Source organism: Adiantum capillus-veneris, chromosome 5 (assembly GCF_014529385.1).
Source record: "Adiantum capillus-veneris isolate H3 chromosome 5, ASM1452938v2, whole genome shotgun sequence".
Classification (NCBI taxonomy): domain Eukaryota; kingdom Viridiplantae; phylum Streptophyta; class Polypodiopsida; order Polypodiales; family Pteridaceae; genus Adiantum; species Adiantum capillus-veneris.
Window position 1 is genome coordinate 17,392,074 of NC_140935.1, and position 144,179 is coordinate 17,536,252.

Genomic DNA, 144,179 nt, shown 5'->3' on the forward strand with positions numbered 1-144,179 from the left:
AGGGTTAGGACGTGGAAAGCACACGAAATCTTACAGAGAAGCCAACCCACTTGGCTGAACTACCCAAAGCTGCCAGGCGTGAAGGCAGGTGAGAGAATAAGTGTACAATACATGGTGAAAACCCTAACAGGCGCCATAAAGTTGTTCACTGGCTCACCTGACCTTACATGCATCATGATGAGAAAGATCCGCAGGACCATCCTAGCAGTGTTTGAAACCTTCAAGCCAGGACATGTGACCGACAGCATATTCTTCTTCCAGGACACATACAGATGTGCGTATGAGATGTCAGGTTAACCTTCCAAGGAGGTGATACATGCATTATATCAAAGAATCATGTTTCTCCCATCTTATCACCTCCAGGCATTTGAAGAAGCTTTCTACACGGGGTTCTTTACCATGCATACAGACATCTTTGGGCCAACAATGTTGAATCTACATGCACGGTACGAATCGCTACTAAAGATGCGGGAGACCATAAGGTGAAGCAAAAAGTTCAAGGCCATGTCGGGGACGACATGAACAAGGAGGGGGGGGATGTTAGAAGCTAGAAACACCCCACGGCATCTAACTACTCGGAGGATTATTATTTTTTGTAATTAGTCATTCATTGAGGAAAACCCAGTTTTTCACCTTGTAAATATTGGGACTTACAGAAGTTTCCAAATTGTATCCCAGTTTTGATAGTTAGAAGGAGTGGATGGATGATTTTGGAACTTTAGGGTTTGAGAAGTTGTAAGGTATATATATCACTTTTTGACTTTAATGAAGGACCTTTTGTCATTTTAAACAGGTTTTAAGTTTGTGAGTGAGCGTACTGTGTACGTGAGAGAGAGTGTGAGCTTTGTCTTGACGCTACATGTGTTACGGTGGTCGGAATCGAGTGCGAAGAAGTGCAGCGTGTTGCCCCCGACTAGAGCTACAAGCCGATACCAACATTGCGCGCATATGGTCCGGCTTCGGGAGCTTCTTCTACGAGCTTCATCGGTTGTTTGGGTGAGCATACGTTGTCCGATTTTGCATTGCAGCATATCCACACGTTCACATTGAGTAGAACCACACATTAGGCACTTCAGATTTTGAAAACGAAGACCTGCAGATTTCGGCCAGACATCCTACGTGTTTCTGCACCGGGTGTTTTGGGTCGTGACTTTGGTTCACAGACCTTAGGGAGAGTGGCCTATAGGTATTCGTAGGATCTCCTTCAAGTTCTGTGGTGTTTCCGAAGTGTTTGATAGGTGTTCGGCTCTAGCAAGTGTTGTAGAAAGCATCCTCTTTTGTTCTCTTGAAGACTGTGACTTAGACAATTGGTAGGGGCCTCTGTAGGAACTAGTTAGGAGTCGGTCGAGTGTAAATTGACACCTTATGCTTGCTTCCACGCGCCTGCGGGTCGAGCTTCGTCCTTAGCTGACATTACTTGTTAGGTGAGTTCTTGATGTGCTGACGTCCGTCACGGCGTATGTGTCCAACAACATAGCAATTAGTTAGCTTGGTATGAACAATACTTTTGCAAGAGAGAGAGAATTTAGAGAACATGACAACAGTTGAGGACCGGATTTATGTGGAGCCGGTCCCCCCTCCAATAGGCATTGTATTATGATTTCTCCCATTAAGAGAGACTTGTTACAATACAATCTTTGTGTTCCTTGTGACCTAGGTGATGCAATGAAGATGGAAAGCTTCATGCATCACAAGCATAACATAAACTTTGAAGAAATCTTTAACTATTTTTAGCAAGCTTGCAAATGATAGCAGCGGACAATGTTTAGTTTCTTTTCGTACCTATTTACATTCCTCTTTAATGTGTGCTATAAGCATCACATTCTCCATAAGTATTGGCAAAGATAATCATGGATATACAGGTTCGGGTCTGTTTTTTTGCTAAATGCATGCACACTAAGTGTTATGGGCTCTAGTGTTTAGCAAAGGCTGATTTGGAGCGACATGCATATTCATCACATTACTTGCTTATGAAGCATTTTGCACTCTCCGTGCAGTCTCTCTATGAGATTCCTTTTGGGGTCTACCAATCACTAATAGAGGTCATGGCTCAGTTTGGGTGCTTGTGAATCTTTCAAGTTAACCGCGATGGTTATTCAGGACATTGTTGATTCCTCAGCAATGATGTCCAATATTGTGATCCCCGTTTACCAGTCATCTGGGAAGACTATCTGTAAACCATGGGGGAAACACACTTCAGTACTGTCAATATCCAAGGGGATAGGCATATTACAAAGTGTAATCTTGTGCTAAAGGATATGCAAAGTGCGTACATTAGCACCAAGCAATCCAATTAGTAAGTATTTATTGCTCTCCTTGGAGTTTGCTTACCATCGGTTGAAGCATGTTTGCGACTAGTTTCAGTCCCTTCATGTTTAAGTCTGGTTCTCAACCTTGAACACTAGTTATGGTGGGGTTGTTGACTGATGAAATTTGAGAACAAATCAAGGACTTAAACTTTGCTGATGAGTTATGTTAGCAAGTTAATTTCATGGAAAGTGGTACTCTTTCGGGTACATCTTTGTTGTGATAACTCGTTTAGCATGCTCATGTGCGTTCTAAATAAAGTCTACACATTATGATTGGATTGGAATTGGTAACACAAGAGGGTTGCAAATGGACAACAATGTGCACTATTGAGTTGATATTCTTGATTTCATTGGACCTCCTACTGAACCGTGTTTCGGTCACACAAACAGCTGGCTCCTTGAAGGATGCCAATGTAGAAAACAATAGTATTCTTATGAAGATCCTCCACTTTTGTTTTCGTGGACGAAAATGCTTCTCCAAGGGGGAGTAATGTCAGGCCAAGGGCTAGAGGGCACGGCCCGACCTAGGGGGGTCAGGGACCTAGGCCAAGGGCCGGACTGAAGGTGTGGACAGAGGATCCATTTGGGGCAAAGGGCCATGGGCCCTCCTATAAAAGGTTGGCTGGGAGGAGGATCAGGAATTCAGTCTCCCTATGGTTTTTCACTGACAGCAGCACACAACGCGAGGTTGAAGGCGAGGTCTGGCGTGCGGGGCGCGAGGAGAGAGAGAGAGAGAGAGAGAGAGAGAGAGAGAGAGAGAGAGAGAGAGAGAGAGAGAGAGAGAGAGAGAGAGAGAGCGTGCCCAAGTGTGTGGCGCAGGCGAGAAAGGGCAACATGTCAGCGTTAGCAGCGGGTAGAGAACGTATGAAAGAGAGAGTGTGAGCTCGCCTAAAGCAGGGCCTGGAGCAGCGCGTGTGAGTGAGTGAGTGAGTGTGTGTGTGTGGCGTTCACGTGCACAGAGAAGGGAGACGAGAGAGAGACGGTAGGCGGGCCTTGACTGCGCGTGACTTGTCAGCCGCGGAAGAGGCGAAGGGTGTTGGCGCGTAGTGCAAGCGACAAGGGTATGTGTGTGTGTGTGTGTTCGACCCAAGCGCCGAAAGGCACGGGAGTCAGAACGTGGGAAGAGAGAGAGTAGAGAGAGAGAGTGAGCGTTTACATGATGGTGGTCCCCATATAATAATCGTAGTTTTTGAAGGAGAGAGAAAGAGAGCTAGAGAGAGAGGGATAATAATCGGAGAGAGGGAGTTAGAGAGAGAAGAGAGAAATGCGGAGTGGATAGAGTAGAGAGAGAGTGGGGAGGAGAGAGAGAGAGAGAGAGAGAGAGAGAGAGAGAGAGAGAGAGAGAGAGAGAGAGAGAGAGAGAGATAGAGATAGTTCTATTATCGTCCTGGGAGGTCAAATATGACCTATGGGACCAAATGAACATGTCACGTGGTGTGAGTGGAGTTCATAAGTGACTCTCGATGCTCAAAAATGGCTGAAATGAGCGTCGCAATAGAGAGTCCACATCGTGGTTGGGAGAGGAAGGTATGTAGGGAGAGCTCATGGCTGAATATATGGGGAAAAGAGGACCTAATGTGGTCAAAAGCTGAGCACTCAAGTAGTGTGTGGTACTCACTCTCTCGCACTTGACGAGGGCATAAGGTGCAAAGTCGATGACACTCCTCGCCAGTGCCCCAACGTCCTGTCTCGCAGCGTAGAGAATGGGAGCTAAGACGAATGGAGGCAATGGTGCGGATCGCACTCAACGGGATGGGCTCAAGGATGTAGGAATGGGTTCGGTTACCTCGTTCCGAGAAGAAGAGAGATTTGTAGTTTGGGGCAACGTGTGTGGTGTAATGGCTGAAGCGAGAACCTCCAGATTTCTCCCAAGCCATGATACATTGGCGTTGTAAGAAGGCCTCATTAACTTGGGAGTCGATCGACGCATCCTTGACCAAGTGACATGCATCCCATCTTCCAAACCATTTCTTGATATCAAGCATCCACCCCGAACTTAGTATTTTGCTCTTGCATGTCTTTTGAACCTTTTGACTTGCTTCATATGCGATTCTAGGAAGTCGATGCAAAGGGCTACGTTGTGTCTTACGCATGTACTCCACAACCCTTTCCATACCCAAGACCTCAATGGGAAGCGATCCGGACTCAAGAAGTAAGAGCATGTAGGGTGTTTGTGTCTTGACTTGGAGAAAGTTGGTGAGAAAACGCTTTTGGACATTCTCAAACTCTTTCCAAGTAGACTTCCCGATGCTTCCACCCCACACCTCCACTCCATAAAGAAGCACCGGTGTCACCAATGTGTCAAAGAGGTACTTTTTGAGAGCCCAACACTTGATCTCTCCTGCATTGCACATGTTCTCAAATGCATAATAAGCCCTCTTTCCGGCTTCCAAGCGACGCATTGCACAATCCTTCCATTTATGATTGGATGGAACCTCAAGGCCAAGGTACTTGAAGTGATCTACCACTTCAAGTTTCTCATTGTTGTATACAATGCATGGATTTTCGTCATTGAGGGTCTTTACAAGCATAACCTTGGTTTTGGATCCATTCACGATCAGCCCGCTATGTAGGCAAAAGCGTTCCAAGACACTCATAAGCTTTTGTGCATCTTCTAAGGTATGTGCCAAGAGCACTACATCATTGGCATAAAGCAAAAGCATGATCACCGCATTTCCAATCTTAACCTCTTCTATGCCTTCTTGCTGCATAAAATCAAGAACCATGTATTCCAATTCATCAATGAGTAGCCCAAAGAGGGTTGGGGAAAGTGGGCATCCTTGTTTGACACCAATAGTGCTTGCAAAAAATTCTGAAATTCCATCTCCCATACGTAATCGACATATCACTTTTTGGTAGATGCGAAAGACTGCATGCATAAATTCTCTCGGCACTTGAAGGCTTTGCATACGTCTCCAAAGATTTCCTCGCGGTACCATGTCAAAAGCTTTCTTGAAATCCACAAAGCAACAATACAACTTTTTTCCTTTCAATCGAGACGCTTCCATAAGAACTCGAAGAGTGACAAGGTGATCAATAGTGCTATGATGCTTTCGAAAACCTGCTTGGCCAAGCGCACGTTTGCCATTCTTTTCAGCCCATTCACTTATCTTCATCTCCATGATACATCCAAATAACTTTGCCATCAAAGAACCAACCATTATAGTGCGATAGTTGTTCACATTGTTTACATCTCCTCCTTTGTGCAAAGGTTTGATCCAATTTGCACTCCAATCATGAGGCATGCCATACTGAAGTGCAAGGTTAAACATATCGCATATCCAATATCGTGTTTTCTTGCTTGTCCATTTAATCATTTCAGCCTTGACACCTTGAAGGTCACCTGCCTTGCGAGTAGCAAGTTTCTCAAGCGCGCGGCATACATCTTCAATGGTAAAGAAGGGAGACATAAATGGAAGGGAGCTACAACCCTCCATCTTATCAACATTGGGTTGCTCATAGAGGTTCTTACAATGCATATACATATCCTCAAGAGTCAAGTCACCAAAGCTCTCAACGCGCTTGCCTTTTATATTTTGCCAAAACTTGCCACATGCATGTGCTTTCTCTTGTCCTAAAAGAAGTTGTTTTTCGACTTCCCACCTTCTCCTCTTCTTTTGAACAAGTGCTTTGTATGTGTGTGAACATTCCAAGTAAACTTCCTTGTCTTTGATTGCATCCAATCTTAGCAAGTGTTTTCGGGCTTGACTACATTCCATGTCAAACCATTTCTTCTTGGTGCTACCCTTCTTAGACCTTTTGAGAGAGAGAGATAATAATCGGACTTTTGGGAGGGGGAGGGATTTTTTTTTTTTGAACCTTAGCACCACAAGGAGCCGTTCCGCCCGTAAAATATTGTCTTCTCTGTCAAAATCAAAAATCAAACGGAAGCTCAAAAATTGCTTTTTTTAATAAAATTGAACGTCCAAAAATGCCGAAATTAGGCCGAAAAACACCCGAGAACACAGAAAATCATCCGAAAATCCCAAAAATTGCCAAAAAAATTTCAACAAATTCTAGAAATATCTAAAAATCATCAACTATCACAATCAAACACTTTTGACACGCATAAGCATACCAAAAATAGCAGTTTTTATCAAGAACTTGATTTACAACAAAATCAACAACCCGGTCCTCGAAAGCAGCAAAACGCTCAAAACTCAACCAAGGAGAGAAAAATTGTGCTCAAAATGATGCCATAAATACGCACACAAAACAGCTCATAAGGATCACACGATATTAAATTTTTAATGAAATTAAGCAAATTTCATACGCCACCAAATCTGTAAAATGTCGACATTATGACGGCATGAAAATGAACAATTCAAAAAATTTCATAGCATATCATAGAATCAACATTGCATTGCAATTAACATAGCATCAACATGGCATTGGCATCGACATGACATTGACATTGCATCATCATGGAATCTCTACACAATTCTACACATGTTTAGATTCTAGGGAGTTTGAGAATACCACCTTGATTACCTTTCCAATGAAGATCGACTGAACGGTTGAAAGCTCCAATCCTTAGTAGCAAATTAGTGTGTAAGTTAGCAAAATTAGTGAAATTAGCAAGGGGTTAGTGTGAAATTAGAGTGTGTAAACACACAATTGGCAAGATACGGTGACAAATTAAGGAATAATGAACACATTGCTTCATGCACACACATCTAAAATCCACAAAACCATAAATACACACGTGAAATTAGTAGTGAAACTAGTGAGAAAATACATCCAATTATGCCACAATTACACTAGTGTAGGCCATCGTCCGAGGTAACGGCACCAAATGTTGGGGGCTCCATCGTTGCATATCTCCAATGACCAACAAACTTATCAATCCGATGAGCTACCCGGCTAGGGCATGGAAACACTCACACGATTAGTGAGCTAATCATGGCAACACGAATAATGACTCTATGAGGTGAGCTTCTCGGCCTATGGAGGAGCTAACCCACAACAATTGGCAATCTCCACATTCACTTCTCTTCACCTCTAATCAATCCAATCATAAACACTAACGATTGCAAGATTGCACACAACACTAATCCTATCAAGCAATACATTAATCGCAAGCACACACACATAGATCTATCGAGCATCACACTCCAATCAAACCTACATGCACACATAAGAAAAAGAGGGCAATCACATAAGATTAGAGAGAGATTAACCAAAAATTAGTTACGATCTAGCTAATCAAAGCATCATTAGCAATCACAAGAAACATGAGAGAGGCATACTGAAAGAGAATTAAGCATTGGTTAGTGTTAATCAAGTCACATGAGCAAGGAGAATCTGAAGAACTCCATAGCCACACACCTCAAGAGCTCTCACCAAAGAGTGAATGAGCTTGAAACCCCTAATTTCTTTTACACGTTGCCTTATATACCTAGGGTAAAAATATGCAATGTCCGGGCACCCAAGGCCTTTAGGGCTCCACCACTTACTGAATCTATAACTTAGGCACACTAATTGACTTGTTCTTTACAGCTTGGAACTCCCATTGAGCCTGTAACACATTAAAATATTACAATGGCTTGAAATAAATCCAAAATTTACAATACATGACCATTTTGAAAAAATGTGAAAAATGTGTCCAATCTTTACTGCTTCTTCCTATTGATCTTCGATGTGCATTTGTAAGGCTCGGACCTTTAGCACCTTCTGTTAATTGACGTTGACTCAATGAACAACAGGCTAAAGGTATGCCTAAATGGCCCGTTGCGTGATAATAAATTGGATGCACCTTTGTCTAGCCGTACTCGTTCAGGTTCTCGTCATGCATCTTATGCATCAGATTGTTATGCTTTGGTTGTGTCTACGAAGCACATGACTCAAAAAATTGGATGGCTGCCATGCAATCAAAATATGATGCACTTATAGAAAATGACACATGGACTTTATGTGATTTTCCTCTTGACAAAAAGGCCATTGGTACAAAGTGGGTTTACAAGTCGAAAGGCAAACCGGATGGTGAGATTGATCACTATAAGGTTCGACTTGTTGCAAAGGGTTATGCACAGCAAAAGGCATAGATTATGAAGAGACTTTTGCTCCCATTTGTCGTATGACTACTGTGCGTTTTCTATGTGCATTGGCAGCTCATTTTTGGTTGGGATGTACAGACATTGTTACTGCTTTCTTGAATGGCGACATATTTGAGGAAGTTTATGTAATGTAGCCTCGCGGTTTTGTCAAGAAAGGACAGGAGGATAAAGTGTGTATATGTAAGAAAGCTTTGTATTGGTTGAAGCAATCTCCTCGTGCTTGGTACACTACTTGAGGGGAACTTTACATCTTGGCTTGTTTTATCCCAAGGGGGGGATCATTGCCGCTGCCAAATTTACATGCTTTTTGGGACTCAGATTGGGCTGGTTGTTTTAACACGCGAGTGTCCACTAGTGTTTTTTTTTCCATGCTCGACAAATCATGCATATCATGGTTGACTGAGAAGCAACATACTGTGGCCACTTCCAATGGTGAGGTTGAGTCCAACGCAGTGTTCACAGCTATGGTTATGAGTGTGTATGGCTCAGACCCCTTATGGATGATTTGGGTGTTGGACATGACACTGCCAACCTACACTGACAATCAGAGCCCATTGGAAGTTGCGAGAAACCGAGTTTTCATGCTCGCACAAAGCACATCGAGGTGCATTACCATTATGTCAAGGAGAGGCTCTCAGCAGGAGAGATCAACTTGGCTTATGTGCCAACATAGGACAACCTTGCAGACCTTTTCACAAAGGCATTGTCTTGTGAGAAGTTTAAAGCTTTCTTCAAAGATTTGGGCTTACTCCCTTTTGTGGACTGATTATGTCCTCACGGCATGGCACCTCCCTATTGTAATGGGAAATGGCCTATGAACTTTGAGAAGAGCGGAATTAAGAGAATTAGAGTGAGCATTTTTGTGAGACTACTTTGAGAACATAGAGGGTGAACTTAATTAGCGGTAGCAACATAACCATAGTACTTAATTAACTTGGCATGAACAATACTTCTAGTAACAAGATAAGTGACAAACATGGGGGCATCATCATTAGCACCTTCATGTGCAAAATCAAAGTTATCAATGTTCCTTCTACTCTCTTGGTTATTGTCAGCCATGCTAATTAAACTTATGTATAGATAACTTTGTGATTTGGTACCCTCAAATACCTTAGTTGCTACTCTTCTTTACCTTTGAAAATCAGTTCTCAAGTAGCCACACGTGTGGTTTAAACACTGTTGATTGTAAAGACTAGTGGAGAGGGTCTAACATTGCTCATTTGATTATGGTTCTTGTTGAGCTTGCTCGTAGCTCAATAATAGTTAAGCCAAAGGCAAGCTCTGAGAGGCTCCATTATTAAGACTATAGTTCCCAACGGTGTACCTCAAACTAATTCCTTCTCAACCAAGATAATAGATCCCTGTTCCACTTAACGTAGTGTAATAAACAGGCCCAACCTTCCATGGACAACTTAAGGACCTCTCTTCTTAAGCAAGAAAAGAGAAACCAAATGCTCTGATACCAATGTAATGGAAATGGCCTATGAACTTTGAGAATAGCAGAATTAAGAGAAATAGAGTGAGCATTTTTGTGAGACTACTTTGAGAACATAGAGAGTGAACTTAATTGGCGGTAGCAATATAACCATAGTACTTAATTAACGTGGCATGAACAATACTTTTGCAAGAGAGAGAGAGTTTAGAGAACTTGATAACAATTGAGGACCAGATTTATGTGGAGCCGGTCTCCCCCTCCAATACACTTTCGTATTATAGATTATCCCGTCAAGAGAGACTTGGTACAATACAATCTTTGTGTTCCATGTGACCTAGGTGATGCAATGAAGATACGAAGCTTCATAGATCACGAGCATAACATAGACTTTTTAGAAAGCATTAACCATTCCCGGCCTCAGTCCCAAGGCTTCAAACACATTCAAAGGTGGAGAGAGCTAGCGGGGAATGAGGGGAGGAAGAAGAAACATTCATAAGAGAAAGAAATAATTCCTCACTTATCATCACTCTTCTTGCTTAGCATACATAATAGCATAGTAATGAAAATAGAGAAGATGACAAGCTTAAGCATTGGAGCATGGATTTTGGTTGGATTTGCATTCCATAGCCAAGAGTGTTGATGTAGGCTCTCAACTTCTCAACAAGCTTGGAGAAAGAGATGGAGCTCTTGCACTTTGCACTTCACACAATGAGCTTGTGTGTATGTGTGTGTGTGTGTGTGGGAGAGGGTATATGGGCAAGCACACCCCCTAATTACTTCGGTCAACCCCCTCTTCTAGCACTAGCATGCATTTGATTGGGCTTCCTCAAGCTTGGCCAATCCCATGCTTAGTGAATATCAAGCAACAAGAGTAGCATTAGGACAAGTGTCCTTCTTACCCCTTTGAGAGAGAGGGCTTGAATAAAGCTTTAAAAATTAACTAAATAAACTATTTTCTCATTGGACCCCTTGAGAGGCCAACCAATATGCTTTAGGCACCTTGTGAGGGCAACATGGAGAGGAGCTTGACATGTGTCTTTGTTGCCTCCTTGGTCTAGGCTTGCCGTATGTGAGGGTGTGTGTGTTCTCTCTCATGCCCCCAACTTGTTAGACTCGCCCCCTCCTTTGTAGGGATCCTTGTTGACTTTTTGACACCTCAAGCCCCTCAACCTTGGACCCGATTCCCACCACAAGCTCGGCCCTTAAGCCCTTCAAGCTTGGGCCAGGTTCCTACCTCAAGTACAACCCTAGCATCTCAAGCACGATAAGCACCTCAGTCATCAAGCACCTCAAACTTGGGCCGGGTTCCCACCTCAAGCACAACCCTAGCTTACCTAAGGTCCAAGGCTTTTCAACTAACTATTGGAAGTCTTTAATGAAGCTAACCCTAAGGTCTTTTAAGCTCCATTAGCATTGCTCTTTGATAGACCATCTCCCGTTTGGGTCCATTACCTTTGGCCCCATGTGCTGAGATGCATCTAAAGCACATATCTATATTCTATTCTTGTTCCCGTTTATTCTCTCACATTAAGCGATCAGTTTAATATGAGAAAATTATTTGGGTATAGTTAGATATTAAATTTTATGACACCTATACTCTATTGGCCTGAGCAAGAGTTGGGAGCACCGCTTTGCTGGGAGTCTGCTTAGGTCCTAGGAGCAACTGAGAAGTGGCCTGGAGCAACACCAACCCACCTGCATGGATGAGCGCTTGAGACAACCTCTTGTTTGGAACCCATGGTTAGCACACAGAGAGGCCACTTGGTTGGCAACAGGGGTCCCATGGCAGAGGGTCCAACCTGCACTTTCAATGACTGGCTACAGTTTTCATACCTTCCCGAGGAGGTTCAGAGTATCTAGTTACGTGGAACGAGGGGGGTGCAGTGCATGTGTCAGGATATTACAGAGGCTATACCAACTGAGTGGACCGCCGGGGCATTTTTTCACTCACTAGGAGGTTTTACCCCCGTGCATTGTATATACGCCCATCACTCTAGGGCTATCTTATCTTTCCATTGAACACTAAATAATACACTCTCTGTTGTGTGCCTTGAGCTTCCTGCGTCTTCTCCAAGCTGTGTGTGTTTCCCTGTAGCCCTAATTCCAACAGATTTCTAAAGCCTTTTCTAGCAAAACATGAATGTAGCTTTGATAAATAACATTTAAAAGGACATAATGTCTTTTTCTTCAAGACTTTTAAAGTTTCTTAAGGGACACATGCCTCACAACTAGAATTGAATGACCTTCATCCATATGGATACCAAAGCCTTTAACATGTCAAAAAAGTCTAAAAATAAGGTAAAAGCCAACGATTAACTTTGATTCAATGAGCTTTCGTTTTTCGCACAAGCACCACTACTTGAACTCACTTTGAACATGTTGAACAACATACTTATGTAGAGTTACACAACATTTTTACTTAAATTAACTTCTCGTCTATATACCTGCAGCTTACAAAGCACACTCTCGTGTGTATTTAGAAAAGCACTGCTACTCAAGGGAATTTGAATAGGTTGGATTAAAAGATAGTCCTCTGCATGCATGCTATTTTTTCGACATAGTATGCCTATTCACATTCTAATTTCATCATGTAAATACAATTTACAGACTATCTTGGTGATCGATCCGTGTAGAGGGCTCGTAATTAAGACGCAAGCACGTGCACCAAAATGTTATGGGGGAGATTGGTTGTGAACTCGTGAATGCTGGGAAGTTTGTTGACCGCGACCTGTCAACCAAGAGCACTCACAAAGCCGCAGCAGTGTGTTTGACGGGACCAAAAAAACAAATCGAGGGGGGTTGAAACCCCCTCCCCACCTCCGCCCCATTCGCTCATGGCTGCTCCCACTACGCCATCGTCATCCTACTCATCATCCTCGACGGCAACAGGAGGCTCCTCTTCAGCCTCTTCCTCCTCTGCGCCCTCCTTGCGCCAGCTCTTCAACGCAGAAGAGGACATGTCTTCCCGCGGCGTCGCCCAGGTCCGATTTGGGTCTTCTACTGCTCAGTCTCTTCTCGACTCCCTGCAGCTGGTGCCCACAGAAAAGCCTCAGCCCTCTCCTGGCCAGATTGTTGTCCGCATGACTGTCCGCCCCATCAACCCCAGCGATCTCAACACCATCCGCAACAGCCGCTTCTCTCGCCTTGCCTCCCAGGGACGCCGTGTCATCATTGGTGACGAAGGCTGTGGTGTAGTCGAAGAGGTTAGTCATGCATTCACCCTCTCTTTTGGCAAATGACAAAAGGAAGGGGGGGGGGGGGGGGGGGGGGGGGACCGTTTTCAAAACGATGGAAGCTCACTCAAAAATTCTATGTCAAATTTTCTGCATTCCGCATATTCTTTCCTTGACAGTTGTAGATTTTGATAAAGGTTACATCTTGCTAGATTTTGTAAATGGGCCGCTTTTGCTCATTTGCTATTATGGATGGTTTTGACCTTCGACATACGAGCCCCTTGGAGAAAAACTGCATCTTGCTGGATTCTATAATTGGGCCATTTCAGCGCAGCCCCCTTGCTTACGTGAACAGGTTAGAGGGGGGGAGTGGCATTGACGTGGTCATGAATTTTTTAATTGTACACTTCATTACCTGCTGCAATACAGAAAATCTCACAAGCATACTTTGTCAAATTAAATGAGTTGCCAAACCACAAAAGATAACGGTGCCAAAAATCTCCTCATACCCTCAAAAATCTCCTCATACCCTTTCTTACTTCCTTTAAAGTTGGATTGGTACCTCTGTCAATGACAGATGATGATTTAAGAATCCATGATCCAGCGAGAAAGAAGAAGGGGCTGAATATGCAGCTTGCTAGTTAGCCTATACTATCTTTCACATGAAACTGTGGCATGGTAGCAAAATCTAACGATGGGCTGCATTGTAGAGTCAACTTTAGGCCTAGTAGAATGCTCATCTCTTGCTCAGAGGTGTGCATAAGACCTTAATGTGAATGTGAAGATTTGTTGAGTGAATTTACTCGTTCCAATCTATTGTCCCCAGCCTACGATGGGAAGAGTGAAGTGAGACACACACACACACACACACACACACACACACACACACACACAGAGAGAGAGAGAGAGAGAGAGAGAGAGAGAGAGAGAGAGAGAGAGAGAGAGAGAGAGAGAGAGAGAGAGATTGCAGGTTTGACCTCCACTCCTCACATTTGCTGCAAGTAGGCTTCAGTGTGTGCTCCTTATTTACTTGTGTAGATTTAAGAATAATGGAATGGCTAGTGAGGTCATTAAGAGTGGATGGCCTACGTGTCTGGCTTGGTCACAATGGCCCTTTACCCAACAACTTCCCACTTAAAGGCCAATGTGTCTTTAAGCAAGCTATGGATATATATACAAGGTATATAGAGTATAGGTCTCTACCCAATGCCCATGAGCACTCGACAATGTGCAAACTTCTCGGAGGTTAGACCTTCGGTTGATCAGTAGGGTTATTATTTGTGTGAATCTTGACAAGCTCTATGCGCTTTTCCTCAAGTAACTCACAAATGAAGTGATACCTCACATCAATGTGCTTTATCCTTGCATAAAACATTGGATTTTGTAATAGGAGGGCACCACGTGCCAACAGAAAAGAACACATTGAATAGACTTAAGACGCTTCAACACAACTGAACGGAAAGAGATGTATGAGACACAAAGTTCTTTATATTGCTTCAACATAGTACTAGTGCTGAGACTTGCTCTGCTTCTGCTCTCGCTAGAATGCCAGAAAAGAGACCCACAGTCTGTATTTAAAGGCCCATGGGCATTCAAAAGCAGTTACATAAAAAGCCACAAGTCTAAAAGCATTTGGTTCCCCAAATGTTGGCGCTAAAAGCTGCTAGCACAAAATACAGAAATCCGCACAACTCCCACGTCAATAGTGTAAAACGGGGCGTTCTAGTAGTTTGCCGTGTCATCTTGTCAGCATAATTTCCAAGCATCCATACAACAGGCTGCTACGTCATCAGCTTGTACGTAGTGTCTTCTATAAGGTGCAGCGGAAGTGAATGTTGAACTTTGCTCAAGATGAGTGCTCCAAACTGTGCTCAAGGTTCCTTTTACTTATGGATGGGAGCGCCTTCCGTTCCTTTAGTGAGAGAGTGCAATGGACCCAAACAAAGTGATGAACATTGTGAAGGAAAGTGCATGAGACTGAGAGATAGAGAGAGAAGAGAATACGACACCAGAATGTTGTCAAAACCCTCCTCCGAAGGCCCCACTCTCTATGGCGAGAGCGGTCTACTATTGATTGCACAAATCTCTACAATGCTTTGACTTGCCAACGATGTCGACGACGACGAGACGGGCTGAAAACTGAAAAATGCTAAGGGCTGAAATCTGCAAATCTTTATCTGCTGAATTCTGACTCTATGTCGATGACGATGTCGATGGCAACGATGCGATGACAACGCGCTGAAAATGCAGATGCTGAAATCTGCGTTTTCGGGGCTGAAACTGCAAACTTTGCTAGATTTGACCGTGCGGCGAGGATCTGCTGCAAGAAGGTGAGATCTGCGAGGTTCGGAACTTCTTCTGTTAGCTCTAACTGCTGAAAACTGAAAACGCTGGTCTATGGGCTGATTCTGTCGCGAAGATTTGCAAAAACGCTGAGGGTGTCAGGTTGATGCAAAAACACTAGGCTGATCTGGTCTGTGTTGTGGAAAATCTGCTAACGCTGGGGCTTCTGCTGTGCCTTGTTGTGGATCTGTTGATCTGCAATGCAAAAACGCCAAGGCTGAATTTGGATCTCCTTGCAAAAAACGCTAGGTCAACTGCTTGGGGGGGGGGGGTCTTGCTGAGAAGGTGCTTGTTGAACCGAAGCTCCTGTTGCCTCTTCTGCCAGAAAGTGCTAGCGCTAGGTTTTCTTATATACAAGCTTATCAAATTTTGCCCTACCTAGTTCCCAACAAAAGTCACTTAAAAATAATAAGTGAAAAATGTCAAAAATAGGGAAAATAGGTCTATGCACTGTAAAAATGCTCCCGATGGGTTCTGATGGAAATCTGATGATCATGCTGTGTGCAACCAGAGGATATGCATCTAATCTAAGTGCTTGGACATGCATGGTTTGCGAACAGACACACAAAAGTGCCATAACACTTCCTATTCTAGACTGACTGAGCTGAACTGAACCCTTGTTATGAAGTAGCTTGTCCACGTACAATCGGTTCTTCGTGATTGATCGAATCTGCAATGAGGTTAGCTTCAGTAGAGAAAGTATCAACTAACACATCATCCTTGTGAACAATCACATCATCTTCATGCAAATCATCATGCTTGTGAGAAATCACATCTTGATCATCATTCAAATCATCATGCTTGTCCTTATCATCCAAACCATCATGCTGATCATTATCATGCAATTCATCATGCTTATCATCATGCAAATCCTGTGTGTCATGCTTTAGAGAAGAAAAGATTGAGAGAGTCTCCTTTTCCCGAATCTCTTGCATTTGTGCTTGAATTTGAGAAAAGAGTCGCAACATTTCTTGCATTCTTGCTTTGTTCTCGCGATCAAATTTTGTTTCTCTTTCGTCGCGCTCAGGCGCTATGGTTGCCATCCTGTCTTCGTATTTACGCTCTATGGCTGCTATTATTTCGTCGCTTTCTAACTTCCTGTCCATCATCCTCTTGTAGAAAGCCTCCATAGGAGTTAGTGCAATCCTTGGCGTAGATGGGGAAGGGGGAGGGCTGGAAAAACCTCTTGGTGCGGAAAATTCATTGTGCTTCGGGTGATGACCATCCATTGAAGTCGTGGGTTCTTGTGGTCTTGGGTTCTTAAGTTCACGAGGAACTTGGGTTCTTGGGGGTCTTGGTTCTTGGGTGTAAGGTGCAGCGGAATGAATGTTGAACTGTAAAACGCTGATCTATGGCTGTTTTCAAACGTTGGATCTGCTAGCAAAAACGTTGGCCTGCACCGCTAGAAAATGCCAAGTAGGCTGGCTGAAAATTGCTGAGCAACAGGTCCAAAAACGCTGCCCTGCTGAGTCTTGCAAGTGATGAAAAATGTTGGCCTTGCTGAGAGGGAAACGCTAGGTGGAAGGTGTTCTTGTTCTTGCTTGAGGATTGGCTTGCTGAGCAATTCTCCTGCTGCCTCTTTTGCCAGAAAGCGCTAACTTTGGTTTGCTTTTATATTATCTTAGCAAAATTGCTCTACCTAGTTCCCAACAAAAGTCATTTAATAAATAAGTGAAAAATGTCAAAAATAGGGAAAATAGGTTTAATGCACTGGAAAATTCCCCTGATGGATTTTGATGGTAATGCTGATGGGCATGCTGTGTGCGACCGGAGGATATGCACCTAATTCAAGTGATTGGTCATGCACGGTCTGCGAACAGATTCACAAAAGTGCTAGATCACTTCCTATTCTAGACTGACTTGAGTGAACTAAACCCTGGTCATGCTGTAGCTTGTCCACGGACACATAGGGTTGGATGTGTCACGTGACATCCCCTCCTTTTCAAAGGGAGGTACTGGTACCGAACTGTATGGCGTCGAGGGAGATCGCCAACAATATCTGGAATCTTGGAAAGGACTCTTCGCCGGTCCACTTTGATGCGTGGGTCATGCGATACTTGAACTTCATAAAGGTCTGCAACGCTTGCTTCTTTGGGCCGCGCCGAAAGCGACAGTCTTCTGAGTCTCCTTCAATGCTTCAACATTGTCTATAGTCATGCGTCTACCTTCTTCAAGAATCTCCGAGGCTGAAAATTCCTAAACCACTTCAACACAAAAACATGAACATACCCATTCCCTGTACAGTGACTGGAAAAATTCTAGTCTTCTCTAAAGACTGTGCATGCATGTTGTAACAGACTTGGACACTCCAAGTCAAGAATCAATCGCGACAGCACCAAATAACCACTTCCAAACAATTCACAGATCACAATAGATTTGCACTGGCCCGGCGGAGTTCCGTGCCTAGAGATATTGGCCCCAAAGACTGGCGCCCCTTTTGGTATTTCTTTTTATATTAATCAATCATCAAAGTACAAGAGAGCGGTTAGGGTTTCACTCTCAGACTCTGCGTCCAGATGCTCTGAGAAGTGAGGCCCTCACCACTAATTTAAAGGTTACAAGGGATGCCCAAAAGCAGAGCCCCAAAAGCTTTTAAAATCAAAAGCATCTTTTCTCTCTCTCTCTTAGAGAGTCTTTTCTCTTTTTTTTATAAAAAAAAAAAGCAAAAGCAAAATTCGCGTCGCTCATCATTTTCCAAAAAAAAAAATAAATTTTTTTTTTTAATAATCCGCCTCCGCGATTTCCGGAATTTAGGGTTTTTGGCAAAAATTAGGGTTTGCAGGAATTTTAGGGTTTCTGGCAGAAATTAGGGTTTTTGCTGTCCGCCACGTCATCACTTGTGACATACCCCCCTCTTGAAAGCATTGTAATCGACCGCGATTACGCCTGCAAAACCGACAAAAGCCATAAACCGTCTTAGCAGACACTGACTGTTAGTACCTACGTACTAGGAACACACATCTAGCACATGTACAAAATCGACAGTCACATCACACGACATCACAGGACATCACCAGACATCACAGGACATCACATGACATTCAACATTCATTCGGATCTTAGACCATGATTTATCGGCAATGTAGCTAGCAATCACATCTAGGTCCAATCGGGACCTCAACGATGTCCGATTGACTAACCCCTATTGCAACCATGTCTATTCGAGATCAATCATACCAAAATGCTGCAGTCATTTCGGCTATCAGTTCCTGCACTCACAAGAAGTCAAGAACAAATCAGTATCATAATTAGGAATTCCATTTCATAAAGTCATCCAATAGAAAATACCGTCAGCTCTCAGTATCCCTGAAGCTCAAAGAGACATCAGTGACTTTAGTATCAAAATCGAGGCATCTGTTGACAAAGGAGTGGAGTGACTCCCCTCTTGTGCATCCCACTGCACCAGATCTCTGGCCAAGCTGAATTCTGGGTTCCGTTTGGAGTAGACTATGCTAAATCAAAACATCGAGGTAAAGTTTCATAATCCGAGGAGTATCTGCTAGGTCCTCCTCCTCCATCCACTTCGCATCAAATGCAGGAAAGTTCTTGAACTTAACCAAGAACCGCCTTCGGACTTTACCTTTCTTCGTATCATTATGTGCCAAAATCTGTTCAGGAACAAGGATCTCCTCGTTTTCTTCCACTTTGGGTTGCTCATCAGGCTCCCCATCATCAGGCACATCACCCTTAACAGGTTTCAAGAGACTCACATGCAATGCATTATGAATCCTCTGAGTATCTGGCAGTTCCAATCGGAAGGAGACATCATTTATCTTGTCAGTAATGTGGAAAGGTCCGTAGTATCACATACTAAGCTTTGGAAAAAGCCTCTCCTTTCCCTTTTTCTTTCTTAGGCGTGCCTTCTCAAAAGTAAGAGCACCCAATCATCCTTCTTCAGTTTCCAGTTGCGACGATGGCGATCCGCTGCCTTTTTCTGTCGTTCTTGAGACTCCTGCAAAGTCTCGCGAACCTTGGCAAAAGCCGTATCCAAATCTCGCGAATATTCATCCGCTTCAAATTTCTAATCTTTCGTGCTCAGGAAGGATGGAACCTTCGCAGCAATTTCAACAATCTCTCATGGCGTCCTCCCCGTCGAAGAGTGTATCGTGTTATTGTAGGCAAATTCCACCAAAGGTAAGTTCTTTTCCCATTGAGTCTTCTGATGCGAGATACAAGACTTCAATAAATCTAAAATCACTGAATTGGCAATCTCAGATTGCCCGTCAGTCTGCAAGTGGAACGATGACGAGAACTGCAACCGCGTGCCAATGTTCTCCCAAATTGCCTTCCAAAACAAACTCATAAATATGGGGTCTCTGTCGGAGACAATCGTCTCAGGCGTGCCATGTAATCGGAAAATCATCGTGATCATTTTGTATTCTCGGGAGATAAAAAAAAATGAAATCCATTTCAATATTTTCCAAGGGGCGGGTGGGTATGGGTAAAGGCTGTAACAATCCTTGTGCCTTATGCCTGTCAAACTTGACCTTCTGGCATACCAAGCAACTGCGCACAAACTCTTCCACATCCTTCTTCAGTCTCCGCCAAAAGAAATCTCTCTCTACCCCTTTCATGGTGGTAGCAATGCCGCGGTGACCCGTAAAAGGTGGACAGTGGCAATCAGTCATAACCTTTTCCCTCAACGGCTGTGTAACGCACAACATAGTCTTTTTCATCAAGTAGCCTTCCCGAAGGGAGTATCCAGCTACTGTCTCCCCATCCCGTATTCGTGTGAAAATATCTGCAAAATCTGTATCTATGGCACACTGATCGACCATATCCTCGAAGCTCCTATGATGTATCGCGGAAATAGCCAGAACCAACGGTTTCCGAGACAAAGCATCTGCCACTACATTATTCTGTCCCTGCACATGGACAATCTAGAAGTGGAACTGTGACAAGATGTTTGCCCACCGCATCTGCTTTTCCGAAAGCTGCTTCTGTGACAAGAAGTAGCGCAAACTCTGATGGTCTGTAAAGACAGTAAAATCCGCTTCGAGTAGGTAATGCCGCCACTGAGTAAGAGCATGGATAACCACCAAAAGCTCTTTCTCATAAATCTGTGCTGTCATCTCCGACCTAGAGAACAAACGACTCTCGTAAGCTATGACATGGCCTTCTTGCATCAAGACCGCACCCAGACTACGACCACAAGCATCACAAAATACTTCAAATGTCCCGTAGTCAATTTCTCTTTCAACGTCTGAAAGGCAGTCACCTCTGTGGGTCCCCACGAAAAAGGTACTCCTTTCTGTGTCAAGATATGCAAAGGGGAAGCAACCTCTGCAAACTTTCGTATGAACCGCCTGTAGTACGAACACAGTCCCAAGAAGCTTCTAACTTCATGGACATTCCTCAAATCGGGCCAATCACGGATAGTCTCTATCTTGGCCGGGTTCATTTGCACTCCTGCTATTGACACAATGTGTCCCAAAAAGTGTATTTCTGGTAGGAAAAATTCACTTTTCTTAGCTTAATCACTAATGTGTGATCTCGTAATGCCTGAAAGACTTGAAGCAGATGATCTCTGCGTTCTGTCTCATTCTTGGAGAAAACAATGATGTCGTCAAAGAAAGTGCCAACAAATAGCCTGTACTCTCGAAAAATTCTGTCCATCATCTGGCTAAATGTCGCAGGAGCATTGGTTAAGCCAAAAGGCATCACCAAAAACTCAAATAACCCAAAAGTCGTGCGAAAAGCTGTCTTGTAGACATCTCCTGGCGCTATCCTGATCTGATGATATCCACTCTTCAAGTCAATCCTGCTAAAGCACGAGGATCCCTGTAACCTGTCGAGTATATCATCGATCCTAGGAATCGGAAATCTGTTCTTGATGGTGATTTCGTTGAGAGTGCTATCGATGCACATTCTCCAAGATCCGTCTTTCTTCAAAACCAACAACATTGGAGAGCAATACGGTGAAGTACTAGGCTGGACAAGACCCTTTTCCAAGAGGTCTTTCACCGAGTTCATAATCTTTTCATTCTGTACTCGGCTGACACGATAAGGTGGCCGATTCGGTGGCATGCTCCCAGATTTCAGATCAATGGTATAATCTTCAGGCCCTCTCAAAAGCAATCGGCATGAGCGTGGAGAAAAAAAATCTTGGCGTTCTTTTCTTCAGGTCAAAACATTTTCAACTTTTATCCATCGTTCAGTTCTCCCAAAAGAATGAGTAAGAAAACTGAAGTTCATCAAGTACAATCTCTAAGCCCTTCATTTATCAAAGTCGCTTTCTCGGCCAAGTAGTCAACCACGGCGTAGTTCTTGTGGTACCAAGGGATCCCGAGTAGAACGTCACTCACGTGCCTTGAACACCCCTATCATTGCAAACGAAGTTTGCCAATGCTCGGTGTAATGGCAACATCCCATCCGGGTGCCAGTTGAACTACCTCCGCCTGTGGCGTCAGTCTGTCGGGCGTAGTTCCAAATCGAGCCGCCAATTCCAAGTGAAAAGAAGTTGGCCTTGGCTCCTTCAAAAGAGCTTCCCGATCCTTCACTTTGCCCCGAAAGCGGCAAAGTTTGTACTTTCATTCATTAGATTCGGTGCAGGTCCCACGCCATGTGGTACCAGTTCTGCTTTTCTATCTGCCTTTTCTGCCACATTCCTCAGCTGCTCTCGAACTCTCAGACCTGTCGTCGTCTTTATCATTCTGTTCTTTCTGTGCCTTATCAAGGCACTTTGCGGAAATATGTCCATGTTCCCCGCATCCAAAGCACTTCCCCTCTCTGATGAAGCGAGCTCTCTCCTCAGGAGTAAGCTTGGGTAGTGCATCTTTTTTTTTCTCTGGGTTGCTCTTTTTCATTCTACTTTCATTCCCAGAAGTCTGTTCGGCTCGTTGTGTCATGGGCTTATCTGTGGGGTAGGTCAAACTGCCAGAGTGAATGGCAAAGCCCCGCTTCGCATGACTCATCAACTCCTGAATAGAAGCTGACTTCTGTTTCAAGCAGTGATCTCGGATCTCTATAGGTAGACCCAAGGTAAACCGCTCAATCTGTTCTTTGAACGAGATCTTCTTGAATGAAGAGGTGGGTAGAAAAGAGCTCCAGAATCTTTCACAATAAGCATTGATCGTATCTTTCTTGGTCATCCGAAGATGGTTCCAAGCAGCTCGTACATCTCGTTCATATTCTTGCGTCAACCAAGAAGAAATAAAAAGCTTCTTAAATTTCAGCCATTTAACTGGCGCAGTCTTGTTTAAAAGAAGCGTGGACCACCAAGTACGAGCATTCCTCTTAAAGTAAGAGGCAGCTCTCTGAATCTTGGAGTGCTCTGAATAGCGTCCTCCCGCGAAAGCGATGTCAAACTGTTGAATAAAAGACAAAGCCTTCGAAGCATCTGAGTATCCTGAAAAGTATCAAACTTGATCGAGTGGCCACCTTCCTTAAACTCTCGGACTTTCTTGCTTTTATCTTCGAGAAAGTCATACTGGTTGGCTTTGTAAAAATTCTTCTTGTTCGCATAAAACTTTCCGTCATCGGAATCTGAGCTGTCTGTAGACGAGTCCTCAGTAGAACTGTCAGTCTCTGGGCGAGATGTAGCCTTCTTTGCCTTTTTCTTGCCCGTTCCGAAGCTTTGTGTCTTGCTTCGCTTTTTGCTTTTTCTATCTTCTTCGCTCTAATCCGAGGAGCTAGAAGAACTGTCAGAAGAAGAAGAAGAAGAACTGGGTACTCCTTCAAATCGAACACGCTTCTTCCGTTTCTTTGCCTTGTCAAATGTCAACCGACGACCCAAATATCTCGGGAAGTCAGTGCCTTTCTTCTGCTTTTTGCCGTGCTTTTTGTCTTTCTTTTGCACGTCGAAAAGCTGAGCAATCCGTGCATCAATCACGTTCTCCAGTTCCTGCTCCGTATATTTTCTTGGAGGCAGAAGGTTTCTTGAGAGCGGGTTTCGGGAGTGGTGTTGTGGTTCTCTGCCACTCCATCTGTACCTCTTCCAAAGAGGTCTGGTTCATATATTTTGCCATCTTTGGATCCTTGGCAAAATTGAGCATCATCTTTGTTGCATCGCCAATCAATTGACGACGCTCCATCTTTCTTTGCTCCGCCTGAGTAGGCCGAGGCGGGCCATACTCTCTGTTTGAATCTTCGTTGTGATCCCAGCCCGCATCTCCAGATGCAGAGGGAGTCGACTGATCATTGCTTGAAGCCATAGGTGCCGCGGAAAAAAATTCGGGGATCGGATTTCCCGTAGAAGAGAAATCGGCCGTGCTCTGATACCACTGTAACAGACTTGGACACTCCAAGTCAAGAATCAATCGCGACAGTACCAAATAACCACTTCCAAACAATTCACAGATCACAATAGATTTGCATTGGCCCGGCGGAGTTCCGTGCCTAGAGATATTGGCCCCAAAGACTTGCGCCCCTTTTGGTATTTCTTTTTATATTAATCAATCATCAAAGTACAAGAGAGCGGTTAGGGTTTCACTCTCAGACTCTGCGTCCAGATGCTCTGAGAAGTGAGGCCCTCACCACTAATTTAAAGGTTACAAGGGATGCCCAAAAGCAGAGCCCCAAAAGCTTTTAAAATCAAAAGCATCAATTCTCTCTCTCTCTTAGAGAGTCTTTTCTCTTTTTTTTATAAAAATAAAAAGCAAAAGCAAAATTCGCGTCGCTCATCATTTTCCAAATTTTTTTTTATAATAATAATCCGCCTCCGTGATTTCCGGAATTTAGGGTTTCTGGCAAAAATTAGGGTTTGTAGGAATTTTAGGGTTTCTGGCAGAAATTAGGGTTTTTGCTGTCCGCCACGTCATCACTTTGTGACACATGTAGATGAACAAATAGACGGAGTGCCAACCCGTTCACCACACACACACAAACAATGAGATCGAATCTTGTGTTTCTGTTCTAAATCAATCAACTGTGGCAAATCACAATGAAAACGCTGATGCTTGATGCTCAAACTTTCTTGTGCTCTTTCTGATACTGTGTCATGCCAAGAAAGAGACATGGAATGTGACTTCCTTGAATGCATACTTTTCAACTTTTCATGAGAAATCCGCATATATCCGTGCTCATTCATGAGTGAATCGTGCTCAACGTACAATATGTCATGCCTAGAAAAAGAAGATCACATATGGACACTGACTAAAATATAGGAAACGATCACGAATGAAACACTCGAATAATGCGTGCTGACTAATCATACGAGCACATAGTACTTCCCGTTAGGGTTCTTTGGACCTAGGTTGGAGAGCCAAGATCGGTTCTTCGTGAGGGATCGAATCTTCCTGTGGGGGTTCTTTGGACCTTGACTCGAGAGCCAAGATTAGTTCTTCATGATTGATCGAATCTGCAATGAGGTTAGCTTCACTAGAAAAAGTATCAACTAATACATCATCCTTGTGAACAATCACATCATCTTTATGCAAATCATCATACTTAAGAGAAATCACATCTTGATCATCATGCAAATCATCATGCTTGTCATTGTCATTCAAATCATCATGCTCATCATTATCAGGCAATTCATCATGCTTATCATCATGCAAATCCCGTGTTTCATGCTTTGAAGAAAAGACTGAGAGAGTTTCCTTCTCCTGATTCTTTTCAATCTTGGCTTGCACATTAGAAATGAGAGAGGAAGAATGAACAACTTTCTTGCGATCCAATTTTGTTTTTCTTTCTGCGTACTTGCGATCAAATTCTTTGGCCTCCAAGCGTAATTGCTTGCGCTCACGCTCCATGGCTGCCATTCTTGCTTCGTGCCACGTTGTCATCATGTCCATCATCGTCTTGCACCAAGCCTCCATAGGATTTGGTGCAATCCTTGGCGTAGATGGGGAAGGGTCGAAAAAACCTCTTGGTGAGGAAAACTCTTCTTCGCCACTCCCATGCTCACTACCTTCATGCGAAGTATCCATTCCGCTACGGGTGATGACCATCTACTGAAGTCGTGGGTTCTTGTGGGTTCGTGTGGTCTCGGGTTCTTAAGTTCACGAGGAACTTGGGTTCTTGTGGGTCTTGGGTTCTTGAGGTTCTTGAGGGTCTTGAAGTTCTTCTTTCGCTTGCAATTTGTGTTAGAGAAGGATCTTGAGTTCTTCTCTTTCCTACGGGCGCACCCCTTGGCGGCCTTGCGTTCACACCAAGGTTGCTTTTTCCCACCTCACGTCGATTGGCCGGCCGCTAAGTGCACGGTCCGCTCTCAATGAGTGAAAAGAGGCACAAGGGGAGGCTGGACAAGACCTTCTTTCTTGGGTTTCCTGTCACTCTTCAAAAACACGATTAGGGATCGACATGCCCAAGTGGACTTGGGTTACATGCGACCGCAACAAGCAAAAAAAAATAATTCTTGTGGTTCTCTCCTTGAGTGATACAGAACACTGCCAAAGCTCTGATACCAACGCTGGATCTGCTAGCAAAAATGCTGGCCTGTACTGCTGGAAAATGCCAAGTAGGCTGGTTCTTGGGGGTCTTGGTTCTTGGGTGTAAGGTGCAGCGGAATGAATGTTGAACTGTAAAACGCTGATCTATGGCTGTTTTCAAACGCTGGATCTGCTAGCAAAAACGTTGGCCTGCACCGTTGGAAAACGCCAAGTAGGCTGGCTGAAAATTTCTGAGCAACAGGTCCAAAAACGCTGCCCTGCTGAGTCTTGCAAGTGATGAAAAACGCTGGCCTAGCTGTGCGGGAAACGTCAGGTTGAAGGTGTCCTTGTTCTTGCTTGAGAATTGGCGTGTTGAGCAATGCTCCTGCTGCCTCTTCTGCCTTTGGAGGAGGGTTTTACAACGTCTTTGGTGTCGTATTTTTCTCTCGATCTCTCAGTCTCATACACTTTCATGCACAGTGTCCATTCACTTTGTTTGTGATCATTGCACTCTCTCATTAAGAATGGAAGGCTCTCCCTTCCATAAGAACAAAAGGAACCTTGAGCACAGTTCGGAGCACTCATCTTGAGCAAAGTTCAAACATTCTTTCCGTTGCACCTTACAATGAAAAATGCCAAAAATAGGGAAAATAGGTTTATTGCACTGGAAAATTCCCTTGATGGATTTTGATGGTAATGCTGATGGTCATGCTGTGTGCAACCAGAGGATATGCATCTAATTTAAGTGATTGGTCATGCACGGTCTGCGAACAGACTCACAAAAGTGCCAGATCACTTCCTATTCTAGACTGACTTGACTGAACTGAACCTTGGTCATGCTGTAGCTTGTCCTTGGACACATAGAGTTGGATGTGTCACATGACAGTGGGGTTCTTGAGGTTCTTCTTACGCTTGCAATCTGTGCTAGAGAAGGACCTTCTCTTCCCTCGAGTTCTGCTCTTTTTTGCAGATGCACCCCTTGGCGGCCTTGCGCTCACACCAAGGTTGCTTTTTCCCACCTCACGTCGATTGGCCGGCCGCTAAGTGCACGGTCCGCTCTCAATGAGTGAAAAGAGGTACAAGGGGAGGCTAGACAAGCCCTTCTTTCTTGGGTTTCCTGTCACTCTTCAAAAACACGATTAAGAATCGACATGCCCAAGAGGACTTGGGTTACGTGCGACCGCAACAATAAAAAAAATTTCTTGTGGTTCTTGTGGTTCTTTCCTTGAGTGATACAGAATACTGCCAAAGCTCTGATACCAATGTAAGGTGCAGCGGAAGTGAATGTTGAACTTTGCTCAAGATGAGTGCTCCGAACTGTGCTCAAGGTTCCTTTTACTTATGGAAGGGAGAGCCTTCCGTTCCTTTAGTGAGAGAGTGCAATGGACACAAACAAAGTGATGAACACTGTGAATGAAGGTGCATGAGATTGAGAGATAGAGAGAGAAGAGAAAAAGACACCAGAATGTTGTCAAAACCCTCCTCCGAAGGCCCCACTTTCTATGGCGAGAGTAGTCTACTATTGATTGCAAAAATCTCTACAATGCTTGGACTTGTCGACGATGTCGATGACGACGAGACGGGCTGAAAACTGAAAAATGCTAAGGACTGAAATCTGCAAATCTTTATCTGCTGAATTTTGACTCTTATGTCGATGAAGATGTCGATGGCGATGACGACGCACTGAAAACACAGATGTTGAAATCTGTGTTTTTCGGGCTGAAACTGCAAACTTCGTTGGATCTGATCGTGCGGCGAGGATCTGCTGCGGGAAGGTGAGATTTGCAAGGTTCGGAACTTCTTCTGCGGGTTCTAACTGCTGAAAACTGAAATCGCTGGTCTATGGGCTGATTCTGTCGCGAAGATCTGCAAAAACGCTGAGGGTGTCAGGTTGATGCAAAAACGCTAGGCTGATCTGGTCTCTGCTGTGGAAAATTTGCTAATGCTGGGGCTTCTGCTGTGTCTTGCTGTAGATCTGCTGTGCCTTGTTGTGGATCTGCTGATTTGCAATGCAAAAACGCCAAGGCTGAATTTGGATCTCCTTGCAGAAAACGCTAGGTCAACTGCTTGGTGGGGGGGGGGGGTCTTGTTGAGAAGGTGCCTGTTGAACCGAAGCTCCTGCTGCCTCTTCTGCCAGAAAGTGCTAGCGCTAGGTTTTCATATATACAAGCTTATCAAATTTTGCCCTACCTAGTTCCCAACAAAAGTCACTTAAACATAATAAGTGAAAAATGTCAAAAATAGGGAAAATAGGTCTATGCATTGTAAAAATGCTCCTGATGGGTTCTGATGGAAATCTGATGATCATGCTGTGTGCAACCAGAGGATATGCATCTAATCTAAGTGCTTGGACATGCACGGTTTGCGAGCAGACTCACAAAAGTGCCATAACACTTCCTATTTTAGACTGACTGAGCTGAACTAAACTCTTGTTATGAAGTAGCTTGTCCATGTACAATCTGTTCTTCGTGATCGATCGAATCTGCAATGAGGTTAGCTTCAGTAGAGAAAGTATCAACTAACACATCATCCTTGTGAACAATCACATCCTCTTTATGCAAATCATCATGCTTGTCCTTATCATCCAAATCATCATGCTGATTATTATCATGCAATTCATCATGCTTATCATCATGCAAATCCATCACACATAGGGTTAGATGTGTCACATGACATCTTCAGTGTGTGTCTTTTATTTTTGGGCCCCATCGGCTGGGGTCCCATAAGTTGGGGTTGGGTTAGGATTTAATAATTAGGCCACTCGGCAAGAATCTGCGAGTTGGTAATTCATTCTTCTCCTTTTGATTTTGAGTTGGTAATTGGACCTGTAAGGTGGAGCGGAATGAATGTTGTATTTTCTCAAGATTAGTGATCTTTATTGCTCAAGGTTCCTTTTAGTTCTTAGGGAAAGAGAGAGCTTTCCGTCTTGTAGAGTGCTGTGGTCTCGAACAAAGTGAGTGGATATTGTGCGTGCAAGTGAATGAGACTGAGAGAAGGAGAGAGAAGAGATACGACACCGAGAGGTTGTAAAACCCTCCTCCGAAGGCCCCACTCTTGTCGGCGAGAGTGGTCTACTTTGATTGCACAAAGGTGTACAATGCGAATGCAATTGGACTATGCCGATGACGACGACGGTGATGACGACGACGACTCGATGGCTGAAATCTGTAGGCTTCTAATCGCTGAATTCGGGGACTGTTTCGGTGCTGAAAATGACTGTTTTGGCTGCGTTTTTAGGGCTGAAAATGGGGGAACCATCTGCAACCGGTCTGGGGCTGATCTGCTTCTATTTCATAGGCTGAAAACGGTGTTTATTTGCTGTGGCTTAAGGCTGGAAACAAAAACGCTGATGGTTCCTGTTGCTTAGCAAAACGCTTGCGCTGATCTGGGACAGCAAATAAAAAACGCTATGATGCTTTCTGCAGATTTGGGCTGAATATCAAAAACGCTGACCTGCTCCTGTTCTTGCCAAAAACGCTGGCTGTGGAGATGCAAAAACGCTGATGGGCTGCTTGTGCAAAACGCTAGCAAAGCTGAGGTTTTAGGAGCAAAATCGTGATGGCCTTGATCTGCTGTTGATGGTTAAAACGCCAGCAATGCTGAGGTTCTGCTGTGGATGAAAACGCCAAAGGAAGTGGGAGGATGGCGAGGATCTACTGCTTGGGGGGGGGGGGTACTGCTGAGAAGTTGCCTGTTGAGCGGGAAGCTCCTGTTGCCTCTTCTGCCAGAAAGTGCTAACTTGGGTTTGCTTATATATTAACGTAGCAAAATTGCCCTACTTACTTTTGTAGGAAAGTCACTTAAAAATAATAAGTGAAAATCCCAATAAATAGAAAAATAGGCTAAATGCACTGGAAAATTCCCCTAACTGATGCTAATGGATTCTGATGGGAATTCCGATGATGATGCTGTGTGCAACCGGAGGTTATGCATCTAAGCTAAGTGACTGGGCATGCACGGTCTACGAATAGACTCACAAAAGTACCAGATCATTGTTAATCTAAACTTGACTGGACTGACTGAACCCTGTTGTGGTGTAGCTTGTCCACGGACACTTAGGGTTGGGATGTGTCACGTCCTTTTCAAAGTGAGGTACTGGTACCGAACTGTATGGCGTCGAGGGAGATCGCCAACAGCATCCGGAATCTTGGAAGGGACTCTTCGCCGGCCCACTCTACGGTGTGGGTCGAGTGGTACTTGAACTTCATAAATGTCTTCAACGCTTGCTTCTTTGGGCCGCGCCGAAAGCGACACAAAGTCGTTTGAATCTCCTTTCTTGCGTCAACTTTGTCTAGAGTCTTGCTTCCTTCGTCTTCAAGAATCTCCATGCCTGAAAATTCCTGAAACCATCTCCAACACAAAACCATGAACATACCCATTCCATGTAAAGTGAAGGAAAAAAATCTTGTCTTTTCTAAAGACTGTGTATGCAATGTAGATGAACAAATAGATGGAGTGACAACCCGTTCATCAAACACATGCAAACAATGAGGTCGAATCTTTTCTGTTTGATCGAAATCAATCAACTGTGGCAAATCACAATGGAAATGCCCATACTTGGTGCTTGTACTATCATGTGCTCATTCAGAAACTGTGTCATGCCAAGGAAGAGACATGGAATGTGACTTCCTGACATACAAACTTTTCAACTTTTCATGAACAATCCGCATACATTCGTGCTCATCCATGAGAGAAACGTGCTCAACATACACTATGTCATGCCTAGGAAAAGGGATCACATAACGATACTCACTAAAATACAGGATGTTGGGGTTAAGGCCTATGTGCCTTGACCGGTCACCCAGGTCATGGGCGCCCGCCCACTGTTACCCTATACTTATAGTGAGTATACTGTATAGGGGGAGCTGCCACTTCACAGTCTCCCCACCCACATCGTGTGTGTCTCCTTCTCTCTCTCTCACTCTCTGTCTGTGGTGCTCCCCGATCCCCTTCAATTGGTATCAGAGCTATGGTGACCGCGGAGAGCACGATGGCTTTGAGAGCTTCGAGGCGATAGCTCGCTCGCTCTCGACGGTAGAGAGATTAAGAAAGCTTGGAAGCTTTGTGAGAATGCAATGGGAGCTTGTGAGCTCAGTTGAGCGTGATGTATGCTCTTGTGGAAGCTCAGAAAGGAGTGTGGAAGATTGTGTGTAAGTGAAGATGCTGCCCTAAAAACTGTGTGCGCAGCAGCACTGTTTTCAGATTCGTTTTTCTCCTTGTAGAATGCAGATCTGAGAATTCTGTCCGCAATGCCCATCCGTTTTGACGTGGTCTACAACTTTGCAGAAGAAACTTTTTGCAAATTCCTCACCGTTTTGCTGATATTCAGCTCAGCCTGACTGTATACAGAAATTCCAGGTTTTCTGTTGTCGCATTGTGTGCGAGTTTGATGCACTTTTGGAAGCACGGGAGATGCTTGAAATTGAGTGCATAAATTCTGAGCTGAAGATGCAATTGCAGCTTGTGTTAAGCCTGTGGTTTGAGGGTTTTTTGGTAGACTTGGGCAACGAAGTACGGAGGCGTTTACACACCACCGAAGCGGTCTCTTGAGAGACGCAGGTTTTTGGAGCACACAGGTGGAGCTTCTTTCACTGGTTTTCACAGCATACTTTGGCAGTGATTTTGTGCTTGGATTCATGATCCGTGTGGATGGTTTGCATATGGTTATGGCGCATGGTTGATGCCCATTATACATGCATTTTGGCGAGCACTTTCAAGTGCCGGTGAGCTCTCTTGAGAGCATTGTTTCGCATTGATCAAGTTTCCGGATTGCCAATCTTTTTGGCGGTTGCTTATGCGCGGTCACTCCGTTGATGTACGTTGAGTGCAGATTGCCATTGTATGTGAAAATGTGGAGCCATTTTGGCATTTCTACTCATTGGCATTGAGTAGTGTTATGGTTTATGGTAGAGATTGTACTTGAGTTTTTTGCTCAGTTTTCAGGGGAAATTCTGTCGGATTTTTCCCAAATTCTCGCCATAGTTTGTGATCGAGTGTTTACTCTCACTTTGAGAGGTTTTGTCAGTTTGGACACAGTTTTGTGTTTTTGTATCCACTCTCGCAAGAGTGAGGAGTTGTGTATCTTTCTTTGCTTGAGACAGTGGTTTGCTCTCGGGTGGGAGAGTCTTGTGATCTCGAGCATTGTTTGCAATGTTTTGCAGAGCTTATGCATGTATGCTGAGTGTAGTTTGATGCGCATTGATTGCTCATTGTATTGAGCTTATAGGACAATGGTTATTTTGTGTTGATAGCCATTGCGCGTCGAAACTCTGGCGAAATTTTCCCAGGAGTTTTATGCGTATCATTTATGCGATCTAGGTAAAGATTGCGGGTTGCACTCAGCATTTGTGTGCAGTGTTCTCTGCAGGTGGGAGATTTGTGCATGTGTATGCATCGATACCGCATAGTGTGGGCTTGGTGATTAGCTCACAGATTGCAGTGTGATACTAGAGCAGGCGAAGCTTGTATTGACATTGCGGGAGCTCTATTTTGGAGTGTGTCTCACAGGTTTTACATTGTGTTTCTGGCCATATTGGTAGATAGTTTCCAGGTGTTGTTGGTGAGGTGGTTTTGCTTTCTAGTTTGCTACATTGTGCTCATGGCAGAGACAGGTGATCGATCAGATTGTGACCTCTCACAGATGCGCGTGTTTGATGGGTCAGACTTTGCGGCATGGAGAGAGTGTATGCTTGATGCATTGACACAGCGAGGGTTGCATGGACCATTGAGTGGTGATGCAGGTAGACCTTCAAACATGTCTGACGATCAGTGGCAGGAGCTAGAGGAGATGGCACTATCTACACTCTCTTTGCATCTTGTGGAATCTGTATATGCTCTTGTTATGTGTGAGGCTACTTCGAGAGCACTTTGGCGCAGATTACATGATATGTATGATAGATATGAGTCATCACGGACTCGTGTGAGACATGTACATTCACGAGCACGCCGACAGGTGACATGTTGGTATTGTGGTCATTCTGGACACGTTAGACGGCACTGTTTTCGTCGTATGCGACATCGTAGGAGACATGGTAGTCTCAGAGATGTATGTAGTGATGCCATGGACTCAGTTGCTTTGACAGTTGAGGCAGATGTAGTGTCGGAGTATACTAGTGACGGGGATGTCACTTTTACCTCGAGCTATGCACGAGATGCTATACATGTGGATAGTGCACTCCCTTCGCAGTGGTTGCTAGACGCAGATGCTATGTTTCATGTCACGCCGCATCGTGCATGGTTTTGTAGCTATTCTAGCGGGATGCTTGGCAGTATATGTTTGACCGATGGATCGGTGCATGCGATAGCAGGTGCAGGAGATGTGAGATTGTCATTACCGAGTGGTGCATCTTACTTGTTACGACATGTGCGCTATGTACCAGATTTGACAGTGAGTTTGATCTCGATTGGTCAGCTTAGAGATTGTGGATGTCAGATTTCGCTACGAGAGCGAGATTTTGTGATGCATTTGGGTTCGCTAGTGATTGTGAGAGGTGCCAGGAGTGGTACAGGTTACCCATTGCATGTGGATCACGGGAGAGACGGTGTTGTCTCTGTGATCATGCAGCCAGGTAGAGCGCTAGAGAGCAGGCGAGTCTCTTTTGCTTGTGGGTTGCAAGATGCTTTGCATGGAGTGCAGAGCAGTGACCTTGTTGTGCAGGTTGCGTCTATGGATGCACAGGTAGAGCGGGAGAGCTCTAGTGAGTCACGGCAGGATGAGTCATCAGAGGTGATGACAGAGATGACTCACATGGATGCTGAGATGTCGGATATTGTGGAGTCATTTCTTGATATGCTTATGCCAGAGCTTGATGCAGATTCAGGACAGATAGATACTCTTGGTACACATGTGATATGTGGTGGGCACGAGGAGTCACTCCAGAGCTCGGAGTCAGAGTGCCATGGTCTCTATGATAGGGGACAAGATTGCCATGAGTTGAGTTCTGAGTTGGAGGTGGCAGAGGTTGCCAGGGTTGCATCAACGTTCGGTGTCCTCATGTACGAGATGCTGATCTCGAGGCCCGACATAGCAGCTGCAGTGGGAGCATTTGCAGCAGGGTTGATTAGTTGTTCGATGACTGATCTCGGCATAGAGCACAGGGGAGGTTTGCAGGTATTGGACCGATACTTGCAGGAGTGCATGAGCTCTTGTAGACTCTTTGCAGAGCTTGGAGCTAGCTCTGTTTGGCTTCCGCAGCAGGATGTTTGTCTATTAGTAGAGCCGGATGCACTAGCTCATCGAGAGTCAGTGGGCATAGGTTGAGAGAATATCTCACCTTCTATTAGTTGTACACTAGTAGATCTTGCTTAAAGGCACATTGGCCTTTAAGTGGGAGGTTGTTGGGGTTAAGGCCTATGTGCCTTGACCGGTCGCCCAGGTCATGGGCGCCCGTCCACTGTTACCCTATACTTATAGTGAGTATACTGTATAGGGGGAGCTGCCACTTCACAGTCTCCCCACCCACATCGTGTGTGTCTCCTTCTCTCTCTCTCACTCTCTGTCTGTGGTGCTCCCCGATCCCCTTCACAGGAAACCTTCACGAATGAAACACTTGAACAATGCGTGCGTATCAATCATGCGAACACATAATACTTCTTGTGATGGTTCTTTGGACCAAGGCTTGAGAGCCAAGATCGGTTCGTCCTGAATGATCGAATCGTCCTGTGGGGGTTCTTTAGACCTCGACTCGAAAGCCAAGATCGGATCTTCGTGATTGATCGAATCTACAACGAGGTTAGTTTCGCTAGGAAAAGCATCCACTAACACATCATCCTTGTGAACAATCACATCATTTTCATGCAACTCATCATGTGTCACCAGCGTGTGACTACTATCTATCCTTTTTGTTGATTTCTTTCTTATTATCTATTTACTTTCACTTTTTGGAAACACCTCTCGGGAAATCTAACTGCCCTGCATTTCATAGCTAGTGTGGAACTGTCCAGAGGGAGTCAAGGCATGAGGGCAAGAGAGCACTAAGGTTGGACAAGGACTATGGTTAGCCAAGTGGGGTCATTGACTAGCCAAACTAGAATCCTTTGTTACAGAGGCTACATTTCAGTTCTGGGTGTGGCTGCAGTGTACAAAGAGGGTCATATGACCTAGAAAGATACAATGGCAGCATCTCCTAAAATTTAGGGAACTGCTATTTTGGGACTTGAAAATGTGTTTGCGTCATTACCTCCGGAATGACAAGGAGAACATTTTCTTACTCTGCCGTGAAGTCAACTGGGCAACCGGTTGGGAGATTTTTAGGCGGCAACCCCGAAACGGGAAAATGCTTGTAAATGTGCCAAGTGGCACTTTCTGGTGCACTTCCTCATGCAACAAGAAGTGGCGCTGATTTTAAAGCTGGGACAGGTTAAGAGCTATGGAGTGCTTGCTTTCCCTCCTATGTACAGTGCGGTGCCAGGAGTGTTACCCTACAGGCTACGCACTGCCCTCTCTCTCCTCTATGGCAGTATGTTATGCCCCCTAGTGGGCTTTTCATTTGACCAATGTACAATTGTGTGGGTTCATGCGCGATTGCCGAGGCAAGAGCCTCTTGCACAGGTACTGGATTAGCTAGCGGCTAATCCCCCGCAGGTACAGGTGAATTCGGAGAGGTTTCACGCCAAGAATCTCGTCCGATTCAAAGGGCAAGTAGCCCTACAGGTGCGGGAGCTCGAGGACTTGCTACGGATGCGACTGGCACGCGAAACGGAGCCCGAAACAGTAAATTACAGCCTGCTGTGTATTTTTTAAATTTAGGGTTTTGGCCCTAAACGGTCCCTAATACCCCCAGGAGGTTCGGGGACGCGAGGGGAGTGCTGTATAGGTGATCTGGCGCATTTTCGGGGCTGAAAACAGAGAATTCAGCGTGCTGCAGATTCTCGCCAGGTTTTGCAAAGTGCCCGTATGCGTTGGGAAAGTCAGTCAATGCGTGGGAATACTGACTGTGAAGGGTCCTAGTACAATTATGTTGCCGAAATCGGGCCGGAACAGTTGAAATTCAGCCAAGTTTGTGCTGGGCAGCTTGTTGGGAACCACAGCGTTTATTCCCTCTTTTGAACAATAAAGAAATACTGAAAGGGGCGCGTATGTTAGGGGCCAATCTGGTGTCGGTCTACTCATACAGGTGCAATCTAGCAGCCTGTATCCCTTTCCCCCGTGTTGTGTCTTGAAAGTACAGGTAGAATAGATGACTAATAATGGGTGAAAGCTAAATCAAGGTTTGAAGTAAAGTCTACCGTCCTTTTTGGATTGAACAGGCCGGTTTCATGGTTCCATCGACGGGATTAAATCAGTTTTTCCCATAGAAGTGAGCCTTGGTCAGTTTGGGCTTGAAGACACAGGGGATCATAGACCAGACACAGGAAATTGCAATTATGGCTGACAGACCAGATGATGTGACTGAAGAGATTTCCTCTTCACAGGGTCAACAGACACATGAAGTGGGTAAGTCCTCAAGACCACCACAGACGGATGATGATATATTCAGGACCCAGTTGGCTACTGTTGTGGCTATGTTCACACAAGTAATGCAGAACCCGAGGTTTTTAGCCTTTCTGCAGCCCCCTGTTCCGTCTCAGCAAGTTGGGTCACTGGATCGTATTCAGAAGCATGTTACGGCTCAAGCACAGGTGATTCATACTGCAGAGTCAATGGAAACACCTGTACACTTGATGGAGAACATGCAGTCTTCACAACCTGTGCCTAAGGTGCAAGATCAGGTGGCTGAGATGCCAGTCTTTCAAGCTGTATCAGTTCAGCCCGCCACCTTTCAGCAGCCTATAGCTGGTTCTAATGGGCAGGGAAGCAACCTACAGGCTATGCAACTGGTCTTCCCACCACCTTCAGTACACCCTGGCTATTTTGGAGGTGGATCGTTATTCCAGAGCATGGCTGGTCGTGCACCTGGAAATCAGTTTTACATGCCAGGAACAGTGTTCGGGGGTGCTCACACGATGATGCCTAACCCCATGTATGGTGTCACGGGCATGCTACCAGGGTTTCAAAGCACTCAGGGCCAATTTGGGATGCCACAGGCAAATTTTGGTATGGCTGGAATTACAAATCAACAGCCAAATATGGCATTTCCAGGTCAACTTAATTGCGGTCAGGGAACACAAATGAACCCTAACAGTGTTCTCATGTTTCAGTCACTTCCATATGACAATTTGATGCCGCTGGAGAGGCCAACTCCATACAAAGAAGGTGGCAAAGGTGTGACATGCACGACCTTTACAGGGTTTGATGACAGGAAGAAGGCTCTCTCATTCCTCCAGCAGGTTGACAAGGCCTATGCAGGAGGAAACTTTACAGAGGCTTCAAAGGTCCGCAAGGCAGCCACTTTCTTGATAGGAAATGCGGGACAATGGTGGACAACTTTATTGCTCCAAGGGAAAGCTCCGTCCACATGGATTTATTTCAAGCAGATTTTTGCAGCAACATGGTTATCTGATGATTTTGAAGCAGATGTCATGACAGAATGGCACCAGCTTAATCTTGCTACTAGCAAGAATCTGGATGATTACAATCGGATGTTTTGGAAAGCTCTACTTCCAGTAACTTCCTATAGGTTTGTGCCATTGACAGAACAGATTGAAAAATACTGTTGTGGCCTACCCAAAGGATTGAGAAAATACTGCACGAAGACAAAAGTCACTACTTTGACGCGCTCATCGAGGTAGCAAACACTGGCAATGGTTTGCTCAAGGGAGAAGATTGTGAATTTAACACTGGCGTCAAGGCAGGATCAGGCAAGAAAAATTCAGCGAAGAAGCACGTTCCCAATGAGGCTCCGAAAGGGACTCAGGAGCCAGCCAACGCAGGGAAAGACAAAGCTACGGTTGAATCAGAAAAAGGACTAGCAAAGAAATGGAAAAGACGTTTTCCTCGCAAGTCGGAAGAGCAAAAGAAGGTCCTGAGGATAGAGAACAAATACTTTATATGTGAGCAGCCTTGCCACATTGCTTACAATTGTCGTACAAAGAAAAGGCCAGCTGATTCTGATGACAAAGAAGACAAGAAAGGAAAGAAGCCCATGGCTGGTCTAGTGCCAGATATGGTGGGCGACAAGCCAAATTCAGATGCAAGTGAGCTTTACAGAGCATGGGGAAAGGTCAGGGATCAAACAATGCTTATCTTCTTTGATCCAGGTGCCAAAGCCAACTTCATTTCCCCAGTATTGGCTTCAAAGTTGGGAATCAGACCTGAAGAGATGGGGTATACAGCAGAGGCAGGTTTGGCATGTCCTGGCCATACAGAGGCTGTGACACCCATCATTGGAAAGTTGCGCCTACATATCCAGTCCTATGTAGATGCTGAAGAATTTTACATCATGCCACTGGACGGATGTGATGTGTTGTTAGGTAAGTTGCGCCTACATATCCAGTCCTATGTAGATGCTGAAGAATTTTACATCATGCCACTGGACGGATGTGATGTGTTGTTAGGTATTCCTTGGTTATTCCTTGGAATCATGGATGCCTACAACAAAAAGATCACTGTACAGAGCAAGGGAAAGACTCACATTCTGGATGTAAAGCTTAAAGGGGAGTCTATTCCCACTGTATTAGCTTCTACTATTACTTCTGTAATGAAAAAGCATCTTTCTGCGTACTTGGTTTTTGCACGTGAAGTGTGAGAATGTGATGAATCAAATTTATCTGTGCTAGATAAAGAAAGGTCAATGTTTTTACAATAGTATAGTGACTGTTTTTCCGATTCATTACCGTCTCAATTACCGCCAGAGAGACCCGAGGACCATGCGAAAGATTTGGTGCCAGGCAGTAGCCCACCAAATAAGCCTCCGTACAGGGTTAGTGCGACTCAGCAGAAAGAGATAATGGGCCAAGTACAGGAGCTGTTTGAAAAGGGGCTGATTCAGCCGAGTTCATCTCCATTCTGTTCTCCAGTGTTGTTGGTGCAGAAAAAGGATGGCTCATGGCGTATGTGCATCGACTACCGTGCACTGAACAAGAATACCATCAAGAATAGGTTCCCTATACCTAGAATTGATGATATTATGGACAAATTAGAAGGAGCAGCTATGTTTAGCAGGATAGATCTAAAGAGTGGGTACCATCAGATCCGCATTAGATGAGAGGATGTGCACAAGACTGCTTTTAGAACGACGTTTGGCCTTTACGAATTTTTAGTGATGCCCTTTGGTCTCACAAATGCTCCTGCTACGTTCAATAGGATGATGGACAGAATTTTCCGTCCACACGAGCAGTTTGTTGGTACATTCTTTGATGACATGATAGTCTACTCAAAGAATGAAGAGGAGCATAGGCATCACTTGGCCATTGTGTTCGAAGAGCTACGCAGTCATAGGTTGCTCATCAATGCAAAGAAAAGTGAATTTTTTATGGAAGAGATCCACTTTCTGGGACACATTGTCTCAAAGGACGGTGTCAGAATGGATCCTGCAAAAGTTGAAGCGATCAAGTCATGGCCAGATTTGAAGACGGTGCACGATGTCCGAAGTTTCTTGGGACTATGCTCCTATTACAGAAGGTTTATCCGAAATTTCGCTGAGATTGCTTCACCTTTACATGCTCTTCAAAAGAAGGCAGTCACCTTTAGATGGACACAGAAAGAGATTTCAGCTTTTAATCTCTTGAAGGAAAAGATGACTTCAGATCTAGTCATTGTGTTGCCAGATCTTAGGAAGTCATTTGTGGACCAGTATGACGCCTGCGGTAGTAGGATTGGTGCAGTGCTAATGCAAGATGGCAGGGTAGTAGCCTATGAGAGCAGAATTTTGCAAGGGCCAGAGATGACCATGCAGGTCTATGAGAAAACGAGTTACTGGCTGTGATTCATGCGCTCTTAAGTTGGAAACACTACCTGCTAGGTGCAGATTTCGTTGTCCAAACGGACCATCAGACCTTGCGATACTTCTTGACACAGGCAAAGCTATCTGAGAAGCATATGCGATGGGCAAATATCTTGTCCATGTTCCACTTTCAGATTGTGCATGTGGAAGGCAAGAAGAATGTTGTGGCTGATGCCTTGTCAAGGAAGCCACAAATTTCAGCTGTGTCAATTCCTTATCATCATGAACTTGATGATATGAGAGAACAATACACAAATGATGAAGATTTTGCAAGGGTCTTTGAGCAGCTAATGGATGGACAACGTCATGAACACTATCTTCTCAGAGATTGGTTCATGATGATGCATGGCAGATTGTGTGTCACAAAGCCATTGCGATGCAAAGTTATGGAAGAGAGTCATGTCCCACCGTATGCAGGGCATCGTGGTATCGATGCTACAGTTAAAGCGGTTGAGACATTCTTCTACTGGACTACATTGAGAAGAGATGTGGATGCCTTTGTGCGAGAATGCCTAATTTGTCAGAAGGTCAAGTTTGACAGGCAAAAGGCACCAGGGTTATTGCGACCACTACCTATTCCAGACAAACCATGGGAAAGTATTGCTATGGATGTTATCTTTGATCTTCCGAGAATGCAGACAGGAAACGATGGTATTTGGACCATTATTTGCAGATTCAGCAAGCAGGCTCATTTCATTCCTGTTAGGAAGAAGATAAAGCCAGATCAGATGGCATGCCTGTTTATGAGCAATATTTTCAAGTATCATGGCATGCCACAGTCGATTGTTAGCGACCGTGATCCACGCATGACAAGTTTGTTCTGGAGAGGCTTGTTTGAGAATATGGGCACAACGCTCAAATTCTCTTCGTCATTTCATCCTCAAACAAATGGGCAGTCAGAAGAGGCAAATTCTACTGTCCTAGATCTGCTGAAGTGTTATGTGTCAGAGCATAAAGGAAAGTGGGAGCAGTATTTGCCATTGGTGGAGTATGCATACAATAATACAGTGCATTCATCAACTGGCAAGGCACCTTTTGAGATAGTTGAAGGTGGCAAGAAAGTTCCTCCCATACTGCATACAAAGGACAAGATATTTGAAGCAGATAAGTATGTTCAGGACATCGATGAAATGTACAAGAAGGTCAAAGTGGCCTTAGAAAAGACTCAGGCAAAGCAAAAGAAAGCAGCTGATCGTCACCTTCGTGAAGTGCTATATTCACTTGGTGATTGGGTGCTTTTGCGCTTTGAAAAGGCAAGGTTAAAGAAGATGAAGGGCAAGGAAAGACTGTTTCCAAAGCTCAGCATGCGTTACTATGGGCCTTTTCAAGTGTGCGACATAATCAGTGATGTTGCATATAGGCTGAAATTGCTTGACAGTTAGAAGATTCATAATGCGTTTCATGTGAGTCTTCTCAGACCCTATGTGGGTGATGTGCCAGAAGATATGCCAGCTGAAGATCAACCGGAAGTCGAGGAACTTGACGAGATCTTGGTCCCGGAACAGATTTTGGCACACAAAGAAAGGAAAGTGAAAGGCAAGGTTGCTAGGCGTTACTTGGTAAAGTTCAGAAACTATCCACCAATGGATGCTAAGTGGATGGAAGAAGGTGAACTTGCAGAGTCACCAACTGTGTTATCACTTTACCTTGAAGCCTTCGGTTTGCAACCTACCTTGACCCCTTGAGTTTCAGAGCTACATGGATTGTCAGTGTGACAATGGCTTTTGAAACAAATGATGTACATGGTATTTAAAGTGAGCTCAAATGAAATACGTGTTACATGAATGTTAGAGCTGTACAGATTGTTAGTTTGGCAATTGCTCTTATGGAATGTCCAAAAGTTTAATTAGTGCTATAGAAGTGAGTATTTCTTGTCAGTTTGTCAAGGATACAGTAATTGCTTCTATTAAAGAGTACATGTGTAACTGCATTCTTAAACTGTCGGTTTGGGTATGCTCGAAAGTGTTACGGGATCCAACGTGTACTATAAGACAATGGCAAAATGTGTAGCTACCATTTTGTCATTGGAAAGTTAGTGATTCAAAGCGATGGCAGAGTGCGCAGCTACCACTATGTCATTGGGACAGGGTTCACACGGAGGCAATACATGTGTCGACAAGGTGTTGAATACACTAGGGTTGACAATGAGCATGTATGTGTCGTACATGTGTCGACAGGTGTTGAATACATCAGTGTTGTTTTGAAGCATGTACGTTTTAGTTGCAAACGAGGACGTTTGAGATTTCAAGATGGGGGTATGTCACCAGCGTGTGACTACTATCTATCCTTTTTGTTGATTTCTTTCTTATTATCTATTTACTTTCACTTTTTGGAAACACCCCTCAGAAAATGTAACTGCCCTGCATTGCATAGCTAGTGTGGAACTGTCCAGAGGGAGTCCAGGCCTGAGGGCAAGAGAGCACTAAGGTTGGACAAGGACTATGGTTAGCCAAGTGGGGTCATTGACCAGCCAAACTGGAATCCTTTGTTACAGAGGCTACATTTCAGTTCTGGGTGTGGCTGCAGTGTACAAAGAGGGTCATATGACCTAGAAAGATACAATGGCAGCATCTCCTAAAATTTAGGGAACTGCTATTTTGGGACTTGAAAATGTGTTTGCGTCATTACCTCCGGAATGACAAGGAGAACATTTTCTTACTCTGCCGTGAAGTCAACTGGGCAACCGGTTGGGAGATTTTTAGGCGGCAACCCCGAAACGGGAAAATGCTTGTAAATGTACCAAGTGGTACCTTCTGGTGCACTTTCCTCATGCAACAAGAAGTGGCGCCGATTTTTAAGCTGGGAGAGGCTCATTTTCAGCTTTTGTCACAGGTTAAGAGCTATGGAGTGCTTGCTTTCCCTCCTATGTACAGTGCGGTGCCAAGAGTGATGCCCTGCACGCTACGCACTGCCCTCTCTCTCCTGTATGGCAGTATGTTATGCCCCTCTAGTGGGCTTTTCATTTGACCAATGTACAGTTGTGTGGGTTCATGCGCGATTGCCGAGGCAAGAGCCTCTTGCACAGGTACTGGATTAGCTAGCGGCTAATCCCCCGTAGGTACAGGTGAATTTGGAGAGGTTTCACGCCAAGAATCTCGTCCGATTCAAAGGGCAAGTAGCCCTACAGGTGCGGGAGCTCGAGGACTTGCTACGGATGCGACCGGCACGCGAAACGGAGCCCGAAACAGTAAATTACAGCCTGCTGTGTATTTTTGCAGGTTTAGGGTTTTTGCAGGTTTAGGGTTTTGGCCCTAAACGGTCCCTAATACCCCCAGGAGGTTTGGGGACGCGAGGGGAGTGCTGTACAGGTGATCTGACGCATTTTCGGGGCTGAAAACAGAGAATTCAGCGTGCTGCAGATTCTCGCCAGGTTTTGCAAAGTGTCCATATGCGTTGGGAAAGTCAGTCAATGCGTGGGAATACTGGCTGTGAAGGGTCCTAGTACATTTATGTTGCCGAAATCGGGCCAGAACAGTTGAAATTCAGCCAAGTTTGTTCGGGGCAGCTTGTAGGGAACCACAACGTTTATTCCCTCTTTTGAACAATAAAGAAATACTGAAAGGGGCGCCTAAGTTAGGGGCCAATCTGGTGTCGGTCTACTCATACAGGTGCAATCTAGCAGCCTGTATCCCTTTCCTCCGTGTTGTGTCTTGAAAGTACAGGTAGAATAGACGACTAATAATGGGTGAAAGCTAAATCAAGGTTTGAAGTAAAGTCTACCGCCCTTTTTGGATTGAACAGGCCGGTTTCATCATGCTTGTGAGAAATCACATCTTGATCATGCAAATCATCATGCTTGTGAGAAATCACATCTTGATCATGCAAATCATGATGCTTGTCATTGTCATCCAAATTATTATGCAAATCATTGGCATCCAAATCATCATGCTTATTATTGTGCTTCAAATCATCATGCAAATCATTATCATTCAATTCATCATGGTTCTCATCATGCAATTCCTGTGTGTCATGCTGTGGAGAAGAAGAGACTGAGAGAGTCTCCTTTTCTCGATTCTGTTGCATCTGTGCCTGAGCTTGAGAAAAGAGTCGCAATAACTCTTGCATTTGTGCTTTGTTCTCGCAATAAAATTCTGCTTCTATGGCTGCCCTTCTTTCTTGGTACTTACGCTCGATGGCTGCCATATCTTCTTCGTAGGCTTTTCTTTCTGCTTCTCTTTCTTGGTCCAACTCCTCCATAGGAGTTAGTGCAATCTTTGTCGTAGATGGGAAAGGGTCGGAAAAACCTCCTTGTGGGGAAAATTCTTTTTCGCCTCTCTCATGCTCATCACTTCCAAGCGAAGTATCCAATCCGCTTCGAGTGATGATCATTCTGCAATCGTGGTTCTTGGGTTCTTAAGTCCACGAGGGACTTGGGTTCTTAAGTTCACGAGGAACTTGGGTTCTTGGGGGTCCCAAGGTTCTTGAGGTCCTTGACTCGTGAGAATCTTGGGTTCTTGAGGTTTTCTTTCGCTTGCAAATCGCGTTGTAGAAGGATCTTCTCTTCACCCGAGTTCTACTCCCTTCTGCGGGCGCACCCCTTGGCGGCCTTGCGCTCACACCAAGGTTGCTTTTTCCCACCTCACGTCGATTGGCCGGCCGCAAAGTGCACGGTCCGCTCTCAATGAGTGAAAAGAGACACAAGGGGAGGCTGGACAAGCCCTTCTTTCTTGGGATTCCTGTCACTCTTCAACAAAACACGATTAGGAATCGCCACGCCCAAGCGAACTTGGGTTCGTGCGATCGCAACAAGCAAAAAAATTGTTGCGGTTCTTTCCTTGAGTAATGCAGAACACTTACAAAGCTCTGATACCAATGTAAGGTGCAGCCGAATGAATGTTGTATTTTCTCAAGATTAGTGATCTTTATTGCTCAAGGTTCCTTTTAGTTCTTAGGGAAAGAGAGAGCTTTCCGTCTTGTAGAGTGCTGTGGTCACGAACAAAGTGAGTGGATATTGTGCGTGCAAGTGAATGAGACTGAGAGAAGGAGAGAGAAGAGATACGACACCGAGAGGTTGTAAAACCCTCCTCCGAAGGCCCCACTCTTGTCGGCGAGAGTGGTCTACTTTGATTGCACAAAGTTGTACAATGCGAATGCAATGGACTGATGCAATGGGACTATGCCGATGACGACGACGACTCGATGGCTGAAATCTGTAGGCTTCTAATCGCTGAATTCGGGGATTGTTTCAGTGCTGAAAATGACTGTTTTGGCTGCGTTTTTAGGGCTGAAAATGGGGGAACCATTTGCAACCGGTCTGGGGCTGATCTGCTTCTATGTCATAGGCTGAAAACGGTGTTTATCTGCTGTGGCTTAAGGCTGAAAACAAAAACGCTGATGGTTCCTGTTGCTTAGCAAAACGCTGGTGCTGATCTGGGACAGCAAATAAAAAACGCTATGATGCTTGCTGCAGATTTGGGCTGAATATCAAAAACGCTGACCTGCTCCTGTTCTTGCCAAAAACGCTGGCTGTGGAGATGCAAAAATGCTGATGGGATGCTTGTGCAAAATGCTAGCAAAGCTGAGGTATTAGGAGCAAAATCGTGATGGACTTGATCTGCTGCTGCTGATGGTTAAAGCGCCAGCAATGCTGAGGTTCTGCTGTGGATGAAAACGCCAAGGGAAGTGGGAGGATGGCGAGGATCTACTGCTGGGGGGGGGGGGGGGGGGAGAAGTTGCCTGTTGAGCGGGAAGCTCCTGCTGCCTCTTCTGCCAAAAAGTGCTAACTTGGGTTTGCTTATATATTAACTTAGCAAAATTGCCCTACCTACTTTTGTAGGAAAGTCACTTAAAAGTAAGAAGTGAAAATCCCAATAAATAGGAAAATAGGCTAAATGCATTGGAAAATTCCCCTAACTGATGCTAATGGATTCTGATGGGAATTCCAATGATCATGCTGTGTGCAACCGGAGGATATGCATCTAAGCTAAGTGATTGGGCATGCACGGTCTACGAATAGACTCACAAAAGTGTCAGATCATTGCTAATCTAAACTTGACTGGACTTATTGAACCCTGCTGTGGTGTAGCTTGTCCACGAACACATAGGTTTGGGATGTGTCACGTGACAGGACCACTCGGCGAGGATCTGTAAGTTGGTGAGAAACTTATTCTCTTGTTGCTTTTGCTAGGGTTTATGTCCCTCGGTCGAGATCTGCAGGTTGGGTAGGGGAGCCCTAACCCGTTAGGTCTTCGATGGCTTGACATGTCAGCAGTTTTTGATATCCCCCTTTCTTGAAAGAAGAGTAATCGTCTGGGATTACATCCTTGCAAAACAACTCAAGTTAGCTCAAAAATATCCGAGGGTCATTCCGAGGGTTAATTGCGAGGGTCATTCAGTTTTCTCATTCCATATTGAAGCTCTTGATATTTTGGTGTAGCATTATTATCCATCACACCTAGTCCGCGCTGATCTGTAATGGGTGTCTCCATGCACTAAAATGACATACCCAGGAAATCTCACCCAATTAGGAATATTCAGTGTTTGGCACATCACAATGCAACATAGATGCTTACATGTGCATGCTACAAGACATAGAAACTTATAGTCGCCGATATTGTGGCGTAGCAAAATTAGCCATCACACCTAGTCCGCGCTGATCTATAACGGATGTCTCGATGCACTAAACTTACGTACCCAGGAAATTGCACCCAATTAGGAATATTCAGTGGTTGGCACATCAGAATGCAACATAGATGCTTACATGTGCATGTAACAAGACACAGAAACATATAGTCGCCGATGAATCTCCCCTTGCAAATAACCATCTTGGTCCGGGCCATGAGCTGTTCAACTAATCCCTAATCACTCCTCCCGCAAATAACCTAAAGAGGTCCAGGCCATGAGATATGGAGGCCGTTTACACAACACTCCCCAGACCGCAGCTTGCGTCGCTTGGAGGTGCTGAGAGTAGCCACTACTCATACTATTTCTTTCTCAATACTCCCCTATAAATAACCATCCAAGTTTGGGCCATGAGTAAAAAAGCAGCACTTTTCAAACATTCAATACTCCCCCCCCGCAAATACCACAAGGGTCCGGGCCATGAGTATGTGCAGGCATTATCAAGCATCATTTCTCTTTAGTATCCCTCCCGGGAGTAAATACTAAATCACAAATCATTGAAACCAGTATCAAAACTAGAGTCAAGCAATTCTCAAATCGGCACTTGTTAGATTTACGCAACTCTATTGCTTCACACAAGTCTAGGACACTTCCTTGTACGGCTAGTGTCTGGCCACCCATAGCATAGGTTGTACCTTGTCTGGCCGCCCGAGTTTGGGGCCGGTCGCCCACTTGAGTTGGGCGCCCACCTTGGGCACTCATATATATGGGGCCAGACATTTCATTTATATCTGATCATTGTAGGGGTCTTCTTGTTCTGGTAGTCGTAGGGGGCTGATCGCCCCCTCTTCCCTACAATAGCGTTTTGTGGTGTTAGGTGCAGCGGAATGAATGTTGTTCTTTCCCGAACTGAGTGTAAAAACAACTCCTTGTCGTAAAAGAAGTGCCAATAGACCTGCAAGTGTCCTGCCCAATAGGATCTGTGGTGTCTGTAGTCAAACCGTCTAGAGGAAATGGAGAAGCCCAGGACCCGTCATGAGAATGATTAGAAGCTTGTCAATGCATGAACCTGCAACCCAGTGTGGCCAAGTGGCTAAAGTGTGAAAAACTCCAGGAAGGCCAGATGTAGTAATCTGTGCCGTACACGTCCTCCGAATCAAGGAAAGTCAGACTAAGCAGTCTGCACTGTGGAAGCTACCGTAAAGCTGCAGTAGTCGCCAAGAGACTGCACGGACCACCACCAGATGGTGTCCTGTCAATAGGTAGGGTAATCCAAGATGAGAGGAAAGCCAGACTAAGCACTCTACATTGTGAAGGGTCTCTAAGAAGAGGTGTGGTCAGACTAAGCTGTCTGCACCGTAATTATCCTGTAAAAGTAGGGAAGCCAGATTGAGAAGTCTGCGCTAAGGAAAATCTGGGAATCAGTGGCCAGACCAAGTTGTCTGCGCCGACCTGCCTGTAACTCTTGCCTCCAGTCCTCCGGTGTAAACCAAAGCATAATCCCGCCAACAATGCCACTAGACTTGGCCGGGTCAGTGTGCCTCTCAAGATGAATGAGCTGGGAGTGGCCTATTGCCCAGGTCGGGGGAGGAGTCTGCTGTGAGGTTACCGAGAATGAGTATGAGAACCTCTGAAGGTAAAAAGCCAAAGTGTGAAAGAGCAACAACACTACCGTCCAAGCCAAGCTCCGGGTGACTCCGGAAGTAGTCACATGAATGATGCCCGATCTCCCGCATCTCTTGGGTAAACTTTCAAGAGAGTCCAAAGAACTGAAGTCCCACTGAGTGTGTAGATCCAAGCAATGAACCTGTCCAAGAAGAGATCCAAGATCCTCTCCCTAAGTCCATGTAGATGCTCCCGTGTAAGCAAGTGATCTGACGTGTTGAGGTCAGTGATAAGTGTCTGTCCACACAAGATGGCGGTGTCCTCTCTGGGAATGTTGAAATCCCATATGCCATGAGCATGGCCATATCTCGTGTGAACTCCTCTGATGAGTGCAAAGGTGTGTCCATAGCAAACACAAGTCACCACCCCCTCTTGTCATGTGCACATCTAACCCTATGTGTACGTGGACAAGCTACTTCAGGACAAGGACTCAGTTGAGTTAGCTTAGGAAGTGTTCTGGCACTTTTGTGAGTTTGTTCGCAGACCGTGCATGTCCAGGCGCTTAGAGTAGATGGACATCTTTTTGTTGCACACAACATGATCATCAGATTACCATCAAAACCCATCAGGAGCATTTTTACAGTGCACAGACCTATTTTCCCTATTTTAGCCATTTTTCACTTATTATTAATAGGTGACTTTGTTGGGAAACTGGGTAGGGCAATTTGACCAAGCAGGTATATAAGTAAAGCTAGCGCTAGTCTTTTCTGGTAGAAGAGGCAGCAGAGACCACAAGTCTAACAATGCACCTTCTGAGCAAGACCCCCCGGCGGAACTCCTAGCATTTTCAGCCATCAGAATCAGCCTGGTGCTTTCATCAACTGCAGATCAGCCCCAACATTTTGCAAGTTGCAAATCAGCCTGGCGTTTGCAGATCTCCAAGCGTTTAATGCAGCAGATACCGATTTCAGTCATAGCGTTTTGGGAACATAGACCAACCCTAGCGATGGCAATTTCCGGCGACAGATCTTATGTCACAAATGGGAGGGAACACAAATAATCAACAAGATGAAAATAAATAATCTTTCAACTAAACAGAGTTGAGGGAGAAGTTCGACACAGTATTGATGATCGCGCGGTGGTGTGTGCAAGTGAAAGAGGACGCGAGGAAGTGCAATGTGTGTGCAGAGAGGGGAGGCTAAGAGCAGTAGGAGAGGAAGCGCTAGCAGAAGAAGACGGAGGGAGAGAGCTCGAGTTTTTGGGGAAAACTCAATAAGTGAGTTTTGGGTTTTCCCACTTTTATTATAAGTGACCATTAAAAAATGTGTCCAGGTTCAATATGAACTTGGACAAAGTATAAAAATGTACAAAAAGGGGTTATTTAGGCCTTTAACCCAACAACCTCCCACTTAAAGGCATAAATGGCGCCTTTAAGCTACGTGACTCCCACCATCTCTATGCATAAATGATGTTGTGCTTTGGGTAAGCACTTAGTGAGAGCATCAGCTGGATTTTGTGATGTATGGACCTTAACCAATGTAATAAGGCCATCCTCAAGCACTTCTCGTATGAAGTGATACCGCACATCAATATGCTTTGTGCGTGCATGAAACATGGCGTTCTTTGCCAGACATATAGCACTCTGGCTATCACAACCAAGCATAGGTGCCTTGGCAGGCAAACCAAACTCACTGCATAGGCGTGCTAACCAAATAGCTTCTTTGAAGCCTCAGTGGCTGAAATATATTCAGCCTCTGTCGTAGACAATGCAACAATCTTTTGCAATCTAGAACACCATGAAACAACACCTCCCGCAAGAGTAAATACATAGCCACTTGTGGATTTCCGTGTATCCACATCACCAGCCATGTTAAAGTCACAAAATCCCTTCAACTCCATTGGTCCTTTACCATAGCAGAGGCATTTGTTTTTAGTCCCTTTCAAGTACCTCATAATGGACTTCACTGCATCCCAATGCAACCTGCCTGGATTAGCCATAAACCGGCTCACAACTCCCACTGCATGGGCTATGTCAGGCCTAGTAGCAACCATAGCATACATAAGTGAACCACAAGCTGAAGCATAAGGCACACTTTGCATGTCATTGGCTTCTTCCTTTGACTTGGGACAATCATCCTTGGAAATTTTAACATATGGCTGTAATGGCACACCAAGATGCTTTGCTTCAGCCATGTTAAATCTGTCCAGCACCTTTTCAATGTACTTTTCTTGAGACAAATACAATAGGCACTTGTCTCTTTGCCGTGTAACACGCACTCCAAGTATATGTTCAGCTGCCCCAAGGTCTTTCATTGAAAACGCAGATTTCAGCTGCCTTTTAAGAGCATCAACAGTGCTTCTTTTCTTTGCAGCTATCAACATATCGTCTACATAGAGCACAAGAATGATAGGGCTGCCATCCTTATCACGTTTGGTATACAAACAATGGTCTACATGGCTTCTTTTGTAACCATGTTTAAGCATGAAGCGATCAAACTTCTTGTACCACTGTTTACATGATTGTTTCAGCCCATACAAGCTTCTATTGAGCATACATACCAAATGTTCCTTGCCAGGGATGACAAAACCCTCGGGTTCCTTCATGTAAAGCTCTTCTTCCACATCACCATGCAAGAAAGTGGTATGTACATCCATTTGGTCCATTTCCAAATCAAGAGCAGCCACAATGGCAAACAATACACGCAAAGTGGTCATCTTCACAACAGGAGAGAACACTTCCTGAAAGTCTATGCCCTTGGTTTGAACATATCCCTTTGCCACAAGCCTTGCCTTATACTTGGGTTTTGCATCAAGAGTTTTGATTTTATACACCCATTTGTTAGGAATAGCCTTCCTTCCTTTGCTTTGGGCAATTCAACCAAATCCCAAGTATGATTAGCATGCAAAGCTTTAATCTCTTCCTGCATAGCAAGCTCCCACTTGTCGCTGTGCTCACATGTCTTTGCCTCTTTATACATAAGAGGCTCTCTCTCATCTGTCAACATAATGTAATGTAAAGAGAGGTCATATCGACTCACAGGCCGTCTTTGACGAGTAGAGCGTCTCACCCAATGATCCACATTATCCGGCAATGGGTTTACATCAGGTGGCACTACAAAATCATCAACAATGGGTTGTTGTACATCATTTTCAGCACCATTTTCAGCATTGTTTCTTGGCTGCAATTTCCCTTCAGGAGCCTCAATTTGCTGTCCAACATCATCTGGCTCAAACACCACTGGATCATCTACATTTTCAGCCATTTGTGGTGCATTCTGAGGGTAAAAAATAGGCCTAACAGGTGGCTGGTCATGCTGAAATTTCACCCTTTTATGGTCATGCTTTGAGGCACAATTGTTTTGAAGCAGCCTTGCCTCATTAAAAACATCTCGGCTGCGTACAACCCTTTTGAGCTGAGGTAACCAAATCCGGTAGCCCATTTCGCCTTCTTCACCATATCCCATGATGAGGCCTTTAATGGACTTCGCATCTAGTTTACTCCTCAACTCAGGTCTAACATGCTCAAAAGCTTCGCAACCAAAAATGCGTAAGTGATCATATGAAGCAGGCTTGCCAGACCAAACCTCTACAGGGATGTCACCTTTCAAAGACATGTGAGGGGATCGATTGCATATATGCACTGCAGTTTTCAAAGCTTCTCCCCAAAATCCATGAGAGAGATTAGCTGTGGACAGCATGCATCTCACCCTCTCTCAAAGTGTCCTATTGAATCTTTCAGCCACACCATTAGACGAGGGGCTGTATGGCACAGTAAGCTCTCTCTTAATGCCCAAATTTTCACAAAACTTGTTAAATTCAGCACTTGTGTACTCCCCCCCATTGTCTGTACGCAAGCATTTTAGCTTTCTACCAGTTTGGGTGGTCACAAATGCATGAAATCTCTTAAACGCAGCAAAGGCTTCATCCTTAGACTTAAGAAAATAAACCCAAATTTTCCTAGAATGATCATCAACAAAAGAGACAAAATAACATGCACCACCCATAGACTTAGTAGGCATGCTACATACATCAGAATGTACAAGATCAAGCACACAAGATTTACGAGAGACACCAGAGTAATAAGAATGGTTTACTTGCTTGCCATATTGACATTCATTAGAAAAATCAAGCTTTGTGCCTTTAGCATCAAGCTTGTTCAAAGTACAAAGCTTAGAAAGGCCCTTTTGGCTCATATGGCCAAGCCTCTTGTGCCACAACTCCATGTGAGAGTTAATTTCAGCCAATGCAATAAACTTGCCCAACACGGCCTTTCCATGCATGTAGTAAAGTGTCCCTTTCTTTGTGCCCTTTACAATCAGCCTTGAGCCTTCGGTCATTTTCCATGACCCTCTCTCAAACAAGATGCTGTAACCATGCATATCCATATGACCAACAGAAAGCAGACTCTTCTTGATTCCCGGCACATATTGAACATCATGCAAGACAAGCTCATTTGTGCCATCTATGGAGAGATGCACAGTGCCAATACCCTCAATGGAACATGCATGATTGTTTCCAAGGTATACATGGCCACGCTTGCCTGCATCAAAAGTAGAGAAACACTCCTTGATAGGAGTCACATGAAATGAAGCACCAGAATCAACAATCCAAGTTTGGGACAATGCATCATTGACAATCAACAAAGCATCAATAAGATCACTCTTGGTGATGTGCATATCCATTGAATGAACATTTAGAGAGGCATCAAAGTCATAAGCATCATCATCTGACAAAGTGGCACACAAGATGTCCTCTACATCTGACAGCTCCTCAATCACGACACTAGAAGCCACATTGGCCTTCTCTTTGTCCTTTGAGCTATCCTGTGCATCTGCCTTGACTTCCTTCTTCTCTTTCTTTTTGTCTCCACCATTCTTTTTCCTTTCTAACTCAGCTTTATAGTACCTGCAATCGGGTTTCTTGTGACCTTTCCTGCCACATTGATAACAAGTCACATCACCCTTGCCTTTGCTTGCATTTCCCCTTTCTTTATTATTTCTCTTACTCCTTTGTGCATAAGCATTCTTCTTTTCTGTCCTGCCTCTAACCATGTTGGCAGAGCTGTCTCCCTCTCCACTTGCTTTCCTCCTGATTTCTTCATTCAAGATAGAATCCCTAACACCATCAAAGGTCAAATTGGGGTTATTGGACAACGAAACCACCAAAGTTTCCCATGACTCAAGTAAGGTCATAAGCAAGAAGATAGCTTTCAACTTATCATCAAAAGGGGGCAAGCCAGAATCCTGTAACTGCGACAAAGTACCTGCGAACAATGACAAGTGCTCTACCGCGCTCTTGGACTCATCTAGTTGCATGCCAACAAGTTTTCGCATCAAGTGCACCTGGTTGACAGGCGTTGTATTTTCATACATTCCCTTTAACTTTTCCCACACATCAAAAGCAGTCGTGAGACCTTTCACATCAATGATGGTCTCATCTGTCATGGCCATTTCAATGTATGTAACAACTTTCCTGTTCATGCTAACCCATGCTTCATCTGTCATATTTTGTGGCTTCACCTGTTCAAGTGCCCCTTCGCAATCCGTAAGAAATAGGATTCCCTGAATCCTGTCTTTCCAAATATCAAAACCTGTACTATCAAACCTCCTAGTCTCGAAGAGGTTCTTCACATCCGAAGAAGATGAGGCCATAGTTGCACGAAATAAGAGGGATAATACGCTGATTTTTTGGGCAAAATGTGCAAAAATCGGAGTATAGCCTCACAGAGATGTGCACTACAGCTCCAAATGGTCACAGGAGCAATTTGGGGCAAAATAGGACGATTTGGGCACAAAATTCAATTTCTGAAATTTATACGCAGGAAATTTCAGCGAGCGAATTTGTGCTCGAAAACAACGGATTTAGTTGTTTTTAGCCTCAGAAGACATACAGAAGGCTAATACACAGCCTTTAGAAGCATGTAAGCGCAAAAGCCTCAATTTGTAGCATCAAAATTGCATGAAATTGAGCTACAAATGGTCATACATTGACAAAATTTGTCAAATGTGCGTAGATTGCATCGATTTGCACTTTTCCGAATGTAATCGCACCATAAAAACACTTGCAAAAACCTGCGTAAATCTGAAATTTGCTTAAAACACCTGTTTTATGGCTTATTTTTCGGCAATTTCAGGGTTTTCGGGTAGCGGGGACTTAGCGAAAGTATTCCCACACCTTAATACATAATTTGCAAAACCTGTATTTTCACTGTCATAACTTGTAATTTCTTGTTTTTGACCTAATTTCAGCCTGTTTTAGGTCAATTTGGGTTGCCGGGAGCTCTTTGGTGTTCGGGGTCGAGTCCTTTGGCGACGAAATTGCAAAATCTCGCGATAAAGTTGACCTTCTTGGCTGAAATTCAGCGTTTTCAGGTTTGGGGGCAAACCCCAATCGAGCTCTGATACCAGTTGATGAGCGCGCGGTGGTGTGTGCAAGTGAAAGAGCACGCTGGAAGTGCAGTGTGTGTGCAGAGAGGGGAGGCGAAGAGCAGTAGAAGAGGAAGCGCTAGCAGAAGAAGAGGGAGAGAGAGAGCTCACGTTTTTGGGGAAAACTCAATAATCGAGTTTTGGGTTTTCCCACTTTTATTATAAGTGGCCTTTAAAAAATGTGTCCAGGTTCATATTTGTCTAAGTTCAATATGAACCTGGACAAAGTATTAAAATGTACAAAAAGGGGTTATTTAGGCCTTTAACCCAACAAGTATTTGGACCATAAGATGGGCTGGTCTCCCCCCCTTAAAGAGAATCCTTTATTAGGGAGAATCTTTTTACAAGCACAAGAACCGGAGAAAACTCCTCCGTTCTAATTTCTTGACTCGATGGTCGTTCCTTCCCGTAAGGGAAATCCGAGAGACAAGCTCTCAATCCTTTTTTTGTCTGTACTCGGAGTTGAGACTCCGCAGACAATTTTCGAATTCCGTTTCCGGAATTCCCAAGCGTAGGCTGAAGCCTTCTCGCTTCTCCTTTGCGATGAAGTACTTGCAAACATAGATTCCTCACGGGAAAGCGTCTGCTCTTCGTGGAAAGCTCGTTAAAATATTTTGCTTTTTAAGAAAAGCTTCTCAGAATCCATCTTTATTCTTGTGCTTGCATCTTTACGCGTATTCCTCTTTCCAGTTCGGGTTTCTTGCGAGAGCAACGAGATATTCCCTTTCCGATGCTCTCGTCACCCCATCACGTGACGCATTAGGAATATTCGTTTCTTGGTCTCTCCTACCAAACTAATGGTAAAACCCCTTTGCGATGCTTAATGTCACCCATCATATGACACATCAGAGTTTTCGGTTCCTGATGGCTCTCAATCCTTTTTCTGTCTGTACTCGGAGTTGAGACTCTGTAGAAAATTTCCAAATTCCGTTTCCGGAATTCCCAAGCGTAGGCCGAAGCCTTCCCGCTTCTCCTTCGCAATGAAGTACCTGCAAACACACACACACACAAACACGGGACAACAATTCGTATGGCAAATTCCACAATAGATACTTGTCGCTCTTTCGGGGGAAAAGCGACTTTTGTGCTTCGTAGGCAGTATCCACAAGTTTGGAGGAGTTTTCATCGGCTTATGCATCCACAAGCATCAGAAGCATTCAGCATCAGAAGTCCAGAAAGTATCCACAGGAAGAAGTTTGGCAGCTGTGTCTCACCTTTAAGGGGGGGGGGGGGTATCGCGTGTGCATTACACTTTCGCCACGTGGACAAGCGACTGCTACCGTCTAGCGTCAGTCTTAGTCTAGCGTAGGACCCAGCCAGACACTTTGTGAGCCTTTAGCAGGACTTGCATGTTCAAACAGGTCATAGTCGTAGTTGCATACCCTCTCTTGCACAGTACAATCATTCAAGCATTCAAGCATGTGAACTGTCCCTTAAGTCAATTTATTAATAAGTGACACTTTAGCTTCATTTTTCGTCATGATCGTGGGTTGCAAAGCATGCTGCTCAACCTAGCATTCTGGCAGTATATAGGCAGCATTTTGGCAGTATATAGGCAGCCCATTCGGGCGCTTGAAGAGCAAGAAGCAGAAGAAGCAGAAGCAGAACCCGTCGGCAAAACCAGTACCCGCTGTCAGGTGGAGCGGAAGTGTTTAAGGATTTAGCTCGGATCTAGTACCCCGCACAAACACAAGGTTACTTTACTTCAGTTGAAAGAAATGAATTGAACCGAATGAACATGAGAGACGCAAGAGAGAGAGAAAAGAGACGACCTCGAATGTCGGGTCCCAAATCCTCAAGAGCCCCTTGCTTTGTTGCCAGAGCAAGTACTTTCTTTATTTCTTGCATAATGCTGATACAATGATGCTAAATGCTGATGATGCTGAGATATTGAAGGGTACTGGGGTACTGCGGGGTACTGAGGGTGCTGAGGTACTGATGGGTTCTGTGTCGACGACGACGAGGTATTGATTGGTTCTGTGTCGATGGCGACGACGACGACGACGAGGTACTGATGGGTTCTATGTCGACGACGATGACGACTACGACGAGGTACTGATCGGTTCTATGGATCCTTATGCGGAGCTAGGCAAGGGCCGAGCCAAGGCATAAGGGGTACTAGGTATTGGGGTACTGTGTCGATGATGACGACGACGAGGCTATGGCTGAATGTTGAAACTGCTAGCGATGTCTATGGCTTGGTTCTGCAACCATGACGAGACTAGGGCTGAAATCTGGTGGCGATTGTGGCCTGAAAACGCTGGCTGTTTGGGCCGAAAACACTGGTCTTCTGGCTTGAAAATGCTGGTGAGAAAAGGCTGAAAACGCTAGGTGCTGTCCTGCAATCCTGAGTCTGCAGGTTTTTTTGCTGCTGCTGCCTCCTCTGCCAAATCCCAGCGCTCAAAGGCTTGCCTTTATAAGTGCTGAAAACTGGGTCGAGCACGCTACAATTCAGCCCCCACGACCTTGCTTATAAATCGCTGAAACTCACTTATTTATAAATGCCAGCTAAGAGGTGGTTCACATGTAGTACTTGCCTACATGCTGAAATGTTGTATTGTGCAAGAGAGGGTATGCAACTATGACCGGCTTGGGCATGCACGTCCTGCTAGAGGCTCACAAAGTGCCAGGCTAGGTCCTAAGCTAATGACTCATGCTAGACTGTAGCAGAAGCATGTCCACGTAGCGCAAGTGAAGTGTGCTGGTGACACCGGCATCGTTTTTCAGCCTTAGCCAGTACCATTGATTCCAGCCCATCAGCATTTTCCAGCCTCAGTTAGTACCATCGAATTCAGCCATCATTTGCTAGCATCAGCCTAGCGTTTTCAGCACCATCAGTGCCATCAGTTTCAGCCTTGTCGCAGTCAAGTTGCAGATTCCATCCCTTCACCATTAGCGTTTGCAAAATTCAGCACTTAGCCTCACAATACCCAGCATCTACCTCAAGTACCATCACTACCCAGCATCTATAGCAAGTACCCGTCAGCATTCGTCATTCAGGATTGTTGTAACAGCATTGTGCAAGTAATGAAAAGCAAGTATTTGCTTTGGCAACAGAGCAAGGGGGCCCTTGAGGGTGGTTGGGACCCGACATGTTGTGTCATCTCTCTTTTCTCTCTCTCTGCCTCTCTCTCCTTCATTGTGCTCAATTTAGTTCCTCTTTTCAAGTGAAGTAAAGTAACCTTGTGTTTGTGCGGAGTTCTAGATCCCAATAAAATCCTTAAACACTTCCGTTGCACCTGACATGGCTAGATCTAGATCTGGATCTGAAGGCCCCAGGAGGGGCTCTATTGCAATGCTCTGAAGAGGTAGCCCCCCTGCTCCTGCTCCCTATATAGGGTCTCCAGCAAGCTGTCTGACCCAGCCCTCAGCCTCCACGACCCTAATTAATAGGGAAAAATATGATGTTAGTGGGAAAGGGCATCGGATGCCCATAGGGTTCAGGGGACAAAAATAGGAGAGATTGTGATAAAATATCCGAGGCCTATAGGACCCTATTATGGCCATGGAACCAAGCCAAAACCCAAGGCTAAACATTGTTGGAATGTCCCGACATGAGAAAACTACCTCACAATGGCCACAAAACAACCTTCACTTCCTAACAACTATCCGTGGGCGATTGGACGATTCCAAAGATATGCGTGAACTCTAACACCCCCTCTCAGCTCATGGAAAGAAAGATGAACCAGGAAGCTGCAGTGAGCAATCTTGAACTCTGTTACAGGACTCCGAGATCAAACAATACAAAGCGCCGTAGTATCATCCAACCACTACCCTCGAAAGACGTTCGGGAAGTAAAATGCTGTCTGTTGAAAGTAAATCGAGCTCTAACAAGAATCTCCTCAACTCAATCGACTCACAAGTCATGCAACCAGGATTTGCAAAAGGTACGGCTGCTGACCAATCCAAGAGAATGCATAAAAATTGATAGTAAAGGCATAAACTACTTGTATCCGGATCAGTTCCCAACTCTAAAGTGCTCCACCCTTCAGGAAAGAGTCGAATACCTGCACCTCGTATCATATGCCACATGCCAGAATCTCAAGTTGCTACGGAATTCCAAAGAGTGGGACAACCAAAGCTATTGAGAAATCAAGTGTCCGATGGCGAAGAACCAAGGAACTGCACCAACCACCATATACAATGGTGAACCGCAAACTGTATATGAAGGAACTTCATCGAAACAGAGAGTGAAATTGCTACTGATCTTCATTTGTTTGGAATACATCTAGAGAGAATCACACCCCACTCTATGAGTGAATCGGGAACAAACATTTAGCAGAAAGGAACACACATCAATATTGAGATTGCATCTAGTATTGCAAGATCAACCCTGTAACCAAGCTTTGTAAGAGAAGAACAAGGTGGTATAGAAAGCCACCAAATAGACTGTCAATCTTGTCCGCCACACATCGAATTGCTAAAAATTTAAGGAAGTAGTCTTGAAAACTGATTCCTAAGCTGGCTACACATCCCCCTTTGAAGGGAGAACACACGGAGCATGATAAGTGCCATAACTCTCCAACAATCTCTACCCGTGTAGCTAGATCACTTGAGGTAGGTGAATCCGAAAGAAAATATACTTGTGGAACATGGAACCAAATCTGGGAGAACCAAGAAGACCGTCTCCCCACTGTAAAGAATGCCGACTGGTTATAAATGGTTGCTAGTCCAAGAAGGACCACTATCCACATGTATGAAACAACATGCCAGTCGAAGGATAAGCAAAGTAGGTGTGTCCTAAATGGTATAGTCTCGAGGGATCAATTTGGAAGACAAGGCATTGGAACTATTGCACTAGAAGAGCAACCGTCACACCACAAATTTGAAAGGCAAACCAACCAACGAAGTGGCAACAGAAGAACATTCGCCAAAATACTAACTGCATAATGGGCTAAAGCACACCATCTAAAGCCATAAGAAATGGGAAAGGAAACCAAGAACTAGAAGACTTTTTGCATGGTACTCCATTGAATGGAGCACCGATAATGGATTGAAGATAATAACGTGGAAGCCCCCTCTGAAAGAGAAGTATCCTCAAAATTACTCTACAACTGACTCAACCCCATGTCAGAACAGAGCAAACACTATCATTGACAGCTTCACAGCTAAACCAAAGAGCTCCCCCAAGATAGGAAGCCCCTTTTCCGCTCAATCCTAGGAAAAGAGAATAAGTACCACCAGAAAGAAGTCTGAGACAATCTGGAGTAAAACTGCTTCCTCTGTAACTGAATAGCAAAACCTCAATCTCAAAGAACTCGAGACGCAAAGTGAATCACACCGTTTATAAACTCGGACTCCTAAGAATAGGAAGACATGACAGGTTGTCACGTGACGATCATGTTTGCCAAAGAAGCGGTCGGGGTTCGGAAAGGAACTAGCTACTTAAACTCCCTACGATCAAACCAAATGTCTGCCACTCCTCTGCATCTGCCAAGATCAAACTTGTAGGTACAATTTGGTACATTATGCCAAACTGCATATTGTCACGTGACACATCCAACCCTATGTGTCCGTGGACAAGCTACAGCATGACCAAGGTTTAGTTTAGTCAAGTCAGTCTAGAATAGGAAGTGATCTGGCACTTTTGTGAGTCTGTTTGCAGACCATGCATGTCCTGACACTTAGTGTAGATGCATATCCTCTGGTTGCAGACAACATGATCATCATCATTACCATCAGAATCCATCACAACCCATCAGGAGCATTTTTACAGTGCATAGACCTATTTTCCCTATTTTTGACATTTTTCACTTATTATTTTTAAGTGACTTTTGTTGGGAACTAGGTAGGGCAAATTTGCTAAGTTTGTATATATAGAAACCTAGCGCTAGCACTTTTGGGCAGAAGAGGTTGCTGAAGCACTCGCTCAATAGGCAACTTCTCAGCAGAACGGCAACTTCTCAGCAGAACCCCCAGATGCCCTAGCGTTTTTTCTTCATAGAAGAAAGCTAGAGTTTTTTGACCAAATCAGCTAGCGTTTTTGCTCTTGCAGATCCCTTGCGACAACAGACCAAGCAGAAGCCCCAGCGTTAGCAGATTCTCCACAGCAAGACCATTTTCAGCCCTAGCGTTTTTGCATCTGCAAGACACTTCAGCATTTTTGCAGATCTTTGCGACGGAATCCCCACAAGCATCAGCGTTTTCAGTTTTTAGCATTTAGAACCCGCAGAAGAACCCCCAAACCTCGCAGATCTCACCTTCTATCATGAGGACGTGGCAGTTATTAACCATGTCACAAGGATGTGGCAACTGCTAACCGTAGTTGTTGGTTTCTTTCCAATGGGGTTTATTTTATTTGTTTTGAGACCCTCTTTTTGAAGTAGCAAACGGTCGGACATTGTATGGCCAATGTGAACGGTAGATTCACCCGCAGACGGGAAGTGGTCGGCACTGGAATTCGTATGGTAAGAGGATGTCTAGGCTCAGAGCAAGATCATATAGGTCCCCCCGTCGCACTTAGCAAGTTGGTGGATACTAGGAAGTGAACTCAATTAAGGCGTAAAGTCAAGGTGGGACTACCAACTGAAAGTATCCAATACTTGGGCCACATTGCACTTTTGGATGCGGTCCCAATGAGGATAGACGGTCAGAAGACCAGTGGGAGCCCAACGGAAGCATCTCCTAAAATTTAGGGAAGTGCTATTTTGGGCCGTGAAATGTGTTCGCGTCATTACCTCCGGTATGACTAAGGGAACATTTTACAACTCTGCCGCGAAGTCTACTGGGCAACCGGTCAGGATATTTTTAAGCGGCGAACCCGAAACGGGAAAATGCTTGTAAATGCGCCAAGTGTCAGTTTTCCATGGACTTTCCTCCTACAGAAAATTGGGCGCTGATTTTTAAGCTGGGAGAGGCCTCATTATGCAATTTGTCACAGGTTAAGAGCTATGGAGTGCTTCCTTTCCCTCTCATGTACAGTGTGGTGCTAGGAGTGATGCCCTGCACACTACACACTGCTCTCTCTCTCCCCTACGTGCAGTTATGTGATGCCCCACAAGAGGGCTCCTCATTTGACTGATGTACAGCTGTGTGGGTTCATGCTTTTGTGCTGAGGCAAGAGCCTCCTTGAGCAGGAACAGCGGTAGCTAGTTGCTACTCCAAAGCAGGCATTGGTGAGGGTCATAACCTCACCATACAGGTGCAAAATCAGCGCTGTGTATGCGCTGTAATTTTACTGTTATTCAGCCATACGGACGCCAGAACCTTTGGGAATCGTGCCCCATTGGCAGAGGACAATTAGGGGACTGTTTGGGGCTAAAAACAGGGCAAAAACCAGTAAATACAGCGTGCTGAATTTACTGTTTTTGGGTAGGAATCAGAGGGTATACGCCAGTGCAAGTGAGTTCTAGCAGGGGAATTGGTTTCGCGCAAGTTTTGGGGCTGTTATGTTGCCGAAATTTGGCCAAATCAAATGGTATCTAGGTGGATACACGTGAAGGATTCCCAGGACCTTACCTTGTAATTTACCCTCCTAAAGAATAAAGAAATACCGAAAGGGGTGCCAATTTTGGGGCCTATAGGTTGTCGGTGTTTGCTCGGAGCATTCTAGCTTCTGAGTTGTGTGTGATTAAGTGGTAATTCCCGTTACAGGTTACCTTTGCGAAGTGCTCTCTGTGTGTGTGTCTAAAGTAAAGAATTTCGGGTGAAAGCCAACGCCTACCGCCCTACGGGCCGGTTTCATGGTTCCATTGCGGGGATATCAATCACTCTTTCCTTAAAGAGTGAGCCTGGATTGTTTTGGGATAAAGACATAGAGTGCAGGAACGCGGGGATTACACTATGGCCGACAAGGGGAAGAGAATTATGGAAGAGGGTTCCTCTTCAAAGGACAGGCAGGAGATTCCTATGGTTTTTGAGATTGGCGAGAGCTGACGGCCACGTCAGTCTGTACCTCCTGTCAACGTGAATGTCCCTCCAGTAGTACAGGGCTTTATGACTGGGCAACTTGAGGATGATGCGTTCAAGACTCAGTTAGTTGCCGCGGTGAATGTCTTTTCGCAGCTGGTGCAGAATCCGAGGTTTTTGGAATTCTTGCAAGCGCCACCAGTGCAACAGCAAAATAGGCAACCTACGTCGCGTATGGAGCTTGTTGATGCTCAAGCCCAGGTGCTTCACGCGACGCAGGAGGAAAGGGAACACTCGTATGTTGCGGAGTCGGGGGCTCCAAAGTAGGTTCTTCCCGTGCTTGAACAGGTGGCTAGAACGTCTATTCCACAGGTTATGCCAGTTCAGCCCGCCACCTTTTAGAGCCAGCATGCTGTCTTGAATGGATAGGGAGCTGGATACCAGGCTATGCACTCAGTTTCTCCACCACCCACGGTACATCCTGGGTATTTCGGGGGTGGATCAGTGTTCCAAAGTATGGCTTGTTATGCGCCTGGAAGTCAGCCGTACATGCTAGGAACAGTGTTCGGGGGTATGCAAGGCATCATGCCAAACCCCATGTATGGTAGTATCGGCATGCAGCAAGGTTTCCACTGCAACCAGGGTCAGTTTGGGGTGCCATAGGGTCATTTTGGCATGGCTGGTTTTTCTGGACAGCAGCCAGATATCGCACCTCTGACGCAAAATGTGAATGGCCAAGGTGTGCCGATCATGCCTACTACAGTGCCCATGTTGCAGACCATCCCTTATGACAACTTGGGGGCACTAGAGAAGCCGAAGGCTTACAAAGAAGGTGGTGCAGCGGTAAAGTTTAGTACCTTCAGTGGTTTCGAGGATAAGACAAAGGCTCTCACTTTCCTCCAGCAGTTTGATACAGCTTATGCGAGAGGGAATTTTACAGAGGCCTCGAAGGTCAGGAAAGGTGTCACTTTCTGAAAGGACAATGCGCTTACATGGTGGACGACTTTGTTAATGCAAGGACATGCACCTGCCACTTGGGTTTACTTCAAGCAAATGTTTGCATCTGCTTGGCTATCAAATGAATTTGAAGCCGACGTCCTGACAGATTGGCACCAGCTTACTTCAGCTTCGTGCAAGAGCTTGCTGGAGTACAATAGGAGGTTTTGTAAAGCATTACTCTCAGTGACCTCCTACAGATTTGTGCCACTGACAGAGCAGATAGAGAAGTACTGTTGTGGGCTGCCTAAAGGGCTTCGCGATTACTGTACAAAGAACAGAGTGGCTACCCTTACTCAGCTTATGGAAGTTGCGAACACTGGTCTTGCCTTGTTGAAAGGAGAGGACAATGGATTTCTGAGCACTGACAAAGGAGGGCAGCAAAAGAAAAATTCAGCGAAGAAGCTCTTTGTGAAAACGGCTCCTGATGTGTCACAGGGGTCAGAAAAGGCCACCAAAGACAAGGATTCAGCCGGGACTTCTAGAGCGCAGGCAAAGAAACAGAAAAGGAAGCCTTTTGTGCGCAAGTCGCTCGAGGAAAAGAAGGTCCTAATGGTTGAGAACAAATGCTTTATATGCGAGCAACTTGGTCACTTTTCTATCAATTGTCCACAAAGCAAAAGGCCAGCTGACTCAGAGGATAAAGAAGTCCAGAAAGGCAAGAAGCCAAAACCCACAGCAGGTTTAGTGCCAGACATGGTGGGTGACAGGCCCAGCACAGATGCTAGTGAGTTATGCAGGACATGGGGTAAAGTTAGGTATCAGACAGCACTGATCTTTTTTGATCCAGGTGCCAAAGCCAACTTTATCTCACCAGAGTTAGCTATGAAGCTGGGCATCAGAGCTGAAGAGATGGGGTACACAGTAAAGGCAGGGTTGACATGTCCTGGCCACTCAGAGTGTGTTACTCCCATCATTGGAAAGTTGCGTCTGCATATTCAGTCTTATGTGGACACTGAAGAGTTTTACATCATGCCGTTGGAAGGTTGTGACGCCTTGTTGGGGATCCCGTGGTTGTTCCGAGTGCATGGAATCTTGGGTGCCTACAACAAAAAGATCACTGTACAGCATAGGGGCAAAACTCACATCTTGGATGTAAAGCTTAAAGGAGAGTCAGTCCCTATTGTATCTGCTTCTGCTATCACTTCTGTAATAAAGAATCATCTTTCTGTGTACTTGATTTTTGCACGTGATGTCTCAGATAGTAATCAGTCAAATTTATCTGTATTAGATAAAGAAAGGTCAGCATTTTTGCAAAAGTTTAGTGACTGTTTTTCTGATTCATTACCATCGCAATTGCCACCAGAGAGACCTGAGGACCATCGGACAGATTTGGCGCCAGGGTGTAGCCCACCAAATAGACCTCCCTACAGGGTTAGTGCGGCGTAGCAGAAAGAGATTATGGGCCAGGTTGAGGAGTTATTAGAGAAGGGGTTGATTCAGCCTAGTTCTTCACCCTTTTGCTCCCCAGTGCTCCTAGTGCAGAAGAAGGATGGCTCATGGCGCATGTGTATTGATTACCGTGCATTGAATAAGAATACCATCAAGAATAGGTTCCCTATTCCTAGAATTGATGATATTCTCGATCGTTTAGAGGGTGCTGCAATTTTCAGCAGGATAGACCTTAAGAGTGGGTACCATCAGATTCGTATAAGGCCAGAGGATGTGCACAAGACTGCGTTTAGAACGACATTTGGTCTTTATGAGTTTCTAGTGATGCCGTTTGGGCTAACAAATGCTCTTGCCACGTTCAACAGAATGATGGACCAGATTTTCCGCTCGCATCAACAGTTTGTTGGAACGTTCTTCGATGACATGATAGTGTATTCGAAGAATGAAGAGGAGCATAGGCGTCACTTGACCATTGTGTTCGAAGAGCTGCGCAGTCACATGTTACTTGTCAATCCTAAGAAAAGTGAATTCTTCCTCGAAGAGATCCACTTTCTGGGCCACATAGTCTCAAAGGATGGTGTTAGAATGGATCCCGCAAAGGTCGAAGCTATCAAGACATGGCCAGACTTGAAGATTGTGCACGATGTCAGAAGCTTCTTGGGATTGTGTTCCTACTATAGAAGGTTTATCAGAAATTTTGCATAGATAGCATCGCCTCTTCACGCATTGCAAAAGAAAGAGGTCACTTTCAGATGGACCCAAAAAGAGATTTCAGCTTTTAGTCTCTTAAAGGAAAAGTTGACTTTTGATCCAGTTATTGTTTTGCCAGATCTTAGGAAGTCATTTGTGGTCCAGTGTGACGCGTGTGGCAATAGCATCGGAGTAGTGCTAATGCAAGATGGACGGGTAGTAGCTTATGAAAGCCGAATTTTGCAAGGGCTAGAGAGGACTATGCAAGTCTATGAGAAAGAGCTCTTGGCCGTGATTCATGCGCTTTCTAGTTGGAAGCACTACCTCTTAGGTGCTGATTTTGTTGTCCAAACAGATCATCAGATCTTGCGATACTTCTTGACACAGTCAAAGTTATCCGAAAAGCATATGCGATGGGCAAACATTCTTTCCATGTTCCACTTCCAGATTATGCATGTGGAAGGCAAGAAGAATGTTGTGGCTGATGCGTTATCAAGAAAGCCACAAATTTCAGCTGTGTCAATTCCTTATCATCATGAGCTAGATGACATGAAGGAACAGTATACTGCTGATGAAGATTTTGCAAGGATCTTTGAACAGTTACAAGAGGGGCAACATCACGAGCACTACCTCCTTAGAGATGGTTTTATGATGATGCATGGCAGACTTTATGTCACTAGGCCACTGCGACATAAGGTGATGGAAGAGAGTCATGTCCCACCGTATGCAGGACATCGTGGCATGATGCAACAGTTAAAGCGGTAGAGACATTCTTCTATTGGCCTACCTTGAGGAGAGATGTGGATGCCTTTGTGCGAGCATGCATAGTTTGCCAAAGGTCAAGTTTGACAGGCAAAAGGCACCAGGGTTGTTACAACCACTACCGATTCCAGATAAGCCATGGGAAAGCATTGCTATGGACTTTATCTTTGATCTTCCAAGGACACCAACAGGGAATGATGGTATATGGACCATTATTTGCAGGTTCAACAAGCAGGCCCATTTCATCCCTGTCAGGAAGAAGATAAAATCTGATCAGATGGCACGCTTGTTCATGTACAATGTGTTTAAGTACCATGGTATGCCACAATCGATTATCAGTGATCGTGATCCTCGCATGACGAGTTTGTTCTGGAGAGGATTGTTTGAGAACATGGGCACTACGCTCAAGTTTTCGTCTTCGTTTCATCCACAAACTGATGGACAGTCAGAAGAGGCTAATTCTACTGTCTTAGATCTGCTGAAATGCTATGTGTTAGATAATAAGGGCAAGTGGAAACAGTATTTGCCTATGCTTGAGTATGCGTACAATAATACGGTGCATTCGTCTACTGGCAAATACTGTTTCCACTTGCCCTTATCCACAAACTGATGGACAGTCAGAAGAGGCTAATTCTACTGTCTTAGATCTGTTGAAATGCTATGTGCCAGATAATAAGGGCAAGTGGAAACAGTATTTGCCTATGCTTGAGTATGCGTACAATAATACGGTGCATTCGTCTACTGGCAAAGCACCTTTTGAGATTGTTGAAGGCGGCAAAAAGGTTCCTCCCATTTTGCAGACAAAGGACAAGATCTTTGAGGCAGATCGATATGTTAAGAACATGGATGAGATGTATAAGAAGATTAAAGTTGCCTTGGAGAAGACTCAGGCAAAACAGAAAAAGGCTGCTGATCGTCACCGTCATGAATTGCTACTATCACCTGGTGATTGGGTTCTGTTAAGGTTCGAAAAGGCAAGGTTAAAGAAGATGAAGGGCAAGGAACGGCTGTTTCCTAAGCTCAACATGCGTTACTATGGGCCTTTTCAAGTGCTTGACAAGATCAGCGATGTGGCTTACAGGCTGAAATTGCCTGATGCATGGAAGATCCATAATGCGTTTCACGTGAGTCCTCTAAGACCCTTCGTGGGTGATGTGCCAGAAGATATGCCAGATGAGGATCATCCAGAAGTTGAGGAACTTGATTAGATCCTGGTACCTGAGCAAGTTTTGGCACATAAGGACATAAAAGTTAAAGGACAAGTTGCAAGACGCTATTTGGTGAAGTTCAAGAACTATCCGCCTATGGATGCAAAGTGGATGGAAGAGCATGAACTGTCAGAGTCACCAAATGTATTGCAACTCTACCTTGAAGCCTTTGAGTTACAGCCTACTTATGCCCCAACCCAACGTGTGCAAAGGAGGGGTAATGATAGAGCTAGTACATCAAATGTACATATGAATTCAGTGCCATAGATGGAAATGACAAAAGTATGAAGGTCTCATTAAGTCATTTATATCTATGTATGTTACGACCTTTCTTGTGGATACATGCAATGATAAAAGAGTGTTAATAGCCCAAGATCATCAGTGGCGTGTATTTATGGTATGCAATCGAGGACGTTTGCGATTTCAAGAGGGGGGTATGTCACGAGGACGTGGCAGTTATTAACCATGTCACAAGGATGTGGCAACTGCTAACCTTAGTTGTTGGTTTCTTTCCAATGGGGTTTATTTTATTTGTTTTGAGACCCTCTTTTTGAAGTAGCAAACAGTCGGACATTGTATGGCCAATGTGAACGGTAGATTCACCTGCAGACGGGAAGTGGTCGGCATTGGAATTTGTATGGTAAGAGGATGTCTAGGCTCAGAGCAAGATCATATAGGTCCCCCCGTCGCACTTAGCAAGTTGGTGGATACTAGGAAGTGAACTCAATTAAGGTGTAAAGTCAAGGTGGGACTACCAACTGAAAGTATCCAATACTTGGGCCACATTGCACTTTTGGATGTGGTCCCAATGAGGATTGACGGTCAGAAGACCAGTGGGAGCCCAACGGAGGCATCTCCTAAAATTTAGGGAAGTGCTATTTTGGGCCGTGAAATGTGTTCGCGTCATTACCTCCGGTATGACTAAGGGAACATTTTACAACTCTGCCGCGAAGTCAACTGGGCAACCGGTCAGAAACGGGAAAATGCTTGTAAACGCGCCAAGTGTGAGTTTTCCATGGACTTTCCTCCTACAGAAAATTGGGTGCTGATTTTTAAGCTGGGAGAGGCCTCATTATGCAATTTGTCACAGGTTAAGAGCTATGGAGTGCTTCCTTTCCCTCTCATGTACAGTGTGGTGCTAGGAGTGATGCCCTGCACACTACACACTGCTCTCTCTCTCCCCTACGTGCAGTTATGTGATGCCCCCATTTGACTGATGTACAGCTGTGTGGGTTCATGGTTTTGTGCTGAGGGAAGAGCCTCCTTGAGCAGGAACAGGGGTAGCTAGTTGCTGCTCCAAAGCAGGCGCACTGGTGAGGGTCATAACCTCACCATACAGTTGCAAAATCAGCGCTGTGTATGCGCTGTAATTTTACTGTTTTTCAGCCATACGGACGCCAGAACCTTTAGGAATCGTGCCCCACTGGCAGAGGACAGTTAGGGGACTGTTTGGGGCTGAAAACAGGGCAAAAACCAGTAAATACAGCGTGCTGAATTTACTGTTTTTGGGCAGGAATCAGAGGGTATACGCCAGTGCAAGTGAGTTCTAGTAGGGGAATTGATACAGTGTGCTGAATTTACTGTTTTTGGGTAGGAATCAGAGGGTATACGCCAGTGCAAGTGAGTTCTAGCAGGGGAATTGGTTTCGCGCAAGTTTTGGGGCTGTTATGTTGCCGAAATTTGGCCAAATCAAATGGTATCTAGGTGGATACACGTGAAGGATTCCCAGGACCTTACCTTGTAATTTACCCTCCTAAAGAATAAAGAAATACCGAAAGGGGCGCCAATTTTGGGGCCTACAGGTTGTCGGTGTCTGCTCGGAGCATTCTAGCTTTCGAGCTGTGTGTGATTAAGTGGTAATTCCCGTTACAGGTTACCTTTGCAAAGTGCTCTGTGTGTGTGTCTAAAGTAAAGAATTTCGGGTGAAAGCCAACGCCTACCGCCCTACGGGCCGGTTTCACCTTCCCGCAGCAGATCCTCGCCGCACGGTCAGAATCAGCGTAGTTTGCAGATTCAGCCCGGAAAACGCAGATTTCAGCAGCTGCGCTTTCAGCGTGTCGTCGTTGTATCGTTGTCATCTCCATCGTCATCGACATAGAATCTGAATTCAGCAGTTACAAGATTTGCAGATTTCAGCCATTAGCGTTTTCAGATTTCAGCCCGTCTCGTCGTCGTCCTCATCGTCGTCGACATCGTCGGCAAGTCCAAGCATTGTAGAGATTTGTGCAATGAATAGTAGACCGCTCTTGCCATATATGGGGCCTTCGGAGGAGGGTTTGACAACATTCTGGTGTCGTATTGTTCTCTCTCTATATCTCAGTCTCAGCACCTTCATTCACAGTGTCTATTCACTATGTTTGTGTCCATTGCACTCTCTCACTAAAGGAACGGAAGGCTCTCCCTTCCGTAAGTAAAAAGAACCCTTGAGCACAGTTCGGAGCACTCATCTTGAGCAAAGTTCAACATTCATTTCGCTGCACCTTACACATATAGACTCGGAAGAGCACATGTACTCCCATTGTTGTAACTTGCTCCCTTAAAATCTTCACCAAAACTGTCCTTTGTACTCGTGTTGAAGAGAATATACCCACAACTCAAATGTGCAATCAATATCCAATCCACAACATGACACCTATACTGAATAGTTTGGGTTTTCTTTGTCGAATGGTTGTAGTTTGTCACTTAAAGAGATGACTTCCGAATCTAGATATGTGTCTCACATGAGAACATGACTATTCAAATGTGACCTTTCATCGCGTATGTAAAGGAGTGTTTTATCACAAATCATACACCATCATGCCCATCTATTCAATTCAGTTCTCAGGCTTATAAGTCTTGCTATTGAAGTTCAAGATTTTGCTAGGTGGTGTTTATCAAAGATAGGTCTATGCAAGTTCTCACATGTTTCTGTCGATGTGTACTAATTTTTATACTTCTTATGAGAGGACGCTCTTTTAGATTGCACTCAGAATTAATTGAATGCATAACTATTGCAGGTGGGAGAAGGGGTGACCAAATTTGTCAAAGGTCAACGAGTAATACCACTTGGCATGTTAACTTATTTCAAGGATGGACAAGGTACTTGGCAAGATTACATTGTAGTGGATGAAGCGAATGCCTTTCCCGTACCTCCGAGTGTCAGTGATGAGGTGGCAGCACAGTTTATTGTAAATCCTTGGGCTGCCATGGGCATATTGGAGAGGCTAACTGTACCCAAGGGTGAATATCTTTTACAAACAGCTGCAGGTTCTACAATGGGCAGGTAAGCATCTGACTATTTTCTTGTTTCTACATTGTTTGCATCTCAAAGTCATTTATATGCCTTAAACAAACAATGCTGTACCATTGCCGATCTCTGGCTTTGTCTGTTATGTTTCCTCTCTCTCCTTTTCCTGACGGTCATGGTCCTATTTGTTGTTTTAGTTTGGAATGTGTATCACCCGTTTGTGCAGGTTGTACCTTCCTGATATCTGGCTTTGTTTATTGTATGTCCAGATTTCTTCTTTTTCCTCGTTCTCATGTTTGTTCTCTGGTTGACGTGTTACATACATTATTATATGTGAAAGTCTTGATAACGATAAGCATAAAACCTTTGGTGAAGGAGGAGAGCTGCAGGTGAAGATTTGGTTCGTATCTTTTGTTGTCTTGGTCACTTACCTAATATGCTTATATGTATATGTGCTAATTCTCAATACGTGAAGAGGCTGATTCTTATTCGATCTGGCTTTACCTATCTGCTCTTTTCCGAGTTTGGACATGCCACACTCTCTAATAGGGAGATTTATGTTTATGATCAAGGATGCCATCCTGGGCCTAAGTCTTAACCTACGTGATTTTAAGACTGGACCACAAGAGTGTACACGCATTCTCCTCCCTCACGGCTGTCTGTTTGGCATCGAGGAGCCTCAACTACACCTCCCAAGCTATTGCTTGATCCAAGATACTCAATCATAGAGGGAAGCAAGTTTATTCCAAATCATCTTCGCATCCTTCATCAGCTTGATGTGTCTGATAACTCATGGCGTACTGTTGAGAATAATGAAGGACCGATTTGGAACATTGACCCGCCTCCACATCTTTTCTCCCGCTTGATCCTTTGGCTTTTTGAAGTTGTTGCTGACAAAGCCTCCAAGCTCGTATGCATTGAAGACTGCAATCGTTGTTGCATGCCAAATAGCGTAGTCCTCACCATTCAATTGCGGAGCCAAAGGCAATGCCGGTAGAGTAGGAATCTTGTTTGGTTGATCTCCAACACCAGAGTAGAACTGCGACCAATCTCCCCACTCCTCGTAACTCTTGGAGTCTTCCTCTGAAACCTCCTCGTAGATTGTTTCCTCTTTTGAACCTTCGCCATTTGCGTAGTCTTTGAAGAAAACATGTGTCATGGGCATCTGATTGGGCTAGAATAGGTTGAGATGAAGAGAGTTCTCTTGGTCAGCCCACATCACAAAATCAGCCCCAAGTAGGTGAAATACCAGAAGCTGCTAGCCGTACACTCCTCTTTATTCAACCTTGAACTTGCTCCAATCAGCAAACCAACTCGAGAGCACACCGTGGCTTTGATACCATATCAAAGGTATAGGGTTGCCCCCTAGGGGCACCTTGCACCCTGAAGGCCTGTGCACACCACCTCCCCAACCGCCATGCCATCTCATATATACACCCATAAGTGTGGGTCGGGCTGTTGTCCAGCAGCCACGACCTCACAAAATAGGGGGAGGGGGGAGAGGAAAAACTTTAGTGGCCATGGGAAAAAAATATGGCAAGGCTGGGAAAAGTGATATTCCCAGCCTGCAGGAGCCTAATGGCCATGGAACCAAGCCTAAAACCCGAGCTAAACATGGCTAGACCTATCCCGACATGAGAAACCTACCTTTCACTGGCGGGCCATAGCCACAAAACAGCCCTCACTTCTTAACATCTGTCCCTGGGAGAAACTGGGAGCAACTAAACGAATCTAGAGAGATGCCTGAACTCTAACAATGATTTGGATCGCTATCTTAGGAGTCTCAAACTCAATCTGGTAGTAGCCACACCAAAGGGACTGTACTTCCGTGGTCTTTTTGTTAAGAGTTCATTTTCTTGTTCGGTGGTAGCTCCAGTATCTCCCAGGAGCAGTTTAGGGAGTGGGGGCTGTTTTGTGGCTGTGCTTGGCCAGTGTGAGGTAGGTCTCTCATGTGGGGTCGTGTCTAGCCATGTTTATCTCGGGTTTTGGCTCAATTCCATGGCCATTTGTGGTCCTGCAGGCTGGGAATAGCATTCCTCAGCGCTCACATATTTTTCCGCCTAAGCCTATGGGCATCTGGTGCTCCTCTTTCTACTCTCTCCCTATTTTCCCATATTCACCAGGTCGTGGGGCTGGAGGAGTGGGTCGGGCAGGACAGCCTGTATAGGCAGGCAAGGGGGGGGGGGTCACTCCAGCATATAGCAGTTGTGCCTAAAGGGGGCCCCCCTCCTTTGGGTGCCCCAAAGGGGCTTGGTGCAGAGGCAGAGGACTGGCGTTTTTCCTCTAGATCAGCCAGCGTTTTTGTCTTGGATCAGCCCAGCGTTTTTGCTCAGTAGTTCAGCCCCAGCGTTTTCCTTGGGTAGCAGATGCAGTGCTCGAAGATCATCTCTACGGTCCAGTATCACCTCAGGGCAGCCCTTCACAGGCTTTGTGCCCATGCAGTAGTCGATTTCCTCGATCAAGATCTAGATCCACATCTAGATCTAGCCAGGAGGAGATGCACCAGATCTATGCTCTCAGAGCATGTCGGAGGTGATGCACATGTTGAGACCATGTCAGTGGTCTCATGCGCATGAGCAGTTGCTGGCAATGTCAGTAGCAGTTGCAGTTGTGTGTCCTCGGGTCTATCCATTGGGCATGTCAGTTCTATGCGGGACCACCCTTGGTCACTTGTATGAGCAGATTGTTATCAGCATGGAGAGCCTTTCCCAGATCTCTCTCTCTCTCTCTCACACACACACACACACACACACACACACACACACACACACACACACACACACACACACACACACACACACACACACACACATTCTCAGAAGTCCTCTCTCTCTACCTCAGAGACCTCTCTTCTCCACAGGTGTGCCTTGCTCACGTGTTTGGAATTGGAGGTGTTCTAGATCGGAGTGAGGTACCCACCGGATCACGAGCCAGCTCTTGTCTTCATTGCATCTTCCGCTCGCCACCTTTGACATGGTATCAGAGCTCTATGGTGATACGACCACCTGAGTGCTCGGATATGGCTGATCTGGTGCGGTTTTGGACATGATAGAGAGAGAAGAAGCTTGCTGTTTTTTTCTGGTTTTCTCCAAGTTTGGGGCAACTTTGGGTATGTGGAGGCCTTGGATCCTCGTCTAGGACTTCCCCATCTTTACCCGTGATTACCCCAATCTCTCTTCACCGATGGGAACCCGATGGAGGCTTCAGGATGTGTAGCAGTGCTAGATTGCTTTGGTTATCCCAAATTGAGTCATGTGACCGTGCCTTCCCGCAAGGGGAGCAAGCATGCAATTGTTGGATTTAATGGGGAGCTACTCATTTCCAGCTTCTTCTTCAGAAAGAAATGTGTGGGCAGCAATAGGATCTTCTTCCTCACTTTTGGAGGAGGTTTCTATAGTTGTGTTTTCTTCGAGGAGATGGATTGGCAGATTTGCTTTGCCTTTTCAAAATGCACGTCTTTCTTGGAATTGTTGATGGAGCTACCTATCCGATGGGTAGTAGGTTGATGATTCAGTTGCACTTTTGTACCAGATTTCGGATAGAGGATGACAGTGTGGGATTTCTTCCCTTATTGCCGTAGAGGATGTCCCATGAATTCTCATTGTCCATCTAAGGATGGAAGTTCCATTTCCGACTTCAGTAGACTCGTGTTCATCCGGTATGCAGCAGTTCCGATGCATGTGTTGGAGTTGGCTTTGACAGGCAGAGGGAGATGCTTTTATCTCCAAAACCACTTCTTGTTGGATCATCTGAATTCCTTGGATGAGGTTTAGAGGTGGAGCGTGTGGTGCCAGACCCTTAGCCAACTAATGACAACAGTTCGAGGAGGCTTTGTTGGAGTGTGGAGCCTTCCTTTCTTCATGTTCTCTCCATTCCCCCGTGGTAGTGTGGCCCTACAGATCTGGTCACTTCTTTGCCCTTTTGTGAGCTTGTCAGTACCAGTTGGACAATTTACGACTTTTAGTGAGCTTGTCAGCACCGTTTCCGGGACAGGTTTGCAACCTTCAATGGGCAGTTTTTTTTCTTGATGATCGACAACAGATTTGTCGAGATCCTTTGGATGACAGGCTTTGCACGTATTGTCAACAGCTGGTGTAGACATCTAGTTCCTACTCCCGCAGTCAGTAACATTTGGATGCTTCTTCCACACATCCCTTTGGAGAGCTCCAACCTTGGGGGGCAGCCCTTCTTCAGGTGTGCAAATTTGGCAATGGTTGGCTAGTAGAGCAGGTTCTTCCCTTGCAGTATTTACCCCAGCTTTTTGGCATGTTACAAATCAGCCCCAACGTTCCTCATGGGCTTGTTCCCCGAGTCGGTTCCTTTACTCTCCATTTGAGTATTGGAGTTATGTTGTGTATTGGATATAAATTGCAAGTTGAATTGTGGGTATATCCTTCTCAACACAAGTACAAAGGACAATTTCGAGGAAGATTTTAAAGAAGCAAGTTACAACATTGGGAGTATATGTGCTCTTTTGAGTCTATATGCAGTTTGGCATATTGTATTGGATTGTACCTATAGGTTTTGGTCTTGGTAGATGCAGAGATGTGGCGGACATTTGGTTTGATCTCAGGGAGTTTGCTTGAGTAGCTAGGTTCTTGTTGGACCTCGACGGCTTCTTTGGCAAACATGATCCTCAGATGACGACCTCTCAGGTCTTCCTATTCTTAGCAGTCCGAGTTTACCGATGGTGTGATTCTTATCGAGTCTCGAGTTCCGTGAGATTCAGGTTTTGCTATTCATTTTCAGAGGAAGCAATTTTACTCCACGTTGTCTCAGATTTCTGTCTGGTGGTACTTATTCTCTTTTCCCAAGATTGAGCGGGAGGGGGACTTTCTATCTTTGAGGGAGTTCTCAGCTTCATCTCTTGAGCTTTTAGTGCTAGTGTTTGCTCTGTTCCGACGTGGGTTGAGGCAGTTGTTACCTCAGAGCATACTTTTGAGGATACTTCACTTTCAGAGGGGGCTTCTAGGTTATTATCTTCAGTCGACTACCGGTGCTCCATTCAACAGGCCCCAGGGTACCATGCACGGTGTCTTCCAGTTCTTGGTTTCCTTGCCCATTTCTTGCGGCTTTGGATGGTGTGCTCAAGCCCACAGTGCCGTTAGTATCTTGGCGGATGTTTTGCCTTAGCCATTTCAGTGGTTGCCTCGTCTTTCCGATTTGTGGTGTGACGGTTGCTCTTCCCAGTGCACCCGAGCAGTAGTTCCTATGCCTCGTCTTTCATATTGATCTCTGGAGATTGTACCTCTGTAACAAACTTGGCCACTCCAAGTCTAGATTCTGTCGCGACACAATAGAATTCACTTCAAATACTTCACAAATAAAGAGTCGACATGGCCCAGCGTAGTTCCGTGCCAATAGAGATTGCCTCTATGATGGATCGCGGAAATAGCCAAGACAAGGGGCTTTAGAGACAATGCATCTTCCACTAGATTTTTCTATCCCTGAACATGGACAATCTGGAAGTGAAAGTGTGACAAGATGTTAGCCCACCGCGTCTGCTTTTTCGGAAGCTGCTTCTGTGACAAGAAGTAGCGTAGACTCTTAAAGACCGTGAAATGGACGTAGAGTAGATAATGTCGCTAGTGTAAGACCATGGATCATTGCCAATTGCTCTTTCTCATAGTTCTGTGCTACAAATTCTGGCCTTGAAAACATTCGGCTTTCATAAGGCCTTCTTGCAACAATCCCCCGAGACTATGACCACAAGCATCACAATAAACTTCGAATGGCTTTTGCAAGTCTGGCAAAGCCAACACTGGTCTAGTAGTCTATTTTTGCTTAAGTGTCTGAAAAGCAGTCACCTGTGTCGGTGCCCACGAGAGGGACTCCTTTTTGAGTCAATAAGTGCAAAGGCGAAGCTATCTCTGCAAACTTCCGAATGAACCGTCGGTAGTAAGAACACAAGCCCAAAAAGCTTCAAACTTCCTGAACATTCCTCAAGTCAGGCCAATCGCGGATAGTCTCAATTTTGACCGGGTCCATCTGTACTCCTGCTGCTGAGACGATGTGTTATAGGAAATGTATCTCCGGGAAGAAAATCTCGCTCTTTTTGGCATTAATAACCAATCTGTGATCACGCAATGTCTGAAAGACCTGTAGCAGATGGGGTTGATGCTCTGCTTCATCCTTGGAGAAAACTATAATATCATCAAAGAAAGTGTCCACAAAAGATCGATGCTCTTTGAAAATCCTATTTATCATTCGGTTGAAAGTTGCTAGAGCATTGGTAAGTCCAAAAGGCATCACCAAAAACTCGTATAAACCAAAGCTTGTTTGAAAGGTTGTCTTGTAGACATCTCCCGGAGCGATTCTGATATGATGATATCCGCTTTTAAAATTAACCCTGCTAAAACAAGAGGATCCCTGAAGTCTATCAAGAATACCATCGATCCTTGGAATCGGGAATTTGTTCTTGATGATGATTTTATTGAGAGCTTTATAGTCATTTCACTTTCTCCAAGATCCGTCTTTCTTTAGTACCAATAAAACCGGAGAACAATAAGGTGAAGTACTAGGCTGGATGAGACCCTTTTCAAGGTCGTCTTTCACTCGGTTCATGAGTTTTTCATTATGGGCTCGGCTAACACGATAAGGTGGCCGGTTCGGTGGTGTGGTTCCAGGAATCAGATCAATAGTGTGGTCCTCAGGACGAGATGGAGGTAACTCACGTGGCATGCCTTCTGAGAAACAGTCAGCATGTGTGTGCAGAAATTCTTGTCATTCTGTGTCCAATTCAGACATGTTCGTTCGTTGTTCATCATTCAATTCTTTCAAATAGATCGAGTAAACAAAAACACAGGATTTCATTAATCTTGAAATGGCTGAAGCCGATACAATAGGGACAGACTCGCCCTTAAATTTTACATGAAGCACGATTTTCTTGCCCTTCTCATTGGTCAAGGTCGCTTTCTTAGCCCGATAGTCGACCACGGCGTTGTTCTTATGGTATCAAGGAGGACGTCACACCTTTCCAAAGGCATTATGTAAAAGTCCTCGTGCCCTAAATACCCTTGACAATGCAACAAAGTTTGCCAATGACAGGTGTAATGGCTACATCCCATCCGGGCGTTGTTAGAACTGCCTCCGTCGGTGGCCCCATCCTGTTGGGTGTAATCTCGAGTCGAGCCGCCAATTCAGGTGAAATGAAGTTGGCCTTGGCTCCTCTATCAAAGAAGATTAGGGCTTCCTGATCTTTTTTTTTTTTTTCGAGAAAGAGATCCTTCTATTAGTTAATGAAAACTACCCATAGGGCTACAACCACCTCTGCAAGAGAGGGCTACAACAATCATGATGGGAAGACTCTCCCAATGAAAAAATAACATATGTACAATGAGGCTAAATCAAGAGATGGGAGGAGGGAAGAGCCACACAGGTGGACGGTAGTGCCATCTGAGCACACCTTGGACCATAGTGAAGAAAGGCCCAGGACGCCAGAGTCGAAGGAAAGCCTCTCTGCGCTCCCGCATGCAGTCAGAGCTGCCCTGGAGTCGCTTGAACTGTCCTCTGAGAGTGTGGCTTAGCTCTAGCCAAAGATCCCGAACAGTCTCTGCTGGTGGTACAGGGTGAGCCTCGAAGATGCGGAAGCAACGGGCCCACCAGATGAACCAGAGTGTCAGGCCATTGATGAGCTCCCAACACTCCTCTCTCGCACTGCACCACTCCTGTGGAGTAATCTCTGTAGTAGACTGGAGTGTAGGTCGACCCCCTTGCATCACTATCATCCTGCTGGTGGAGGATAGCTCAAACTAAAGTGCCGGGCTCGTGAGAGTAGACTAAGCAGCTGCTCCCCATGTGTACTGCTGAGCTGTGGAAAGAGTTGGCATCAATCGAAGAACACGAAGCCACACCTGCTGTGCCAAAGGACAGTCCCAAAGACAGTGACACTAACTCTCCACAAGATGGTCACAAGCTGCACATGCGGCCGAGAGACCACTATGTACAAGCCAACTCCCAACTGCTGTAGCTCGGTGTGCTACCAGCCACTGGAACAAAGTGACTCTCCTCGACTGTCTGGAGTCCCAGAACCTCTCTCAAAAAGCTGTCAAGAACTCAGCTGTGAGACCCTCCTCCTGCCAATGGGGTGCTGTAGCAGGACGAGCCTCTCTCTGCGCTGCCAGTATGTGACGTCCTAGTCGAACAATGTACTGGAAGAAAGGGACACCTGGATGGTCTGCTGAGGAGAAAGGGTCCCTCCAAAGCCACTCTCCAGGATCCCAGTATACTCGTGCCAGTGGACAACTCTCCCAAGCCCACAGTCTCCAGTGGCCAGTCTCAAGAGCTGCTGGGTCGGGATCTATGACACAAGTCCTCCTACAGATGCTCACCACTCGGATCCTCTGAAAACAACACCTCTGCGACCTGTGGAGCCTCTACTGCAACTCTGTGTAAACGTCCCTCACCCTGTAGCTCGAAAAACAGGGAGGGTACAGTCTCTGAGCAAGCCCAAACTGAGATGAGAACCTCTAGTCGCGTGAAGGCTCCCATCCATTTGGGCGTTGCTGACTCAAGAGGTGTGAGCCACTCAGCTGGTATTGCCTTTGAGATGTCCTGACACATGCTCTGCACCCCTCCAAGCCCACAGTCTCCAGTGGCCAGTCTCAAGAGCTGTTGGGTCGGGATCTATGACACAAGTCCTCCTATAGATGCCCACCACTCGATCCTCTGAAAACAACACCTCTTCGACCTGTGGAGCCTCTCCTGCAACTCTGTGTAAACGTCCCTCACCCTGTAGCTCGAAAAACAGGGAGGGTACAGTCTCTGAGCAAGCCCAAACTGAGATGAGAACCTCTAGTCGCGTGAAGGCTCCCATCCATCTGGGCGTTGCTGACTTGAGAGGTGTGAGCCACTTAGCTGGTATTGCCTCTGAGATGTCTTGACACATGCTCTACACCCCTCTCATGCCTTGTAGCTGAATGCCATGAAGCTCCTCTGACAAGCCTGAAAACTGTAACCAGTCACCTAAAGAGCGTGCTGGACCCTCTCCCATGGGACCCCAGGAAACATGAGGCCGACTACCAACCAAGTGGCCTCTCTGAGTGCTAACCATGGGGTTCCAAACAAGGGGCCGTCTCAGACGCTCCTGCATGCAAGTAGGCTAACGCTACTCTAGACCTCTCTGCAGTTGCTCCCAAGATCGGAGCAGACTCACAGCAAAGAGGTCCTCCAGTCTCCTGCTCAAGCCAATTCTGCGCATCTTTGTGAAAATCCATCTAGTTGAGGGTCCCCAGGGGCCTCAAGCTTGAGGCACCCTAGCACTAAGCCGCTGAAGCAAGAACTCCCTCTAGGGCTCCTCACCTGGAAGAAGTCCTCTGACGATAAACTTCCCAAGAAGGGCTTTGCTCTATTGCGCTGGGTCTATGATCCCCAACCCTCCCTGAGAACAAGGAAGAGTGATAACCTGCCATGCCACTTTGGCCCAGGCTATCTGAGTGTCACGCCCTGACCAAAGGAAGTTCCTGATTAGCCTCTCTACTTCGTTGATACAAGAACTCGAGAAGATCCAACAAGAAGTGATGTACCACATAGTAGCCAACAACACCTGGTTGGCCACTACAACTCTGCCTGGCAGAGAAAGTCGGATCTCCAATGTAACAACTTCCTCCTGATAGATAGGAGGAGGGGAGCAATCTGCTGCTCGGGAGACAAGTCCAATCCAAACCAACCTGACAGCCCAAGTATCGGACTGCAGTCCCTGGGGGAATCCACCTGAAACCCTCACCTGGCATCCCATCAGGCGTAGGAGCACTACCAACCGAGAGAGCCTTTGTCTTTCTCCAGTCGATGATTGCGCCAGATGCACAACAGAAAGTCTCAAGAGCCTGCTCATACCTGTGAAGGTTGGCCTCTTGGCCATCCAAGTACAAGGCTGAGTCGTCTGCAAACTCAAGCGTCCAGTAGCTCATCTCTCCGAATAGGGAGCGCTAAGCCACGTAAACCAACCTGCTGTGAAACCAAAAACCTGCTCATCGCCTCAGCATAGAATAGAAAGAGGAAGGGGGCAAGAGGGCAGCCCTGTCTGACCGAACGTGTGAGCATGAATTGATCACCTCTACCTCCTGACAAAAGTACCTTACTGTGTGCCCGTCTGTACAAAGGTGACACCCCTCTGATCCAAGCATCTGAGAAGCCCATCCTGCGTAGAGTACCCTCCAAAAAGTCCCAGTCAAATCTGTCGTAGGCCTTCTCAAAATCGAGAAGAAGAATCACCAGATCTTCACCACGGAGCCGCGTGAGGGCAGAAGCCTCCCAAAAAGTAAAGATGTTGTCAAGGATACTACGCTCGACAAAACCTGTCCGAGTCCCATGTATAATGCTATCTAGAAGTGGCTAAATCCTCAAACTTTAAGCCTTGGCCAGAATTTTATAGGCTGAGTTGAGGATGGTGATGGGGCGCCACTGTCGAATCTCATCCAAGGAGCCACCCTCCTTGGGAATGAGGTAGATCTGGCCCTCACTCATGCTGTCAGGCATCTCTCCTGTGTCTAGGATGTACTGAAAAGCACTGCATAGATCTGAGCCAAGCAAGTCTCGGTACTCCAAGAAAAATCCGGGAGTCAAGCCATCCTCACCTGGACAACTACCACGGGGGAGTGCTCTCAGAGCCGTGTGTAGCCCTTCTAGCTGAAGAGGCAGCTCAAGCCTCTGGCACATCTCCCGAGTCACAAGACAAGGCATTTGTGCCCACACCTGCTCTCTGCATGCATCCTGACGCTCTGACTGAGGCTCTGCAGATAGTAAATCATGGTAGAAGTCAGTGGCAACTGCACGCATGTCCTCTGGCTCTGAAGCAATTGACCCGTCAGGCCTCCTCAACTGACTAACCTTGGCATGCGTATGCCAAGGTCCCACTGCCTCAAAGAAAGCGCTTGTCACTCTGTCACCCACCTGGGTCCATTGAGATGCCTGTCGATGGAAAGCAAACTCATGGCGCCTCTCCTCTGTGCTGACAAGCTCTTGGCGAGCCTGCTGTAACAGCTCCTCCAACCAAGTACTGTCTGGATGCTGCTCCTGCATCCTCTGTAAGGAAGCAACGCCCCGTCAGAGACGTTGCTCCTCCTCTGTCACTGCAGCCAGGCGAGAGCCGAAGACTCCTGAAGAAAGAGTCAACTAAGCTGAGCAAGTCCCAGTAGGAGAATCCTGCATGTCTACGCTCTCTGTCCAAAGAGCCTCCACTCGCTCTCTAAGCGTTGAGTCCAGTAAGGCCCTCTCTGAGATGTGAAGCATCGTGCTCCCACTCCTTTGCCTATCAGTCACTATAAGGATCACTGGAGCATGGTCCGAAAAGGAAGTCCCTGCCAGAATGCCAACTGTCCCACCCAAGTCACAAAAGTGGTCACTAGTGTAGAAGCGATCTATCCGAGATAGATTCACGCCTCCCACTCTGCGGTCCGAACGAGAGAAGGCTAGACTGTCTGGGGGCCTTACAAAACTAGAATGCTGCCACACATCTGAAACCCGTAGAGTCAAACAAAACCTCTTCCAAGCTGCCATCTCAACTCCATGCACAGTAGTATGGCTATCACCAATCCTGTCAGAGGGTTCTTCCAACATGTTGAAGTCACCCCCTACACACCATTGCTCTACCTACGGCAGAGACTCAACAATCTGAGACCAAAACTCTGCATTTGCCCTCGCCACATTGGGCGCATAGATGTTCAGGAAGCCCGCGAGACAACCCTGAATGGTGATCCACTGAGCCCTGCCTGGCACAATAATCCCTCTGTCCACAATGGCCTGTTGCAAAGAATCCGCAATAGTCATACATACCCCGCCCTGGATGCCTCCAGGTCCAAATGTAGCTGACCAAAAAGTCTCAGATCGTCCACGCAAAAGCTGACCACAACTTCTAATGCGGCTCTCACACAAATGGTGCTCCTGACACCTGTAGCATAAGAAGGTCAATCTCTCCTCCCACAAGGCATCGCTGAAGCTCCTGACGCTGTCGGCCTCTCTGACGTTGAAACTAGGGTCCACCTAGTCCCTTTACATTCCATGAGACGATCCTCATGGGGAACGGGAGAGAATTGATGCTGTTGGAGCAGCTAACCGTGCTATCTTCGAGGTAGGTTTGGATGGGGAGTAATCCGCATCCGAGTGTCCTCAAGATAGGCGTGACTGTAGAGAGTGTTTAGCCCAGGCCCAAGTAGACTGAGGGGAGGAGGGGCTGTCGAGGGTGAGGCTGAGGTGGAGGCTAGAGCAGGGACCTCGTCCTGCTGAAGAGGGTCGAATCGGTCCCGCGTGGGAACCCGCTACTTGTGGGCAGGAGCTTGAGGACCACTCTGAGTGCCAGGCTGGCGCAGAGGCCCCTGCCGACGCCGACTACGAACCTGCTGCCAGCCCTCCTCTGCTTGAGTCCCGGGCTCGGAGGGTGGCTTTGCCTGCATACTCCGTGACTCTGCCTGTTGCTGCTGGCCATCTCTTGAGGGCTGGGGCTGGGCCTGTGGTGTAGGTCGGGGTCTCCTCCGTGGACAGGCCTTCGCAAGATAGCCCATCTGTCGACAAATGAAACACTGATTCGGGAGGCCCGAATACTCCACGCTCTATCTGAACCAACCCCCACTCACCCGAGGAAGTAGGATAATCTTGGGGAGGGTGTGGGTGTCCCTAACCAGAGACGTACTGAGGGAATGCCGGCCACCTTGGCAGCAACTGATGCTGCCGTGCAAGGTGTCTCTAGGACAGTCCCAATCTCTGAGCCTATCCCGGACAAGAGTGGTAAGTACTCCCTCCTCAAACCAGGAAAGTAGACAGAGATGGGAAGGTCTGCCTCCTCTACCAGAACATCTGAAACTGGGTCAAAACCATGTCTCCACTGTTGAAAGTGGGCTCGAATTGCTCCAAGATCTTGCCCACCTCTGCGAGAAGGCGGGCTTGGAGAAGATCTCGCTGCTCTCCTTTGCTGGGTCTGGTGCCAAGAATCTTGCAGATGAGAGAGGTCGCCTGCAGGCGTTCTACCTCTGCGGCTAGGTTCGCTTGCTCTGTCGGTGAAAGAGCAAGTCGAATGGTGGGCTCAGCGGGGTCGAGCGAGTGGACTTCATTGGAGTTCCTCTGTGGCGGAGCTTGAGCCTCCATCTGTGTCTGCTGTTGCGAGGAAAGAGCAGAGAAACGTCGACGACGGGGGAAGCTTCTGCTGGACCGAACCTGTTAAGGATGCTGGCGAGGCTGACAAGCAGGAGAAGTGGCTAAATGTGAAATGCAGGCGGGCGGGGCAATGAAAAAAGATAGTGTGCAGGTGGGCGGGCGAGGCAAAGGACAGGCTGGCGGACAAGGCAGCGGGGCTGGGGACGGGGCACGCAGCAGGTGGAGCTGACATTGGGCTGCGGAATGGGTTGGCGACGGGCAGTGTGAGGGGGGGGGCTGGCAATGGGAAGCGGGCAGGGCAGGGCACGCAGGGGCAGGTGGGGGGGGGGGGGGGGGGGGGTGCTGCGCGCAGGAGAGTGGGCAGAGGTGCTACGCGAGGGCAGCAGGGGATGGGGCGCAACGATGGCGAGGGGAGAGGGGGTGCGGTGGGGTGTGTGGTGAGCAGCGGGGGGGGGGGGCAGCAGCAGCGAGCGCGCGAGCAAACGGATGGTGAGGCGTCTTGATCTTTTACTTTGCCCCATGTGCGACAAAGTTCCGTACTTTCATCCATCTGGCTTGGATCGGTTCCCATGCAATCTGGTACCAATCGTGCTTTCATCTTGCGTTTTCTACCACGTTCTTCCGCTGCTCTAGAACTCTTAGGCCTGTCTTTAGTCTGTCCCCGTTGTGCCTTTTTGGGGCACTTTACGCCCTTGTTCCCTGCAACCAAAACACTTATTCTCTTTGAGATAGTCGGGTCGCTCTTCTGCAGTCAATCGAGGTCATACATCGTTCTTTTTCTGGAAAGTCTTCTTTCTTTTTATTATCAATGATTGAGGTTTGTCCGGTCTTCCGAGTCAAAACTTCATCAGTGGGTAGGTCAAATTACCAAATGTATCAAGAATCCCCATTTAGCATGTCCCATTAGTAGTTGTATAGACTTAGACTTTTGTTCTAGGCAGTAATCTCGGATCTCTGTAGGGAGTCCGCAACAAACCACTCAATCTGTTCTTTAAAAGTGACCTTAAACGAAGACGTCAGTACAAAAGAATCCGGAAACCTCTCACAATATGCGTCCAAAGTGTCATCCTTGGTCATCCGAAGATGGTTCCAAGCGGTTCTCACATCTCGTTCGTACTCCTGGGTCAACCAAGAAGAAATAAAGAGCTGTTTGAATTTCAGCCACTTGCTTAGAGCGTCTTTCCTCAGAAGAAGAGTGGACCACCATGTTCGAGCATTTCCTTTTAAAAACGATGTTGCCCTCTTGATCTTGGAGTGCTCTGAGTAATGCCCTCCGGAGAAGGCTATATCAAACTGTTGAATGAAAGCCAAAGCCCTCGGAGCATCTTGGAATTCAGAAAAGGATTCAAATTCCACTAACTGTCCACCTTCTTTAAATTCGTTTGTCTTTTTGTTCTTGTCTTCGAAGAAATCGTACTGGTTGGCTGTGTAAAAGTGTTTCTTCTTTGCACAAAACATATGATTGTCCGAGTCCGAACTGTCAGAGGATGACTCCTCCGTAGAACTATCAAAAACTGGTCGGATTCACTTCAAATACTTCACAAATAAAGAGTAGACACGGCCCCATGTAGTTCCCTGCCAAGAGAGATTGCCCCCAAAGACTGGCGCCACTTTCGGTATTTCTTTTTATAGTAATCTTTGAGCAAAGTACAACTCTCTTGGGTGCTCGCTCTTTGACTCTGCGTCCAGATGCTTTGAGAAGTGAGACCCTTAGGACTTATTTATTGATACAAAGAGTGCTAAAATTAGAGCCCCAAAAGCAGTTAAACTCAAAAGCAATGGGTTCTCAAAAGCTAATGGCTTTCAAAGATGCTAAAAAGCAACAATGCTTTCTGCGGAAATTCATATAGCTGCCACGTCAACATGGTCAGTGCAAAAAGCGAGCGTCCGTACAACGCCACGCCATCAGGTCTGTACAGCCTGTCTGTGCACTGACTGTCTGTACAGTCCAATGTCTGTGCAGTCCGTACATTGTCTGTTCGTACAATGCCACGCCAATAACCTGCCAAGCGTGCCACACCACCACTTTGTGACAACCTCTCAGGACACACCTATTTTCCTTATCCTTAGACAGACATGTTATTTCGTACAGGTGGATAGTGGTCCTTCTCGTACCAGGAATTAGCTACAATTAGCCGGCATTCTTCATAGTGGGGAGACAGTCTTCTTGGTTCTCCCAGATTTGGTTCTAGGTTCCACAGGTACATTACACCAATTACATTGGCAGAGACTGTTGCAGAGTGACGACAGTTATCCATGGTTCAGGTGTCCTCCCTTCATAGGGGGATGTGGAGCCAGCTTGGGAGTCGGTTTCCGTGGACTACTTCCATACAATTCTTGTGGTTCCATGTGCAACAAACAGGATTGATAGTCTATTTGGTTGCTTTCTACAGCACCTTGTTCTTCTCTTGCAGAGCTTGGGGGAGGATCTTCTCTTGATCTTGATGTGTTAGCTGTTGTCTCAGTAGCGATGTATGTTTCCCTTTGTAGTGGATGTGTATTCCCGATTCACTCTGAGAGTGGGGTGATATTCTCTCGGGTGGTGTTCCAGACAGATGAGTTCTAGTTTCATTCTGAGTTTCGATAAGTTCCTTCAAATACAGTTTAATAGTTTAGCAGCCTTGGCTTTCGCTTCCCTTGGACTTCCGTAGCAGCTTGTAGTTTCTGGCATGTGGTATATGACCGGAGGTGCAGATTTCCGACTCTTTCCTCGAGGGTGGATGCTTTAGAGTTGGCAAATGATCCGGATACCAGTCTTTTTTTACCTTTTACCCTCAGTTCAGATGCATTCTTGAGGAGATTTTTGATAGAGCTTGATTTACTTTCAACGGATAGCATTATACTTCCCGGACGTCTTTCGGAGGTAGCAGTTGGATTGTATTTACTACATGAAAATTTCCCATTGCAGAGTTTGTAGCAGATATCCTCGTCCACGAAACCCTCTCTTTCCAGTTGCAGATTGCTCACTTCAGCTCCTTGGACCCGTTTCTCGTCCAGGATTTTAGAGGGGGTGTTAGAGTTCATTTTCCTGTCCGGTGGTAGCTCCGGTATCTCCCAAGAGCAGTTTACAGAGTGAGGGCTGGTTTGTGGTGTGCCCGGCTAGGGTGAGGTGGGTCTCTCATGTGGGGTCGTGTCTAGCCATGTTCAGCTCGGGTTTTGGCTCAGTTCCATGGCCATTTGTGATCCTGCAGGCTGGGAATAGCATTCCCCAGCCCTGACATATTTTCCCCCCTGAGCCTATGGGCATCCGGTGCTCCTCTTTCTACTCTCTCCCTATTTTCCCATACTCACCAGGTCATGGGGCTGGAGGAGTGGGTCGGGCAGCCTATATTGGCAGGCAGAGGGGTTTCACTCCAACATATATCACTCCAGCATATAGCAGTTGTGCCCAGAGGGGGGACGCCCTCCCTTGGGTGCCCCAGAGGCAAAGGACTCGGCGTTTTTCCTCCAGATCAGCCATCGTTTTTGGCTTGGATCAGCACAGCGTTTTTGCTCAGCAGTTCAGCCCCAGCGTTTTCCTTGGGCAGTAGATGCAGTGCTCGGAGATCATCTCTACGGTGCAGTATTACCTCAGAGCAGCCCTTCACAGGCTTTGTGTGTGAGAGTGCGCGTGTGTGGAAGAGAGAGAGAGAGAGAGAGAGAGAGAGAGAGAGAGAGAGAGAGAGAGAGAGAGAGAGAGAGAGAGAGAGAGACTTAGAACACAAATGCTAGAGATGGTGAAGAGGGCCCCATGACTACCATGAGAAGAAGATCCAATACACAATAACCAGATGATGGAAGTGGGTACCCCTCTGGCCCCATAAATAGGTGCCCAAGGGGAGGTAGGGCAAAGCTTGGAAAATTCCCCCACGACCCAACAAGAAATAAATGAAGTATGAGGGCGCTCGGACAAAGTGGGTGCCCGGGCCCAAACTCGGGCGGTCGGATCAGAAGCAACCTAGACTATGGGTGGCTAGTTCGGAGACATACTAGCCGTACAAGTATGCCCTAGACTTGTGAAACTGCAGAGTGGTGTAAATTCAACACCCCCTCTCAACACCTGATGCTGAACAAACCGCATGAAGCCGAAGATGTGAGGCAAATGATGAAGATTTCTGCTGCCTCAAAGTTATCTTTCAAGCTTTGGGAACTTCACTTTGCTTCTTCACGCGGTAGAATGTAAAGAGAGGGTCCACACAACATATTAAAGGCCCCTTGGCCTATCCAAAAGCAGTTACATGAAAAGAACTGCATCCAAAAGCAGTAGGTCTAAAATCTGGTCCCCACTGAGAGGCATCTCAAAACGTGGAAATTTGTACAATCAACCAGCATAAAATCACTGGGCCTATTCGTAAAGTCAAGGACGTTGTGAAGGATTTTTGGGGGTGGTTTCTATACAACCTCCATTTTCACAAGATAGGTTAGGAAAAGAAAAGTAGCTATTTTACCGAAGGACAATACTCTGGCGAACTCCGCGAGTGTAGCAGCAGTCTGGGGTGTCACGACCGCCAAGAAATCTCCATAGTAGAGTGTCGGCACGAGCAATGTATCAAACTGCTGTATTCCGCCGATACAAGGTGAAGATATTGCGTGAAGGTCCCGAATTGAGTGTGAAAATAACTCCTTGTCGTGAAAGAAGTGCCAATAGACCTGCAAGTGTCCTGCCCAATAGGATCTGTGGTGTATGTTGTCAAACCAATCTAGAGAAAATAGGGAAGCCCAGGAACCATCATGAGAATGACCGGAATCTTGTCAATGCATGAACGTGCAACCCAAGGCGTGGCCAAGTGGCTAAGCTGTGAAAAACTCCAGGAAGGCCAGATGTAGCAATCTGCGTTGTAAACTCCTCCAAATCAAGGAAAGCCGGATTAAACAGTCTGCACTGTAGAAGCTACCATAAGCTGCATCAGTCAACGGAAGACCGCATGGACCACCACCAGATGGTGTCTTGTCAATAGGTAGGGTAATCCAAGATGAGGGGAAAGCCAAGCTCAACAGTCTGCGTTGCGAAGGGCCTTGGAGAAGAGGTGTGGTCAGACCAAGCCGGATTAAATAGTCTGCAGTGTAGAAGCTACCATAAGCTGCATCAGTCACCGGAAGACCGTGCGGACCACCACTAGATGGTGTCTTGTCAATAGGTAGGGTAATCCAAGATGAGGGGAAAGCCAGGCTCAACAGTCTGCGTTGCGAAGGGCCTTTGAGAAGAGGTGTGGTCAGACCAAGATGTCTGCACCGTAATCATCATGTAGAAGTAGGGAAGCCAGATTGAGCATTTTGCGTTGTGAAGAACCTCTGAGAAGAGGAAAGGCCAGACCAATCTGTTTGCGCTGTCTTGCCTGTATCTCTTGCCTCCAATCCTCCGGTGTCAACCAAAACATAATCCGCACCAACAACGGCACCACTTGGTGTGGCTCTCAATGTAAATGAGCTGGGAGTGGTTTGCTGCCCAGGTCGGGAGATAAGGTTGCTGAGGATGAGTATGAGCAAGTCTGAAGGTAAAAATCCAAAGGATCAAGAGTGTGAAAGAGCAACTGCACTACCGTCCAAGCCAAGCTCCGGGTGACTCCGGAAGTAGTTGCATGAATGATGTCCGATCTCCCGCATCTCGCGGGTAAACTCTCCAGGAGAGTCCAAAGAATTGAAGTCCCACTCCAGTCTGTAGATCCAAGCAATGAACCTGTCCAAGAAGAGATCCAAGATCCTCTCCCCAAGTCCATGTAGATGCTCCCGTGTAAGCAAGTGATCCGACGTGTTGAGGTCAAGTGGTAAGTGTCTCTCCACCCAAGATGGTGGTGTCCTCTTTGGGAATGTCGGAATTCCATATGCCATGAGCATGGCCGTATCTTGTGTGAACTCCTCTGATGAGTGCATAGGTGTGTCTATAGCAAGCCACAAGGAATCACCTTCTCTGGAGTGCGCAACCATCGAATGATGGCTGGAATGAATGCATCTCCCAAGGATCGTACGTCCGTAGATGATCAAGCCGATGTCGAAGATACCGTGTACTTCAGCAGTCACTGAGAGACCGCATGGACCGCCACCGGATGGTGTCCTGGCAGGAGGTAACTTCATCCTTTGTGAAAAACACAAGCCATGTGGCTGCTATCCACCCAAAAACGCAACTGCGAGGTGATGAAAATGCTGCTGTCCAGTGATTTTCAGCGTGCTCGTATGCTCCCGGCAGGGTCCGGAGCGGTGCAGAGGGTGGGGGGGGGGATCAATGTCACAGCCCAAGGTGGGCTGAAAACAGAGAAAACAGCAAGTGTATATGACTGAAAACAGTAGATCTGAAGAGGATTCTCGCCGGCAAGGCACTGGATGCCAAGCTGGTGGGGCAAAGATCTGAGTGGTGGGCTGATGCTGGCGCTGCCCCCTCTGCTGCAAAAACGCAGCAGCTGTCCAAAAACGCAAGTGGATCTGAGGGTTTTCCGACGACAGAATGTCCAGAAAAGTAGCTCTTGCAGCCTGATGCAAAAACGCTAGTCCTGATCTGCAAGAAATGCAGGTATGGTTGAGATGGATGTTGTCCAGGTGATGGCGCCACCCTGTTTGTGCAGAGATCGCTGGCTGATCTGGTGGTCATTGTAAAAAACGCTGGCTGATTCTTCTTGGGAGGAGTACCTGATGCTGATGTAGCGCCAGATCAACGGAGAGCCTGAAGCTCTGATACCATGAGAGAGAAAAGAAAGAAAGAAAGAAAGATTTTTAACGTCTATGTCAGGCCGAAATCGGCCTATGAGACAAATCAAATGTACATGGTGTGTATGTCATCCGTCTATCGGAAAGACAAATGAAACAAAACTGATACAAAACTGAACTGAATGTAGGTAGGTAGGGGGGTATCTGAGGAGGGATGGAGCTCTATCTCTAGGGGTATATGCATGTCTATATGCTCAAGGTAGTACAATCATGAGAATGAGAATGCATCAAGCTATCTAGCTCCATCCTGTACAAATGGGGGGATGTAAGATGTGGTACATGGGCGGGGCTGGTGCCAAGGCTACCCGGATGAGAGCTGTCGGGTCGGCCCTCATCTGAGCTACTCGCTCCTCAGTGGCACGGCGCTCCCGGGCTCGGATCTCCTCGATCTGTCGGTGGTGGGAGCTCGCGCCCCTGTAGCCTGTGACTCGTGGTCGTCGTCTAGCTCGGCTCACCTCCGCCTGTGGGAGTGTCACTCCCCTCTGAGTGTCTGGTGAGGGAGGGGCGGCAATCCTCTGAAAGAAGTCTGTGAGCTGCGACTGTCTCCCCTCTGTCTGTGTAGCTGTGCGTGGCTGTAGTAGTGTGTCCCGATGGCTCTGTATCTCTAGTAAGAAGCGTCCGAGCTGTCTCTGATCTCGAGAGTCCATGATCTCTCGGAGAGTGGGCTGTCCTCTGAATAAGGCCTCATACCTGCCTCTGATCTCAGTGTATGCTCTGCATCTACATACAAAGTGCTCCTCACTCTCCACCTCCTCTGTGCAGGCTCTGCAGACTCGCTCCTCCCTGGGAACACCAGTATGTCTCCCGATCTCAATCTCTAACCTGTGTGAAGCCACTCTCAGCTGACCAATCGCCACCCGTGAGCTATGTGGCATATATGTGTCCATATAGCGTGGTCTCTGTATGAACCCCCCAGACAGTATGGTGAGAAACTGGTCTCTGTAATCTGACATCCTCGTCCCCAAGCCAGGTGACTCCCAGACTCTCCTGGTGTATAGCTGCCACAGATCCTGTCTCAATACCAAGTTCCTCTCACTGCGAGAGAGGTGAACAGATGGTGAGTGGGGGTCGTACTGGAATGGTGGTAGGCTCTCCATGTCAAGACCGTGTCCCTCAAACCATGCTCTGACCAGTGAGTACCATGCTCTCTCATGCCCACTCTCTGATAGTTGTATAGCTGCCTCAAATGCTCTACGAGTAAGTCTGTTAGGAGGTAGCTCTCTCATCCTCTGGATGAAGCAGACTGTCTGGAATAGTGCCTCTACAACCATAGGTGGTGTGGCGAGCTCGGCTCTAATAATGTCATGTGGCACTGTCTTCTTGCTGCGGAGCAAGCGTGAGATCATACATACCTGTGGCCTCTCAAGCTGTGTCCACTGGTCAGCTGTCAATCCTGGTGCCCATACTGCCGCCGAGTACATCAGGGCCGGGGTGACTAAGGTGTCGAAAAGCCACCCCTTCGTGCGGGGCTCCTGAAAGTGTGCCTGGTGGCATCTCCGCTCTAGCATGGTCAGAGCTGCATATCCTCGGGTGAGCCTGTCAGCAGCAGCCTGCCTCATAGTGAAGGGTCCTGGTAGGCTGGTGAATGTGATGCCAAGGTAGACATAGGAGGTGACTACATCAACCTGTCCTCCTGCTGCTGTGAAGGTGGCAGCGCTCCTCACTGCACTGGATGTGTGAAAGATCATGACCTTGGTTTTGCCAAGGTTCACAGTCAACCCCCTGTGTGTGCTGAATTCGTCCAAGGCCTCAAGATGGCGTTGCAAGCCCTCGGGTGACTCTGAAATCAACACAATATCATCAGCATATAACATGATGTGGACCGGAGTACCTGCCAAGTCGCTCCCCTCTCCCCCTCCTCGTAGTATGTAGTCGGAGATCTCGTCGATGTAGAGCCCAAAGAGTGTCGGGGAGAGTGGGCATCCTTGCTTAACACCAATGGTGCTAGCAATGGTCTTTGAAAAGCCGCCTGGGCAACGAATCCGACCCGTCACCCTCTCGTAGAGAGTATATATGGCCCAAATCATCTCTGTTGGTACCCCAATGCTGTGAAGGCGCTGGAAGAGTCTCTCGCGTGGGATTGTGTCAAAGGCCTTGCGGAAATCCACAAAGCAGCAGTAAAGCCTCTTCTTCCGCGCCTTTGCCCCATCAATGAGGCAGCGCTGAACGAAGATGTGATCAGTGGTGGAGAAAGCTCGTCTGAAACCTGCCTGGCCTGGAGCTCGTAAACCCTCGGTCTCTGCGTAGCAGCTGAGCTGTGCCTCAAGTACTGCTCCATATAGCTTGGCCATCGTGTGGCCAATCATGATAGTCCTATAGTTCCCTGGGTCCAGGGTGTCGCCAGATTTGTGGATAGGCACTATGGTGTGCTGTGTCCACTCCTCTGGGAAGCCCTCCCCTATAGCCCGGTTGAAGACATGTGCAATCAACGGGGCTATAGTGGAGGCCGCATAAATGATGTGCTCACTCTGTAATCCAGTATGGTCAGCTGATCGTCTGTGCTGCATGCGGCGTATGGCCCTCTCTACCATCTCTGCTGTAAAGGAGGAGGAGCACGTGGGGCGTGGCCCGTGTGGCTGTGGGATAGGAGGCTGCCCTGGCACCTCATAAAGGCGCTCTGCATAATCATGCCATATCTGTGGATCCTCAATAGCTGTAGTCGGACGTGGCTCGCGCAGGGTGCGCCATGCCGTCGCGCTATCTATGCTCATGAATAGGCGGTATAGCTCAAGCTCCTGTGCCTCTTCGAATGCTCGCCGCTTTTGGCGTGTCAGCGTCTTCATATGTCGTCTGGCCTCTCTCTCTGTGATCTCTGCTAAGGCTCGCCGTGCACGGAGGCGTCGGTATAACTCTCTGCACTCATCATCATACCAGCGGTTCTGAGGCATAGTCCCGGGGGGGGGGGAGTGCGTCCTGTGTGAGTGGTGTGTGGAACAGAGCTAATAGCTGAAGTGTGGAGAACGGAAGAGATATGTGATGTGAGAACTGAGAGTGTTGTGGATGGGTGGAGGAGGCATAGGCCATGCTCGACCTCGGCCGAGTAAAGAGAGGCTAGCTCATGTGTGAAATGGATGGTGGTGTGTGGAGTGTGTGCTGTGGAGCTGTGTGGGATGGTATCTCCGGTGATGGAGAAAGAGAGGTATGTGTGGTCGGCTCCGATGGGTATGGGTGGAATGGTGAAGGATGTGATAAGGTGTGTAGCCTCCCTGGGTCCCAGAATATAGTCGACTGTACTCCCCCCTCCCTCTGTAACTCCATGTGGCATACAAGTCAGGCCCCCTGAGGTGGGCCACTGGGCCATCCCGTTATAAATAACGAGACGGTGCTGGGAGCCAAGTCGAAGTAGGTGTCGTCTGTAGGCTGTGACTTGAGCTTTGTCTGCTGTATCTCTCATAGTAGCCTCCTCATCTAGAGTGTGTAGTGCCTCTGGGTCCTCGTGGTCATATGCCTCACACTGCTCACTGCGCGTACGAGCATTGAAGTCTCCCATAAGGAAGACTTCACCCAGTGTAGAGTACTCCATAATCTCCTCCGTGAGGCATTCGTACGGTGACTCCTGCTCAATAGGGGCGAATCTGGAGCCTGTGGGAGCAAAGTAGCAAAGGGCAATGTAGACGATCCTGTCTCGTGAGAGCTTGAGGCGAATCCACATGTATCGGGCCTGTGGGTCCCGGGCAACAATCTGTAGTCTGCTGTAAGCGAGTCTAAAGAGTATGGCCACTCCTCCTGAACCGCGAGTGGTGTGCTGGCGCATACATCCCCGATGTAGAGACTCCCATTGGAATCCATGTATCCGTGGTAACCCTCTCTCTGGGCTCTCGTGTGTCTCTGTAAGTAGAATCATGTCTCGACCTCTCATCACCTCCTCAAGTCTCTCTGGGTGTGTCCATAGGTTTCCATTGCAATTCCAAACCGTGACATGAATCTCCTCGTGTGTCCCACAGGCCGTGAGTCCCTATGCGATGGTCTTGCCATCAATGATAACCCTACCATCTCGATATACTGCCTTCTTCCCTTCTTTGCGGGCTTGGTGGACTCTAGGCATGCACGCGCGGCGGTGATCTTGTTGCATCTTTGTGAGGTCATCATCAAGATAAATCGGGGGGCCTTCTCGCCCTCTCAAGATGACCCTCTTTCGGAGGAAAGAAGTTCGAGACGACTCGGAGGCGAATTGGAGGATGAGAGCTCTCTTCTTTGGATCTTTGCCGGCTCTCCAAACTTTGGAGAAAGGGATCTCTTCTTCCTTGTATCCCACTTTCTTGCATAAGGCTTTCCCATCGCTCTCGGGTGTAGACCCTTCTTCTTCTTTGATGCCGGTCACTCGCACATTGAGACGGCGAGCTTGTCGCATCTTCTCCTCTTCGATGGTTGTGTGTACGATGAGTACCTCATCTTTTTGGGCTTCCTCTCTTGCTACCTTCTTGATGTTCTTTTTGACCACTTCGACCCATCCTTCTTTGGTGGCCTCTAATTTGTCCTCAATGCTTGCGGTGAGGGCTTTGGTGATCTCCTCCTTGAGGGCTTCCTTAGCCTCCCCTTTAATCTCTCCTTCCTCGGGGGTGAGGGATGTGAGGGAAGCATGAAGGAGATCGATTTGTGCCTTCATCTCTACTTGCTCTTTCCTTTATCTCTCCCTCTCCTTCTCGTTCTCCCTTTCCCTTCTCTCCTTCTCCTCTTTGAGATTTTGGATTTCCGCTCTCATGTCCTCCTTCTCTTTGTTCCATAGCTTGATGAAGTTGGCTTTCTCCTCCTTCCATACTTCTCTCTCCATCCGCCATTCCTTCATGTCCTTCTCCAATTGTGCAAGCCTCTTATTCGTGAGCATGAAGGACGTTGTCTTCGTTGTCGGTGTCGGCGTCTTGATGATGGGGGAAGACATGGTTGTCTTTGTAGCTACCCTCTCTTCATATTGTGAAGAAGAGGGGAGAAGGGGAAGAGAACACTCGGCTTGTGTGTATGCAGGGGGCAGCGGGCAGGGGATGGGGATGGGGTGTGTGTGTTCAGTGGATGAGCTGGTTGTCTTGGCGTGCAGGGAGCAGCGCACAGGGGGGGGGGGGGGGGGGCAGCGCGCAGGAGGGAGCAGCACACAGGGGTGGGACAGCGCGCAGGGGAGGCAGCGCGCAGGAGGGAGCCACTCGCAGGGAGCAGAGCGCAGGGGAGGCAGCGCGCAGAGAGAGAGAGAGAGAGAGAGAGAGAGAGAGAGAGAGAGAGAGAGAGAGAGAGAGAGAGAGAGAGAGAGAGAGATGGTGAAGAGGGGGCGATCAGTCCCCCCATGAATACCATGAGCAGAAGACCCAATACACAAAAACCAAATAATGGAAGTGGGTACCCCTGTGGCCCCATAAATAGGTGCCCAAGGGGAGGTAGGGCAAAGCCTGAAAAAATCCCCCATGACCCAACAAGAAATAAATGAAGTATGAGGGCACCCGGACAAAGTCGGAACCCGGTCCCAAACTCGGGCGGCTGGACGAGGAGCAACCTAGACTATGGGTGGCTAGCCTGGAGACATACTAGCCGTACAAGTATGCCCTAGACATATGAAGCAGCAGAGTGGTGTAAATCTAACATTGTGCCCATGCACTAGCCGGTTTCCTCGACCAAGATCTAGATCCAAATCTAGATCTAGCCAAGAGGAGATGCACCAGATCAATGCTCTCAGAGCATGTCGGAGGTGATGCACATGTCGAGACTGTGTCAGTGGTCTCGTCTGCAGCAGTTGGCAACGTCAGTAGCAGCCGCAGTTGTGTGTCATCGGGTCTATCCATTGGGCATGTCAGTTCTATGCCGGACCACCCTTGGTCACTTGTATGAGCAGATTATTATCAGCATGGAGAGCCTTTCCCAGATCTCTCTCTCTCTCTCTCTCTCACATTCTCAGATGTCCTGTCTCTCTCTCTCTCTACCTCAATGATAATGATCTCTCTTCTCCAAAGGTGTGCCTTGTTCATGTGTTTGGCATTACAGGTGTTCTAGATCAGAGTCGAGGTACCGACTGGATAATGAGCCAGTTCTCGTCTTCATTGCATCTTCCGCTGCCACCTTTGACACTTTCCCACCTCCGAGAGAAGGTGGGTCTGGAGGAGATCGTGCACGTCACCTTTGCTAGGTGAGGTGCCAATAATCTTGAAGATGACAGAGGTGGCTTGAAGGCGCTCCACCTTTGCTTCAAGGCTTGCTTGCTCCGTTGGCGAGAGAGCAAGTCGGATGGTAGGCTTTGCAGCGTCAGGCGAGGGGGCCTTGTCCGAGTCCCTCTAAGGAGAAGCAGAAGCCTCCATTTGTGTCTGCTTTTGCGAAAAGAAGGAAAACGGCAGATTTCTCCTTGCTGTGAGATCACCTTGGGAAATGACCCGCCCAATTATTTGTGTCTGTGCATAGTTTTTTTGATTTCACATACCTATTATCTAAACGTATTTTAAAATGGGTAGCAATATTGAAGGACCCTTACGGAACCACCTTCTTTGGGTTTTGTTTTTGCCATGTTATCTATAGTTAGAGCGACCGTGGCAACCTTGGACCCTTCATGCAGCTGGATAAGCTGAATCCGTGCCAGTAACATGGTGTTGTTTTTCCTATGTTATATGCTGTAGGTGGTCGACAGTATCTTAGATTCCCTGCGCATTGTCATGACTAACAGTTTGATTAGCTATGATAATGTTGTCTGTGAATAATACGTTTCAATTGCAATTTGGTAAGCAGGTTGATAATACAGCTAGCAAAGCATTTTGGCATTAAAACTATCAATGTTGTGAGAAGAGAAGAATGGAGAAGAGAGCTTATAGCCCTTGGTGCAGATGAGGTCATCAACTGCAAGACAGAAGGTGCAGATAAGGAATTCTCTCCCCCTATGAGTCATGTACCCGTTTTGCTGGCGTTTGCTTTGTTGGTTGTCATTTTTTGTGTACACATTCTAAGCGGTGTTTTTTTAAATCTATACTGAGGAGGATCTTTACTTTACAGATGTACGATCTAGAGTTAAAGAAATTACAGGACAAAAGATGGCATATGCTGCTGTTGATGCCGTTGCAGGTTTGAGCACCAAGGTTTGTATAAGGTTCTCACGTATGGTTATGTTTTGTTCTTGGTTGAAAGCAAACTTAATTTTTATGTGCTAGATTAGAAAAAATCGATTCAACGGTTAGAGCAACGTCTCAGACTACATTTATGCTATCACTACACTTAGCTTACTAGAAGACAATTTCGGCAAGTTTTTGCACCTACTAGCCTTAAAACAGTCAGGTGGGTAGGTGGAAAATCCTGCCAAATTTCTAAGAAAGCAACTGTAAAATCAACCCTTCAGTATAAAGGGCAACTTGTAAATGGGAACATCACTTTTTGAGCTAATATGGAGTTCTACTGACTGCCTCACTTGGTGTTTCCACCTTCTGGACTCGGATGGTTTTTGTTGTTGCAGCATAATGTTAGCCCTGGCAATGAGTGAACATGCATCCTGCTCTTGTCGGGTAACTACAACCCTGCAAGGATTGAAGACCATGATAGTTCACTGGCTGTCATTGTGGTGGTTTGTGGTATTGAGGAGATTGCAATAACAGACAGCATTATGCCTGCTGACATAGATTTAAATCATGTGGATGCATGTTTCCATGACGTCGTTCTTTCAAACTGCCCTTAGTAACAAAAGGCCAGCTTATTTCACAATTAATGTGCAGAAATCATGCATTCAGGCTCAACTGTTTGCTCAAGTCTGAGAAAGAATCAATGCATGAAGTTAATATCTCTGCACTTTCAGGTAGTGGCAGCATGCGTACGCGATGGAGGGATGTTGATTGTTTATGGAGCATTGTCTAGCAATGATGTCACTTACAGTATCTATGACCTACGGAGGGGCGTGAAGCTGGAGTGGTTTTATCTTGGAGACTATGTACCCACTCGGGAGAAAATCGATTTGGTAGCCTCAAAAGTTATGAGGCTTCTTGAGCTTAAAGTTATGAGACCTTACATTGGAAGGAAGTATTCCCTGACTCAATTCAGGGATGCCATTGCCGAGTCGGAAAGAGAGGGACGGGGCGGCAAGGTTCTTCTTGTGAGCTGAAGAACATTGTTGTATAAGCCATGAGGTCACAAGTGTATCATAGACCAATCATCTCAACCCTTCTCAGCCATTGTATTACTTCAACTAACAATTCTTTGGACTCAATCAGGTCTCTACTACCCCTATACGCATCCATACAAAATAACTGTTTTGTTTGAGCATTATAATTCACCTGAATGGTTCAGGTGACTTCATTGTATTGAAGGCTCTTGAAAGAGCCTCTCAACTGTTATGGAAGATGGCACATAGGAGTGCTTAGAAGCTCAAAATCTAAAAACAGCTGATTAGTCAGCATTCAAAATTTATGGTATGTAAGAACATCCTATGGCTCTTCTAAAAAATGTTTACAGTTTGGGTGTGACAATAATAGCAGGAATTGTGCATTCCGGATGGCTGTTCTTTCTATAGCGCTTTATAAGGGCTTTGTGCATTAGATCTAACCAATCTGGGCTCTATACTCGTGACCTTTGAGCTACCAAATGCAATTATTATGTCTCCATGGAAGTTCTTCAGCAAAGGGGCTATGTCGATGTTTTGTATTTAAAAAATGTGCTTCTGGTTTGCTCTTGTGAGTACGGGTGAATGCACAAGAGCACTTGGTACCATAGTAACATGGGACGGGGTAGGGGGTCGTTAGTGTGGATGGGTAACCGGGTTGGAACAGCAAAAGCTGGGGAACAAGGATGGTGCAAGAAAGCACCTTCTATCCAATTTTGTGAGCCTGGGAGAGGGAAGTTCGATAGTGGAGCTCAACTCATTACTCTTGAGCCTTGAGAGAGGAGCTAGAAATATGAGAGCTCATCTTGGTTGTTACAAGATAGAGCTTGAGAAAGGAAGTGGGAAGTTGGGGCTTGCATTGGTATCCACATTCTTGGGCTTTGAACTTTCCTTTTACTTTGAACGAGTCCAAACACCCTAGATGAAAAGACCTGTTCTCTTACCGATCCTTTGATGTGTATTTTTTTTCTCTTTGCACCTTTTGCTTAACCTCCTCATCTAATGAGGCTAATGCTTAATTTTTTTTTATAATTGTAAGGTAGTTTATGGATTGTCTTCTCACGCATGAAATCACACGCATGTTTTTTTTTTGGTAAATCACTTTCAGTGGGAGAAGACCTCATAAGGAGGCAAACCCATATAGTATATCATGTATGAAAAAAGCTCAAGTTCAGCGAGCGAAGGCATAGTAAAAATACATTCGAGAAAAGGGCATACAATGATGGGTCAATCTTAGGCAGGCAATCGTAAAGAGATTGATGCAAAGATTGTCTGAAAAAGGAAAAGATGTGAATGGGTGACTCACCATAAGGAGAGCGATTTCTTGATTGCCAAATTGTCCACATAGCCCAATACTAGGGCCAATTAAAAAAGGTTTATTGTTTGAGAGGAGGAGCAAGAACAGCCAAATATGTTTCCTAAAGCATATAGAAGGGAAATGAGCTTGAAGAGGCCATGCTATATGATCCAACAAATTGTGAGATGCAGTACATTTTCATAACAGATGAATTGTTTCAATAGTTGCACCACAAGGCACCTTGTCAAAAAGATCCAACAGGAAGAATTGCAAGCAAGCATCACCATAGTAAAAGCCGACATTTCATAGGCATCTTATTGCTCCATGTCATCTTGAGCCGTTTTCTCCACCACGACAAAGGCTTATGCATTCACCAAATGCTATTGCCCATGGAGGAAAGTGTATATCGAATGCATAGAAATATGAGGTGGAGACAAAGGACCATGAGAAAGGGTGGCCTGTTATAGGTTTCAATATGCCAATCTTTCTGGCTCATCCAAAGGAGGAATAGGCTCTCAAAAGGTGCCAACAAATTTTGATTTTTTCCATGAAGGATGATAATGATAGCCAATCATAGTCCATACCAAATTTAGCGCATGCATCTCCGAAAGATGACACTTGGCATCTATCATCTAGTACATCTCTAATAAAGTAACACCTATTTTTTTGCAAGGAAGTAAGCCTTTCTAGGCTCCTTGACAAAAAATGGTTCATTTTTTTTCTCTCCTATGAATATATACCAAACAAAGCGAATTAGAACCATTATTCAATCGTGGAGTCCAATTCATAAAGAATACAAGCTTTTTCGAAGCTAAAATCAGCTTTGTAGGAAGTGCATAACCAATCTTGCCTTCAAAATGACAAAAAACCTCATCCCAATGTGTAACCATCCAATTTCCAAAAGATGTAGAAGCCATCTTAACACGTTCCTCAACATAATAGCCATGACATACAAACTCGAGGAGCAAAGAAGTGTTTCATGCCAATGCATGAAAGTGTATGTCAAGAATATTCAAAGCGCCATAGTATTTCAGAGAACAAAGCCTCTTGATAGACATAAAGTGAAGGCCCTTCTTAGCACGTTTAGGTTTCCAAATAATATCCATGGCCAAAGACATGAATCGATCTATGTCCCCTTTCCTCCATATTATCAATGGAAAGGAGAAGTAAATATATGCCATAACAATAGTTTGTACAATCCGTAACAAACATACAGTGTGGCAAACCAAGCTCTGTGTGTGTGTGTGTGTGTGTGTGTGTCTCATGGGAGCTCTAGACACGGATTTTACGCTCAAGCTCTTGGCTATGGATGCAAACCCAAGCCAATAAACGTTTCTCCTTCTCCATCTCTACTATTCTATTACTAAGATGTGCTAGGAGCTTTCTCGTGAGCAAGTGTACATGAAATATCAATTTTCTTGCTTGAAAAATACTTTTCTCCTCCTTCATCTTCCTCTTTCCCCGCAGTCCTTCCTCCCCACGCTAGGGTGTTTAGGGTTTTGGAAGGAGGGCTATACCATGGAATCTTGAAGACACCATCATCTTTATTCAAGCAAAGATCTGTAAGAGCACAAGCATGTATTTAACAAAGCTCTCTTTTGAGAGGATTATGATACAAGTCCTTTTGGTAGGGGAATCAGCTCCAAGCAAATCCAGTCCTCATCAAGTTGTCAATCTCAATTGGTTATTCTCTTTCATTTATGTGCATGGCTAAAGTGTTTTTAGTGTGTTGTGTAAAGAGATCAGCTTGACACAACCTATGTCCTCCTTGCTATCTCTCTCTTCAAAGAAAACTCTCTCCTTTCATTGTTAATTTATGCCGAACCTAATAATAAGTATTAGATTCTCTAACATGAAAACTAGAAGGTTGTAGCAACTCTTTGTCAAGTAGTTACTTGTATCTAAACTTATTTTCGTTGAAAAGAATTTTTTCTATAAGGTGCCTCATGAGGAGGTTAACTACCAGGAGTAAGGTCAATCCTATGATCCTTGGGTATAGAAGGAGGTAGATGTGGAGGGTAGTCTAAAGAAAAAAATATTGATTTTGTGAATGATATGAGATGTGATGCAACAATTAGTGAAGAAGAGGTCGCTTCAACTTCATTAACATAAATAAGGTATTTTTTGTATGATTGTGTGTGAGAGAATAAAGGAGACATTTCAAGTAATTTCTCTTTAGAGAGTGTGATTTTTTCCTTATCATTTATGAAAGTCATTGTGTGTGTGGACTACTCAATATGAGGATTACGATGATGAAAGACATACCTAGAATGATATCCTATGTAGTGTATCTTTGTACTTTCTAGGGTTCAAATCAACTGGCCGGACACCCACATCACGCTGACCGTACTAACCTTATCTATTCCTTTGATCGTATAGAACAATAAGGAGTAGTGAGGAATTTGAATCCTCACTGAGCTCGTTCACACACATCCTGTGTTCTCTCTTTCTCTCTCTCTCTCTCTCTCTCTCTCTCTCTCTCTCTCTCTCTCCACACGCACCACATCCGTGCACTCTATGTTGATGATATGCTCATTGTTAGGAAGTTTAAAGATGAGATTTCCATCTTGAAGAAGTCACTTAGCAAGTAGTTTGCTATGGAGGATTTGGGAGATGAAAGTCACTTTTCTTATGCATATCAAGAGAGACAAAAAATGTGAAATACTCGAGTTGTCACTAGAGGAAACATATATCCATAAGGTCTTGCAACATTTTAATATGCAGGGAGGAAGGATACATTGAGTACCCCAATGCAAGTATATGAAAAACTTAGTAGGAATAATGCTCCCAAAGCTGATGCTGAAAAAGCAAAAATGGCCAAGGTCTAGCTTCCAAACATTACATAGCACATTCATGCCACTTGCATACAATCAGAACCTCAAGGCCAAGGTACTCAAAGGTCCCAACAACTTCAAGTGTCTCATTGTTGTATACAATGCATGGATTCTCCTTATGGTTGGTTTTCACAAGCATAACCTTTTGTTTTGGATTCATTCACAATCAGACCACTATGCAAGCAAAAGTTCTCAAGGACAAACATAAGCTTTTGTGCATCCTCTAAAGTGTTTGCTAGAAGCACTACATAATCTACATACAACAAAAGCATGATTACCACATTGCAAATAGTGACCTCTTTAATGACTTCTTCTTGCAGATTAAAGTCAAGTATCATTTGTTCCAATTGATTGATGCATAGACCAAAGAGAGTTGGTGACAACAGAAATTCGTGTTTGACTCAAGTAGTGCTTGCAATTTTTTTTGAAATTCCTTAACCCATGCACAATTGATACATCACCTTCTCATAGATTCAAGAAACCGCAAGCATAAACTCACTTGACACTTGGAGTTCTTCGACCCTTCTCCACAAATTGTTAAGTGAAATCATATCAAAGGCTTTCTTAACGTCCACAAAGCAAAAATACAATCACTTTTCTTTCAATCGACTCGCTTGTCCTTTTGCACGCTTGCCATTCTCTTCATCCCAATCACTCAATTTTATCTCTATTATGCACCCAAACAACTTTTCCATAAGAGACCCAATCAATAATATAGTTCGGTAGTTATTTATATTCTTTATATCCCCTCCTTTATGCAAAAGCTTGACCCAATTAGTGCTCCAATCACAAGGCATACCATGTTGAAGTGCAAGGTTAAACATATCACCCATCCACTCATGTGTAAAATCTTCTATCCATTTAATCATTTTCAGCTTTATACCTTGAAGATCTCCCGCTTTGCGAGTGGCCAACTTTTCTAGCCCACCACACACACCCTCAATAGTAAAAAAAGAGGGCATACATGGGAGTTAACTTTAAAATGGCATCATTTCATCGTTTGGTTACTCATATAGTTGCCTACAATGTGTGTACATATCCACAAGACTCAAGTTACCAAAACCCTCATCCCACTTTCCCCTCAAGTTTCTCCAAAATCTTTCACATACGCGTGCCTTTTCTTGGACTTGAAAAAACTGAAGCTTGACTTCCCATCTTCTTGTCTTCTTTTGAATCAATGCCTTGTATGTATGACAATGACTTTGATAGTTTTCTCTGTCCATAATTTCATCTAGCTTTATCAAGGGCTTTTGAGCATGTTGATATTCTTTATCAAACCACCTTCTGCGAGATCTATCTTTGTTGATACCATGGACATGCTTTATGGAAAATCATTCTTCGGCACAAGAACAAATTTCTTGAAAGCTTCCCATTTAGTTTCCAATTGTTGGGTGTGCAAGGCTATGGTGGGTGATGGCAAGGAGCCATGGCGGTTGTGGAGATCAGGTGCAGAGAAGGGTGAATGAGAGAGGGAGAGATTCAACACACTCAAGGAAAATAACTCTATGCTTATAATTGATTAAAAAGCTACATATATCAAATTGAACCCCCCCCCCCCCCCCCCCCCCCCCCCCCCCCCCCCCCCCCCCCCCCCCCCCCCCCAAGCCCAAACCAGTGACAATGGACTTGATATAGACCATGGTAGAGTTCAACAACATCACCTAAAACTAGAGTAGAAGCCCCTACCCTTGACAACAACATAGGTGTGTGTGTGCACTTCCCTCAAACAACTATCAGAGTGAGACAAGAACTCATAACCGAACATAAATGGGAGGTCTTACCACCACCGATGTGTGGTTGTTTCTATAATTTATACAATTTATTGACAATGACTAACATAAAGACAAACTAGAACTACAGGACATTGCTATCTACAAGAAGCATCGTTGCTTCTTCATCAACATCAACCATGTTGAGCTTTCGTTTGTTCTTCTTAAAAGACCTATTCAAAGAATGATTGGTATTTCCACAGTGAATACAAGGATTTTTGCTAAAGAAGTCCTTGGTTTGATGATTGCTGCGACCACATATCGCACAAGGTCTAGTGTTGGTATTTGGTTTGGTTAAAACTGCAATTGAAGTGCAACCACTGGCTACATATGCAATGGGAATTATGACAAAACTGACATGTGTTACTCGTTTTTCTTCTTCCTACAATGAATTAACAATATCGTCCAAAGAAGGCAACGAATCCTTCTCCTTTAAAATAGCTACAATCTGACAAAATTATGTAGGTAAGCTATGGAAAACAACTATAAGATCTTCATCTGGCACGGGGGGCTCAACATAAATTAATTGAGCATGGATGCTCTTCAATCTATTAGATAAAGCTGTAGTTTTTTCATTATGATGCATGGTAAGAGAATATAACTCCATTTTTAAGCTCATTTTGGAGTATTTGGCTTTGGGACCAAAAACGTTTTCTAATTCCATCCAAGCAGCATTCAAGGATTGAATGTAATCCAAATAATGAATAAATTCATCTTCTAGAGATGTGAGTATAATACCTAATGCTTGTTCCTTCTTGCATTGTTTCTTGGAAGATAACGCTCTCGTAACTATAGTGGATGTGCCTGCTTTGTCGGTTGATAGACGATTCATGACACTCCACATTTTTTTTTTCATAAGATAGACTTTAACTTTATTTGCCAAGTGTGAAAGCCAAATCCGTTGAGCTTGTTGACTTTTGACACCATATTGAAGCCTTCAAGAATCTTGGTAATGAGGTCGTGTTGCTGGTTATTGCACCGGCTTAACCTTTGTGTTTATATGCTGAGAGGTTGTCTTCGTCTCCAACTGTCTTTGCATGCACCTTAGAGGGCGTTTTGAGATGCTAATAAAAAGTATTCAACACGTTGCTCTACTGCCCATCAACACATTGGTCATGCAACATTTCAAAAATGTTGTTGTGCAAAATCGTCAATCAATCTTTATTACCTCTTGCAAAATTATCCACCATAGGTAGCGTTTAAAGATGCTTTGCCTTGCAAGCTTGACGGTGACAATAGACATACTAACAAAACTGCCAATAACTGGCAGCATTTTGTAATGCTATGTGTTTGTAGAGTTGATTTTTTGGTGGCCATTTGAAACACCCTTTGCATAATTGCTTGCCTTACACACCGTTTGTACCATGCTGTGTTGTAGGTGATTGCGACTTTGATTGCATTTTAGAACACGGACTTGCAGCACCTTGAGCCGACCTCCTCAACTTGGCAGCACGCCTTGAGATGATTGCTATAGCCTTATATTGCACAAGGTCTAGTGCTGGTCGTTGGTCTGGTTGAAGCTGCAAATGAAGTGCAACCATTGGCTAATATGTGGTGGAAATTATGATAGAATTGACACGTGTTACTCGTTTTTCTTCTTCTTGCAATGAATTAACAATATCGTCCAAAGAAGGGAGAGGATTCTTCTCCTTTAAGATAGTTACAATCTGACAAAATTCTTCTAGTAACCTATTAAGGAAAACAACTATAAGATCTTCATCTGGCATGGGGGCCTCAACATAAATTAACTGAGTGTGTGGATGCTCTTCAATCTATTAGCTAAAGCTTCAATTTTTTCATCATCATGTATGGTAAGAGAATATAACTCCATTTCTTAGCTCATTTTGGAGTATTTAGCTTTGGGACCGCAAACTTTTTCTAATTCCATCCAAGCAGCATTCAAGGATTGAACGTCATCCAAATAATGAATAAAGTCATCTTCTAGAGATGTGAATATAATACCTAATGCTCGATAGATAATGCTCTTGTAACTACAAGCGATGTGCTTGTTTTGTTGGTAGATAGGGGATTCACAACACTCCACAAATATCTTCGCATAAGATAGCCTTTTACCTTTATTTGCAAAGTGTGAAAGTCAGATCCATTGAACTTGTCAACTTTTGATGCCATATTGTAGCCTTCAAGAATGTTGGTAATGAGGATGTGTTTTTGGTTATTGCACCAGGTTAACCTTTGTTTTTATATGCTGAGAGGTTTTCTTCATCTCCAACAGTCTTTGCATGCACCTTAGAGGGCGTTTTGAGATGATAGTAAAAAGTCTTCAACACGTTGCTCTACTTCCAAACAACGCCTTGTCCATGCAACATTTCAAAATGATGTTGTGCAAAGCTGTCAATCAATCTTTATTACCTCTTGCAAAATTGCCCACCACACGTAGCGTTTAAAGATGCTTTGCCTTGCAAGCTTGACGGCAATAATAGACATACTAACAAAACTGCCAATAACTGGCAACGTTTTGTAATGCTATGTGTTTGCAGAGTTGAATTTTTGGTAGCCTTTTGAAACATACTTTACAGAATTCTTGCCTTACACGCCATCTGTACCATGCTGTGTTGTAGGTGATTGCAACTTTGATTGCATTTTAGAACACGGACTTGCAGCACCTTGAGCCAACCTCCTCGACTTGGCAGCATGCCTTGAGACGACCACCTCAACTTGGCCAACCTGGTTGTCTTGAGCCATGGTGGCTATGGAGAGCAGGTGAAAAGAAGAGAGAGAGAGAGAGAGAGAGAGAGAGAGAGAGAGAGAGAGAGAGAGAGATTTGACACACTCAAGAAAAATTACACTTTGCTTATGATTGATTGAAAAAGCTACATATATCAAATTGAACCTTCTCATGCAAACTGAACCTAGAACTACTGTGTAACTGTATGCCAATAAGAGAGTGTTCTTGTGGTCATCACTTGACTGGACCAGGGCTTGGAAACCCAACACCAATGGTGCATCATATTGAATATTTGTCATCCATAACATTACCTCAACCATTTCAATATACATTGGTGCCCATTTAAAATCCATACAAATTAATAACTTCTCTTTCCTTTGGATGAGATTATTATGCTTAGTTGTTTCTCCATATGTAAGGTCAATACATAAGCTTCGATGGTCTGATTTTGAGGTCCACTGGCAAACCATAAAATTATTTATGCAAGAAATAATGGCTTTAGAGAGTAGTATATAGTCAATCACACCATCCCCATTGTGTTTGCTACATGTAAATCCATCGGCTCCACTCCGTAAAGATACACCATTTTTTGGTGTACTTGTAATGCCCACCTCTCTCAATTTTTCCACCACAATATATGCTGCACAGTTTGTAAGGTACCCATATGAGGAGAAGCCAATGGTGCACAGATATTTGGTGGATTCCAGCTTTGCACGCTCATGAGATCTCTATTTGTGATTGTGGATAGTACGAAGCAAATTCCAACTTCCCACAAGACTTTTTATTTGCCGGAATATCTTAGCCAGATGGGGGCCAAAAGACAATAAAAAAACGGACGTCCAATGGCCGGTGGTCCATGGTCTTTGGGCGATGGCCGAATTTCAATGTCCGGTGGCCGAGCTCTAGGCCGAATGCATGGCGCATGGGAGAGTCCTACTTGGACTTGGTTATCAAAGGGCAGCTGCACATGGGTGTTTAAATCCTTTTCTTTATGTGTATATTATTTTAAACGATTAACCCACACAATGCCAACTTTTAGCCTTTCCATTTTGTGCAATGACTTAGGGTGTGTTTAAGTCGTAAAATTCACTTTCAACAAAGGATTGTATTTATTTCTGGACCTGAAAGAATACAAGAAATTTTTCTCTCTCCACTCTCCATTATTCTATCACTCCTAGAGTATTATAATTTATTTGATGTCCACATATTTATTTTGCTCTAGAGGGTGAGTTTTGCTTGATTATGAACCCAAAGGACTTATATGCATAAGTCATTCCAAATATATACATCATTGCGAGCACAAAATTAGAGTTTCAAAGAATAATTTGGGATTTGTTTGTGCGACAAAGGTTAGCCGCTATAAATGCATCAAATAATCCTTTCATCTTACCCTTGATTCAATATGATCTAAAGGCTTGGATGTATCTTATTTTGAGATTTCTACGTGTACATGAGTGGGTGAGAGAGAGTCTTCTATGGCAACACTTTAGGTGTTCACCAAAAAAGACCACACCTTCATTAAGTGAATTCTTTGCTACCTCCTCACAATCGTTCTCAAGCAGAGGTTTGATACCTTCCTAGTAAGCACACCAACTTCTTGACATAGTTTTGGTGAACCCAATGCTAATTTTCCAGGGTGACAGTTTGTGGGAGTAATGGATGATCAAGCGGGGCAACATGGTGTGCAATTTGATATGGCTACAATAAAAATGTTCCAAGCATTTACTTCATTTATGCAACACCAACATGCTATAGAAAGACGTGAGGTTTCAATAGCCAAAGCTATTCAAGAAATTGTTAACAAAAGAGATCAATTTGATAGGAAAGACGTGACAAAGTACCTTTATAGATATGTGAAGAAAATGGAACTCCATCGAGTAGTAGAAGGTAAGACAATTCAAAGCTTTGAGTTGGTTGTGACTCCTAGAATTAGGGAGCATGTAAAAACAACTAGGGAAGGGCATGGGGCAATTTGGGAAGCATTAAAATTGGCCTTAAAGGAGGAGTATATCATGGAATATTCAGAGAGAGTGATAAAAAGAATATTTTTAGAATGGATAGCCAAGCCAAAGGAGGGAGTTTCTCCAACAGAGTTGCTCATGGAATTTGAGTGATGATATGCTCGTCACTAAGACAAAGAAGGCTACATTAAAATCAAAGAGGGTAGAGCTTTTCCTACAAGTAGCTAAAAAAAGAGCTTCAAGAAAACTTGGAGCTGCTACTTGTAGATAAATATTGAGCAAGGACTAAAGACCAACTGGAATGATGTTGAAGATACTATCTCACTACTTGCAAAGCGACAAAGAAGAAGAGACAAGATGGTAGTCAATACTTCTACTTTGACCTCGTTGACTCTTGAAAAGATGGTGAAACCTTCTACTATAACTCCAAAAGTTGATGAATCTATGGTAGATGATATTGTGAAAGGCATGCATGAACTAAAGCTAAAACTTGCAAAGCTTGAAGAGAAGGGACAACCATCAACACCACCTTTAAGGCAACACAACACGCCAGAGAAGGTTTTGTTCACATATGTAAGGTGATAGTGAAAATCATGTAAGAAGGGATTGTGATAGTTTTAATGATGCTTTAAGAAAATATGTTTTGTTCTTTAAGGATGATAATATCCATTCAGGGAGAGATGTTTACCCTTGAGAACTAACTTTGGGAAGGGAGGATGTAAAATTTAGTAGAGGAGATGTCTTCTAACCATGCTGTTTTGCAGTTGAGACTGCTACTTATGGAGCAAAGATTGAGCACTCCAAGGGTTCTACGAGTGACGATGGTAAGTTGTGGCCAAATGTTGTTGAAATATCTAGGAAGGTAAATTTTATAAAGGCGACCCTACATGAGGCACGGGATTGCATATGCCTAGAAACAGGATGGAATGATATAGGGGACTCATTGGCAGTGCATGCCTACAATACAAATTGCCAAAAAAATGAGACTATTGTAGAAGAGAAGCCCAAATGTGAGAATTTTGATAAAGGAATAAGAAAAAAATACCTTACCAAAACATCCTTGACACAGGAAGCATCTCCATTTGAAGTACTCATGGAAGAGTCTACAACAAGAAAGAAGAAAGAGCCAACAAAAGGTAAGCCAAAAGGCCCAACTTATAAATGAAAATTTGATATTGAGGTTGCTATAGATTTAAAGAAATTCTTGGAGGATAGGATTTTGAATATAAAGATTGAGTTTACCTTGGGAGAAGTCCTTGGAATAGCCAAACCTGAACTCCATGAGGAGATCATTGATATCATTAAGAGAAAGAGGCAAACTCTTGTTGAGATTGCTCGCCCACAAGCTGAAGGTGAAACCTTGAAGACAGAGGGAATGAAATTTCAAGATAGGGAGGATGATAAAGGTGTGGTAGGATGCTATTCATCCACTAGGAAAGTAAAGTGTGCATTTTCCCATTGATGCCAAAGAAGTTGAAGCCATTCCTAGGAGCCGCTATTCACGAAGTCACTAGGCAAGGGCTACTACAAAAACTTTGGTCAAGATAGGTGACCTTGAAGATCCATTTGTTGCCTTAATTAAACATGATTAAAAAATAATTATAATTTCAAAGATTATCTACAATAAGTGCAAATGGACGATGAACATAGATCATGGCTGATGGTGAAAGTGGCAAACAATTCTGGTGAATTGTATGCAACATGTCTAGGTGTGAAGGTGACAATAGGTGATATGAAAGTTGACCAAAAATTATATGTACAAGATGCATCTTCATATCATCTCATCCCGGTGTAGCCCTACATTGTAGGAGTTTGAATGGAAACAAAGGTAATGGATGTTGGTTCAACTTATGCTAGAATAAGAAGCAATGCTAGAAAGTGTATTGTTCAATTTCTTACTATTTGTGTGAACCATGAAAGAAATCAAGACAACCTTTGAGAGCACCATTTGCCAAAGGTGAGTAAAGAGTTTCATGACCACATATAGATAATGGGTTTTGGGAGAGTATCCTTGTGAAGCGGGACCATAGTGGTACAAAACAGAGAGAGTTCTTGCGTGATCTAGGAGTAGGAAAATTGTTTTCTACAAATTGACAAGTAACAAAACATGGATTACTATGTTTTAGAAAATTTGAGGACTTGAAGAGATATGAGAGAAAATATACACGTAATGTGCAAACGTTTTTGGCAAAAAATGGTTTACTTGAGCATAATGAGAATGTTTGTGGTGTGCTCAAGAAAGTTTCTTTTGTAGACACTATGGGTGAGCTTCATGCTATAGTGGAGTCTAGTTTTCATCTTGGGAATGAAGTAGTAAAAGTGTGCTTTGTGGAAATGTATCAAGTCATATAATCTTTTAAAGAAAACCAATGTTCCAAGAAAATATTTGTCCCAGAAGTCCATGTTGTTGAAACTAAATACAAGAGTGCAGCAACGAATATAAAACCTACCACTCAACAACAAGGAGAAGATTGAACAGGATTCTTTGTAGCCAAGTTTGAGGAATCCTAAAAAGATTGGGTATACCTTCACAAATAAGTCTTTTTAGGAGTTGCAAATTGACTGCAAAGAGTTTCTAACACATGAGGAGACAAAGCGCTTCAAAGAAATGCTTTCAAAGCATGGTAAGGCTTTGGCATTTGAGCCACATGAGATAGGAGGTGTTGCTCCTTCTATTGTAGCTCCTATGGTAATTTTCACAATACATCATGTACCTTAGAATCTACAACCTATTTGGGTTCCAAAGGCTCAATTTCCAAAGTTAGTAGAGCTATTGAATGAGAAGATAAAAAGGGGATTTTGGAGCCTTCTTGTGCTCCATACTCAAATAGATGGATCATAATCCCAAAGAAAAATGGTGCTTTACGCTTCATCCAATGTATACATAAGAATGTAGGTACAAGTCTAGTTGTAAGCAAATTATAATAAAGACAATATGGTGGCTGACATGCTCTCAATGGCAAGGTATGAATATGAGTCATAGATGATTGATGGGGGTGATGACATATGTAGACACAAAGTTCTATTCCATCTCTCATGTCAAAGGTAACTATGTCTACATGTCTAATCCACTTGAAGTGTTCTTGGAAGAGCTTTATGAAGGCAATTTGCTTCTTTTTGGAAGCTATTGAGTATTCTAACTAAACATGATGATTGATCGAAACAAGAGTTCAAGAGGATATGAAGGAAAGCATATGGGTACTTTTTGAGGGATGGTTACTTGTGGAAGCATCCTAACCAAAAGGGTGCTACACCACAAAGGGTTATATATAATAAAGAGACTCAAGAAAATATCGTGCAAGAGTTTCATGAGAGTCTATGGGTTGGACATAGGGGTGTGTGAGCAACCTTCTCTAGGTTGAAATAAAAATATTGGGTGAAAGGGTATGTATAAAGATGTATCTCAATTTGTAGAGTCATGTGTAACTTGTCAAATGTACGTAAATGCATGGCATCATAATGGTTGCACCATACATACCTACTAGCCATGCACTATTAATGGGTTGTGGATCTAGTCACAATGCAATAAGAACTTTGGCAGATGAGATACATAGTTCTTGCACGAGAGGACCTAACTAACCAGGTTCAAGGGCAAGCATTAAGAGAAAAAACCACAGAAGATATATGAAAATTCCTTCTTCATGATGTGATTTTCCGTTATGGTTATGTGGGAAAGATCATGTCAGATAGAGGTGAACTAGGAGGGAATTATTTCGAGATTGGGAATCAAGTCCCTTACTACTACTTCTTACAATCCAAAGGCAACGGGAAGAGTGAACAAGAGCATGCTCTAATCATCAAAGCTTTGGCTAAGGCTTTCAAAGGAAAACTTGGCGAGTGGCCAAGATTGTTGCCATATGCTTTATGGGCCGACCACACAACACATAGCTCTATAATTGGTTATATACTTGCAGAGTTGATGTATGGTCAAAAAACTCTCATGCCAAATAGTTCCCACATGGAATGTGCTACCTTGGCAAGATAGGCTTAGCAGGAAAGGTATTTTTGCTTTACAAATAAGGAAACTAGAAAGGAGGCTTGAAGACATCGAGGTTGCAAAATTGCGCTTGAGAATGCAAGAATGAAGAACAAAGAGTACTTTGATAAGACACACATGCTTAGAAGAAAGACAATTGAAGAGGGTGATTGGGCTTTGATGTATGAGAGTAGTCTTGAAAACTGGTATAGTGATATGAGAAAGCTCTCAAAAAGATGTTTTGGAACATATGTTGTAAAGCATGTCAATGGAAATGCTACTTACACTGTGTGAGCTGGATGGGGCAGAGTTAAAGGTTCCTATTTCTGGAAAAACAATCAAAGTATTCAAAAGAAGAGGTAACAAGGATCCATTTGTTTTTGAAGAGGAAGATGAAGATAAAAATCTGGACAACATGTCAAGTGCTCTTAAGGAAGAAGAAAGCGGAAGAAGAAAGCAAGGAGGACATGAAGGAGGATTGAACCTACAAAAATCAAAGTGTGGCACTTACTGGAGGATGTGCAAGTTTAGTTTAGAGAGGGTCGATGTCGTGTCGTGGCATGGACATCATGGAGATGAATGCTATGATTCTATTTTTCAATGCATTAAATCATTTCTAATAATATACATAAGTATGTATGTATTACAAGGGTAAGTTACCTATCTCATTTACCTAATAAGCTTCACGATAACTTTCTAAATGTTACTGTAAAATTCACAAGGATGAAAAACCTTAATGATTGTGAGTTTTACATACCTACTTTTATCTCATATAGATTCTATATCTATCATAATTATACTATATTTTTTTATTTTATCATATTTTATTTTGTATTTTAAATTAATTTTGATTTTCTATTGAGATGCATATAAACTCTTGGACACTACACCATGATGTATGTATTCTTCGAGCCATAAAAAATTTCAATGCAAACGGGCCCAAGGCTAAAGACTTTTGTACAGAGAAATAAGACATGTTTTTGTCAAATTTTTTGCGTTCCTTTTCCATCCAAATTTAAAAACATGTTCCTCATGAAAGTTGAAGTTTGTGATATGAATAATATGCTCAAATATTTTGATAATTTTTGGAGATATGGCCGAGGAGATATGAGCAAAATGGTGGACCCCAGTCTACCTGTCCACACCACAAAAGAACAAATCACTTTCAACACTCCTCAACCCTTGTTCACATTGAATCAAGTGGAACTATTGAGGGTTATCTCCATATATATAAAGGACCATGTTCTCCCTTGTAAATCAATCAAGAGTTAGTGAATGAAGTGATGTTAGTGGGATAGAGTGAGACTTAGAGAGGATCTTAACTTTTATGCATCCCTTGGAGAAGCTCTAGCTAAATTTGCAAGCACACACATATTTTGAAAAACCTATGACCATCTAATGTACACATCTTTCACTCATCAATAAAGGATTTTGATTGTCCTAAAAAGGTGTCAGAGGCTATTAATTGTTTGCTTCTTCATACAAATCAACAACATACTTGTGGGCACACTATGTAAGGTGTTACTCTTTACCTTTGTAGTTGTTCTATTTCTCCATCTATCTCCCTCTCTAACTTATATAATTAATCTACCTTCATCTCCCTTACATTCTTTGCTATTCTATCTCCTTCTCTAACCGCATATCTATCTTTGCATAAGCCTCTATCTCTATCTCTATCTTCCTCATATCCTAGCTACCGGCCATGACTAGATCCTTTTCTTTATACTTATATTATCTTAAGTGAATAACCCACAATGCCAAATTTCACCCTTATCATTTTGTGCCATCTCTTAGGGTCAATGTGTGTTTAAGTCATAAAATTCACTTCCAACAAAGAATGGTATTTCTTTTTGGACCTAAAAGACTACAAGAAATAATTCACTCCACTCCCCATTATTCTACCACACCTAGACTATTATAATTCATTTAATGGGCATATATTTATCTTCTCTAGAGGGTGGGACTTGCTTGATTATGAACCAAAAATACTTATATACACAACTCATTCCAATTTCTAGGCAAAATATATACATCATTTTGAGCACAAATTTGCAATTTCAAAGAACAATTTGGGGTTTGTTGGGCGAAAAAGGTTAGTCGCTATAAATGCATCATTAAATCCTTTCATCTTACCCTTGATTGGATATGATTTCATCTTGTATATTTTCATCTTTGTCTTATTTTGAGAGTTCTATGTGTACATGAATGGATGAGAGAAAGTCTTCTATGGTTGTGCTTTAAGTATTCACCACCAAATACCACACTTCATTAAGTGAATCCTTTCCTACCTCCTTACAAGCTCTCACAACCAAAGGTCCAATACCTTCGTAGAAAGCAAGTTAAGTTCTCGACAACTTGAAGTTATTGATGGCCATCCTTTCCAAGATGTTTTCTCTTAGAGCGCATTAATTGTAGCATACGTCCAACATGGTTGTAGCAAGGAAGGTCAGGGCTGTCCCTAGACTAGCTTTGGTTGATATGAATGATGATTGTGGTGCCTCACAAAATCAAAACAAGTTGCTTGCTGCGTTTTAGGATCTAGGTTTGTCTCTTGTAATACATTGATTCTAGGTTATGCACAATATAGCCATGGTAATGAGTGCCCATATTTTTTTAACTAGTTTCCATGGATGATGGTATTTTCACATATGTGCTAGATATGGTGCTCTTACAAAAACACATGATGTTCTTGATGGTCATGCATTCTAGGATGTTGTCTCTAGGAGCGCATTGATTGAAGCATATGGATCCAGCAAGCAAGCTCAAGGATTTTTTTAGCACCAACTTTGGTCGCTATGTATACCAAATGTGGTGCATTAAAAAGCACATTATGACATGACACAAGAGAGAGAGAGAGAAATAGATTAATAAATAAGAAAATATAGAGATTGATAGAGTGAAATAGGGAATTTTTATTGATGTAAGATGATGGATACAAGAAGAGCATAGCTCGTGTCAAACCTTTCGACCAACCCTGAGCTAACTTGCTCTCAATCGCAATATCACTCTCAATCTCAGTTACACTCTCAATCACATTCACACTCGCAATCTCAATGACAATCACAATCGTATAGCCTCTGCAAACTATAGATATTGTCTCTCCGAATAGGTAGCCAAAAAGTGGCTATTTTTGTTTGCTGATGAACTCCTATCTTTTGCAAAGCAGGCCAGAATAGGCTTAAAAAGGGGCGTCGTGCACACGAACACAAAAACGGCACTAAACATATGCTACATACACGAATAAAAAAAAATGGGAAAAGTTTTTTTTTTCAAGTCCTAATTTTTTTGGCCATTTTCATTGGTTCGTAGCTCCTAAACAGCTTCAAATCAATCCAAAACTGTCTCATATAAATTTGTTCATCTCATCGAGCTCTTAGACGATTGTGTGCTGAAAAAATTCATATCCTGCTCGGATTGGCTGAAAATTTACCCGCAAGTTGGTAATCTCTACAAAAACGACGTAAAATAGCATTTCCTTGATCTATGGGCTGAAGCAAGCATCAAAATAAAGGAATCTAAAAGAAATCAAAGAAGAAATACTTTTTTGTCATGTATAGGATTACATTGCCTACATACAAAACTTTTCTAAATTTTGACCCTAGCACCTTCAAAATCAGCTCCCAAAAGGTATCTTGGGTCAAAATTTGAAACTTTACAAAAACAATCAATATAAATCCCTACATTGGAAAAACTCTAAAGTGACTGAATCTTACTTCAATTAGAAGTTTTGGTAAATCTTTGGAAAAATAATTCTTATTACACACAGCAAGTGCTTGATAAGCTTGTTGTCCAAAAGATTGTCTCATGGAGCAAGTTGATTGCAGGAGGATATGCTAACATGGCTGTGACAATGGAATAGGTGAGAGATTGGTAGTGTGCCTAGCTTAGGGCAAGCTTAGGGCAAGCTATGGAGGTGGTTGCCTCAGCTTGGAGATTTTCTAGATCAGATGTTGTCTCTTGGAGCGCATTGATTGCATCATATATTGGCCAAAAAAGAAGGTGAGGGCTTGACGGGCTTCTTCTCAGTTGGGAGATTTTCCAGATTAGGCCAATAGGGCTTGCAAAATCTTGTGAGCCCATAGGTACACACAAGCAGTGACACTTGTAGGTTAGTGCTTCCTTCCATGCGGGCTTGTTTTGGGAACTCGAGCTTTCATAAATACACTCCGTATCAACCCCAAAATGGCAACAAATGAGCCTCAAAATAGGAGTGTTTTTTAATCCCAAAACAACACTAGAACAGTGCCAAAATTGCAACGTTCTTGGCCCCAAAATAGCACGCTTTCTCTAAGATCTGTTTTGAAATGTATGCGAGATGTGGTGCTCTCATAAAAGCATGTAAAACTCTTGATCGTCATGTCAAGGACATTGTCTTTCAAAGTGCGTACGTTGGCCAAGAAGGAAGGTGAGGGGTTTTCTTAATTACCAATGAGTGGTTGATATGTATGCAAGATTTGATGCCTTCTGAAAGTAGAGGAGGAAGTGCTTGATGGGCTTCTTCTCCAAAAGTTTTGTCTCTTAAAATGCATTGATTGTATGATATGCCTTGCATGGAGGCGACGGCCTAGGTGAGAGCTCGACAGTGTGCCTAACCTTCTTTGCGATTAGATTTAATCACAAAGAAGACAATTTTTTGAGGATGTAGCATAATGTGTGTGCGTGCGTGCATGTGTGTGTGTGTGTGTGTGTGTGTGAGAGAGAGAGAGAGAGAGAGAGAGAGAGAGAGAGAGAGAGAGAGAGAGAGAGAGAGAGAGAGAGAGAGAGAGAGAGAGAGAGAGAGAGAGAGAGAGAGAGAGAGAGAGAGAGAGAGAGAGAGAGAGAGAGAGTGGTTGCAAAGATGATGGTGACTGGAAATATTGTGTGGCTACAGACTTTTTCTTTCCTTCTCCTTTGCTTGATGACATTATCATGAATTTGTTGCTGCAACTTGTCGGAGTGGATGGGTAAATTTTTTGTTTGACATACAAATGATGTTCTTGGATTTTTTGTTGCCTTACATGATGCCTCGCATGTTTTGAGCTGGCAAGGTTTTGAAACAAAGGTACCTATCTTTGGATGATAATTTTGGTGGTGTCACTAAGCATGGCTACATTCTGTTGGAAAGAGGATTGCGGGAAACACACACAACTTGGAGAAGACAAAGGAAGCTCAAGGCACACAATAGAGAGTGTATTACTTAGCGTGCAATGGAAAGATGAGTTAGCCCTAGAGTGCTGGGTGTATATACAATGCACACGGGAAAAAACCTCCTAGTGAGAGAAAAAATGCCTCGGTGGTCCTAAGTGTGTTCACACACGTCACTAGAGGGTTGTAGGAAAACCCTACAATGGAAACATGAGTTAGCCCTAGAGTGATGGGTTGGAGTGATGCGGTGAATGAGATCTGGCACATAGAGTAAATGGAAGTGCCATGCCCTGAGGACATGATCAGTCCACAAAGGGGAGTAAGCCCAAAGCTTTGCGGAAAGCTTTGAACTTCTCACAAGACAATGCCTTTGTGAAAAGATCTGCAAGGTTGTCCTATGTTGGCACATAAACCAAGTTGATCTCTCTTTGCTGAGAGCCTCTCCCTGACATAGTGGTAAATGCACCTCAATGTGCTTTGTGCGAGCATGAAAAACTCGGTTCCTCACAACTGCCAATGCACTCCGACTGTTATTGTAGAAAGATTTGGCAGTGTCCTGGCCAACACCCAAACCAGCCATAAGGCGTTTGAGCCATACACACTCAACTGTAGCTGTGAAGACTGCCCTATACTCAGCCTCACAACTAGAAGTGGCTACAATAGGTTACTTCTTGCTCAATCATGATATGCATGAGCTGCCAAGCATGAAATAAAAACCACTTGTGGACACTCGTGTTTCAAAACAACCAGCTCAATCTGAGTCCGAAAAAGCATGCAAATCTGGCGGCAATGATTTTCCCTTGGGATAAAACAAGCCAAAATGTAAAGTGCCACTCAAATAGCAAAAAATACTCTTGACAGCCTGCCAATTCTTAGGCCCTAGGCTATGCATGAGTTTGCTAACTTGTTAGACTACAAATTGAATATCACACCTCGTGTTGCATACATAAATGAGGCATCCACAATTTGGTAAAGAGTGACATATGCAGGATCACCATCATCATGAATCAATCTCAAACCTATTTCCATGGGAGTGGCAATATGTTTGCAATCCTCAAGTCCAAGCTTACATAGCAATGTCTCTATGTAACTTTTTCGACACAAGGCAATACCACCATCACACTGCTTAAACTGTACACCCAAGTAATGATGCAACAACCCCAAATATTTCATCTTGAAAGTAGCATTCAAATGAGCCTTAAATTTAGCAATATGTCTCTGATTTGGTCCAGCGATCAAAAAATCATCCACGTAGAGAACCACAATGAGAAGTACATCACCCTTACACTTTACACACAATGTGCTTTTTGTTGGATTATTACAAAAGCCTCATTTGACCAAATGAGTGTCAACCTTCTCATACCAAGCACGAGGAGATTGCTTCAACCCATACAAAGCTTTGCTACATTTGCACACTTTATCCTCTTGTCCTTTCTTGACGAAACTGCAAGGTTGCATTACATAAACTTCCTCAAATATGTAGCCTTGCAGTTTATGTATGCCTAACTTTAAAATATTATGCCTTACAATATTGTATCTAGTACTGACAACAAGGGCTGAACAAAATCTCCCAAAAACACAACATCCCCCAGAATATGCTTGTTTGTGGATGACATAACATGTAGCCTTTGCTTTCAACACTATAACCAACAAAAATACGTTTGAAAACCTTATCATCCAATTTTTTGTGTTGCGTTTGTGGCACCAAAGCATATGCCAAACTGCAACCAAAAACATGCATGTGCTCAATAGAAGGCTTTCTATCATGCCATGCTTCATATGGAGTCATAGAGTGCAAAGCTTTTGTAGAACACCTGTCAAGTACATAAGTGGCACACATGATGGCCTCAAGACAAAATGAATGCAAAAAACCTTGACTTTTGACCATACATCGTGCCATTTCCGTAAGTGACATGTTTTCCTCTCAGCAACACCATCTTGCTGAGGCATATAAGGCACTGTACATTGGTGTTTTATCCCACAACTAGCCAAAAATGCATTAAATTCATGAGACATATACTCCCTCGGGAGATGCACTATCTAATAATGTTTATGTATAACATGAGTTTGATAGGAGGGGTTTTTAAAATGCAACATTTTAGGCAATTTAATAGAGATACATTAAAATAAGGGGTCATTTTATTCATTTAGACATGCTAAAAGATTGATTTTTTAATACCCCGCGAACGCACCCGCCTCTTTGTAATCTTGTATCTCAGCTTGTGAGGGAGTGAATTAGGGTTTCCCCTTATCAAAATGGTGTGTAAGATATACTTTAGAATCTCTTAAATCTCTGCAACTTCAGAAAATGGTCGCCATGAAGGTGGAAGCTCGTGTATTCCTTTTAGCTGTTTGATGCTATGACTATGTAATTAAGGGCGAGGCTACATGATACCATGAAAGAGGTTTGGGTTTTGATTGAAAGCTGTGCTTCCATGAGAGTTAAAATTTTATGGCTGAAAATTTAGTGTTCTTAACTTCTCTTTTTAAGTAAAATCGGATGTGAATTGTTGAACCTTTCATCCTGAACTCGCCTACGCAAACAAGAAAATCCCAAGCATAATAGGGGAGAGGGTTTGTGACTATCTTGTCTCACGAACACTCTTAGTTTTTGTTTCATCTTTAGAAAGAGGGTTGGTGATTTTCCACAAATTATTTTTCACAAAGTGTTTGTGACTCTCATCATGAACTCTCACAGCCAGAGGTTTTGCACCTTCCTAGCTAGACCGTACACATTCCGACATTTTTGGTAAATCCGACACAAAGTTGCTGGGGTGGGAGTTCCAGAGACACATGGGATGCACTTTGATCCTGTAGTCATGCAAATGTTTTAAGCATTTGCCATGTATATGCAACAACAACAAGCAGCAAAAAGAAGCCAGATTTCAACCATCAAAGTAGTGCAGTCCATTGTGAAGAAAATTGACCAGTTTGATGGCAAGGATATCACAAAGTATCTACGAGATGATATGAAGGAAATGGAGTTGAACCGAGTGTGTGAGGAAGACATGGTCGAAGTTTTGAGCTAGTTTGTGTCCCAAAGATCAAAGACCGTATTAGGGCAATTCAAAATGCTCATGAAAGAAATTGGGAAGAATTCAAGATTTCTCTAAAAGAAGACTACTTTTTGGAGGACTCTGAGAGGGTGACCAAAAGAACTTTTTTAGATTGGGTTGCAAAGCCTAAGGAAGGGATTTTTGCTACAGAGATTCTTAGAGAGTTTGAGCGACGCTATGCTCAACTATCACAAACTGAACAAGATTCCTTGGATAGGGAGAAGGTAGAACTTTTCCTACAAGAAGCGGGCAAAGAAATTGAAGAAAATCTAGAGCTTCTCTTGGAAGACAAAGATATAGAGCAAGGCTTGAAGACAAGGTGGAATAATGTACAAGATGCAGTCTCCATGTTGGCAAAAAGACAACGCAAAAGAGACAAGATGGTGGTGAACAATGGTGCTCCAGTTTCTTCTATTACTGAGCAACAACCAAAACCTGCTATTGTAGCTTCTAAGATGATGGATCTATGCTTGAAGAACTTGTGAAGGGCATACAAGAGCTGAAATTAAAGCTAGCAAGGCTTGAAGAAAAGGGCAAAACATCTGGACAGTCATCAAGTCAAAGACCGCAAAATAGAGAGGGGTTTGTAAATAGGTGCATATGGTGTGACAGCCCATACCATCCAAGAAGGGACTCTGAAAACTTCCAAGATGCCTTGGGTAAAGATCTTGTCTTCTTCAAAGAAGGAAAGATACATCTTAGTGAAACAGGGAAGCCCTTGGCGACCAACTTTGGCAAGGGGGGATGAAAAAGCTAGTTGAGGACATGGCAACCATTCATGATATCTTAATGGTTAAAGCAGTAGTATTTGGCTTAAAGACTGGTCAAGTCATGCTCAAAGGGTCAAAATATATTGAAGAAGTGAATGGGGATGGTGAAGACGTCTGGCCTTCTGTGATGGAGTCAGCTATGAAGGGAAAGTTGACTAAAGAAGTCTAACATGAAGGAGGAGATTGCATACGTATTGAGACTGGGTGGAATGAACCTGTAGATGCCTTGTCAGTGCATGCCTACATTGCAAAGTGTCGAGGTAACAAGGCACTTGTTGAAGAAAAATGCAGGAGAGAAAATGGGGATGAAGGTCCCTCAAAGAGGTCTACTAGAGGTGGAGGAATAAAGGATTTGGGTTCCTCTCAAGAGCCCATGGCAAGGGAGCCTCCATCACAAGAAGTACCAATGAGAGATGTTGCACCAAAGAAAAGCAAGATAAGGAAAAGAGCAAAGGAAAAATCCCATCATACAAGCTACAATTACACATTGAAGGTGCCACAGATTTAAATAAAGTTATCGAGGAAAGGATCTTAAATAGCAAGTTGGAGTTTACATTAGGAGAAGTCCTTGGCATTGTAAAGAGAGAGTTCCACGATGAAATTATTGATATCATAAGAAGAAAGCGACAAGCTTTAACGGACTCTATCCAATTAGAGATTGAAGAGAGTGCTTCAAAGACACATGTGATACAAGTACAACAAAGAAATGAAGATGAAAATGTTGTAAGCTGCTACCAATCTTTGGGTGGCAGAAAAAGGCATGTGAAATTTGAAGATGAAGATGAAGATGAAGCCACTCATAAGAGCCACTATTCTAGAAACCATTGAGAAAGGGCTACAACAGAAACCTTGGTTAAGGTGGGAGATCTTGAGGAGCCTTATGTGGCTTTGATAGACCATGGTTTGGAGATTAACCTCATGTCCAAGAGTCTCTATATGAAGGGAAAGTGGCCAATTGATACTGACCATGGGTGGATGATTAGGTGCTGCAAACAACTCATCCTAGGATCTCTATGGTGCTTTTCCAAATGTTAATGTAACCATAGGGGATGTGAAAGGTGAGCAAAATTTATTTGTTCAAGAGATGTCAAACTATCCTCTAATCCTTGGACAACTATATATCACCGCAGTACAAATGGACACAAAAGTATTGGATGATGGATCTACCTATGCCAGGGTCAAAATCAAAGATGGAAAATGAGCTGTTCAATTCTTGACAATTAGCGTTGACCATGAGAGAAATCGTGACAACTTAAGGGACCATTCTCTACCAAAACCAAGCAAAGAGTTTCGAGATCAAAGGGAGATGAGGGGTTTTGGCCGAGTACCATTGTAAAGCGGGAGTGCAGCGGTATAGGAAGAAAAAGGTTCTCGCTTGATCCAAAGAGAGATGAAGCTTTTTCTATAGGTGCACTAGTAACAAACGATGGATCAATATCTTTTACAATTCTTGGATATTTAAAGAAAGGACAAAAACAATACGTAATTAGTGTACAGAGAAAATACAAAAACCATGATTTTTTATATGAAGACGAGTACATTTCAGGTGTTTCTGAAGAGGTTTCTTTTGTAGATACTATGGCTCATCTCAATGCTATAACAGGTTCTAGTTTTCAACAAGAAAATGACATGGTAAAAGTAGCTTCTATGGACATGTATATGATCATTGAGTCTTTCAAAGATGAGGAGTGCTTCAATGTGCAAAAAGATCTAGAAGTGCGAGTGGAGACAAAGTACAAGACTATAGCAAAGAAGGCGAAACCGGAGGCATTGCCTTTACCTACAGATTGCAAGGAAAAGATGGATCAAGCTTCTTTGCAACCTAGTCCCTGAGATCCAAAAAGAATTAGAAACAAGTTTACGCAAGAGTCATTGAAGATGTTGAAAGTTGGAAGCAATGACTCCTTGAAAGAGATTGAAAGAAAATTCTTTGAACAGACACTCTCCAAACATGGAAAAGCTTTTTCATTTGAGCTGCATGAGATAGGGTGTGTGGATCCATCTATAGTCGAACCAATGGTAATATTCACTGTACCTTATGTGCCTTGGAATCTACGACCAATTCCAATGCCAAAAGAACTCTTGCCAAAGCTTATAGATTAAAAGATAAAGATGGGGATTTTGGAACCTTCATGTGTCCCCTACTCAAGCAGATGGTTCACTATACCAAAGAAAAATGGATCTGTACGCTTCATTCAAGACATGCAGCCTGTCAACAAAGTCACAATTAGGAATATGGGTACATGGCCAATTTGTAGATGAGTGTTAGAAGCTGGACACACCCCACGACAGTAACTACCCAGAGGATTATTATTTTTTGTAATTATTCATTCATTGAGGAAAACCTGATTTTTTACCTTGTATTTATTGGGACATACAGAAGTTTCCAGATTGTATCCCAGTTTTGATAGTTAGATTGAGTAGATGGTTGATTTTGGAACTTTAGGGTTTGAGAAATTGTAAGGTATATATACCACTTTTTGACCTTAATGAAGGACCTTTTGTCATTTTAAAACAAGTTTTGAAGTCTGTGAGTGAGCGTACTGTATACGAGAGAGAGAGTGTGAACTTCATCCTGACGCTACCTATGCTCCGGTGGTCGGAATCTAGTGCGAAGAAGTGCAACGTGTTGCCTCCGATGAGAGCTACGCGCCGATACCTACATTGCACGCGTACGGTCCGGTTTTGTGAGCTCCTTCTACGAGCTTCACCGGCTGTTTCCGTGAGCATACGTTGTCCGATTTTGCATTGCAACATATCCACGCGTTCATAATGCGTAGAACTACACATTAGGCACTTTAGATTTTGGAAACGAAGACCTGCAGATTTCGGCTAGACATCCTACGTGTTTCTGCACCAGGTGTTTTGGGTTGGGATTTTGGTTCATAGACCTTACGGAGAGCGACCTATTGGTATTAGTAGGGTCTCCTTCAAGTTCTATGGTGTTTCGAGATTGTTTGATGGGTATTCGGCTCTAGAAAGCGTTGTAGGAAGTTTCCTCTTATGCGCTCTTGAAGGCTGTGACTTAGAAAATTGGTAGAGACCTCTGTAGGAATTAGTTAGGAGTCGGTCGAGTGTAGGTTGACACCTTATGCTTTCTTCCATGCGCCTGTTGGTCAAGCTTTGTCCTTAGATGACATTACATGTTAGGTGAGTTCTCGCTGTGCTGACATCTGTCGCGGCGTATCCGTCTAACATTGGCACCGTTGCCGGGGACGAAAACCTTAGGTAGGTGACCGAGACTAATTCTTGAGGATTGGGATTTTTGGCTTGCCAAGAGTCTCGCTTTACATTTAGATAGGATCAGAGGGTGGAGGACTCTCTAGGTCTTAGAGGGAGTCTAGGAAGCGTGTGCCTGGCCTAGATCCTTCGACTTAGGTAGATGAGGTAGACTTAGGTAGTTTTAGAGTAGGAGTTGGAGTGGTAGAAGCGGTGAGAGGAGAGCTTGAGAGTCCGGAGAGGCCAAAAAGCAACCAAAAAACACCATCATCACCATTTCACATGATAGGTAGAAGTAGAGTAAGTAGGACATCATGATTCAGGATCTAGAGCATTTCATGCATGTACACTTGCTTGGTAAAATCATTACAAGTTTTTAAAAGACGCAAAAGTGTTTGAAAGCCTAATTGAAGTCCAAAAGTTACTGTGAGTGTTTCTGATAGACCTACAGAGCATCAAGAGCATTCTTGTCAGAAAAAAATTTAATTTTAAGCCAGGAGACATCCTACGCATAGGATGTCTATAGGCTAATCTAGGAGGAATTTTGGGATTTTGAGTCGACCAGTGTGTTCAGAAGGTAGGGTTTACCCTAATTTCAACTGGAAAGTGGAAATTTGGCCATATCTTGACATGATAAGGCCAGATAGACTGAAATTGCCAGACATCCTACCCAAATAGTGCCAAAACATTATTTTGAGACCAAAACCAAAAGAGGGTTGCATGAGCATGTCTTGCATAATATATTGAGTGACTGAAAGGGGTTTCACCTCATTTGGGTGAGAAAATTGGGTTCAAAGCGGACTTTAGCACTTTTGACTGAAAAAGGCAAGAACAACTGAAATTTAGGACTTTTGGCATCTAAACCAAAATCTAAGCATACCATTGGGTTACTGACATCAAGGGGAAGCTGTGGGACAAGTCTGGGGTCAAACAGGCCAAAAAGACATCCTACGCGTAGGATGTCTTTTTAGTGATTTTGGACTCCAAACTGAATTCTGAGTATACCAAAGTGATCAGTAACTCAAGGGGGGCCTGGGCTTTGAGTTTTAAGCCATTCTGATGAAAAAGACATCCTACGTGTAGGATGTCTAATGCAAGAAAATGAAGCCAGACTTTGACTTTGAGCATAGTAAGGTGTTGTATAGCCTAAGGCAAGCCTCCTAGTCAATTTTGGTCCAATTTGGAGTAGATTAGACTGATCAATATCAGCAATAGGATGCCGGAATAGATTTCTGACTCATTGACCAGCTAATAGGTGTCCAAATCAAAAAGTAAAAGCAGCTGTAAGCTCAACACAACAAGGGGAAACAACAATGCAAAAATTCAGGCAAAACACAATAGGAGACATCCTACACGTAGGATGTCTATTAGGGCCTACTGCAAGGAAAATTTGGCCTGGCATAGACAGTAAGATTCTATTTGGCTTAGGGGTTCTAGAACTTCTTTCAGAAGTGAATTTGGACCTTGTTTGCCCATTTGACGAAGCAAAAATTGAATTCAGACTTTTTCGCGTGAATTGACCAACATCTGAGGAAAGTACTGTTTCAGATTAGTAGACCTAATCCAGAACATCAGCAGTGTATAAAATACAGTAGTGGTTGAGATTAACTCTCCAGTTATACCAATCATTACGAAGATAACCTCTAACAGATAAATGGTTTGATTCAATTGCCGAAATTAAAACGCTTGTGTACAGGTATATTCAGCAACAAAGCAAGAAGTTGTGCAGAAACTGACCCTTTTCCAGGTGAGTGGTTGGATTTGTGATAAATTGCATTGATAAGTTTGATGAATTTAAGATTAGGAAGATACATTGTTAGAGACCAGAAGGTGGCAGGTGACCAAGGTAGCTTAGTGTCCATCGAAGAGAGTGTAACTCAGGCAAGGCTAGATCCGCTAGCACCGATTATTGAGGAAGGGAGTGATTTTTACACTTCTTCAGACAGATCTTTCTTCATGATGGGTAGCCAACAGCCAGGAGGTTTCACCTATGATGGACCTATGCGAGGAGGAAGCACCTCCCAAAATCCTTTGAGTGATTCCAAGCTCACGGTGATCTTCTTAGAGGGAACAAACTCGAGAGGAGCCCTAGTCTATTCTGACTATCGAGGCCGCAAGTGCATTTGTATCGAAGAGAGGCCAGCTCAAATATTGGAGATAATCCAAGTCTATGATGATGGAGACAGATTCCGAGACGAAAAGGGGAACCACTATTTAATAGTTAGTAACCCTGAAGATTACAACAGATATGGAGATAACGTGGCGAAAGGGAAAATGGTTTTAGAAACTCAAGAACCACCACTAAACATTGATCGGACCGGAGCTATTTTTATGTATGATAAGAAAACAACCAGGGTTCCAACTTATAACGAGAACGTGGGAATCTACAAGCATGAGAGTGAGGGTATAGTCTCTTACTTTCGCAGCAAAGAACCATACATAAACGAATTAAGAAAAGACAAGGTTCTTTACTTATTCTCTTATGACACTGCTTCGGGGAAGGGCATAGTTTTTGTTGATAGATACGGGCGAGAATACCAACGTATTCTCCCAGAGGAAGTAGAGAGAACAACAGGTCCAGGAGCATCAACATATGCCCTTGAGGAAGTGCCAAGAGCCACCTACACCCCAAGCAAGTCTACGAATCCTTTTTCAGATGAGTATGACGCAACCTCACATTCCACCCGACCGCAAGCATTCAACAACCAAGACCAACCAGCAAACCAGCCATCATTGCAGGCATGGCTTCGACAGAGCGCAACAATGGAATCAGACCGAACTGAGATGGTTATCAAGACACACGAGGGCTCAGGGATTTTCAAGAACCACCACTCCATTCAAGGTATCAGGCAGAGAGTAAACCAAAGACTCAAGGGTCAACAGAGCCTGGAGGACCACCCATAGAAAGAGTTCGCAGAGAAGAACCACCTCCAGCGAGAACCGTTAGAAATTATGGCTTAGGAGCACTATTGGGAGAAGAACCAGCCTATTATAGAAGGCATGAGGAGGTGTATAGACTAGGACGGGGTGATCCAATGATGAGGTTTGTAGACCATCGAAGAATTAGACCTTCTCAAGTGCAAAAATGGGTAAATAAGAAATACACAGGAAGCAGAGACCCAAGAGATCATGTAGTAGCCTTTAGGCGTGTAATTAGAGCCGAAGAGCTGTTAGATTTTCCTACCCGATTTGCAAGGTTTGGACTAACCCTAGAGGATGATGCTGCCACTTGGTTTGACTCTGTAGAGCGTAGAGACTTTGAGTCGATGGAGGAAGTGTTTGACAAGTTTATCGAGGAATTCTCTCAAAGGGGAATAGCTCATAATACCGTCTCACAAATCCATAAGATGGAGAATCTGTATGAAAGGCAACCCTAAGACTAAAAAGATATGTTCAGTTCTGTCCTGTTGAAGAACTTCCAACTCAGTCCAGACTTATGCTGATATTCATCCAAGGACTAAGGAATGCAGATCTCCAGAAAGACTTACATATGAAGAGGAGCACGACGTTGAATGAGTTGACCAAGGAAGCTCTGTACCTTGTGGACAATTGTGCGGTCTACAAAGAAGGGGAGTTCAAGGACCTTGATGACGATTCATCTTCACAACAAAGTGGAAGTAAGTCTTCTAAGACAGCACCGAAAGGAGAAGTAGCGGTAAACCAGGAGCAGCTTGTAGATGAAGTGCTAAAAAAGATCAACTTGTATGCCAAACCCCAGGGTAAACAGCCCAAGTGGTGTGCTATTGAACAAAAATGGACAAACCATGGGACTGAGGAATGTTATTATAACAAGGGATATGTGAGAGAGAGACCTTACGCTCCCCAAGCTCTAGTAGCTTCCCCTCAAGTTCCACCGATGCCTAGATATCAAGCAGGCAATTTACTAGGACCTGTAGGTGTAGAAAGACCACAACCGGTGTTGGGGCAACAACCACCCCTACCGGGATTACGACCAGTTGGTATAAGATACACACCAACGGTAACTGAATCAGAGGATAAGGCTTTGGTGCCTATGCATGCATATTATGAAGATCCCAATGGATATGCGGCAAACCCTGTCTATTATCCACCAGAAGAACCCTCGACACCAGAACCATGGAGCATGATTGGAAATACAGGACCACCAACTGCTACACAGGCAGCAGGAGAAGGAAGATATAGCTTAGATGAACGAACATTGTTGTTCATATCCAATGGAGGCATGGGCGGACAAAGACATGCTTACCAACAAAGAGGAGCTCAAGGAGCATCTCAACAACCCAAGGGACCCTGCTACAAGTGTGAAGGAGACCTTTGGCTGAGAGACTGTCCTCATGATGAAATCATTAGAGTCAATGCGTATTGCCCAGAATGTGGAATTACTCATTTGATTCCCGATTGCCCTAAAAATCCGAGCAAAGGAGCAAAAACCACTTTGAACATGTTAGAAACAGTACCTTCCAGTGGAGGATCGGAAAATGAGACAATCATACCTATTCAGGCGGTAACACGAGCCCAAGCTCAAAGAAGGACGAATGAACCCATAGTTGAAGAACCAAAAACTGATGCCCAAAGTTCAGAAACAAAAAATTAGAGAAGCACTTGGAAAGCTAGAAAGGCGCGTAGGAAAGCCAAGAAGGAATGAGAGCAAACAGCCCTATCCGAGGAGTTGAAACATACAAAGGACAGATTGGAGCGGTTAGAGGATCTAGCTAGCTTAAGCTCACACACCACAGCAGCCATAGCACCCAAGGAAATAGCAGAGCCCAAAAGTGCACGATCAGGAGGATTTGTATTGGCGGACAAGGTAAATGAGCAGTTGGATGCGCTTCTAAAAGCTTATGAAGCTTGGCTTAAAAAGAACCAAACCCAAGAGCAAAGGTGGATCACTTATCCATATGCTGAAATAGAAAAACAGAGGTTGGATATGTGTAAAAAGATGATCGAGACGGCTCAATCATTGATGGAAGACCCGCTCGGTAAACCTGCCAATTTGCATGAGGCACCAGCTCCAACCCCTATCCAACCAATTGTAGAGAAACATGTGGAAACAAAGGAGAGACTCACTAATGCCTATGAGTCCAGAGGAGAGCCTATCGTAGTGCCAAATACCACAGATGGGACAAGTGACGAGTTCCAGCCTAAAATATTGGCAGAAATGGGTAAGGACTATGACGGTCTAGACGATCTATGGAAGCAAATCCGTGAGTCCAATGAAGCTAATAGGATGAGTAACCACCTGAATAGCACGAGAAAAGAAAAGAATGTGATCTTACCTCCTATTGAAGAATTTGAGGCAAGGTCGCAGATGAACTTTGAGATACATTCACAAGAGAGAGACCAAGGATCTATTAGTTTGGGGCATAGCCAACCAGACTCGTTGAGAACCTTACCCTCTTACCTGGGAGAGTACGAAGCTAAGTCGGAAGTGAGAGCAATTCCATCTCAAAGACTTTCTTCTAACAAGGTGATGGATTCGCAAGGATTGATTGAGTTGTTATCCACCCCGGTGGCATGCACAATCACGTTAGCAGAACTCCTAAGGTTAAGGCCAAACATGTGGACCACAGTAGGAAAATGCCTAGAAAAATTTGGAGTGAAAGACCCCACCTTGAAGCTACAAGAAGGGATCAGAGAGTTGGACAGGCCTCAACTAAACACTAGACCAGTACCATTGAATAAGGTTGGAGAATATTGCGAAGGAGAAGATGGAAACACTACGCTACCAGTAGAATTCCAAGGAGTAGTTTCCAAAGCTATTCTTGACAGTGGAGCGGGGGTTGCTATCGCCACCAAAGAAATCTAAAAAAAATGGGGAAAACCAGCTTTGAGGGCTACCAGAATGAAACTACAATTGACAGATGGGTTCATGGAGAAGCCTCTAGGACTCTTAGAAAAAGTGATTGTCACTTCGTGCGGAATCGAGTATGAGCATACATTTGCAGTAGTCGATTTCGATAAGAAGAACAATTATGAGATCATCTTGGAACGACTATTCATGCGACAATTGAAGATGGTCCAAGATTGGGGTTATGACCACATATACCTCAGACATGGTGAGAAAACAACTAAAATACACCTGAAAGACCATAGTTACAAAGATGTGAACCAAACACCTATGGAAGAGTTTGATTCGGCTGCAGTAGAAGGATCAGAACTACCAGCATGGTTAGGGCAACCAAAAGAGCTATGGATGTGTGGAGCTTCTCACTGTGGAAGCTTGAGACGAGAGGAATACGTCTTATAAAGAACAATTGGGGACAAGGATTATATTCCGAAATCTTTCCCTGAAGAAGCCTTGGAACCTCTAGAATGGGAACACATACTAGCAACATTGGATGTATGTACCATTACCAACAGTCCAACAAAAAAATTTTACGATAAGGATGGCTATGATGTGTTACCATATTACATGGTAAGCGTTATACCAGAAAAAGAGACGGTAGAACCACCAGAACAAGAAGAGTTTTACAACTCCTCTGAACATTTGGAAGTAAATGAGGATGCAGATAATGAGTGTTCAGACACCTCAAGTGAGCATGGAAATGAAACCGAGAATATCAAGTTTTATGATTTTGCTAATCAACACCCTAGACGCCAAGAACGCTATAGGAGGAAACGAGCAGGAAACAAAGCGAGAGAGAACCTGATGCCCAGGATAAAAGGTAAAACTCACTATTTGATGCTGGTAAAAGCAGAGGATTGTGTAAAGGATCAAATATCCGGGAAATTCTCAAAAAATCGAAAAGAAAGAACGCGAGAGGAAATAAAACAGGTACGGAAAGCTAAAACCGAAACAAAATCACAAAAATCTCAAAATTCAAAAAAAGAAACAACAAAAGACCAGGAGTGGACCAAAATGGAGCGTAAACAGAAATACCAAGAACTGAAACGGTCTTTGAGAGAGATATGGACCACTGAAGAAGATAGTGATGGTAAAGGGGAGTCAGAAAAGGGGAACATGAATGTACCATCACACTATCGAAAATTTACTATCCAGGACAGAAAAATTATCATGACAGCACCAGTAAAGGAAAGAACCAACCAAGAATCTTACGATGGGCCTGAAAATGCAAAAAAGATAGACCTCGCAAAACCAAGTGAAAAGCCTCAGCCGGTCTATATAGCTAACGATTTAGAGCTTGAGGAGGAAGAACAGTTAACACAACTTCTCAAGAAGTATAAAGATGTGTTCGATTGGTCCTATAAAGACCTCAAAGGAGTTGATCCATTGATATGCCAACATACAATTCCTTTGAAATCGGATGCAAAACCTAGCAAACAACGTCCTTACACATATAATGACACATTTGCTAAACGAATCAAAGAAGAGATTGATAAGCTAATGGAAGCTGAATTCATCTATGAAATTGAACATACATATTGGGTGTCGCACATTGTGGTAGTTCCCAAAAAGAATGGAAAACTGCGAGTGTGTGTAAACCTCAAAAAGGTGAATGCAGCAACCATAAGGGATAATTATCCCTTGCCAATCACAGAACATGTACTGGAGCGAGTGGCCGAGAAACGGGATTATTCCTTTTTGGATGGGTTTTCAGGATACAACCAACTGGCAATAGCAAGGGAGGATCAACACAAAACAACATTTGCCACAGAATGGGAGATTTATGCGTATCAAGTTATGCCATTTGGCTTAACTAATGCACCAGCCACTTTCCAAAGGTTAATGACTCACGCATTCAAGGAATACCTAAGAATATTCTTAGAAATTTACATGGATGACCTGTGTGTACACTCTCTCCTACGAGAGGAACATATTGATCATTTGCAAAAGGTCTTGAAAAGTGCAGGACATATCGAATCTGTCTCAACCCGGAAAAGTGTGTGTTTATGGTTAATCAAGGACGAATCTTAGGACACATTGTCTCAAGAAATGGCATAACCACTGACCTAGACAAAGTCAAAGTCATTGTAGACCTACCTAGGCCTACTAATGCAAAACAAGTGCAATCCTTCATGGGACACTGCGGATATTATCGAAGATTCATATACATGTATGCGGTTATCGCACAACCTCTGTATCGTTTGCTAGTCAATTTTGAGTGGACCGAGGAGTGTGAAACTTCATTTCAAAAGCTGAAGGAAAACCTTATATCAGCACCTGTACTAAAGGCACCAGATTGGGAAAAGATATTCCATGTGCACATTGATGCTTCAGTATATGCAATTGGAAGTATTCTAGCTCAACCTGAGACGGAACAATGGATTTTCCGGTTTGCTATGCGAGTCGACAGTTAAACAGTGCAGAAAAGAACTACACAACAACCGAGCTGGAAGGGTTAGGAATGATTTATGCTGTAAAGAAATTTCGGCATTATTTGCTTGCAAACAGATTTGTGTTCTTCACAGATCATCAAGCTCTTTTGTACCTAGTAAATAAACCTTGCAATACAGGGAGAATCATACGCTGGTTTATTATATTGCTAGAATTTGACTTCACAATGGTTGTCAAAAAGGGTAAAACCCATCTACGAGCGGATCATCTTTCAAGGATACACAACGGGGAAGCTCCTGAAGGAGTAGATGATGACATACCAGATGCTTATCTTTTCAACATTGAAATGGTACCCAAATGGTCTCAGGAAATTGTTAGCGTTCTTTCCTTTGGAAGTGGGTTTGATAATACGGAATGCAGATCCAAACAGCAAACAATTCGACAAACAAAAAACTTTCAATTGATAGCAGGACGGCTGTATCATCTTGGATCTGATCTAATCCTATGATTATGTATAAATACAGAAGAATTCGAGTGCTACCTTGAAGAGGAACATGTTCAGGGTTGTGCATTTCATTGTTCAACATTGAAGACACACCAGAGATTGAAACAGTTAGGGGTTTATTGGCCAACTATGTATGCGGACACACATTCTTATGTTATCAATTGTACTATATGTAGTGTCAAACGATCAGTGGATCACGCAACTTTGTTTCAGGTAAATCAGGTAAACATAGCACGCGCATGGAGTCAATATATCATTGACTTCTTAACCACCAGGACGTTCCCTGAGAACATCACAAGAGCACGGAAAAAAACTATAGAGCTGGAAGCTCGTGACTTTCAGTTAATTGGGAACCAACTCTATAAGTAAGGTAAGGACAATCAACTTAGAATCTGTGCAAGTGAAAGTGAATACCTGCTGATTCGAGAACATGCACAGAGCGGAATAAGTGGAGGCCATTTTTCAGGCGATAAGACAACAAAAATTGTCTTAACCGCAGGAATTTGGTGGCCTACAATGCACATGGATGCAGAAGAGTTTGTAAAGCGTTGTGACGCATGTCAACGCACCAAGGTGCCAATAAAAAGAGATGAGATGCCATTACGGCCAATGATGGAAGCAAGAGCATTTGCAAAATGGGGCATTGATTTTGTGGGACCTATATCACCCCCTGCATATCGCACCCATACCCAATATATCATAGTGGCCATGGACTATCTCACAAAATGGGTCGAAGCCAAAGCAACACAAAAAGCTGATGCACGCACCACGACACAATTTTTGTATGAGAATGTTTTTGTACGCTACGGGTTACCAATAGAAATTGTCAGTGATCGTGGAACACATTTTCTCAATGAGGTCATTGAATATATGCTAGAGGAATTCATGGTCATACATAGGAAATCCGCACCATACTATCCACAGGCCAATGGGCAAGCTAAGGCCACTAATAAAACACTATGTACGGTTCTCACTAAAAAAGTGTCAGAATCAAGAACAGATTGGGATCAACATCTACACTCAACACTATGGACATACAGAGTAGCTCACAAAACATCAATAGGAACAACACCATACAACATGGTGTTTAGCCTGAATGCTATACTACCCATAGAGTTTTTAATTCCAACCCTACGAGTAACAAAAAGCTTGGAATGGACAGGGCATGAGCTCTCAGTTTTCTAATCTTTATTCCTCTTTGACAATTGAGATCTGTTTTTGAGTGCTTAGCATGTAGTTTGTCATAAATTATCTCACAAAAAAGACAATTATGCCTAAAAATAACGAAGCAAATTATCTCCAAAGCCTACATAACGAACACAATTTCTAGTTTTAGAATCTTGCATTGATAGACAATCAATCTTCTTATGAAAATCTACAAAAGTTTTTATCTTTGAAGAGATTTAATCTCACAACCAAGGGCATTTAGGGAATTTTGAAACATTTGAAGGGCATTTTGGGAATTTATGACAAAATCTTGGGGGTATTTTAGGAATTTTCACAAATTAGAGGGGTATTTTGGTACCAGCCTTTGGGCTCATGATCTTGGAGTTCTGTCGGTAAGCTACATCCAAGTTTCAACACAATAACGTCTACTTTTGAAGTTTTCACCATGTTGGCTGATAGAGAAATTGATGATGAATAGGAAAAGCTACAATTATGTGACTATGAGCCACACAAGGAAAAGCTACAAATATGGAGACTGTGAGAGTCTGAGCCATCCACAAGAAAGAGCTACAAATATGTCACGAGTCTGAGCCAAAGGTAAAGCTTCATGATCTGAGCTCTTCCTTGAGGCGAGTAGCACTGATGGGTCTCTCTCTCTCTCTCTCTCTCTCTCTCTCTCTCTAATCACAATCATGGCACAATGCTGACGGCGCAGCGCTCTCTCTGATCTCGCTTCTGTTTCTTCTTCTTCTGAAGCCAAAGGTATTAAAGCTTCATGATCTGAGCTCTTCCTTGAGGCGAGTAGCACTGATGGGTCTCTCTCTCTCTCTCTCTCTCTCTCTCTCATCACAATCATGGCACAATGCTGACGGCGCAGCGCTCTCTCTGATCTCGCTTCTGTTTCTTCTTCTCTCTCTCTCTCTCTCTCTCTCTCTCTCTTTGCTTGTGGCAGCTGATGGGTCTCTCTCTCTCTCTCTCTCTCTCTCTCTCTCTCTCTCATCACAATGATGGCACAATGCTGACGGCGCAGCGCTCTCTCTGATCTCGCTTCTGTTTCTTCTTCTTCTGAAGCCAAAGGTATTAAAGCTTCATGATCTGAGCTCTTCCTTGAGGCGAGTAGCACTGATGGGTCTCTCTCTCTCTCTCTCTCTCTCTCTCTCTCACTCATCACAATGATGGCACAATGCTGACGGCGCAGCGCTCTCTCTGATCTCGCTTCTGTTTCTTCTTCTCTCTCTCTCTCTCTCTCTCTCTCTCTCTCTCATTTTGCTTGTGGCAGCTGATGGGTCTCTCTCTCTCTCTCTCTCTCTCTCTCTCTCTCACATCACAATGATGGCACAATGCTGACGGCGCAGCGCTCTCTCTGATCTCGCTTCTGTTTCTTCTTCTTCATCTCTCTCTCTCTCTCTCTCTCTCTCTCTCTCTCTCTCTCTCTCATTTTGCTTGTGGCAGCTGCGAAGATGATGCAGGTGTGGCTGCGGGCTTCAGCTTTCCTTCTCCGTAGCGCGGTACAAGTCTGATCTGCTTCTGACATTTTACTGATTAGCAGCTCATATTGTTGACATTATACTGATTCTGTTGCTGATGATGATGATGCAGCTTCTGGCAAGAAAGGTGTGCACTTTTGCGGGGGCCTGGCTCACATACTTGTGCCTCGTTCGACCCGCCTATCTCAAGAGAAAGCCTTCTACACACGGTACGCTAATTATCGTGGCATGTCGATAGGACTCGATACTACTACTACTACATACTGACCCTCACATAGTGGTAGGTTCACACATGCAGATCAGATTGTTCTCACTAGATATCGGACTCTCAAGGATGCCACTAGGTTCACACATGCATATCAGACTGTTCTCACTAGTTATCGGACTCTCAAGGATGTGGCATCCTTGAGAATCCTCCATGTGGCGAGTGTGTTGACCGGTTGGGCCGGTGCAGCAGGTAATCCTTCGGGCACTTAAACTTTGTGTAGCCCCACCCCTTGCACAAAGGGAACATGCTCAATCAAAAAGATGATTAAGCTTTGCAACAGACGCAGATGTGAGATTCGATCACAAGCGCCCGCAGATAGAGGCGAAGACTAATTCATTAGCATAACATGTTTGTACGTCCCCTGGCCTGTGTTCAAACAGCTTTAATGTTTAAACACTGGGGGGGGGGGAGGGGGGTTGTTTTACCTTTTAAAAACCATCCGGTTGCCGATAAGCGAGACTCCCTACCACGTCGGTAGAGAGTCCAAAATTTAGATCAACCCCATCTAATCGGTGGAATCTATGAGAGTGGAGATTCCACGACAGCTCTAACTCAAGTTGTAAAATTCAAAGGTATGAATGAAGTAGCAAGCGTCATCGATCTCAGCACCTGGCAGAACTCAGACGAGCTCGCTCTCCTAGCCAATCCATCAAGACTCGGTCGCTGAATGTAAGGGAAGGACTCTTGTAATTAAAAAAAATCACTACATAGATTCGCTAGTTGTCACCTGCTTTTACCCTCAGGAAAGCAATCCTACTTGCCTTGCCCTACCCTGTGAGGTTGTGTCGTGCACTTCTTTGACCTGCAACCTGCTCACCTCCGAGTTCCGTGTAGCCTCATCCACCACAGTGCATCTTTTGAGATTTGCTCTATACGTGCTTTTCTGAATGCGTTGGCAAATACTACTACAATAGATTTTCTTTTGTAAACTACTACTACTAGTACTATCTGCTACTAGATCTGCTCTCAAACACTAACCACGTGCGTTGGAGCACGATCCCATGAGTATTCAATTGGCTAATACACCCAACCTTGTTGGTACATATAACCTTTTCATGATGGATTTTGGAGAATATATATATCTCTCTCTCTCTTCCTTGGCCCAATTGGCTTTATAGGTTTGTAGGTTTGGTTAAATTGCCTAGTACGGGTCTACTCTTCTTGATACATAAAACCTTGTCATTTTGGATTTTGGAGAATCCCTCTCTCTTCTCCGTCCAAACAAATTGCATGCTGGCATATCCATAGGTTTCAAAAAATATATCTATTTGTGTTTGTCTACAAGTATGTTTGGATGAAATGTCTAAACTTGAGTCTGCCGCCGTCTTAAGGCCCCCTTGAGAATCGGAACATCTCATAAACAAAGGTTTCAGTGGGCCATGGACAAAGTTTGGAGCAAGATGCAAGTTTGTGTGCATGCTCAAAAAAGTTTCAATGTGCTTTGAAAGTTTTTATGGGGTTTACATGGGATAGAAAAAGTTTCAAGCAAGTTTTGCTCAACTGAACCTAAAAGCTGACCCTTGAAAAATACTAATTTTATATGAAAGTTTTTATCTATATATTTTTTTCAATTCCTTAAATGCCTTGAGCACAAATCCCTGAAAGCTTTTGGTGAGGTTTTCTATGGTTTGAGAATAAGAATTTACACAAAAGTTACTTATAGCCACTAAAGCGGCTTATGTTCACACAACCCTAGTGTCAAGATTGCAAAATGCAGTTGAAAGGAATTTATGAAGCTAATGCAAAAACAAAGGATCACTCAAATGCTTGGCTAAGTTCTGGGATGGAGGCAACATGAGCTGGAAAGAAAGTAAAATCTCAATGGAGGTGAAGGAATACTGATCATTAGAGTCATCAAAGGTCTTAGCAATGTGCTTATGTCCATTTGTAAGGCTGAATTTGATTGGAAAGCATGATGCTGACCTGGAAATAGAAACTTTACCAAACCTCAAACTAAGGAAATCTATTGCAAACTTAAGTTTAGAATATACTAGTTCTCCCCACTCAATTAGCAATGGAAGAAATACCGGCCAAAATCCAGATGGGCATACGTAGCAAGCAATGTATGGGACCTTTAATGGCGTCCATCTATGAAGATCTTCTCATGGAAGGTGCTATGGGAGGCTATTCCTACTGGGATTAAGGTATTAACTAAAGGGATAGATTTTGACAGATGCTCAAGATGCGAAGCAGCTTGTGAGTATCCCCTTCATTTATTCCAAAATTGTTTAGTTTTGAGAGGCCTGACGGGAAAAATATGTAGATGGATACCAAGACTTGGAAGATCCTGTTCTTCAAAAACGACGTACTCATTTGGACGTAAGATTTGGAAGAATAAAGCCTTCTTGAGTCGCACCCAAATTGACCGCCTTTGGTACTTTATACAAGTTTGGAAGGCCAAGACCCGTCACATCTTTGAAAAAGACCTCTCGATGGCTAGTTCAAAGAGATTATACAAGAAAACAGGGAAGTGATCATCTCCACTGGAAAACACAAGAGCTCTAAAGATTGGAATCAAGCTATCAAAGCGGTTGGTTGTACCAATCCTTTGAGCTCATGGCACATACCTTTTTAAGTTATTTGCAGGGGAAGTGACGAGGTAGTCACTAAGTAGCTTCATAGTGCAGACCATCTGTCTTGGGGGAATACTCAGCGATGCTGTTCGTTGTGTCTTATAACATGCATATGTGAACATTTGTGTTGCATTGTTATGTGCCAACGACTGGATATTCCTTATTGGATGAGATACTTCTAGGAAGCCAACAGTCCAGGATATCAAGAACTCCAATCTAGAACGAGACTCCTTATCGATTGAGATTCTTCTAGGAAGCCAATGACTTAGGAAATCAAGAGCTCCGATTTGACAAAGGTAATGGATGGTATCAAGAAAGTGTTGATTATCCTTTCCCTACAATGAAATAGAAGGATAATCAAGTCCCATCTTTTCATTTTTGTTTAAGCTTACCCTAAAACCAATCAATTGAAGGTTGTCCCCTCCCAATAGGTACTCCCATGTGTTTGAAAATGTTACCCCTCTCAACAATCTCTCCAGTCCATCCAGCAAAGTCAAATCGCCTTTGAGAGATATTAATCTTGATTTCTCAATACTACAATGGGATCCAGAAGCAACTGCAAAAATCTGAATCACCTTCAAGTGGAGCTCTGACATTATCCTATTCAACTTGCAAAAATAGCAATGAGTTGTAAACTTGTATGCAAACATCTTAATTAGCAGTTGGTTGCCATTTTGAATTTTCAGTCCTTGGATTTTTTCCCTTGCAACTGCCTGCTCTAACAAAGCTATTAGAGGGTGGGTGCATGCAGCAAACCAAAGAGGGGCTAAGGCGTAGCCTTGACAAATGGTCCTCCTGACATCAAATGAGCCCACTAATCTTGAGTTAAAGAGTAACTATGATGAGCTACCTTCACCAAATATCAACACAGTTTTATAAATTTGTGGTTTGAACCCCAAGTGCTGCAGTGTTTCTTGTGCAAAGGACCATGTTATTCTACCATAAGCCTTATCAAGATCTAACTACATCAGAATACATTCCTGCTTTGAGAATCTGGCAAATTCCATTGCACATATGGCTACCAGTATGTTGTCATACATCGATCTTTCCTTGATAAAACCATGTTGATGGGGAGATATGACTACCGCCTAGACATGAGACATCCTTATAGCTATCATTTTTGCCCAAATATTATAAACCATAGTTAACATGGTGATTGGTCTCCCATTGGTCTACAATGTTTAAGTTGAGAACATGAATTTTTTTTAGGGATGGGTATTAGTCCCTTCTTCACACTTGATTCAATCTTGCCATGGATGAAAGCCTTGTTGACCATGGTCAACAAGGACACCCCAATCCTCCCAAAATTCTAGAAATCCATTCAATTTACCCCCTACTTTTTGCCATAGGATCACATCCTTTAATCATGATGCTCGAAGCTAGTGCTGAGCGAGGGGAGTTGCAAGGCCTAGCTTTACCAAGGAAATAGTTAACTACTAGCAAAACTATTTGCAGACGATTCTCTCCTCTTCTTGAAGGCGTGCCCCTAGGTTTTCAGGAAATCTCTTGCGATTTTGCAAATGTTCTTAGTGGCTTTGGGATCCCAATGTAATATAGAGAAGTCAAGGCTGATCTCCCTATCGAAAAATGACTCCTTTGACCCCTCTGATTGGTCGGGGGAGATTATCACAAAAGGGAATATTTTAGACATCTGGGCCCCCCTTGGGGATGGAAGTAACTCACAAACAAAGATTTCAGTGGATCCTCGAGAAAATCAAAAGAAAAATGAGTAGGTGGTACTATGTTCTTATCCCATTCCCAAGATGGATTAAAGTGATCAATGCATCTATGCTCCCTTATATTGACTTCACTAGCCCACTTCTCAAGATGGTGAAGTGTCACTGGAAGAGTTCTTAAAACCAGTAAAAAGATTTTTATGGAAAAACAACACGAAATCCTCCAGGCCATGGAAATGGGCTAGTTGGGAGTCAGTCGCTCGGCCAGTGGATCAAGGAGGCCTCAAAATTCTCAACCTTGTGGCCCATGCAGAAGGTCGGTGCACAAAATTTATAGTCTCATTGGCTAAACAGGATCAAGCTTGGGCTATTATGATCAAAGATATGATAGAATCAACTAATCTTGGTTCCAAAGGTGGTAAGTGGAAAGAGGTAGAGATTCATGACAAACTTTTAGGCCCGACGTTGTCTAGCCCTAAGTCTGGGGGGCATCTCAGGGGAATTGGTAAGGAAATGCAATAGAGCAACGGGAATCTTAGAGTGGGGGGAAGAAACTAGATACTTCAAGGACTCCATTTTGCACTGGTCTCCCTGGCTCTCTAAAGTTGTAGATCCACCACAAAGTCCCTATTGGATAGAAACAACCAGGAAACTGAATAATAAGGGACTGAATCGACTTGGGCACTTCTGGGATGGTGACATCAAGAGATGGAAAACCATTGATCTTCTAGTAAAATAGCTCCAACTTAATGGCTTGGAGATATTGCTGGTCAACAAAGTGATGAAAAAACTTGACAATGTAGTGATGCCAATTTGTGAATCAGGGTTTGAATGGAATGCCTGGAGATGGCCCGTAAGCAATCTCTTATGGAAACCCCATTCTAAATTCATATATCATACAATGACGCACAAGAAGAATTGGTCTAGCCCCCTTAAGAAGATATGAAAAAAACAATGACCGGAGGAATGGTGGGGGCAAGTAACAAAGAACATCTGGAAGCCAAAGTTGCGGCAGCACATGAGGGTATTTCTATGGAAGGTAATGTTGGCTGCTCTTCCGACGGGGGTGAAGATAAAGGAGAGAGAGATTGGACCAGATCGATGCTTGGGGTGCAAGGAGCTAGAGAGGATCTGGCCCATCTATTCATGAAATGCCCGACTATTAGAGGCATCGAAGGGAAAATATGCAAGTGGGTACAAAGGACATGGAAAATTGGTTTTTTCAAGATTGATTTATTCCTTGGAGATAAGAAGTTGGGAAGTCTTCCCCTCCTCATCAACACTCAAACTGTCAAGTACTTCTTCCATAATGTATGGCAGACAAGGAACCGTTGGGTGTTTGAAGGAGATCTTGAGGTGGCAAGCTTCACAAAGATTATACAAGAAAGCAAAGCTCGGGCGGAAGCAAACTTCAGAAGATTGTTCTAGGACTACTCATGCTTTGTTGTCAACAGACGGTAAGTAAAGCCTAAAATTTTTGTTCAAATTCGGTGGTGAAAGGCCTCACTACGAAACGGCAAACATCCAGCTTGTAAACTTTTGCACCTCAAAGCTCGATACGAGCTTGAGGTTGGTTCTGTAATATTACGATGTGTTAAATACAATCCACTCATGAATTGTGAGTTTTGCAAAAAAAAAAAAAACATAAGTAGTTGTTAAGGAGATGTACCCACAAGGATGAAGAGGGTGTATCCATTGTCGAATGTTTGGCCAGTTAAATAAACCTGACTCGACATAGTATTAAAATTTTCACTCACACACACAAAAGCACTCACACGATTTGTCATTTTTACCCTTATCCTTTCAACAATAGATCAAATACTGTTTATAGCATACATTGTATTTTAATAAAGTCAATTTATATACTTGTAACTTAATAGACCTTTGATTAAACTTAATGCTCAATCAGGAGATATTGATATGCTCAACAAGAAGAAATTGCAAGTGATCTTGTGTAGATTTCCAAAGACGGGCACAGTTTCACTGATGAAAGATTTAGAGATACTTGGATTCCCATTCTTCCATGGATGCTAAGCCCACCAATGCAAGTCTCTTTCTGAAAGCATTTACAACAGGTAAGATATGTCTTTCTAGCAAGGCCTTGTAAACCTTGATTAAAACTTTTGCTCAATTAGGAAATATTGATATGCTCAACAAGAAGAAATTGCAAGTGATCTTGTGTGGATTTCCAAAGACGGGCACAGTGTCACTGATGAAAGATTTAGAGATACTTGGATTCCCATGCTTCCATGGATGCTAAGCCCACCAATGCAAGTCTCTTTCTGAAAGAATTTACATCAGGTAAGATATGTCTTTCTATGCATGTAAATACAAAGTTTAGATGTTCAATTTACTTTAAAATTCTCCATGTGTAGTTTTTTTTCAAGATTTAGAAAAGTACTATAATACCATTTATAAAATAAATCGAGCAAATCAACCTTGAAAATTAATTTTCTTAGACCAGTTAAATTCGAACAAGGAATTTTTAATTTCAACCAAAAAAATCTATACTATACGCGACCCACTTGCCAATTTTTTCCTCGAGGATCAACAACACTTAATTGGTCGTTTCTTAAAAACTACTTATTGTTATTTCAATATCTAGCAAGGCTTTCCTGAATCCTATTCTCTAGATTTTAGTTATCATTCCTATTTTTCTTATTACTTTGAACAATTTTTCTCTCTTCTGATAGGGAATCCAAAATGTTGGAAGAAGCTTTTAGATGGCTATGCTTCCATAGCTGATTTTCCTAGAACTTGTGCATATAAGCAGTTAATGGGGATCTTTCCTAATGCCAAGATTATTCTGAACATAAGAGATCTTGACAAATGGTATGATAGCTTTTCAAATTTAGTAGCAATCACAGATGGACCGGAGCATCTATATTCAGATTCATTACCCCAATGGCTATAAAATATGTCTGAAAATAGCACTTTACGATCGTTTATGCAATGGTAAGCTTGAGGACATAGAGATTTGCATGGAGGCAAATTTTTGACATACTTGTGAGGTAAAACAATATGTGGCACCTCATAATCTTGTCATTTATGACATTGAGGAGGAGGAGGGGTGGTCTAAGCTATGTGAGTTCATTAATGTACCAGTCCTTGAATCAATCTTTCCCAAAACCAACGATCGAAAATATTTTCGTGCTTTCGTTGCTAGGTTAGCGAGGATGTGTACAATTGTACTATGTATGTATATTGCAATGGTAGTACTTTATCTTTTCTTTTGACAAGTTGCGTGCTCTCTTTGCGAGTCTCAACATATTTTTGGTTTTGGTGGCAAAAGTTAAGACATCTCTCATGATATCCTTACACTAAATTATGCTAGAAATGATGTATAATGTGCTAGGGATTGGAAAATATTATACATAAACTTGAAGCAAATCTCTTTGCTATGGATTGAGAATGCCCTTTGCTTGATAGTCAGTCTTTTTGTGCTGCGATGGGGTGGCTCCCCTTGTTAGCTGATGTACCTTGATAGTTAGTCTTGTTGTGTTGCGATGGGGTGGCTCCCCTACCTAGCCGATGTACCTTGAGTCTTAAGTCTGGTCTGTATCGGTTGGTGGCCTAGCTCGGGTTGAGCAGGTCAAGTGATGTATTTTTTTGGTGTTCTTAAT

The 144,179-nt window shown here is 44.2% G+C and overlaps 1 protein-coding gene across 1 annotated transcript; it reads left to right on the forward strand.

Annotated features, from left to right (window-relative positions):
* The first annotated feature begins 12,560 nt into the window (after positions 1-12,560).
* LOC147456943 (uncharacterized) lies at positions 12,561-98,376 on the forward strand. The gene is made up of 5 exons (XM_086512012.1): positions 12,561-13,003; positions 69,933-70,198; positions 96,623-96,744; positions 96,884-96,966; positions 97,674-98,376. The coding sequence occupies exons 1-5, from the start codon at positions 12,635-12,637 to the stop codon at positions 97,974-97,976; spliced, it is 1,143 nt and encodes a 380-aa protein (XP_086368138.1). The 5' UTR covers positions 12,561-12,634; the 3' UTR covers positions 97,977-98,376.
* The last annotated feature ends 45,803 nt before the right edge of the window (positions 98,377-144,179 follow it).

Excerpts from the sequence above, each read along its gene's own strand:
- LOC147456943 (XM_086512012.1), top strand. The coding sequence starts at position 12,635 with ATGGCTGCTCCCACTACGCCATCGTCATCCTACTCATCATCCTCGACG. Across the intron at positions 13,004-69,932 it reads GCTGTGGTGTAGTCGAAGAG|GTGGGAGAAGGGGTGACCAA; the intron begins GTTAGTCATGCA and ends TAACTATTGCAG. Across the intron at positions 96,967-97,673 it reads TTGCAGGTTTGAGCACCAAG|GTAGTGGCAGCATGCGTACG; the intron begins GTTTGTATAAGG and ends CTGCACTTTCAG.